Raw genomic sequence first — 144,179 nt, 5'->3', positions numbered from 1 at the left:
TCTATTTCCTCTCCCTCTCCCCATCTTCCTCTCCTATGATCCTTTCTTCTTACCCTTCAAGACTGTTCAAGAATCACTTCACCTCCTCTCCCAGCCACCAGCCAGACCAGGCAGGGCACACCTCCTATGTACTTCCTTAGCGCTTACCAAACTGAGGGTGATCATTGCTCCATATCTCTCTCTCCCCCGGCGGCCCATGAAATCAAGGACTGTGTCTTTCATCTCTCTATCCCCAGCACCTGGCTGGTACATAATCAGGATTCAATAAAACCACTTGCTGAATGAAATGATTTACTGAGCCAAGCACAAAAGGTCATGGTTACACACCACAGCCAAGAGACTCTGCATCTACAAGTCAACATACCTCCCCACAAGGGGTCTATGCTAAATATGCCTCCAAATCAGACATGACCAACAGATTCAGGATCTCATCCACCCCAGCCAGTCTAGTGATGGCAGGAGTTCCAGAAGACCACAGAATAGCATCAGCCCTGTCCACATAGAAGCCACCTTACCTATTGAAGTTCAACCCTTCCCCCATCTTCAAGTCCCAATGCAGCAGCACCTCTTAGACCCAACTCAAGCCACTCACAGAAGTGTGTGGGCATCATTTTTCTGGAGATTTGATGTGATCTAGTCCATTTCAGTATTTCAGTATCTGAAGCAACATGGCCCCAATACAAATAATTGTCAAATCTATCTTTCATTCTAGGCAAACACAGCAAACCATGCAGTTGATGAAAGCATCTAGTTGTTTTCTATGTTAAATGTTGGCTATTAGTCTCTTCTCTTATTGAGACTTTGTCCATTTTGCTAATTTTTCTCCTATCAGTTCTAGGAGAATAGCTGCTGCGGAGTGAAGATTTCCTTCTGATGAATGTCACTAGATCATCGGAGAAAGAACTGGACTGTTGGCAGTAGTGGGTGAGTGGGTGGAAACGGAATCTCAATTTTATTCAGTGACTGACTTTCAGCCATCACTGAACCTCCTTGTGATTCATTCTACTTATCAGCCAAGAGCCCTTAATCACCAACCTCACTGCAGGTCTGAGAATGAACTAATGATGCTGAAATGCAGCAAGAATGCTAAGGGCTGTGTCTGCCATCCTCTCGTGCTGAAGAAATTCAGTGTCACCATTCTGTCTCTGGCATTCCTCCCAAAGCATGGTGGGGCATCTCCCAAACTATATCTACATACAAAACTAGTAAATGTCCCATTCTACAACATTATCTAGATTTTTTTTTCAGGTACCCATATGGACCTCTTAAGTATCTTCATAAATCTTTCAATTCCTTGCTCAACTTTGGGTGACTATTCCTGAGCAGCACAGCCTGAGATGGAGATTCTCCTAAAAATCACTTATTGAAAAAGTTCTCTCAGGAGAAAGGGAGGGAAGCCAGCATGAGAGGGCAGGAGAAAAAAGCTTTCCTGGGAAGGAAGCCATCATAAGTCTTCAGCAGCTCACAGCAGCCAGGAAGGAGTGCAGGGGCTCCACAGGTACTTGTGGGTGGGGCACCAAGAGCATTGACTTTAGCAGCGCTTCCCAAATCAGAATCACCTAGAGGACTTGTTAAGACACAGAGTGCCAGGGGCACCTGGGTGGCTCAGTCGATTAAGCGTCCGACTTCAGCTCAGGTCACGATCTCGAGGTCCGTGAGTTTGAGCCCCACGTCGGGCTCTGGGCTGATGGCTCAGAGCCTGGAGCCTGCTTCCGATTCTGTGTCTCCCTCTCTCTCTGCCCCTCCCCCATTCATGCTCTGTCTCTCTCTGTCTCAAAAATAAATAAAACGTTAAAAAAATTAAAAAAAAAAAGACACAGAGCTTCTGATACAATAGGTTTGGGGTGAGGTCCTATAATGTGCATTTCTAACAGGTTGCCTGGTGATGCTGCTGCTGCTGGTCCAAGGACCACTCTTTGAGAAACACTGCACTATGGAGATTATGCAGTGTCTCCAGAATATTTAACTGTATGCTTGTCACAGACACCAGAACAAACAGAAAACCCCCAAGTAGAGACAAGGTGAAGTGTTAAGTGAAACTTGGAGCTAAAAAGGCAGGATCCTGCCCCATCTACCAAGACATCATCTACACTATGTGCCTTGCCTCTATCCTCTCCTCCCCTCACCTCTCCGCTCCCACAGCACACAGGTGAGAGGTGTTGGGAGAGGTTAAAGGGGGCCTGGAGAAGTCTATTGGTGTCCACTCCATGCTGCTCACAAATGATGAGGTTCCTGCTGGAGTGCTGTGCACAGCTCTGAGTGGTACAACTTGTCAGGGACCTGGGGCATGTCTGAAGGGGAAGGAGTGGGGGTTGAGGGTACTCAGTGCAGTAACGTTTCATGGGGGAGATTTGGTAAACAATCTATAACAATGCATGATACTCAAAACTAGGATGGGTTACCTCAAGAGGTGGTGATTCCCTGTCACTGGAAACTTTCAAGCAAAGGTAAGACAATGAGTTGATCGAATAAGGGGTGAGGAGTTCTGATTTGGGGGTCAAATAAGGTAGCCTTTGCGTTTCCTCCCAAGCTTATTAGTTACTAGTTTATGCAAATTCCTGTTATGGCCTTTCTTCTTCTCTCCAGGTATTCTCAGTGTCCTGTCCTGCTCTACCTGATTCTCAAATGGTAGAAAGCTTAGCACTCTAGCTTTTATTCCATTCATCTTGTAAGAGCCTCTAAATTCCTTCCAGTTTTCTAAGAAAAGCCAGAATAATTCCTGTTTTCCTGGTTGGGTACTTAGCTGATCTGAAAGACCAGGTCTATAATTTTCTCCTTTTATGGCATAAAACCCAACTCTTGTCCCTGCGAAATTGTCTTTGATTTGTTGTAAGGTATTTCTCAAGACACTTTTTAAAATATACTGCTCACAATGACAGCCCTCTGTCACTGATCATGATAAGTGGCCCCATCTTACAGAAAGGGAAACCGAGCAAGATTATCAGAAGCAGGTGTCCTCCCTCTCCCTACCTTCGTCCTGCCACCTCAACCCTCTCTTCGGTGCTTATTAAATGGAGATATTTATTCAACCTAAGTCCCAAGCTTATGTTCATTTTCAATCATTTAAGAATTGAGTCACTGGGGTTGTGTTTTGGCCAGCCTCCTGCATTCACTCATTCCAGACCCATGCGCTAGAATACAAAGGGGCTGTGATTCATTTCTGCTCTTCAGCTTCACTAATCAGAGAAGCCCATGGCTCTTGCCATGCACTGAGTGATATAACGGAAATCTCTAGTCTGAGGGCATGAGATTCAGATGCAGCTTTAAAAAAAAAATGTCAGGCAATCTGATTTACTGTAGCTGTGGAGATGTGGGAAGAAAAAAGAGCAAGAGTGGGTTGTTTGTGTTCTCTCTTACTCCTGACTAGGACACAGACAACTACCAATTTGCTTGACCAAGTCATCCATGTGGGCTCACATAACTCCAGCCAGACAAGGACGAATGGACAGGCCCGAGCAGTGCACAGACAGCCAGTTTATAGGAAACATCATCAAAATCCCCACGAAATGCAACGATCCACAACTAGTTTCCAGAACGCCTCTGAAAAAGAGAACTGCATCTGGTTGGTATATTGAGATGGGGAGGGGGGGAGATCAGCTGCTGACCGGCCTTCCAAGGAAGGTCATTAATTGTCAGTTAATGTTGTTGTTTTTTTCTTTGCTGAATGGGGTGGGCGCGTCTGAAGCAAGTTGAACCACTGGGAGGAAGAGAGGGTGATTATCCTCTGCCTTTTCTCACAGCCGTTTTTCAAAACAAATGTTCAATGAATATTTAAAGGATAGAGGCTTAGGGGACCTAAATCTTGTTTGTGATGTTTTATTTCTTTTATTTAAATAGATCTGCAATGAACATGACAAAACATTAACATTTGTCAATTTCCATTGGTTAGACAGATGAGTCCTTGTTTTGGTTGTTGTTGGGTTTTTTAACCGCAACAAAAGAGTATGGCTTTGAAAGATCACTTCATTTCTTAGCTTGCCCAGGGCTTCCACAGGTCTTTATCCCACAATATTACTACTGTGCCACCATCCCCCCACCCTCATTTCTTATCCCTAACTGAGCACTGCTTTGGGCAGGATAAATATCAACATGTGAGTGGTGAACATAATCACAGCCTAAAGACATGAGCATATAGGTTCCCGGGTCAGAGAGAAGCATATGAGTGTCTGGGATACATGGATAATGTCTCTGGCCAGCCCACCTCTCCTCCAGGGAGTACCTTAGAGTCAGCGACACCGTCCAGCCAGTTACGTAGAGGAGTGAGAACAACAACCCTTACAGAGCAGGGTTTATGCTACGTCAGACTTGGGACTAGGCCAGGATCTGGGGGAGTTCCAAGACACCTCTGACAGCAGAGGATGAGCCATCTCCCCGACTCTATATGCAGGCACCTCTTTATAAATATCAGCTTTATGACATTCACAGCCAGACTAGTGTGGCCAAGCTCCTGGCACTAGACATGGTCTCTGTTTATTTTGAAGGACCTTATCTTTTCAAGCACCAAACATCTAAGGAAGACATAGAAAAGGAGAATTCAGATTGTGGCCTTCTGGTAGACCAGAGTGGGGACTGGCTCTCAATCTACTAGGTCTGGACATAAAGGATTCCGGATGAGCTTGAGGTGACTCTTAAGAGGTAAAGAGTTAAAGTCGTGGTTCTCAAAGTATAGTCATTGAACCTCTAGGGGTCCCCTAGAATCTTCTGGAAAATGCACAAGGGAATATCTATTTTCATAATAACACTAAGATGTTATTTGCCTTTTTCACTGTGTTGACATTTGCTCTGATGATGCAGTGGTGGATGAAAGTACTGGTTGCCTTAGCATGAATCAGACAGGGGCACCAAACTACTAATCATTGTATTCCTTATACTTGCAGGAAAAAAACATCCTCAAGAATGACCTTGATGAAACAGTAATAATTATTACTTATATGAAATCTCAACCATTGAGTGTGTCTTTTTAATACTCTATGTGACAAAATGGGAAGTACACATAGAATACCTTTGCTACAAACAGAAGTACAACAGGTGTCTCAAGGAAAAGCACTAGTATGACTAAGTTGCAAGCTGAAATTGCTGCTTTTTTTGTGGCACCTGAAAAAATGACTGGCAGACAACTATGGTTATTCAGACTTGAGTATTTGGTGGACCTCTTGAAAGTGAATAAAGTGAGTCTGTCACTCTGAGAGAAGCAGTGACAGTGCTCGTTCAATGGTAAAATTTAAATCCTCAAGGTAAAATTAGAATTTTGGAAAACCTGTAAGTTGACAGTTATCCAATGCTCAAAGACTTTTTAAGTGAGATTGGTCGGTACATTAACAAATATGAATGTTACAAAATTTAGATGATCTTCCTAACTCAGTGAATCACTATTTTCCAAATGATCGACGCGTGACGTTAAAAAGTCATGTAAGGGTAAATGATTTACTCAAAGTGCAAGATGAACCAATGGATTTTAATGTAACAAAGGATGAAACATTCACTGATATGGTTTCAGATTCTACATTGCAACTAGGCTTTAAGAAACTACTACCTGTAGAGTTTTTGTACAGTATCAAAGAGGACGATAATTATAAGAAAAGGCTAGGAAAATACCCTTTTCTTCTCCAACTACACATCTGTGTAATGCCAGATTTTCTTCATATACAACGAAAACAACATATTGCAACAGTTTGGATACAATAATGATTTGGAAATTCCAATTCTCTTCTATTAAGCCAGACATTAAAGAAATTTGCAAAAATGTAAAATAATGCCTCTTTCTCAGAAATTGTTTTGCAAATATAGTTATTTTTCATAGTTGTCATTTTGTTAATATGTATTGGGTTTGTTGTTGCTATTTTAAGTTAATATTATCAAATTTTCTGTTTTAATTGTTCATACAGAAAATATAGAGAAATATTATCTACATACACAAAAGTTATCTTGAGTTCTCAATAGTTCTTAAAACAGATACAAAAATTAAGAACCACTAAATTAGAACATTACATGAAATTGAGTTAATATATATATATAATGCCTGGCCTATAAAAAGTGCTCCGTTATATTAATAGCCTCCACATATTTATTATGTTCATGCACTGTTATAAGAATTCATTCAATTCTCACAACACCTCTATAGATAAGTACTATTATTAGCTTTTTTTACAGATGAGGAAAATGAGGCACAGAGAGGTTAAGTAACCTATGCAAGTTGAAACAGTTAATAAATCATAGAGCAGAATCTGGGCTCCTGATCCCTATGTTATACTGTCAGTACGTGTTGGTGTTGATATTGGCAATGGTTATAAATTAGATTCTATAGTTTCAGGTTACTCACTGTAATAATTTTCCTCTTGTTATCCCCAACCCTTTTTTAAGGCCTTATTTAATATTCCAAATTAGTCTCCTATGTGCTATGGGACATTAAGGGACTAGAATAAAGGGATCAGGAGTACAATAGTACCCCCTCCCATTTCTGTGGTAGAAGAAGTATAAATTCACAACAAGCTGAGATTTTCCCCTTTTAAAGTCAATCTTACAGGATTCATCTTGCATTTGTTCAGTAAAATGGCACTTTCCCCGAATGTGGATCCCGGCCCTCAAAGAAGGGACAATCTGATTGAAGGGAATAAAACAAATACATGAAATAACAGCTAGAACAGATGACAGTGTCTAATTAAGTGTTAAATTAATATGAAACCAGATTGAACCTTTTTTAAAACATTTCACTTAGATGATTTAGAAAATACTTTAGGGTCTACCGTGCCTCTGGGTCATAATTAAGAACAGTAATTATTATTGTACTCCTGATGTCCCAAAATTCTGAGTTAAACTCTTTCACATCTCAATTCGGCGAGCTTCTTTCCTCTGCTGATGATCTTCAGTAAGATTCTCAGTTCCCCCTGCACCCACAATTAAGAGCAGGTTTCAGGATGAGTTCCCCTGTATTGCCACCAGCCACCAGCCCCGCACTAAGAGACTCTTTGTGCACCATGAGAATGTTGTTGAGGACTCTCGTTACAACACACAGAGCTCTTTTTCTGGGCAGTGCCTGTCAGGTACTGGCACCAACAGTGCCTGGGCTTCTCTGAGCTACTGAGCTATGTTTCTTTCATGCATATCATGGATTTGCATCTGGCCAGGTTTCCTTTCTCTTTTGATGTATAGATGTGTAGACATTTAGGGCCAAGTGAATGGCTAGCCTGTTGCAGGGCAGCTCTGGGGGATACGTTTCTGTTTGAACTCACTTTTATCTCCTTTTTAAGTTACTTGCTTTCTTCTTTTGCTCCTAATTAATTGTAATTTTGCTATCTTGACTAATTAGTTATCCTGGAAAATGGACCTAAATCCTTGCAGGAATCAGGTGGGTTATAAACAAGTGTTCTATTCTGCCACCAACCACCAGTACAGCCTTGAGCAAGTCTTCCAACCCTCCAGGCTTCTCATCTGGAAAATGCTCACCTCCGGGATGCCTCCCAATCCTAACAGTTTATGATTCTTAGTTGTATATAATGGAGAATTAAGAATACCGAGATGTCTTAAGGCAAGGTTTACAAACTGAAATGCACACTAAGGATGCATTTGCTGGGTCCTTCTTAACATGTCACCAATCAATAGGTATCTGGAAATAGGCACAAAAAATGGAAGGTGGAAACATTACTGTCACAGTGCTTCCCTCTTGTCCTTACCTGTGGCAAGGGCATTTTCACGACTTATTAAGCACCTACTTTGTTCAAGGCAGAATGCTGGGAGCAGGGATAGAGAACAAAAATGATAAGATCTGATCCCCAAATTTCAGAAGCTTAGCAAATAAAGGAGAGAAACTCTTAGGAAAAGAACACAAGGGAGGGAGGGGTGAGAAAGGGGAGAAGCGCTGAGTGTGGAGCTCCTCAGAAACTAAAGAACGCCAGCCCTGACCGGAAGCAAAGGGCCAGGGGCCCAGGAGCTCTGTGGCTGGGGAGCCCCTCTGTGGCCGCCTCATGGCAGCAGTGACAGAGGAGCCCCGAAGGAAGGAGACAGCTCCCCCTGCTACAGGTGCCAGGGCTCTGTTCATGTGCATCCATAATAATAATAACTTCACACGTGAGTTAACTTCTTTTTCCAGGCTCTGCCAAGTTTATGTGCCAGATGGTACTTGCCTCCCACATCTGATTTACTGTAGGGCGGACCAGCTGTGCCTCAGCCCAGGGCAGGCCCGCATCTGGCAGCCAGTTGGTAAAATTCTCTCCATATGACACTCGTGCCCTCATATCATATTCCCCAGAGCAATTATCTTTCTATCTGTCAAGGGTTTTTTTTTTAATATGTTTTTCTGTTCTTGGCTTATTTCTAGGACTATTGTTGAGTATCTGTCAGCAACAGATCTGCTTAAGCACCTTTATGTCAGAGAAAAGGCTCTTACTGTGATATATAAATAATGCTACTACCATATTCTATAGTAAAAATACTCGCAGATAAAGTAAAGAGGCAGACATGGCTGACTGCATACCCAAGAGCCATCCCTCCCTTTTTCCTGTGTTCATATGACTCCAATTTTATTTGGGGAGGCAACAAACTTCAGAAGACCTCAGCCCCCAACCCCAAAGGATGTGAATTGATTGCTCCAAGGTGACCCCAATCTTCTTTCTAATAATTGCATGGGGGGCGCCTAGGTGGCGCAGTCAGTTAAGCGTCCGACTTCAGCCAGGTCACGATCTTGTGGCCCGTGAGTTCGAGCCCCGCGTCAGGCTCTGGGCTGATGGCTCAGAGCCTGGAGCCTGTTTCCGATTCTGTGTCTCCCTCTCTCTCTGACCCTCCCCCGTTCATGCTCTGTCTCTCTCTGTCCCAAAAATAAATAAACGTTGAAAAAAAAAACTAATAATTGCATGGGGCATATGAGGGTGACCCAGGACTAGCCAATGATACATAAGTGAAAGTCTGTTGGGGGTGCTTCTGGAAATAATTTTACCCTCCTTAAACAATGAGAGAGAGAGAGAGAGAGAGAGAAAGAGAGAGAGAGAGAGAGAACCTAAGAGAAATAAAAAGATGTGTACACAAAGACCTGTACCTCAGCGTTCATTGCAGCTTTACTCATAACAGCCAAAGCTTGAAACAACCCAAAAGTTTGCCAACAGGTGAATGGATAAGCAAATCATGCTATATTCAAACAACAGGATATTAATCAGCAATAAAAAGGAACGAACCACGAATACATGCAACAACATGGATGAATTTCAAAATCATTACACAAAGCCAGAGTCCACACAGCGTGTTCCATTTCTATGAAGATCTAGAAAAGACAAATTTAATCTATAATGATAGAAAGCAGATCAGTGGTTGCTGGGAGGTGGTAGGGACAAGGAACTTTCTGGGATGATGAAAATGTTCTGTATCTTGACTGGGTGACAATCGTGTAGATCTACACATTTGTCAAAACTCATTTAGCCATACACTCAAAGTAGGAACATTTCGTAATAAGAACTTATATCTCAATAAACTTGAAAATGTTTAAAAGGAAATAATGGGAAAGACTCTACTTCCTTCCTTCTATGAACATCGTTGTGCAGAGATGTATGCTTGGAGTTTAGGCAACAATTTTGCAATCACAAAATGATAAATCCACAGTTCCCAAACTGTATGCTGAGGCACTCTTGAGTGCCACAGTGAATTCACAAAGGCATCATGGGGTAAATTTTCAACGCAAACTTTTTTTTTAAATTTTTTTAACGTTTATTTATTTTTGAGAGAAAGAGAGACAGACCATGAGCAGGGGAGGGGCAAAGAGAGAGGGAGACACAGAATCGGAAGCAGGCTCCAGGCTCTGAGCTGTCAGCGCAGAGCCTCATGTGGGGCTCAAACTCACAAACCTCAAGATCATGACCTGAGCCAAAGTGGGACGCTTAACCGACTGAGGCACCCAGGTGTCCCTCAAGGTAAACTTTTAACAACAGTGATACCAGGGGTGCCTGAGTGGCTCAGTCGGTTAAGTGGCCAACTATGGCAGGTCATGATCTCATGGTTTGTGGGTTTGAACCCCATGTTGGGTTCTGTGCTATCAGAGCCCACTTTCGATCCTCTGTTTCCTTCTCTCTGCCCCTCTTCCACTCATACTCTCTCTCCCCTCTCAAGAAATAAATATTAAAACAAAATTTAACGATAGTGATACCCAACATCTGTCAAACATGGTATAAACTACCAGATCAAGATAGCCCACAATTTCAATCGAAGATAGCGCTACATTCCTTTTGATGACATATCTTCATGAAGCTAGGTCTGCGGAAGTTGCTGTGATTTCAAAACAAAAACAAAAACCAGTACTATGTGAAAATCAATATGGAATAGGAACTGAGGGTAGTGGCTGGAGAAATTGTGTAGTGCCCAACAGCAGCACATATCTCACTAGTGAGTAATTGTAGTTTTTTACCAATAAAATAAAAATATTTTTTTCTTTCCATGTATGTGTATTATTTTTTTTCAAAAGGTTACTAAGTTGTTAGGACATAAATTCTTACTAAATCTTTTGGACCTAACTACCCAATAAGAGGAAATGTTAGGTAATTCTTTTGGTCTAATGGCTCCTTGAAAAAAAAATTCTGAAGCAGTAAGGGCACTATGAACTGAGAAAGTTCAGGAACTCTGCAATAAACTTAAGAACCAAAAGCCAACATGCTGGGGATTGGCTTATGGCTAAGCAGAGAGAGAAAAAGAACTGGAGCCCTCAGTATCACTGACTCGCTGCCCATACAGACTCTGGAATACCTACATCCAGACTTAATTATGTTGGGGTACTTGAATGCCTTTATTGTCAACAGAATCAGACCTATAAATACAGAGAACAAACATGGTTGCCAGAGCAGGGGAGGGTGGGTGGAATGGGCAAAATGAGCGAAGGGCAGTGGGAGATACAGGCTTCCAGGTATGGCATGAACAAGCCGCGTGAATAAAGGCACGGCATAGGGAATATAGTCAATGGTATTGTAATAGCGTCGTATGGTGACCTGTGGTAGCTGCACTTGTGAGCATCACATAATGTTCAAACTTGTCAAGTCACTATGTTGCACACCTGAAACCAATGTGCAACACTGTGTGTCAACTATACTCAAACAAAAAGAATTTTTTTAAATACACACTACTAATAAACGTGTAATGAAAGTAGAATCCTAAGATATCGCTGATAGCATTGGAAACTGGAAAAATAAGGTCAAGTTCTAAAAATTATGAAAAATTTACATTTTTGGAAAACTAAAAATAAATGTCTTTATAAGAAAAAAAACAAGTCAAACAAAACTTAGAAAGAATAATCTACATATCCCACATGCTGACTCTTAGAAGCGAAGCATACATCTTTTAAGTTCCTTTTATATGCCTTTGTATGCAAATAATTGTAATTTGTATGTGTGTTTGTAACATAAATGTAGTATTTTTATAACTTGATTTTTTTCACTTGTGGCGATTCAAAAGGTATGCAAATTTTATATTTTGAAAGACATCAGTAGGGGCACCACACTGGCTCAATCAGTAGAGCACGCGACTATTGATCTTGGGAGGATGAATTCGAGCCCCCTGGGTATAGAGCTTATATTTGAAAATTAATTAATTAACAATGAATTAAAAAAGAGCTGTTTTATTTTAAGAAAGCTATCAATAGGCTACACTAATTTATTCTTCCATCAACGCTGAGTGTAGCAGTTTCTCCACACCCTCATTAGAGAGGTCATGTGGCTGACTTCCCAGATGATAAGGATAAGACCAAGCCCCTCTCCAGAGATGGGTTCAGGGACTGGCATGAGACCCAGTTCTGGGCTGCTGAAACAGGAAGGGAAAGTTGTCTGAGGAAACTTCTGGAAAAGTTTCCTGTCTCCTAAAAGGGTCATAAGAAAAAGAAGATTCTCTCTTCCTTTGAAACTTTTCAGGACTGGATGTGGTGTCTGCAACCCCTCAATCCTTCTGCCACCGTAAGAGCAACAACCTTAGGGTAAAGTTTGGCAGAGCAAAGAGAGAAGGAACCTGGGTTCCCACTGTCATTACAAGCCACTGAAGCCACCACATGTGGAGCTGGCTGTACCTCTAGACTTTTGGTCAGTTCAGATAACAAATCCACTCACTCCATAAGGCAGTTTAAGCCATGTCTTTCTGTCACGTGCAGCCAAAAGCTTCCATTTGCCATTACTGAGTGGTTTCCATTTGTTTTTTATTATTGTTAATCTTACGGGCAAAGACTGACAGCATGTTCTTATTTTAATTTGCATTTCCCTTTTATTTATAATGTTGAGTATTTTTCACATGCATAGTGACCCTTTGTATTTTCTATTTCTAATTTCTATTGTGAATTGATTATTCATATTCCTTGTCCATTGTTCTATGGAATTGTCTGTTGCCTTATGAGCCCTTCACTTTTTTTTTTAGTGTTTATTTATTTTTGAAAGAGAGAGATGGAGCACAAGCGGGGAAGGGGCAGAGAAAGAGGGAGACACAGAATCCAAAGCAGGTTCCAGGCTCTGAGCTGTCAGCACAGCTGTGAGATCATGACCTGAGCTGAAGTTGGACGCTTAACTGACTGAGCCACCCAGGTGCCCCTTTATGAGTCCTTTAAATATTATGTACATTAATCTTTTTTTTTAATGTTTATTAATTTTTGAGGGCGAGCACAAGAAGGGGAGGGGCAGAGAGAGAGACACACACACACACACAGAGAATCTAAAGGCTCTAGGCTCCAAGCTGTCCGATCAGAGCCCGACTCGGGGCTTGAACCCACGAACCATGAGATCATGACCTGAGCCAAAGTCAGACACTTAACCGACAGAGCCACCCAAGCACCCCTAATCTTTTGTGTTTTTATATCTTGCCAACACTTCTTCCCATAGTGAAGTTTGTTTGGGATGTTGTTGTTGTTGTTGTTTCCAGATAGTCAAATCCATCAGTGTTTTCTTTTCTGACTTTTTCATCTGTGTCTGACATAAGAAGGCCTTCTCCATTTCAACATGATTTTTTTAAATTACATTTTCTTTCAATGTTTTATATTTAGATTTCATGATTCATTTTTTAAAAATTTTTTTAATGTTTTTTTATTTATTTTTGAGACAGAGAGAGACAGAGCATGAACGGGGGAGGGGTAGAGAGAGAGGGAGACACAGAATCAGAAGCAGCCTCCAGGCTCTGAGCCATCAGCCCAGAGCCCGACGCGGGGCTCGAACTCACAGACCGCGAGATCGTGACCTGATCCGAAGTCGGACACTTAACTGACTGAGCCACCCAGGTGCCCCATGATTCGTTTTTTAAATACATCACTGATTTACTTTTGTGATGGTGTAAGACTGAAATCTAACTTTATTTTTCAAAATGAACATGCAATTTTCTCAACACCTTTTAAACATTGTTTCCCCACTAACTGCAATGCCATCTTTATCATAAGCTGAAGTCCTATAAGCAGATTCATCTGCTTCTGGATCCGATATTACTAATCTGTCAGTTTTTACACCAACACTGCACTTGTAATTATTATGCTTTAGGAAGAGATTTTGATATGTGGTAGGGGCAAGCTTTTCCTCTTTTACCCTTTTTTTTCTTTTCTTTCTTTCTTTTTTTTTTGTTTTGGAGAGAGAGAGAGAGAGAGAGAGAGAGAGAGAGAGAGAGAGAGAGGAGGGGACAAGGGCAGAGGAAGACAGAGAGAGGAAGAGAGAGAATCCCAAGCAGACTCCACCCTTAGTGTGGAGCCCAGCTTGGGGCTCAAACCCATGAGCCATGAGATTATGACCTGAGCCCAAATCAAGAGTCGGCTAACCAACTGAGCCACCCAGGTGGCCCTCCTCTTTTACTTCTTTTTTTTTTTTTTTAGTATTTATTTATTTTTGAGAAAGACAGAGTGTGACCCGGAGAGGGGCAGTGAGAGAGAGAGGGAGACACAGAATCCAAAGCAGGCTTCAGGCTCTGAATTTTCATCACAGAGCCTAATGCAGGGCTTGAACCCACGAACCGTGAGATCATAACCAGAGTTGGACGCTTAATGAACTGAGCCACCCAGTGCCCCAACCTCTTTTACTTCTTAAAGGCCTTCTTATCCTCTTGCTTTTCTCCTTCCAAGTTAATAGGATTTTTATTTAGATTGCACTGAATTTGTAGGCTGATTTGGTGAGAATTGTTGTCATCTTTACAATGTTGAGTTATTGCACTTAGGAAGTGTGTCTTTCCTTTTGTTCATGGTCTATTTTGTTTTGTTTTGTTTTGTTTTGTTTTAAAATGTTCTCAGTATCATTTCAGACATTCTTTGTCATTAAGTCTTGCCCATTTCTAGTTCGGTTTATTATATCAGTATTCTTAGGATTTTGTCAAGTTTGTTGCTACTTTGAATGTGATTTGGATTTTTTAGCCTTTTAATTTTCTAATTGGTTAGTACTAGTACTTAGAAAAGCTATTAATTTGTGTAAGTTGATTTTGTATCTGGTCATCTCACTGACCTCTCTTATCAGTTCAGTTAATTTGCCTGCACTTGTGATCCAGAAGGTCATATAAAATATTGCTCTTACTGTTGGTGGGAATGAAAATTGGTGTAGCCGTTCTGGAAAACAGTGTGGAGGTTCCTCAAAAAATTAAAAATAGATCTATTCTATGACCCAGCAATAGCACTGCTAGGAATTTACCCAAGGGATACAGGAGTACTGATGCATAGGGGCGCTTGTACCCCAATGTTTATAGCAGCACTTTCAACAATAGCCAAATTATGAAAAGAGCCTAAATGTCCATCAGCTGATGAATGGATAAAGAAATTGTGGTTTATATACACAATGGAATACTACGTGGCAATGAGAAAGAATGAAATATGGCCTTTTGTAGCAGCGTGGGTGGAACTGGAGAGTGTTATGCTAAGTGAAATAAGCCATACAGAGAAAGACAGATACCATATGTTTTCACTCTTATGTGGATCCTGAGAAACTTAACAGAAGACCATGGGGGAGGGGAAGGAAAAAAAAAAGGTTAGAGAGGGAGGGAGTCAAAACATAAGAAACTCTTAAAAACTGAGAACAAACTGAGGGTTGATGGGGGGTGGGAGGGAGGCAAGGGTGGGTGATGGGCATTGAGGAGGGCACCTTTTGGGATGAGCACTGGGTGTTGTATGGAAACCAATTTGACAATAAATTTCATATTAAAAAATGATTCAGTTTAATGCATTTGTCCTTGAGTTGTTTCTTTTTTTAAATCTAATACTAATATTACTGGACATGTCTGTTTTGTCATCCTCTTCCTGGGAAATAGTTTCTCATCTCTTTATTTTCAAACTTTGTATGTGTACATGTGGTGTGTGTGGATTGTTTGTTTGATTTAGATCTGGCTTTAAAACAGAATTTTTAAAAATCAGATCATAGAATATCTAGCCATTCATTCGATACATATTTACTGAGGGACTCATCAGGGGACAAAACCAACATCCATCTCTGCCTTCATGACCATGACATCTAACCCACCCACACTCACTGTGGCCCCTCTCGTGTTCGGACGTGTTCCCATCAGCTCGTTTTACGCTTTCTATTTTCATGTATCTTTGTTATTTATTTTTCTCCAAATTTGCTTTGTATCAGATTGGGATTTTTTTTCCCCTCTATAATGGTCTGGAAATTACACATCTTATTTCTATTTTTCTAGAGGTTGCCTTAATTTTCAACAACTAAATTTTTCTATCAAGGCCTAGAGTTAGTATCACACTAACTCTAATACGATCAGTATGAGACTCTTAGTACCCTAACAGCATGTCCAGACCGTGACACCGTTATTCAGAATTCTAGCTGCCGCCTACAGTGGATATTTTTATTATGTATCTGTATTTTTTGGATTAATTATAACTATTACTGAAGACTTTGCTCAACATTATTTTCCATATTCAACCTTCCTACTTCTTGCATCTGTTTTTCCTTTTTGCTATAATAAGTTCCTGAGCAATTCTTTCAGAGAAGTTCTGTGAATGGAAAACCTCCGGAGTCATTACATGTCCTCGTACTGGAATGCCAGTTTGAATGAATAGAAAATTCTAGGTTCAAAATTATTTTCCTCCAGAACTTAGAAGATTTTTCTGCCTTAGCTTCTAGCACCTGTGTATCTAGTGAGAAGTCTGATGCCAGTCTGACTCATTCCTTGGCAGGTGCATATTACAGAAACCCAACTCAACCAGCTTCAGCAAAGTAGGGAATTTATCAGCTCATACCTGGAAAGCCCAGGGATGGAGCTGGCCTGAAGCATGGCTGTGTCCAGTGGTCCAAACAGAGTCATCAGGGTTCTTTTCCATGTCTTGTGGCTCTATTTGTCTGTGTTTCTATGTTGGGCTCATTCTTCCTACTGTGACAAGCTTCCTCTATGCAAGAAAATAACTACACACAGCTACAGACAATATCCCTGCTCCCACATAACCCAAAAGAGAGAGACCCACTTCCCCATTAACACAGGAGAAAACCCTGGAGAGGACTCTGAGTGAGCTCTTTTGGGTTTTCTGCCCTTCCTGAGCTAATCACACTCTCCCTATGGCCTGGTTTGGACGGGTGGGGGTGGGGGACGATGCTATAATTCAGTCTCATCTGAATGGCATGGACAGAAGGAAAATCACACAAGAAAGGTAAAACTGTAACTACCATTGTCCACAATAGTAGATAAGATTTCTCTTTTTCTGGAAGCTTTTTCAGATTTTCTTTTTTCCTTGGAATCTGTCCTTTTTGCCAGGATTTTCTGGTATAGATTTTTTACATTAGTTCTACCGGTTTTCGGTGACTACTTTAAAACAGATAATGCTTGGGGCACCTGGGTGTCTCAGTTGATGAAGTGACTTCAGCTCAGGTCATGATCTTGTGGTTTGTGGGTTTGAGCTCCACATCAGGTTCTCTGCTCTGAGCACAGAGCCCGCTTGAGATCCTCTGTCCCCTTCTCTCTCTGCCCCTCCCCCACTAGCACTCACTCTCTCTCTCAAAAATAAAATAAACATTAAAAATAAAAAATGTAATGAAATAGACGATTCTTGTCTCTCTTTAACACAAAGAACTATTTCTCCCATGATTTCCTTCCTTCCTGGATTGATCCTTTTTGTCTTTTTTTAACTGTATTTTCCATCTCCATGTATTTTTGTTCTGAATTTTGATAGATTTCCTGAGACGTATCTTCCCGGTCACAAATTGGGGGTATTCCATTGCTCAGTCCTCTTATTTGAATTTTCCATTTCATATTTTTAACTTTCTAGAACTATTCCTTGCTCTCTGAGTCCTTCTTTTTCAGAACAGTCTATTTTTGTTATTGTTTTAATGAGTGCACTTCCCTCGCAGTTTTTTTTTCTCAAACTTCTGTTTCCTGAATTGTCCCTTTTTATTCCAAGATCAGAAGCTCTTCTTCTTAATCTTGGTACTTCTCTTTCATGCTGTTGGTTCTCCTCAAGTGTCTGATACTCATTGGTTGCCCCTTCATACTGCGAGCAGTGTGAGTAGCTGACAAATGTTTCTTCTGCAATTGCGTTGACTGGTTTCCCTAAAAGACATTTCTCTTGATAGGGTTCTTTGTGAGGGGGCTGTCCCAGAAGGGAAGCTAGAGCATGGGGCTGCAGGCAGCTGGGGAACCCTCGCCAACTGCCAAGGTGAAGGGGACTCTACTGTAGCAATGAAGAACTCAGTGATTTCCCTTCTGGGAAGAAGGTCTTTCCTTCTCTCCCCTTTGTATCTCTTATGAAATCTGGAACTTCCTCAAGGTCATCTTGGTTATTTCACCTCCAGACCCTCCAATGACCCAAGAAATCTTCCCCCACGAGACACCTTCCCCATGTCTGCTTTTTTAGCCACACTTGCTGTTTGGCAAGAGGTTAGTGAGAATTACAACTAGCCCTTCTAGTCTGAAGGCAGTTCTCAATTGAGGTGCTAACAATTGCCCCAGGACCCTCTTCTTGCTCCTTAAATTTTCAGAAGCTAAGCCCATAGTGGCCTTCATTCTTCTCTAACACTACAGTTGTTTTCTTCTGCATAGATTCTGAACTATGGTTTTCTTGGCTCTTTCCAATCCCATCCATTTGAGGAATTCCTCCCAATTTCTAGCATTAATCTCCTTTTACTGTTTTGAGAAAATCAGAGAGAAAAAAAAGTAGCCTCCTATGTTCTGATTGATCCCTACTATATGTGTTCCAAAGTATTTATTATACAATATTTTTATATACTGAACTCCCCAAGGAGTGCTAAAAGGGAACCAGTTTGCTAGAATTCGATTTATATACAAGGGAGATGTGAACAAATTTTTTGTTTATAATATGCAGTGAGTGCCAGACACCATGCTAGTCACTTTATATGCATTCCTTCTTTTATTTTTTTAATATAATTTATTGTCAAGTCAGCTAACATACAGCGTATACAGTGTGCTCTTGGCTTTGGGAGATTCCCATGATTCATTGCTTACATATAACACCCAGTGCTCATCCAAACAAGTTCCCTCCTCAAGGTCCATCACCCATTTTCCCCTCTCCTCCTCCCCCCCATCAACCCTCAGTTGGTTTTCTATATTTAAGAGTCTCTTATAGTTGCCTCTCTCTCTTTTTGATTCATTTTTTTCCCCTTCTCTTCCCCCATGGTCTTCTGTTAGGTTTCTCAAATTCCACATATGAGTGAAAATATATGATACCTGTCTTTCTCTGACTGACTTATTTCACTCAACATAATACATTCCAGTTCCATTCACATTGTTGCAAATGGCAAGATATCATTCTTTCTCATTGCCAAGCAGTATTCCATTGTATATATAAACCACATTTTCTTAACCATTCATCAGTTGATGGACATTTGGGTTGCTCTTTCCATAATTTGGCTATTGTTGATAGCACTGTTATAAACATTGGGGTACATGTGCCTCTATGAATCAGCACTCCTGTATCCTTTGGATAAATTCCTAGTAGTTCTATTGCTGGGTCATAAGGTAGTTCTACTTTTAATTTTTTAAGGAACCTCCATGCTGTTTTCCAGAGTGTCTGTTCCAGTTTGCATCCCCACCAACAGTGCAAGAGAGTTCCCCTCTTCTCCACATCCTCGCCAATATCTGTTGTTTCCTGAGTTGTTAATTTTAGCCACTCTGACTGGGGTGAGGTGGTATCTCACTGTGGTTTTGATTTGTATTTCCTTGATGATGAGCGATGTTGAGCATCTTTTCATGTGTCTGTTGGCCATCTGGATGTCTTCTTTGGAGAAGTGTCTATTTATGTCGTTTGCCCATTCCTTCACTGGATTATTTGTTTTTTGGTGCATTTCCTCATTTAATAAATGCTAATTCTCATAAAAAAAACTTGGTGATCCATAGATGAAGGCTGAGATGGGGGAGATGGGCAATCTCATAACTTACCCAAAGTTATACAGCTAGTAGGTCACAAAGACAAGCTCCAAACCCAGATATCTCCAATCTCAAGACCCAAGAAAACCAAACACTATATATAGTATCTCCAAGCAAGTAAATGGTCAGATTATGTTATGATAAGGTAATTCTGTCACTTCAAGTGTTGATTGAATTAAGTGAGTCTATCTTTAGGCCAATCTAATGGTCAATCAAAGTCACTTATTTGGGGAATTTGGCATTGGGACCCTGCGATTTTTGATAAGTCAGGGAAGAGGCAGATATGCTTGGTGCATATGTGAGTTAAGAAAAACAGTCAGCCAAGGAAAAAAAAAAGTGAATCAAGCTGACAAAGGAAAGCAGAGACCCTGAGGCCCCACAGGGTAGCTGACGCAGCTCCTGGTGGCTTTTCAGTTCCTGGAGTCAGCCTCCTGGGAGCCCTTTTGCCATCTCTCCTCCAGTATTCTATGAGGCAAATTTTCCTTTTTGCCTAAGCCAGCTTGAGCAAACTGTGACCAAATGGTCTCTAAAGAAGACAAGCATAAAGCAATTGTTATCCCTCACCTCCTGTGTGTGTGTGTGTGTGTGTGTGTGTGCGCGCGTGCACGCGCGTGTGTGTGTGTGTGTGTGTGTGTGTTGATGGAGGGGCTATTTAACTTCATTCCAAAGGCCTCTCAGTGGTCATATGGAGATGATAAAACCCTTTCTTACAATAGGGTCCTGTCATGCACAAGCAACACAGGCTCTGCAGTATGATTTCTGAGACACCCCAAAGGCCTTTTGCCCTCCCCACACTCCTCCTGCTCCTAAAACTGCACCATTACAAGTTAGCTCGTGGGTGTAAGCCTTGTTGCCCTGAAAACTGGTAGCATCTCCACAACACAGCAGGTTTCTTGTAAGCAGAGACTGGCCCCATTCATATTGGAGTCTTCCCTGTACGTAGGACCATACTGGAGCGGGACTGGGCACACAGGCCTGTGGAATAAATGAACCGAGTGGAAAAACAAGGGCAGAAGGGGAAGGCAAGGGCACACACACAGAAGCCTTCAACTTCACCATTTTGAGCTAGGTTGGTTCCAATCATAGGTGAGCCGTAAGATGACAGTTAGGAAGAATTGAAAAATCCTGAACTAGATGACAGACTACATCCGTCTTTGCAGTTTCCATTTACCTTTACAAGCATTAATACCACCTGGCCAGACTCATTTCAATGAAGAGGAGTAGAAAGGTTTACATGTTCTCGGGGATTGAAGGGCATAGAAGGGGGCGGGGGGAGAAAAAATTGCCAGGCAGAAAAGCAGAGCTGTCTGAATCTCTCCCTCCTGCTTTCTCTTTTCCCCACCCCTGCTCTATTTCATAAGTTTTATTGCCATCCTGACATTATCTACATTATGATTTGAAATTCATTCAAGCAGACTAACTTGTGGTTGCGTTTGTAAAATTTGAAAAAACAAATTTAATTTCTTTCTTCAGAAAAAAACTGCAGTGTTATAAATACAACTAAGGGACTGTTCATGTGCACTCAGTGACTGGAACAAGCAGATGCATGGTTTTAATATCCATTTTCATAAGCCTGGAGGTTAGCCTCCCGACAGTACCCAACAGGAGTCCATATGATCTTTTCAAAGCGCTCCACTAATGAGCTACCATTGTGTGTGCAAACAGCCCTGTGAGAAGGGGGAGTCATACCAGCCTCATCTACAAGTGAGAAGACTGAGGTCTGAGCAAGGGAGGTGAGTTTTCCCAACTGCACAGCAAACCCATGGCAGTTCCCTGTACTCAATTCCCTGAGCTGGGTTCCCGTTTGACATGAAGCTCCCTCAGGCAGTTAATTCATAGATTCTGACATGACCATGGGGTAGAATGGAGGTAGAAATTCCACAAATGGAGATAGACTTAAAGCATATGTTATATAACATCTGTGAGCATGTCCAAGCTCAAAAGAAAATTTTCACATGGCTCATGGACAAAGGTTTTAAGAAAAATCATGGCAGTCTCAGGAAGAGTATTCTTCCTGATAAACATGAGTGGAACACTATTCCACATGGATGTAGGGCCCAAGGAGTATTTCTGTATACTATTCTTGGTCTCACACAGGATGTGAATCTAATTGGAATTGTTTTGATCCACATCTTGAATTTTCCAATGAACAGCCCATTGCCTAATTGGCCCCTTGAGTTAGCAAATGGTTGCTATTTTGACGACTGAGTTTTCCTATCTATAACAACTTTTTACTTCATTCAGCTCAACATACATTTATTGGGCAAGGAAAAATGCTGGATATTGGGCAAGGCAAGGAAGGAGAGAGGAGATGGGAAAGAAAGATAAATAATACGCAGTCTGGTTGCCTCCAGAAACATAAAGTCCCTTTGAATAAATAGTTAGAGGGCAAATGGCATTTGATACTACAAAAGAGGTAAAGATATCAAAAGGCAGAGGAAGAAACAATGAATGTTGTAACAGGATGGCAAGGGGCAGAGGAGGGAAATTATAGGGTTTCATGAAGGAGGCAGCATATGAGCTGGGCCATGAATGAATAAAATATCAAGAGATGAAGAGCAGGAGGGCATTCTTGACCAAGGGAACAGCATAGCGAAGACACAGGAGGAAGTAGAAAGACAAAGAGTGGGTAAGCGGGAAGTGTGAGTGGAGGTCAGGTTGTAAAGGACCTTGAAGTTGGGTCTGCAAGCAGGGGGTGCTACCAAGCATTTTCAAATAAGGACTCAAGAGCTCCCTGCTCGCCTGAAATAACTCGGTTATGTCTAATGAAGAAATAAACTATGGTTTTTTAAAATACTGTATTTGGTGGGCATCCAGGTGGCTTAGTCACTTACACATCCAACTCTTGATTTCGGCTCAGGTCATGCTCTCGTGGTTTGTGATTTCAAACTCTGCAACCATGCTGTCAGCACAGAGCCTGCTTGGGATTCTCTCTCTCCCTCTCTCTCTCTGCCCTCCCCTCACTCACATGTTCATGCTCTCTCTCTTTCTCTCAAAAATAAATAAACTTAAAATAAATAAATAAATCACTAAGTCACTGTATTTGGAGGCCGCTTTGTTACAACCGCTTAGCCTTAGTCTAATAAAAACACCCTCATTTTTACAAATGAGGTACCTGAAGTTCAGAGAAAACAAGTGCCTTAAACAACATCATGTGACCAATCTGTGGCAGAATGAGGGTCAGACAAGGAACTTTCAGCCGGGATGCTCCGCTGCCTCAAATGATGTGATGAGGATGATGATGATGATGGTGGTGAAGATAATGGTTGTGATGATGTTGGTGATGATGCTAACGAAGATTGTTTGTTTTTGATAAACTGGTCTTTAGAGGTTTTGTTTTGTTTTGTGTGTCTCCTTTTCTTTACACGTTTCTATTTTTTAATCTAAAGTCACCCAACAGATTATCCATGTACCCACTTTAATCAATTACCTAGGGGTGATACATCCCTGAAACTTAATTACAACATTGTTTCCCAGACTAACATTATCTTACAGCGTAATCTAAAAATCACCTCGGAAAGACAGGACAATTCATTAAAAATCACTAATGTCTGAGGGGTTTAAAGATGCAAAGCGTTCATTTGGAGAATGAGAAATCAACGCACATTGGCTCTGGCTGGTCCGGGTCTGTCACGCTCTGTGTACGTGGGATGCTTCAAGTTGCTGAAGCCCAAGTTTAATTAACATGCTTATTCTGTGGTGGTACTTCCAGTCTAACAAATTAAATGTTTAAACAGCCAGTGCAAACATTTAGATCTGAGTCAAAATTGTTTGCACTCTGCCAGTTTAGGCATTTAATTTATTATAATCCTTTCCATAATACATGCCTTGAAAGTCATTTTTTTTGCACTGAAAAATATCTTCAGTTTTTCAACTGACAATATAGAATCTGAGACTATCGGAATGTGATGGGAGAACTAATTTGGACTGCAATCCATAGCACTAAATGACATAATAAATGAATCTTCATCTGTCCTGACTTCCCCCAGTTGACCAGGTGATGACAATGACAGGTGCCAACTCCGGGTCTGACTTTTGCCCCATAAATCTCTGCTTTTGTAGACAGATCCTACAGCAAGATGAAACAAGAATCTTGCAAGACTCTCCAACATTTCATCTTAAAAGCCTTTCCCTAGATCCTGACCTCTTCCCCTCTGCAGCTATTTTTCCAGAATATAGAATTTTGCTGGCTCTCAACAATTACCCCTTTCCTGGGGCTAAAGAAAGTGAAAAATGCACTGGAAAGAAAAATGGTAACAGAAGCTCCATTGAAGCAATGCTGCCCGCACTGATAAAGATCTCAGGCCAGCAGCCAAAGTAAGAGGCTGGACAGACCAGATCTCCAGAGCAATGACCCTCTGTTGTTCCAGGTGACCACAAGGTGGCAGTGAAGGTCTTCTTCGCCCTGCCTATTCGAATCTCCCCCCACAAACCCCCAACCCCAGATACCCTGCCTCCTCCCCACCGTCACCCAGAGAAACAGACCAATGCACACAGATCTGTAAAAGCACCAATGTAAAATTTACATTTTGAATAGATACCTTTGTTTTATTGTGAACAACAAGGAAACTGGAAATTGGTTGGAAGTCCCCTTCAATGGCTCTTGCTTAAAAAAATGGCACATTGTGCTCAGACCAAGTGGAAAACATCAGAGTAATAGACACTTGTCACACAAACTCATTAAATCTTATTTTTCTCATCTACTGAATGAGGGGTGGTCCCCTCTTATCCCTGAGGTTTCTTCCAGTGACCCTTCCAGACAGAGAGTAGAATGGCTCAAACTCATCAAGAAGTTTGGGAGGAGGATGGGTGCTGTGTGCTAAAAGTCACCAGAAACTAAACTCAAAATTATTCACTCTCTGGCTCTTCAAGCTTCCATTTCCTGCTCAGAAATATTTCAGGGTCTTCCACAAAACATCCCAGATTGTTTGGGTTTTTTTTTTCTTAATGTTTATTTATTTATTTTGAGAGAAAGAGAGAGAGAGGGTCAGAGAGAGGGAGAAAGAGAGTCCCAAGCAGGCCCTGCATTGACAGAGCAGACACGGGGCTCAGTGTCACAAACTGTGAGATCATGACCTGAGCCAAGATCAAGAGTCAGACACTTAACTGACTGAGCCACCCTGGCGTCCCCCAGATTGTGTCTACCTGGAGACTGAATTATCCAGAATCAATCTTGGTCAGATTTCATATTGAGGCTATATCTATCCGAAAAATTGGCTGGTGGAAAAAAACAATCAACTCAGATCAATCCAGCTTTCTTTGTTTTCCCAAATAGTTTGTGTTGTTTAGACACACTAGATTTTTTTTTCCCCAGAGCCAGCTCCAGAACTTTCCATTCAGAATACATCTGTGAAATGAGAAAGAATGTCTGGCCCCTCACCACATGTTGTTCACTGGTTAAATGGTGGGCGCATTAATTGAAAATAGAAGACAAAAATCCTTTCTCACTGAACATTTATGCTGAGACACTTTTAAATATTTTTGATGTCTAAGTATTGTAACCAAATGAGGCATTTTCTTTTTAAAACCACTTTAAAAAATTAATCATAATGCGAACTAACGTTACTTACTATGTGCTAGGCAGTGTGTTAAATACATTGTATGTATTGTCTCATCAATACATCGTATGTATTCTCAGTAGACCCCTATAAGGAAGAAACTGACATCTTCCCCGTTCTATAGATGCAAAAGCTGAGGTTTAGGGAGCTGAGGTCACCTGACCGAGGTCATGTAGCTGGAAAGCATATATACATATTTGACTGCAAAGTCCCAGCACTTCAAGGCAGTTTATCTAGCTCAAGTTCTGTTTTTTAGTTTTCTCATAATCCTCAAGGATGAGCCCTCTTTTTTACTAAGACCTGGAGAATTAAATTTATTTAATATTTTTAACATGAGACCAATTCATTAAACTTTCCAGTGGCAGGCGCAGACTTATGGTCGAAAGGATACCAGGGGTCACTTAGGGCAGCTCCTGGCCACTGAAGGAGATTCTGCACTCTTGGAATTAAGGAATCCACCCTGTCTTAGTCCATTTGGGCTACTATAACAAAATACCATAGGCTGGGTGGCTTATAAACAACAAACATTTCTTCCTCACAGTTCCGGAGGCTGGGAAGTTCAAGATCATGACACTGGCAGACTCAGTGTTTGGTGAAGCCTGTCTTCCTTGTTGCAGACAGCCGACTTCTCTCAGTCCTCATATGGTGGAAATTGGGAGAAAGCTCCCTGGGCTCTCTTTTATGTGAGCATGTACCCCATATGTGACTTAATCACCTCCCAGAGGCCCCACCTCCAAATACCAACACACTGGACATTAGGATTTCAATATATGAACGTGGAGGCAGACACAAACATCCAAACCATAGTATACCCCTGTAGCCTCAGCTACCATTTAAGTGCCTTCCCTCTTGTCTTAAAGTTCTAGGGACACAGAGAACAGCCAACTACCACATTCCTTCTGAGAGTGAACTTGAGGACTATCAAGAAAATATACGACTCTTAAGCCAGATATGATGAGAGGTCCTCCAGTCCTGTACTGTGCTTCCAGATAGAGATTATATAGTCAAAAATAATAAAACTTACAAATCACAGAATATTAATGAAAATCACTAACTTTTCTGAATATTCACTAGAGTGCAAAAGGCTTTACTTTTGTTAACTCATTTGACAGGAGGAGAGACTGGGGTATAGGAGAGGTGAAGGAACTTTCCCAAAGCCATACAAACAGAGAGCCAGTGACGCTGGAATTTGAATCCGCTGTGCTCTGATTTTAATTTGATAAATGCTTGCTCTGTGTCCCTGGGTTGGGCTGATGTGGAGAAGACAGGAGAGGCACCTGGATTGGCAGAATCTTGGGCAAAGCATTGAAATGACAGCACAGTTCCCTGAGAAAACTGGTGTTATTTCTTTAGATGAGTCCCCCCACCTGACTGCCCTCAGTTTCCTCATTCTCAAAATTCCCTAAGGACCCTTTTTTTTTAACTCTGAAATTCTAGGATTGGGGTTCAAGGAGGATAGATGGGCTGCAAAAGAAAACAGGAAAGTAGCAAGTTGGGAGACCAATGGACCCACTGGTCACCATAGCTTCCTGGTTCTTTCTGCAGGAATTCTGTACCAGTCAGGAACTTCTTCCATTCTCCACATTATGCATTCAGCATTAGACCTCTGTTTTATCTTCAGCATGTTAGTATTACACATTTATATTTTGCCAGTTATCTCTTCTATTAACCCGGGCACTCTGCAAAATGACTTGTCATTAATAACGTGAACTGGCTTTTTCAGTTTAGACAGAAAGGAAGATATGGAATTGAAGGAACTGTGTTATCTAATGCATTTTCAAAGAGATTTGTTTGGAGAGAGCGCTTGTTAGAAATACCTAAGCAGAGAGCATCAAATCTTCGACAAAATATATATTAGAAATATTGCTTAGAGGACTTTCAGGGATTAAAGTCTACCAGCATGCATTGCTTCAAATTTTATGACAAAATTTTAGCAGCATGCATATTAGAATCTTACAAGCACATTCCTAAATGCCAACACCCCAATCACAAATTCCACCCCTATTGGGACGTGGATTTGAGGGTATGTTTGTTCAGGGAGGCAATTTTGGCTTTATTGTTTGGTTTGCTTGTTTACCTTTATAAATATAAGGACAGATTTTTAGAATGGAGTGGGACCAGACAGATTTTTCCCAACCCCCTTGTTTTATAGATGAGGAAATCAGATCCGCGTGCAGGAGCGCTCCCCAGGTCATATAACACAAAAGTCCTGCAAAGCCAGGCCTCTGAGCAGCTGCTTGACTCCTAGTGCCTCACTTTCTCCATCATGCCAGCCTCATAATCCACAAACAGACAGAACCAGAAACAAAGGAGCATAAGAGGACAATGTCATGAGTCAGCCACCAGTGAAGCCATCTCTGAGCCTAGAGAGAGAGGTTTCATGATGCTTACCAGAGCCCCAGAAAAGGGCAAACAGACCTGGTGTAGGGAATCTTCACAGAACAGGCGGAGCAGCTGTGGAGGGCTGAGCTGGCATCTGACACCCCAGAGGCTCATGCCAAGCGTGGTGATTTACCTGGGAGCAGAGACTTATATGGAACACACATTTGACTGCAAAGCTGACAAGTCTTCCAAAGGCAATTCAGTGAGAAAGGATGAGATGTGGGGTCACGGAAGCCTTGAGTGTGAACCCCAGCTCTGCCTCTCACTGCTGTGACCTTGAGCAACTATCTCACTTCATCCGTCTGGCTCAGCACCCCCATCTACAAATGGAGACATCTTTGTGTGCTGTACAGCACGGTGAATGTGTAAATTTTAATATCGTGGCTTACGTTTGTAAGGTTTTGTACTGCGGTGAGAAACTGGCCAATCAACCATGATTTGCCTCTTCGGCAAGGACACACGCAGTAAACTCCGACTCAAGAGAAACAGGGCTGGGTTTGGATTCCTACAACCAGAGGTGGCCACAAATTATGCAGTGTTGGCCTGGACCTCCAGCCCAACCTTTCTGTTCCACCAATCAGCTGCTCTGCTTATGTTTGATTAAGTTAATTCAAACACCATCCAAGCCAGAGAAACACACTACCGCTATTGTAAGAGAGGCCCAAGACTGGCAGAAAGAATGCACTAAACATCCCTGACGGGCAGCTGCACTATGCGTGAAGGGGAGTCGTGCAGAGCCCTCTGCCCCCTCTCCCTATGTTGGAAGGAGTCTGCCATGCCACTGGGTTTGTGGGCAGGCAAGAGATGACCAGCTACTCTTACCGAAGGCACGCAACCCTCTATGACCCTGACAAAAGGTCAGCTTACCACGGAGGCCCCAAAGGGCGTCCAGAGCCTTTTAGGGACACATACACATGACTATGTAATGCATAGGATCAGCGACCTAAACCAAGAGACTTCCACTGCAGAGCCTATCTGAAGGCAGACCTGAGGAGGAAAAAAACCGAAGGGCACATAAAGTCCAGATGAATGGCTCAGAAATTTTACAGACAAGGTAACCCCAGGATTCTTGTCATAGGAAGGATCATTTCTCCAATGGCAGAGAACCTGCTGTCCAATCACTAAACAAACCAACCTGTACAATGATTTACTTCATTGGCCTCGGTTTATCTTCTGGGTCTGTTTTTCTCATATATAAAAGGCAAGCCCTCAATTATACAGTCTCTTGGTTATCTTTCAGCTGACCTGAAGGAGAGGCAGTTCACAGAGAAAACTGGGCTTTAGAAAAAGAAATGCAGGAGAACAGTCCAGGTGGAGCTTTGGATGCAAAGGCCAGAAACACAATACAAAGCATGACTCATTGGAGGACTGAGTGAAAAGCTAAGGAGCCAGAGTGTGAGAGAGGGTGGTGGGAGAGAAAGGAGTCTACATGGCCTCCTCCCTTTCCTACTTCATCCCTGATACTCAACACCTGCCTGGGCTGGACACCAGCTTTTCTCCGACTTCAACAGAATTACAATACATTCCTGAGTATTGAAGAAAAGTGTCACATGGCCAAAGACATTCAGTCTGCATGCTAAATTTCTCTTGGAGATTTATTATACACTTTTGTATATTAAAGCTGTATACCAGGGCTCCTGGCCGGCTCCATCAGCAGAGCACGCAACTCTTGACCTCAGGGTCGTGAGTTCAAGCCCCACAGTAGGTGTGGAACCTACTTTAAAACAAAACAAAAACAAAACAAAACAAAACCTCTATCCCATCCTGCTGGCATGAAACCTGTTGAATTCAGTGTTTCCTAAATTTATTTGATGAAATAATCTTTGCATTGAACACTTTAAGATGCTTGCATCACACACAGTGTGTTGGTTAGGGTAGTGTCAGCTGCTATAACAAAGAAACCCCAAAATTTCAGTGACTTCTGCAACAAAAGTTTACTCCTTACTCACATGGTACAGTGCTCGTGTTAGTCGTCAGTGGGTGCTCTTCCACATGGTGAGTCAGGGCCCTGATGACTTCCATTTTATGGCTTTTTTCTGGCCTAAGATTCAGAGTCCCCAGAATCCAAGTCAGCAGAGGGGAAGACAAAAGGGAAAAGCAGGCTCACCTTTTGACTGCCTAGTCACATGGTCCCATCTAGATGCAAAGGGGCTTGGGAAATGTAGTCCCTGATTGGGCAACTAGTCTGCGGTATTAAAGGGACAGCACAAATTTTGGTGGGCTATCTCCACCACATCCAATGACTAAATACATTCCCTAATCTATCACTTTTTATCATCATGCCTTTAATCATGACATTCCATTTCCCTTTGCCTTTTGCCCCTTCCCCTTCCACAAATCCTCTTTCTCCAATTGGCAATTTCCTACCCACCTCTGGGGTCCAGCTGAAAGGTTGCTTGCACCATAAGCCCTTCCCTGACCTTGGCCCCATTTCTCTTTTTGTGTGCCTGTAAGACTTTGGACAGTAGTCATCAAAACCTTGTGTTTATTTCCAACCAGAAGAGAAGTCGGATGGACAGGTCTGTGCCTCAGCCACCTTCATACCCCTAGTGTCCAGGGCTGTGTCTGCTAATCAGTAAGGACTCAATAAATAGGAAAAGAGAGAGGGAGGGTGTCAAGAAAGGAGGGAGAGAAAGAGGAGATATGGCCTATGAAGGAACAGAGCAAGAAGAAGCAGCCCCCTCTAATCTGTGACTCTGTAATTAATAAGGACAAAGCACCTTTAAATAAGCGTTTTTGCACCCCTTAGGGGCCAGAGGTAAACATATGCCACTGTAGTCAATGTGCACCTTCATCTTTTTCTCTGACAGTTTGGGGGGTTTTCTTTGTTTGGAATTTTGTTTCCTTTGTTTTTCTTTTTTTCTTAAATTGAAGCATAATCAAATATAACATTACATTAGTTTCAGGTGTTTCACATAATGATTTGACATTTGTGTTAACAGTAAGTCTAGATAACATCCATCACCGTACATAGCCACAAAATTCTTTTTCTTGTGATGAGAACTTACAAGATCTACTCTCTTAGCAACTCTCAAATATGCAATACAGTCTTATTAAGTATAATCTCTGAGTGTTCTTCATAGATGACCTTTAACAGCATGCAAATTAGCACCCCTTCACACTTTCAATCTCAAGACTGATAATTGCTGAAGTTCCGTATCTGGAAGATGGCTGGATTATTGTTTTGGTCTGATTATAGTCAGCCTAAACTTGATAGAATATAATTTAAAAGAATACAACTAAAACAGGTTTAAAGAAATCTGGACAGGGGTGCCTGGGTGGCTCAGTCAGTTAAGCTTCCAACTCTTGATTTTGGCTCAGGTCATGATCTCATGGGTCATAATCTCATGGGTCATAAGATCAAGCCCCACATGGGGTTCTGTGCGGAGTGTAGACCCTGCTTGAGATTCTTTCTCTCTCTCTCTCTCTGTCCCCACCCCCCACCCCTCTCCCCTGCTTACATGCTCTCTCTTTTAAAATAAATAAACATTTTTTAAATGTGGACAAAATTTACAGCTATAAAGAGAAACTTTCAAAATGCAGTCTTACAATCTCTTTATTGGTATTCTCAGGACACAATCGGCTGCCCATAGAGCATGCCAGCCTCACTTCCCTTCATACCAGAGGAGGCACCTGACTCAGGCACAGGCACTGGAGAGGCCTCTCCTGCCTCAGCCCAGGGTGACACAGGGTTAGCTGCCACCTCCCCACGCATCCCCCAGGAGCCTTGTTGCTGATTCAGAGTTTAGTGTGCACCACTCAGGCAAGATTCAAACTTAGAATCACAGAGTGAGCCCTGATCAGGTCATGTGCTGAGTCAGAAATGGAAAAAAAAATGTGCAGGTCCTGAGGTCAGGTAGGTGGGATTCCTGAGAGATTCCATTACAGCTGTTGGGAGGGACAAATCAAGTCCCTATGTTGGTCCTGCCTTGTCTCTAAGACACAACATAAACAAGTTGCTTAACTTTCCTCGGCCTTATTTTCCTTGTCTTTAAAAAGGAGCTAACTGTATCAGTTCTTCTAAATCAGATCACATATTCACATTAGACAGGAGACACCAGGGGAATAGGGAGGCATCCAAATGTTCTTGCCACCTTTCAAGCCCTATATCCTCCAAAGGGGGAGCTCACCCTAGGGTGTTCCCTCTGGCATCCCAGTTACTGTCCAGCCACACAAAAATGACCAATTCAGAAGAGCTGCCATAAGTAAGAGCTGGAGCCTGAGTTGATTAATGTCCCACAACCCCGACAGCAGATATGTGTTTGACCAGGGTGTCATATGAGGTATTGATGATAGTCATGACCTTAATGCCCAATCCCTCATTTCACACCTTGACCCGATTTTGAACAGAGCTATGCCCCCTAAAAGTCAGTTTGGTCTGATGCTTGATGCCTTATTTTCGGCAGCTTTCCTTCCCAAGACACGCTGGCTTCATTGATAAGTGTTGCTAGCTCTTTATCTACATCATTTTAGAATAGGTTGCCAAGGCAACAGGATTCAGAAATGATTCTCATTACTGTACATTCCCTGACAAATGAGTGTCTGCATTTACATGGTCTCAACCAGTATTAGCTCTCCTCTCTCTGAGATAGAATGCCAACACTTAGAGTTTGCAGCACACAATTCAGTGTGTAATTATATATTGTCTCCTAATAATTATACATTGTCTTAGTGAACAATACAACTGTGGGCACCCTTGCCAGCCCACATTAACACTTCCCACATTAACACCCTTCCTCAATAACACACATTTTAGATGCCATAAAGAAAAATGAGATATTCATAAGAGTGTATTTATAAAGCAAACCCACACTCGGATTCCTGAACAATGCCTCAGTTTCCACTATGTGAAATACCATGATTCCTAATCCTAGAGTGAACCAAATAGTTATCATTTGTCTTACCTACTGGTTTCCCTAGAAGGAAATATCATTGCTGTCAGTGTAGCAGGATTTGACAAAGACCTAGGAAGCCAATTCAAACTGGGACAGATCTCTACATATTTTCTAAAAGTGTGGAATGGGAGTGAAACCACAATGTCAAAATGGTTTCCAACCCCAATGTGGATGCTTCATTTGGGTCATGTGCCTGCTCTGGGCCAAGGACTATGAAATCCACGCTAGTCCTGTAGAGATGTCCCACGACTTTTCCTGTTCACTAGGAGATGAAGGAAATCCATGGTGACAGCAGAGTTGAAAAGGGAAAATAAAAAATAATGAAAAAATCTCCATGTGGATTATAACATCAAGCTCTTCCCTACCTCAGCCCGCATCCTTCTAGCTTCCCCACCCACCCCCACCCCCCGCCAAAAACAAGCTGTGGAGGAGATAACTGGACTACAGAAGGTCTGGGGTTGTGAGCACTGAGTTGCATTTTAAAAGAATTGGTGGCTCCAGGTCATTTTAATCAAGTTGCATGTCAGCTTGCAAATTTTCCAAATTAGCTGTAGCTGGAGGAGAGCAAGATGTTGTTCTTCTTTCCTAAAGAATAAAAACAGATTGTTGTGACACGTTCTCAGTCATAATGACAGATTGGAGCCGCTGTTTGTGGTACAAGTCAGAAAACAAAGCAACTTTTTTTCCCTCAAAATTGTAGCACTTGATTGATTTCTGTTGAGATTTGGGCATCTCCCAGTTTGTCAGCGATGTTGATGAAGTTCACAAAAATCTTGAAAGCCAAATGCAGACACAGAAACTGATTTAAAATGAGGTTGATTTTCACTGGGAAAGGAAGCCTTTTGGGCTTGAGGACAAGTCTTAGGAATGCTTAGTTTGGATGCTGTTCATATGTTGCTCTTTTGAAAAGTAAAGGCGGAGGTAAAGAAGGGATAGTTGACACTCTCCTATCCCAGAAGCTTCTCTGTTTCTGTAGCAGGAAGACCTCTGACAAACGGAAGCTATTTTCACCATCCTGAATAAGGCTGGCTCTGCACATCACTGCCTAGACAGGGGTCTGTGTATCCCCCCACCAGTCCCTTCAAAGGTCATCTGGCATCACAGCTCATCAGAATGGCTGTGGCACAGACAACTGTTTTTCACAAACCTGAGAAGAACGATGGTTTTGTGGTTTTTTTTAAGCTTAGGGAAAATCATAATTTGATGTCCACAGATTTATTTTATTTTATATTTTTAGAGTCAAAATACTTGTGTACATATTTTTTCTTTTTTCTTTTTTTTTTTTTTAATTCCAGTTAGTTAACATACAGTGTTTAGTTTCAGGGATGACACATAGCGATTCAACAGTTCCATACGTCACCCAGTCCTCACCCGTACAAGTGCATTCCTTAATTTCCATTACCTATTCAACCCGTCCCCCAATCCCTCCCCTCTGGTAACTATCAGTTCTCTATAGTTAAGAGTCGTGTTTCTTGGTCTGTCTGTCTCTCTCTCTTTCTCTCTTTCCCCTTTGCTCATTTGTTTTGTTTTTTAACTTCCATGTATGAGTGAAATCCTATGGTATTTGTCTTTCTTTGACTGACCTATTTTACTTAGAATGGTATTCCAGCTGCATCCATATCCTTGCAAATGGCAAGATTTCATTCTTTTTTTTTGTGGCTGAATCATATTCCATTTTATATATATATATATATATATATATATATGTATATGTATACACACACACACACACACACACATACCACATCTTCTTTATCCATTCATCAGTCAATGGACATTTGGGATGCTTCCATAATTTGGTGATTGTAAATAATGCTTCTATAAACATAGGGGTACATGTATCCCTTTGAATTAGTTTTCTTGCATTCTTTGGAAGAACAGTTTTAGAACTGTCATTCATCATTAGGTCAATCAGTAAACATCACAGCTTAAGACTATGGTTCCAGAATCCAACCAAATGGAATGTTTAATCAATATTTGCATAATGTAAAGAAACAAACAGGAAGCCAGGGGGAATGAATAATTATGGGTTACACTGGAGTAATTCCTTAAGATGCCCAGAAACCCAAAAATAAATCAGCACTTCTCATATCCTCAATACCTCAGTTTCCCTTACCAACCCATCCATTCTTCTTAAACCCACTCCCTGCCCCAAGCCAGCCCTTTTACACACATGCCTGCCTATACTAGATGTAGAAACCAAAGATCAAGTCTCATGGGAAATTCACAGTTTTCCTTCACCTCTTTGTATGTATTCACAGTGAATCTGATGTTCTGATTATTTGGTCAAATGGCCAACAGATCTTTATTGACATCTTGCTGAGAGCAAGATGTTGTGCTAGGTGCTCTGGGGGGACACAAAGGAATGCATGCACGACACAGGCATTAACCCCAAGGAGCTCCCAGTCCTGTGGGGAGGACCGGCTTCCAATCACCAGACAGTTGTATATGATTAAGTCCATTAACGGAAGACTTGGAGTGTGAATGCTGTAGGCATTTGAGTGGTAGTGGGTTAGTAAGGATTTAAAGGAAGGTCTGAAGGGGGAAGGGGGAAGGGAGAAAAGAGCAAGTTGTCTGTAGAACACTTAGCCCGCCTGGAGCAGAGTGTTTTAGTGAGTGAGGAATGCAAATGAGATGGAGAAAACAGGGTGGATTTAGATGGTGGAAAACTTTCTCCTGTAAGAAATGGTGAGTATATGAAGAGCACATAAAAATGAGCTTGGGTGCACCTGGGTGGCTCAGTCTGTTGAGCGGCCAACTTTGGCTCAGGCCATGATCTCACAGTTCGGTTCTGAGTTCCAGCCCAGCATCGGGCTTGCTGCTGTCAGCATTGAGCCCAGTTTGGATCCTCTGTCCCCCTCTCTCTTTGCCCTTCTTCTGCTCACGCTCTCTCTCTCAAAAATAGTTTGTTTGTTTTTTAAGTGAGGCTAAAGATATGATGTGCTGGCTAGATTGAGGCAGAAGAAACTGGAAATAAGGAGACCATTTCAAAGGCAAATGCACTGTCTTGGCCTGGAGCACCGAGGGCCAAGAGGAAAGTAAAGGACTCAGAAAAAGAAGTGTGGGATCGGGACACAAGGTGGGGTGGAGGAAAAGGCAATATGTCCAAGAGAATTCAGAAGTTTTGAGAATGTATATTTGGTAACATTTGTCAGGCATTGTTCTAAGAACTTATGTGTCTTTTTTCAATTACTCCTCACAACAACCATATGAGGTCAGTTTTATTAGTATCCTCAGTTTACAGATGGGAAAACTGAGAGAAAGTTTCAATCATCTGCCCTCTGTCACACGGTTAGGCTAGCAAGGCTCTGAACAGAGCCTGGCTTCGGCACTTGCACACCCAAAACCCCTCCACTATGCACCTCGACATGGTAACTGTGCTTTGGCCCAAGATGCAGAAGCCAGGTCAGCTTTCCCCACACTTCTTGTGAGGTGTTGGAAGCCTACCCAGAGGAAAAGATTCTTAGGGTGGTTTGAGACAGAAGTAGAGAACTTGGAAATTAGGTAGAAACTAGAAATGCAGCTTTGAGGACCTCCCTCCCATAGAGCTTGGAGACATGCATTTTCAGGAGAGCTAAAAAGTGAGGGAGTTTTCAAAAAAAGAACAGAAAATATGAGAATAATATCTTGAGCCCTGAAGATTGCGTAGCTTTGAGGCGAGAGGTGAAAAAGACATCAGGAGAATGTGAGACACACAGTCCAGAAGTATGAAGAGAGCTCAGTGTGGAGCATCACTGAGACCCACCGAGGAAAGAATTTCAAAGAAGATAGTTGGGGTTTCTTTGTTTTTGTAAATTTTTTAATGTTTATTTATTTTTGAGAGAGAGAGGGAGAGAGAGAGTGAAGGAGGGGCAGAGAGAGGGAGACAAAAGATCCAAAGCTGGCCCTGCATTCTCTGCACTGACAGCACAGAGCTCCACGTGGGGCTCAAACTCACAAAGCCTGAGATCATGCCCTGAGCCAAAGTTGGATGCTTAACCAACTGAGCCACCTAGGTGCTCCTCAAAGAAGATAGTTGCTAAGAGTGTCCACGGTTATAGGGCACAGAGTGATAAGTGCAGCTTGACCACCGGAGGGGCACCTCTGACTTTCAGGGTGCCATTTAAGTAGAAACTAGGGACAATAGTCATCGAGGGCTTGAGGGGCCCCAGAGTGAGAAAGCGGCAGTGGAGGATGTGGATGACTGGGTAAGAAGCTCACCAGTGGAAAGAGGAGAAGTTGGTTCGAGTGCATGTCTGAAGGCCTAGAAGGGACCAGTGCAAAGAGACAGTGACAATTCAGCCTAGAGGAGAAAACTCAGGGGCCAAGCCCAAAGGAGGGCATCAGAGGCCGGCTCTGTGGCAGAAAGTGCCCACCTCATTTTCTGAAACTGGAAAGCGGAGAGGAGATCACTGTAATAAGTCACCCTCTTCTCTGGAAACCAAAGCCCAAAGCTGGCCATCTGCCAAGTTGGGTTGGGATGGGGAGTAGTCGAAGAGGAGAAAGCAGACCTTCACACTTGGATGGAACAGAATGGAAGGTGCTAGAGGAAAGTTTTAGCATGAGGGGCAGATGATGAGAATGGGATAAAAAATCAAAGTGAGTTGGGTAGGAGAATAAATGCATCAAAGAGCCTGAAAAATCAGCATTGGGACATATTCGCAGGCTCCCCCCTCTCCCTTCTCACACTGGCCGAAAATGAGGCCACAGTCCAATCAGGCCTCCTAATGTCCAATAAGATCAGCAATGTGCAGGCTGCTCCTCGGGGCTCGAGTCCTCGACTCAAGCCTTAATGAGTCACCTGCTCGATATTTTCCACTTCAGGCCTCTGGCTTTCTGGGACCTCAGTCCACTCAGCTGCAAAATTGACTTACGGGATCATGTCAATCGCCAGATGCTGCAGAGGAGAGCAGAAGAGTCCAGCTTCTGCAGGTAAACGAACTGCCTGAAAGGAAATGAGCAGTGATTTCCCAGGGAGTCTCTCCTGCAATGTCGTTATAATGTCAGCTTTTGACAGCAAAACGATTTCAGTGGAAGACTCTAGAGTATCTCATGGAAGTGCCTGAGCCTTATTAAAATGATGTCAGTGCATGCTACGTTCACGTCTCACGCACTTGAAAACCCCACAGCGGGAGAACTCAGTCGCTGGAACCAACTATTGTGATGCCTAGACCCTTGTGCGCATTTGACCTGTGATGTCCCCCATGACCCCTGCAGTAATTCCAGATGGAAGACAATCAGTCCTGAACTCGGTGAGTCGGCCAGCCCCCAGGGGAGTGTTCTGAGCTTTAGCTCAAAATGCCAGCATTTGTGTATCTGCAAGGCTCTTCCATTTCCCCCATGTTCTTTCCAGACAATAGACTGTGGAATACGTGCCTCCGGGCCTGATACCTTTTATCGAGGGCCTTCTCTGTGGCCTCTCCTACAAGCTTTGCATCCATTATCTCCCGATATCCTCATGACCCCTCCACCAGGTTGGTGTCATCCTTCCCATTTTTATTGATGGGAAAACTGAAGCTCCAGGAGACAGCCGATCGTGAAGAATTGAACTCATGTCCCTGTGGCTCCGAAGTGCTTGCTCTTAACCACTACGCCCTAAAATCACCCCAGCATGGTGGAGGATGGTCTACCCCAAGCACATACCATCAGGTGTGCACGAGGCCCGCACCACCTGCACTTGAGAAGCTCTACAGCTGCATCCTGGCGACGGATGATGGGCCGTAAAGGAAGGTCCTGTGTATATCTTATATTCTAGCCAGGTGAGGGGAGAGCCGTCTTGTTGGCACGTCCATCGGCCAGTCACCTCTCACGGAGGCACCAGAGCTGTCTGCATGGGCCCGGGGCCCCCGTTGTCATCGGCATCAGCCCTAGGAATCTGATAAGGTGGAGCAGATTTGCTGTGGGAGCAACAGCAGATTGCTCAACAGGCCCTGAGGTGGCAGTAACATTCCCGATGTCCTGGGGCTGCTGTGAGCAGCCCCAGCCAGCAGGACCTAGGTTTGCTGCCCTATATTCCCTGGCCCCTGGGTTCCTTCTCACTTTGTACTTGACAGCGCTCCAGGGATGTGGCCCCAGGGCTTGGCATCTACACCCCGTGTCTTCTGCAAACACGGGCTGGAGGAGAGAGAAGAAAACAGTATGCACTGACCCTTTAAAACAGCATCGCATCTAATCTTCACAGCAATGGGAAGCTATTATCCCCATTTTAATGATGAGGAAAATGAGACTCAGAAGGTAAGATCACGGGACGTCTGGGTGGCTCAGTCGGCTAAGCATCTGACTTCAGCTGAGGTTGTGATCTCGTGGTTCACGAGCTTGAGCCCCACATCAGGCTCTGTGCTGACAGCTCAGAGCCTGGAGCCTGCTTCAGGTTCTGTGTCTCCCTCTCTCTCTGGCCCCTCCCCCACTCACACTCTCTGTCTCTCTCTCTCAAAAATAAATAAACATTAAAAAAATTAAAAAAAAAAAAAAAAGAAGGTAAGATCACTTCTCAAGGTCCCCCAGCTGGTCAATGAGATATCTAGATGTGATCCCTCGGTTCTCTGGCTCCAAAGCCTCGGGTCCCAGGCCCCTGCTCTAATCCTCCCCACGGATCTGTCAGAAAGACAACTCAGCTTAGAGACTCTGTGCTGACCCCAGCCCTGAACTTAGCCCTGCAGGAAGTGGACTGGCCTGGCATTATTTAATTCAGTATCTGCATCAACCAGTCAATAAACAAGTGTTTTTTTCAAAGCACCTTCCAGGCTGTGAGGGAAACCATAAGAAATGAGGGTATACTGCTTGCTTCTGAGGAGCTTGCAACCAGGATGGGGAGAAGAGCTGGAACACAGGAAACAAAAGAAAATCAAACCAGGCTGGAGGAGGGGGCAGGGGCAGGGGGCAGGGGGCAGGGTGAGGGGACAGGGAGCTGGGCCTACAGCTGCATTTGCACCTGTGGAGGAGAGTGAGCAGGTGGTGCCCTTCCTTCTTGGGGACATCATGACCCAGGGACAGAGCTGACTGCACAGGGAAGGAGGAGGGTTCAGGGAGACAAAAGGGGACAAAGGTGAGGAATGTAAAAATAAAAGAGAAAGGTGAAGGTAGGGGCAAAAAATGGCAGGGAAGGAAAGAGGAAAATGGAGGACGGAGAGAGAAAAGGTGGCCTTGGAAGAGGCCCAGGGGTACCTGGGGGATCACCTGTTGCTGAGTTCGTGCACTCGGCACTCTGGAGGGAACAAGTGAGTAGCTATGGGAGCCTTGCCCTCGTCTCTGGAGATGCCATCCTTTCTGACTCTGAGCTTGGGACAAGCAGGTGTCACAGCAGAGAGACATCAGGGACCAGAGGTAGCAAATACCAGCACACCGTTGGATGATGGACTTCTCAGCAGCCAGCTTCTAGGGGGTGCAAGCACCTTTCGGGCTAGGAGTTGGGTGAATGAGGGCTCTGTGGGCCTGGTTCCTGCTGGACACAGGTTGCTTGGGAGAGCTAAGCAGATCCCCAAAAAAGACTGAAGGCACCAATATTATGGAATACTCGTGGGCTGGCCTGGAGAGCAGAGGAGTTTGAGTAAGGACTGAATCCCTCTGTTCCCTTCTTCTCTCCTGGCAGAAAAGCCAAGGGTGGAATCTGGAAATCTTAGACACCACTCTCCAGTCCTCTCTGAGGAGTCACAGAGGCAGAAAGGGGGCTTCAGATGAGGGTGTGGAGGGACAGTGTCCACGGCTGGCTTTCCTACCTTTGGTATCTTCTCAGCATCCCATGTCTTGAGCACTTGAATGAGATCAAGATGCTCAAAGACAAACACACCCCAAAGTGCTCCCAGCTGATGGCCTCCTTCTCTTCTGGAGAAACTACTGACCACAGAAAGAGAGCCCCTCCATCAGGAATTCCCTCTTCCCAGGACTCTGGGGGAAATAATTACCTTGGACATAAATGGAGGGTCAGGGATAAAGGGCTTCACTTATCTGGAATGGAGGGTCAGGGATAGAGGGCTTCACTTATCTAACATGGTGCAAAACTTCATGAGCACTCTTCCTATATTAATTAGGTTTAGGCTAACCCACCAGATTCACCTAAAATGCAAGATATAAAAATGTGATTCTTTTGTTTTAAAGTTGCCTAAACTTTAATATACACTGTGTAGCCAAAATGAGGAAAAGAGAGGAAGGGAGCTTTCTGGCTTCAGGAGCACACTTCTCCCCTTGCCTCCACCAGAAAACGCATATGCTGAAGCCTCACTGGTCTGGAGAAGGTCATTCTGTTTAGTAATGAGTGCAGCCTGGGCACGGACCACTGGGAACAGAAGCTGGACCTAACAACCATGGTCCAGCTGAACATTCACCCTGGCTGAATCTTGTTCACACACACACACACACACACACACACACACACACACACACACACATACACACACGCTCATCACTCAGGCCAGGAAGCTCTGCCCTACCCTGCTCATTGCAGAAAGGCCTGGGACTGAATACCAGATGCATTTCCAGCCTGAGTAGACTTATTGTCTTAAATTAATACTTAATAGGCTGATTGTCTTAAATTAATACTTCCAGTGAAGGTTCTTCAATCCTGTAGCTGCATTTTTTAGACACCACTCCCCTGACCTTTTTAGATTCTTGCTATACCATTTGCCTCTTGTTCAAATAATTTGCAATTACCAGACACTAACTGGTTGCTGATAAGGGCTAAATGTAAAAGACCAACAGTATCCAACTTCAAAAGGGGGCTTAAGATTGAGTAGTAACTAAAAATAAGGGATCAGGGAGATGGAAGAAAAAAACCTTGGGTTTAATGATCTATTAGATGGGGCCATCACAGCAATGAGACAAGCACTCCAATTCTCCTCAAGAGAATCCAGTACCCAACAGTTCTCTGGATGGAAACTCAAATCCATAGGGATGCATACCCCACTAGTGTTCTTTTAGAACTATGTTGACAATTACTTACTAGACTAGTTGGAAATAGTAGAAACTAGGTGACTAACCCATTTCTTACTTCCTCCTCTTCTCCTCCTCCTCTCCTCCTCCTTCTCCTTCTCCATCATCTTCTTCTCCTTCTCTTTCTCCTTCTTCTTCTGTCTCTCTGTGTCTTTCTTTCTGTCAGTACTTTTCACTCATGTTTATAATGAACTGGGGGATGGGGACCACCTGGGTGGCTCAGATGGTTAAGTGCAGACTTCAGCTCAGGTCATGATCTCACAGTTCGTGGGTTCGAGCTCTGCGTCAGGCTCTGTGCTGACAGCTCAGAGCTTGGAGCCTGCTTCAGTTTCTGTGTCTCCCTCTCTCTCTGCCCCTCCCCTGCTCGTGCTCTGTCTCTCTCTCTCTCAAAAGTAAATAAACATTTAAAAATTTTTCATAATGAGCTGGGCACTCTAATAGACACGAGGGCTATAAAATGAGAAAGATGGCTCCTGCCCCGAAGGGACTCACAGCCACTGGGAGAAGAAGACACACAGGACATTCAAGTATAGTGAAGGGAAGTACAGAGCAACCTCTGAGAGTTGCCCTGGTCAGACAAGAGTGAGGTCCAGCTCCAGAACAAGCAAAGGCCCCTGAAGAAGGCTCTAGCCTGAGTGCCCTCTGGAAGGACAAGTTTGTGATGAATGCTCTGACCCTGGGGCTATGGAAGAACTGGGAAGCAGGGGCAGAAAAGGGCAGGTACAGCCAGGAAGGTACTGGGTGCGTGCCCTCGGCCGGGCATCTGGAGTGAGACGGGAGCCAAGCCCAACCTGAAGCAGTAGTACCTGACCCCCTCACCATCTCTGCTGACTAGTTTCCCCAAGAAAGCTCCAGGTGTCTGAGACAGAAGCCTCACCTCCACGGGAAGAGGAGAGAAAGCTCTGAGAGACAACAGAGTGTACCTGCAGATAGTTTCTCGGTGGCCTGAAAGGGTTGTCTACAGTTCCACCATTGGAGTTGGAATTCCATTCTTTGGAAACTTACAAATCTGCATCCTTAGGAAAGTGCCAAGTCTTTGGAAAGCCCTGCCCTCAGGTTCAGAGATGAGGTGAACAGCTGATAGCAGCTTCCTGTGAGACCCCACAGAGGTCAAAGACATCTGGAAGCATCCTCGGAGGAGAGCAAAAAGAGAGGCAGAGTGGACGGGGGACGGAAATATACCCTTGGAAGTCAAACAAAGCAAAATGGAAAAAATAGGCATTTTTTTCTCTTGTAATTTCGAGAGGAGTGGGTGGCACTTACAGTTCTCCCCTTATCTCCACTTGAAGCAAATGCAGACACTTAACGCCTCCCTGCTTTGGAGCATTTCATTCTTTCATCCTGTAGACTCTATGGAGCCCCCACTGTGTGCCAGGCTCTGTGCCAGGGGCTGGAGGCTGGGGGCTGGGGCAGGAGCAGGGGTGTCTGGAGGGTTTATTCCTGTTCTCCCGCCACTTGTTGAGGTTGGAGCCTCACTGGGGCTGAGAATCAAAGGTGCTGGGGCCATGGATGGTGCCATGCAGATGGGCTCCCTCCGCTGACCTCTCCCAAAGACCACGCCATGAGTGCCCAGCAAAGAGAGCTAGACAGCCACAGGATGCATCAGCAAACAGCACCTTGTCAAAAGGCTTACCTAAAGCCCGGTGCCTGCAGGTTAGAAAAATAAACCAACAGATGAAATGAACATTATAGTAGCAACCTGCCGAGCCTCTTAATCTGTCACTTAAATCTAGGGCTTTTAGCTATAATTGAACACCCTACCGTGACTATTATGAAGAGGAGGAGGTGGAGGTGTCGAAGTTGTGGTTTAGGAGGGCGGATGAAAATAAATTTCCCTTCAAAACTAGTCAATAACGATGCCTTTGTATTAAAGGAATAGAGTGCTGGCCTAGTCACTGCAGAGGAAAACAATACATCCAGGGCACTTAGGAGGAGGCGGCTGAGTCACTGCCCATGCTGCCATTATTCTGTACATGTCTAGAGGACCACTGAGAGCCCCTGAGACTGAAAATGTACCACTGAATTTTTAAAAGTTGAAAAGAAGCTGCCTGGTGGATGACTATATTATCCTAACTGCTCAATCTTAGTAAAAAAAAAAAAAAAAGGCGGGGGGGGGGGTGGAGAGTGATAGTGGGAGGGAGGGAGGGAGAAAGGAAAGAAGCAAGGGGTTCTCCACCTCATATGTCATCAGGGAAGTACAAATTGAAATAACGAGATACTGCGAAACACCTATCACAGTAGCCAAATCTGGATCACTGAAAACACCAAACGCTGGCAAAAATGTGGAGTAACAGGATCTCTCATTCGATGCTGGTAGGAATACAGCCTCTTTGGAAGACAGTCTGGCAGTTTCTTACAAAACTGAACATACTCTTACCATATGATCCAACAATCGTGCTCCTTGATATTTACCCAAAGGAGCTAAAAACTTATGGACACACAGAAACCTGCACATAGGTGTTTATGGCAGCTTTATTCGTAACTGCCAAAACTTGGAAGTAACCAAGATGTCCCTCGATAGGTGAACGGATAAACTGTGGTTCATCCAGGCAGTGGAATTTTATTCAGTGCTAAAAAGATATGAGCTACCAGGACACGGAGGAATCTTCAGTGCGTATTACTAAGTGAAAGGAGCCAATCCGAAAAGGTAGTCTGAATATATGGCATTCTGGAAAGGGCAATGCTACGGAGATAGTGAAAAGATCCGAGGCTGATGGGAAGGAGAGGGATGAATAGATGAACACAGATTTTTAGGGCAGTGAAAGGACTGTATGATACTATGATGGTGGATACATGTCATACGTTTTTTCAAACCCATAGACAGCACAACACCAAGAATGAACCGTAATGGAAACTATGGACTTTGGGTGATGATGTTGTGTCTGGGCAGGTTCATCAGTTGTAACCTATGAACCATCTGGTGGTGGATATTGATAATGGGAGAGGCTTTGATGGGGGGGAGGGACAGAGGGTATATGGGAAATCTCTCCACCTTCCTCTCATTTTGCTATGAGCCTAAACCTGCTCCAAAAAAATAAAGCCTTTAAAAAAAGAAGAAGGAAAAAGGAAGGAAGGAGGAAATTAGGAGAAGGGAGAAAGGGAGAGGAGGAGGAAGGAAGGAAAGGAAAACAAAATTCTAAATAGAAGATGGCATCAAAAATCTCCTTTGCAAGATTTTAGAAGATCACGGTGTGTGGGGATGGTTTTGTGAAGATCAAATCCTTTCCGGTTAATCATACTGGGCCTCCTGGGAGTTCAAGAGGGAGTGATAGCGCCTTGCCTTCTGGAATGAGAGAGGATCTTCCAAGCATCATATCCCTGTGGAAAGGCAGTGTGATACAAACACAGGAGGTGGTTATGGCGCCTGTATTACTATTATTATTGAACTGAATTGTCCTTGAGAGATTGTTCTTCTGACTCAGAGGGACATTAGACTGAGGGAGTGAATTGTTTCTTCAAATTTCTTCTTTAGAGAAATTGGGCTCCCGGGGTTTGAAGAGACAGAGTGAGGGGTCTGGCAACCACATCAGCTGGCAGACTCACTGCATCCTAATCTTCACAGAGAACCAACCTGAACGTTGGACGTCTGACCTTGTGAGAACCTGGGTGGAACTAAATTTGCTGGAACTCTCTTCAAAAAGGATCAAAATGAATATTGTACTCTTCACATCAAAGCTAGGGCCACTTTCCTGTCCATCCAGAGTCACTGCTTTCAAGTGTTTAGAGCAGATTCTTAAACTCCCACCTTCAAGAATCATGGTCAGACCCAAGGCAAGAAGAGGTGCCTCCCTCAACCCTCCTTTGAATATGTATTAGTTGCTGAGAACACTCCATTCCTCATCATGTCAGATGTATAAGTGCACAATTCAAATCTCCGTTCTTACCCACTAGAACACCTGGTTGACCCATTCATTGTCAGGTGATGAGGCATTCTAAAGGAGTGAGTGTGCCATGTAATTTAGGTTTACCCCTTCGAGCACTGAATCATAAAAAATAAACAAGGAGACTGGTTGTATTGCATACTTTCCTGCTGAAATAAACAGAACACATTTCATACTTGAAATTTTACGATTCAGGCCATCATCTTGAATGAGAATTACATTGTGTGGTTGTAATTCATATGCGGTAGGTAATAAAAGGTTAAAAGGAGTGGTGATTTCTGCCTGTCTGGCTGATGCCCTTAACATACCTTGATTTCTGGGGCATCACATATTATTAAGTTACTTTCTGTGTGTCTGCCCCCGGTTTATCAGGGTTCATGGAAAAATGTTAAAAAGACATGGCACAGGTAACAAGCTCCATTTTGGAAATTAGAAACTATGTCAGTAATTAACTCCCATCATAATTCTGACTAAGGAGACCTGAATAAATGTTTTTGGTTTTTTTTTTTTTTTATGTAATGATGGTCGTGGCCATGAGATTGACAGATAGTGTTATCAGTTAATATTCTTTGGTGTAGGCAACAGAAACCAACTCTGAATAACTCGAACCAGAGAAGGGATATATTGGAAGGTTTCTAAGTAGGGCCCAGTGGTAAAGTTGTTGCTGAACAACCAGGCCCCAGGAAGGACTGAATGAGGTCTGCTATGATGGGCTCTAGGATATTGGCACTCCATGACCCAACACCAGTCACTCCCGAGGCCTGTGTGTCTCCACCAAAGAGTCAATAGCTGAGAAAGAAATGATCTCTTTGGCCCATTTTGGGGTCATGGGTCTATCCCCATGGCCAAGTGGGTAGAACTTTGTGACTGGCAGCCTCATAAAAACCACAGAGAATGATCTAGGGACATTTCCCCCAAAGAAAGGAATGCTGGGTAGACAAAAACAGATGTCCACTAGAGGCAGCCTCGCTAACCCAATCTCTATTATGGTCACATTCTCTAACAGCTGGTTGTTCCTGGTTTCATATAAATGTGGCTTCCTGGTGCCTGGGTGGCTCAGTTGGTTAAGCATCTGCCTCTTGATTTCAGCTCAGGTCATGATCTCACGGTTTGTGACTTCAAGCCCTGCATTGAGCTCTCCGCTGACAGTATGAAGCCTGCTTGGGATTCTCTATCTCCTTCTCTCTGTCCCTCCCCTGCTCACTCTCTCTCTCTCAAAAATAAATAAATAAACTTTAAAAACATGTGACTTCCTCTCCTGAGAGTTTGCCTGTTCTCCCCTCAGAGGCCATAGTGGGCAGAACGCACCTCCGCCAGTGATGTCTGTGCCCTAATCCCCAGAGTCCATGAATGGGGGACTTTGCAGATGTAATTAAGGTTATGGATTGTAAATACAGAGATTAGCCTGGCTTATCCAAGCAAGCCTAATGTAATCACATGAGTCAGAGGGGTGCAGTAAGAGTTAGAGGCATTCTAAGCATGAGAGGGACTCCGTCCCTGTCACTGGAGGGAGTCACATGGAAAATACCAGGAGGGGTGGGTGGCTCAGTCGGTTAAGCATCCGACTTCAGCTCAGGTCATGATCTCGTGGTTCATGGGTTCACGCCCTGCATTGGGTTCTGGGCTAACAGCTCAGAGCCTGGAGACTGCTTTGGATTCTGTGTCTCCTTCTCTCTCTTCCCCTCTCTGTCTTGCGCTCTCTCTCTCTCAAAAATAAACATTTAAAAAAATGTTAATGTCTTAGTTAAAAAAAAATACGAGGAAAAGTTAGAGCAACCTCTAGCAGGATCTCTAGCACAGATAAGCCTCTGGCTGACAGCCAGCAAGCACACAGGGACCTCAGTCCTGCTATTATAAGGGACTTAATTTAGCCAACAACCTGAACAAGACTAGAAGTGGGTTCATGTCCAGAGCTTCCAGAAAGGAACTCAGACTCACTGACCCCTTGTTCCAGCTTATGAGGCTCTAAACAAAGGGAAGAGCCAGGTGAGCCTCCCTGTACCCAGAATTCTGACACACAGAACTGTGTAATAATACATTTGTGTTGTTTTAAGCCACAAAATGTGTGGCAATAAATTAAAATAAATAAATAAAAACCAATACAGAAGCCATCCAGATGTCTCATCTACCACAACTTAATACCAGCATCTTTTGATTTTCTTGGTGACTGTCTGGATGGATAAGCTCTCTGGGCTTAGTGACCTGGCCATTATTGTTCTTTTCCATTTTCAGCCATAACAATAACAACAAACACAAACAGAAAGTGTTTATTAAACAACTACCATGTGATAGATACATTATAGCCATTATGGTATATAATCCTCACACCTCCCCCCAAAAAACCCAAGAACCCATTTTACAGATTATAAAGCTCTCTATACCATAGCATCCTAGAACATAGGGACAGTAATAATGCCTACTTCCCCAGACTTTTATAAGGATTGAATAAGATCCAATGATGGTATACAACTCACCCAAATTCACACAGGTAGTCAGAGACAGAGCTGGGATTAAAACCCCAGTCTGTCTGACCCAACCCTGAGCTCTCTCTACCACGCCTCAGCAGCACCACTGGGAAGGCACCCAAAGAAACAGGCAGCAAAATGACAGCCAGTATCACTTCATGCACTCGAGACTCTCCAGGGTCTCGGACACATGGGCCAGCGGGACCAACGCTGGGCCAGGAGTTAACTGGCCAGGTCTGCATCTCTCTACAGATAGATCACTATGGGGGTTGAAAAAACACATTGAAAGTTGCAGCCAGATCTCAATTCTCCTTGGTTTTCAGTTTCCATGGGGCTCTCTTGGGTCTGCTCCCTGCATGCACAGTTTCCCCAGATGGCAGGAATATGTGGAGAGCTTCTCCCAGCCTCTCTGTAGTGCTCTTACATTTTCAGGAATTCCCCATTGGATTTAGGGCTCACTCCAACTAAGAACAAAATCTTGGGCTAGCAAAGTCATGGGTTATCCTTGTTTGTTGCCGATTGAGTCCTCCAGGTTCAGCCAGCAAAGCCACAGGTTTACACACACACACACACACACACACACACACACACACACACACACACAGCAAATTGAGTCTGCCTTTTTGGCAGCGAAGTTGCTCATCTCCATGGCCAACCCCACACGTTTAAAGCTACAGTTCTGACCAATTGAGCTGGCGGCAGAGCATGGAAGCAGCTCCAGGCAGCCACAGATGCCTGCCGTTCTCACCTGAAGCTCCAGCAGTCTTTCAAGAATAAAAGCTTCCCAATTTGTTGTCTGCCTTTGGCCAATTTACAGTGCTTTGAAATGTTTGTTCTTGACACCTTTTTCCCCAGTGTTATGCTTGTTTTATGGGGGACTCCTCGGCCTCTCATGCTGCCATGACCAGAAGCCCCTCCCCCTCCCCCTCCCCCAATCCCTCCCAAGAGGCTGGTATGTGGAGGCCCCAGGAGGAACCAGCCGTGGGGAGCTCCCACTCCATTGCTGTCCTTTTCCCTGACCACGCCAGCCCCAAAACTGCTCCAAAGAGGCAGAGGTCTATGCCCTGCAGAGCCACCTCCAAGAATCTCCTCTCCCTTTCCACATTTCCCAGCTGTGCCCTGGGATAGGCAAAATGGAGTCAAGATTCTGCAGCTTGAATCTATTTCTGTCATATGCATATTGTCTAATATCAGAAAACATACAGGTCTGGCTGCCCAAGCTCTAGCTTTGACTGTCACACTGTGTTTTTCACCACAGTTAATGAACTATAACTGCCCTCAAATACTTTGGCTTTCAGACTATTGGGGCCAACATTCTCAGTTGGGTATCAGTTTACCATTGCATTTATGTGGAAGAACAAGAAAGAGCTGTGTGTGTGTGTGTGTGTGTGTGTGTGTGTGTGTGTGTGTGTGTGTTTCTACTCAAGCCTCACTCCTTGTAGCTGAGAGCTTAGTCGGAATGTTTTAGCCTGCTGCTCCTCTTTATTCTTGCTGCATTACTCCTCCATTAGTATCTCCTTTTGGAACTCTCAGAAAATAAAGGAAAACAGCAGTCTTCCGTGGCAATGGATATGAACGTCATCTAGAGAGGTGGTGGAGTTGTTGCAAGGTGACCATGAATCTAAATGCCATCCAATCATGTGGCATCTGAATAAATAATACAAGTCCACCTACTTTTCAAATGTATGCACATCCACATTGTAAAGTGCTGCCATGTTTACAGTAGCCAATATGATGGTACATTTTCTCTAACATTGGATATTGAGGCTACAGCTTCTGTATCACGCTGGAAAGGAGGAACACCTATAAACATTATTGATGTTAGAATGTATTGCTCATTCTCAAAAAGACTGGAATCCCTTCTCTGGGGAAACCGGATCTATAGCAGAACAGCATCTCTTCCCTTTGGCCTAAGGAAGGGGCCATCTCAGAGACAGTGTGTTCCTCCACCACCACTCAGCACATGCTCATCCACTGGCCAGCTGTTGGATGTGGTGCCCTTGTACAACAGACAAGATACGGTCTGGGACTCTGAAGACTCGGTCTCTACTCTGTATGCCATTAGCTTGCTGGAAAATCTTGGAAAAATCTTCATTTTCTTGGGCCTCTGTTTCTTCATCTATAAAACAATATCACTAAATGAGGTCAAAGACCCTGGCCAGCTTAGCCATTCTTCGACTCAACACATTGTAATTATAGGCACCTTGCACACATCTTCCTGTTCATAAACCCCAGAATGGCCACAGGCCTTTTACAGACAATTGGATTTCCTGGCTAAGTGCCAACAGCCTCTTCTCCTGGTTACTGATCATAAAACAAAATGCAGCTCAGGGTACCAGTGGCCAACAGAATCAGGGCTCGAGCTGAGGGACACGCATAGCCTCACCGGTCCTAACAACAGCCACCATTTACCCAGTACTTACTACGTGCCAGGCACACCGAGAAGCAGCTTTTGGCTATTAAATCAGTTGATCCTTACAGCAATCCTATAAGGTATCTGGTTATTCTTCCCCTTTTACAGGTAAGGAAACTCAAAAATTTCTCTGGAATGATTCTGCATTATCTTCACATCATTTAGATCATCTTCCCTTTACAGAGAAATAAGGAATGTATTTGTTAGAATATAATGCATAAACACATAAGCCATCATCGCATGGGTCCCATCATGAAACAGCAAGATTCAGGGAAGGGAAGAAAAGGTTCATTTAGCTATTACCATTTGATATTTCCTTCTCTGAGACAACTGTCAAATACCTATGTAATTATCCTTAACTCTCACTGGGGGCAGAGGAGACTTCCAGAGTGTGCCACTCTTTCTCATTAATCTTAAGGCAGAACACATTCCACAGTGAGGAGGGCTGACTCTGGGCAAAAATGCTTGGCAGCTGGAGGCCTTCAGTCATGAGAGAAACTGTGACCTCTACAGCTGAGTCCATCAGCGCTCTTGCTCCCTGTCTCCCCAGTACCCAACCCAAAGAAAACTGGGCTTACCTTCTGCACACGAAATTAGAACAAATATAAGCAAACAATGATAATGTGCAAGGTTGTGACATTGCCACAAAAGCCATCCTTCATATAGAATTTTTGCATATATATATATATATATATATATATATATGCATATATATATGCATATACATATATATGAATATATATATGACTATAGATTGGTACAAAACTTTTGGAAAGTAACATGACAAAACTAAACAATAATGCTCAGCAATCCCACTCCTGAAGGTCTACTCTAGAAAACATCTCAATAAAAACAAGAAAAATCATACATGAAAATGCCCATGGCAGCATTATCTGCAATAGCAAAATACTGGAACCAGCATAAATACACACACACACACACACACACACACACACACACACACACACCAGTTTTTCAGTATTCGTGAACACTTTTTATGTGCCAGGCACTGAGCTAGACTCCAAGATTAATATGAGTCCTTGAGGAGCATGCTGAATATTGAGGTTATTTTGGTTTGGTTTGGTTTTGTCTGTTTATTTTCAACAATTAGTATACACCCCTTCTTGGCTTTCCTCTATATCATGAGGCTACAAGACTGGGAAATGTGGGACATCCAAGATCCTGACCATGATCTGCATTCTGCCAACAAGATGTGTTTGCATGAAATTTGGAAGGCAGAGAGAGGTAGGGGGACCTATTCTTCTTCTTCCAGCATCATTGGTGAACACATGGGTTTTATTATATGTAGGGTTTTGCAGAACCCAGCAAAACTTTTGCCAACCACCCACTGGGTGTTGTGGGCCAGCTGGGACCATTAGAAGCATTTTACTACTTTTTGACCTCTGCTCTGAACAGTACTTCCTGATACTCTGAAAGTCAGCAGTGAACCTCAAAGTTAAGGAGACCCACCCCTCACACCACTCCTGCTGCTAATTTTCATTCCTCCAGTCTTAGTTTTATAAGCACCTAATTCTCTGTGTTAAATCCCTCTCTGATTAAAATTCCTAGGGTAATATATATTTTCCTTGATCCCTAACTTATTGCAGAAAGATTAAAATCTAGAGCAACACTGTCCAGTAGGAAAATAATGTAAGTCACACATGTGAGCCATGTGTGTAATTTACATTTTTAGTAGCCATATTTTTTAAATGTTTATTTATTTTGAGACAGAGAGAGAGAACACTACTGGGAGAGGCACAGAGGTAGGGAGAGAGAGAGAGAGAGAGAGAATCCCAAGCTGAGAGTGGAGCCCAATACAGAGCTCGATTCCACAACTGCAAGATCACGACCTGAGCCGATATTGAGAGTTGGATGCTTAATTGACTGAGCCACCCAGGCACCCCTTAGTAGCCATGTGTAAAAAAATAAAAATAAACAGGTGAAATTAATAAAGAATACATTTCTTTAACCCAGTATATCCAAAATATTATCATTTTGACATGCAATTAATATAAAAATATTAATTAGAGCTTTACTTTTTGTACTGTCTTCAAGATACAATGTGTGTTTTCTGGCTACAGCACTTCTCAGTTCAGACTAGCCATATCTCAAGCACTTATTACGCCACTATTTAAATGAACTTTGGGGCTCGACAGGGGACTTTGTTTTTGCTATTATGATTGGTTCATCTATCTACCTGCTCTATTAAGTGTCAGTCAGATGAGACCTGGTTCTCAGCCTTGAGATTGTGATCAAAGACGGCCTTTTGGATGGGAAAGAACAGAAGTTCTGTAAGATTTCTGTAAGCACTCCCAAACTCATGGGAAATTCCAACAGGCAAGGAAGGGCCAGGTTCAGTGTGCGGGGAGGGGTTTGCCTTGTGCCACGCTGCACTCAGTTGCAAGGTAGGAAAGGATGGGGGATTCCTGACGCGTGTAGCTCTCTGCTGAGACAGGAGACACACTGGCACAAGCTTCTACATCTTGCCCACTGGTATTGGTAGTGTGACAGAAGAGAGTCAGTCGGCAGGACTTGTCTGGAGAGGTTTTCCAAGCAGGCCACGTAAGCCTAGAACAACAACCTTATTTATAGGCAAGTCCAACAGCATGAGCAATAGAGACTCAGCTCTGGAGACCGGATCCTGCCAACAATGCATCTGAGGCAGAAAAAAACCAGATGTAAGGTCGGTTCTGGAAAGAGCAGCAGTTACCAAGGTCAGAGCAAGCCAGGATGGATGCATGTTGAATGTGGATTCCAAGAGCAGACTGAGAGCAACAGCATACCCTGTAACCAGAAGTAGGTTAGGAACCAGGCTGGGTGTAGAAGGACCTGGGTGTGCCTGCCTGAGGGGAGGGAGCGCTGCAGGCGTCTGTTCCTGCCAGCTGCCTTTGGTACCGTCTCACCCTGCGAGAGCCGGGCCGGCTTCTAACACACCGTCAGAGTAACTCATAGCTTATTTGGGAGTTCTTACCACATGGCAGGCTCTGTGCCGACCACTTTGCACACATAATCCCAACTTAATCCTCCCTGAAACCCCGCCAGGAAAGTGCTATTATTAGCCCCATTTTATAGATGAGAAAACTGAGGGACTCGGAACCTTACCTGAGGACATTTACTTAGGAAATGTTGAAGCTGCCAAACTCAAAAACTTTAATCTGGAGTCTCACACATAATCACTGCTGCTTCAGTAAAAGTTTGCTGACTTTCCTTGAACTGGAGAAGGAGAGATGTATAGGCGGGGAGAAAATGGTCAGAACCCAATTTGACCAAATTCACAAATATCCTGTTGAGATTGGACCTGGGGAGAGGAGGGTGGACAGCGACAGGAACGACACCGTCAACATGGGCAATGGCGCCCTCCCGGAGATGACCGCTTGTGCACACGGACCTCCCCCAGAGACCTGGGCTGGGGGGTGGGGGGGCGAGGCTCGCAGACGCTGCATTACTTCTGAGAGAAAGGAATCGTTCTTAGGTACAGAAGGTGCCGTTACCATGGCGACCACAAATCTTGGCCCAATCCTAGGGCAATAGCTTGACTCCTAATTCCGAGAGGCTTGGTTTCCAGAAAAAAATTAAATTGAATTAGAAAGAATCTGAGCGTCTGTCCTCCACGGCAGCCTTGCACAAAGGGACAGTGTCTCTGCCGGGCTCAAAATCTAAACAGACCGCAAATGCCCAGAGGCCGATGAAAAGCACCGTGCAGAAGGTGAAGCGCCCTTTCATAGCTGCCCGTGTCCCAGCTGGGGCTTAGCACGGATTTACCAACAAGCCTGCCAGAGTAAATACAACACCTCTGGGACAGGATCCACATTCCAGTTGTGGGCTTCCTGCAACAGCCTGCCGTTGGTCTCTCACAATGCTGGCTTTTTCCCTCCCAGTCAACCCTCATTTATGGGACCAAATGAAGCCCTAAGAACAGAGGCTGGGTTGTCATTCCTCTCCAATGATAGCTCATTTAGTCTGGAAGAATTCGGGGTCAGCATAAGGAATCCAGATGCCACCACCCTGTCCCCAGTGGTGCTTGTTCCCGGACCCCACCCCACCGCCAGGCACATGTACATGTACTATATATACCCCCAGGAAGGTACTGCGAAGTCTTAGGACCGGGAAACCAAATGCGGGGGCTTTCCTTTCCCATCAGGATGAAACACCACCACCACCACGCTGTTCTAGGACACAGCACTCCCAGAAACTACACAAACCGGGTCCTGTGTTTCCATCTTTCACCCCAGCACTGAGGTGCCAACAAAAGTACTTAGGGCCTTGAATGGATAAAAAGCAAAAACAAAAGCAAACAAACAAACAAAAAACCTTGCCCAAGTCCTAAAGTTTCCTGCACCTCAGAAGGAGTCAAAAATAGTAGAGCCAGCTAGTTAGAACCCCTTCACAGCAGGCTCCATATGCTTTATTTTATATTTCAGTCATTCAAGAATTATTGAAACATTAAGCAGAATTCTAAATAGGTACAAGAAAATCTTTATCTCATTTTTGGGTCCCAATGCAGTAAACTGCTCTCATTTGTCTGCATTCAGCCGCCATTGCATTTTCGTCTTTCCAGGGAACATCTATTGTTATACCTCATCTGAAGTTTAACTTAGCACATGAGGAGGGGAGAGCAGGCATTATTAGCCACCATTTTATAAAAGAAGCCCGGACATCCTAATCAAGGTGTGGGGCTCAGCTGTTCTCTCAAGGTCAAGATCAGAGCACAGTCTTAGCAAGTCTAGATCTAGGGCTCCGGCCAACTTTCCAGCCAACTTTCTAGAATCTCTTATGTATCAGCAGACTCTTGTCCTAAATTGAACCCAGGCTTGACGGGATTAGGGAGATAAGTTTTCTTTCATAACCAGTAACAGTGATTGCCTGTTAAGAGGGAGAACCACGTGGCTGAAGCCATGGGTAAGGGGAAGACTTTCCTTTCACTGTATACCTTCTGTGCCTCTGTTTTTTTGTTTTGTTTTGGTTTGCTTTTCATTTACATTTATTTATTTTAAAGGAAGAGAGAGAGAGCACACACAAGCAAGGGAGGGGGGCAGAGAGAGAGAAAGAGAAAGAAAGAGAGAATCTCAGTCAGGCTCCACACTCAGCTCAGAGCCCGATGCAAGACTCAATCCCATGACGCGGGGATCATGACCTTAGCCAAAATCAAGAGTTGGACGCTGAACCAGCTGAGCCACCCAGGAGCCCCAACCCTTCTGCGCCTTTGAATGTGTACCATATACATGACCCAGCTATTCAGAAAATAACTGACATTTAATTTTAAATGTAATTAGTTTAAATGTAAGTAGTTAAACTGTTACTTTTAACAGTAGTTAAACTGTTAACTAAAATTAGTTAAACTGTAAGTAGTTTAAATGTAATTTAAAATTTGGATGTAATTTTAAATTTTCTTTTATAGATTAACTTTATCCTTCCCCTAAATTAATGTCGCTGAAACACACACTGTGATTACTGTGATCCTTGTCTTGTTAGAGCCATGCCTGGATAAGCCCACAGCCAAGTTAAAACGGAACAGACTTAGATGAGAGATGCTGGACACAGTCACTCCTCTACACCCAAAGCTGCAGAGTTCAGTGGAAGTGAAATGGCCAGCTTGCAATTATCTGTTAGTGAAGGAAAGTCATGGATGGGGTAGGTACTTTAAAATGTGAGTAAAGATTAAAAGTTACATTTAATTTATAGTTAGCATTGCGATGTGTTTGTACACTTGGGGATATGGATCTGTTTTATTCCATGAACTTACAACACTGCAAACTAAATAAACCCCAAACATTGAAATATTGGGAAACTGTCCATATTGTCTCTCTGTATCTGTTAGAATGCTTTTGGCTGCAGGAAACAAAAATCCTGACTGAAGCTGACTTAGACAGTAAGGAAATTGTCACACAAAACTGACAGGCCAGGGTGTCAGGGTTTGTTGGTCTAGCAGCTCAGCAATGCCATTGAGGTCCCAGGTCCTTCCAAACCTCTATGCTGCTTGTTCTCAGCACTGGCTTCATCCTCAGGATCATGGCAACATGACAGCAGGGCTTCTAGGCACTTTCACCAGCCATGACAAATCCAAGCAGAGAAAGAACTTTTTTTTTTTCCCATAAAACAAGGGAGACTCGCAGAATTCTCTCACTTCTACCCCAACCGCAGACATCACTGCATGCCTTATTTCATCACCTGTCATTCCAGAACCTATCACTAGCCAGAGAGCGGTGTAACTGCAATGGACTGAGACTAATAAAAGGGAGGGGAATGGATATTAGCCAAACATAACATCCACTACATATACCATCATTCTCCCAAGAAGCACCTTCCGGCAGTCACTTGGTAAGAGGCATCACAGGAGAACAGACTGAGTGAGGGTTTTGACTAATCCTGAGCATGTCTTTACAGAGAGGTACCTGACTCCCACCTCCTTCCTTTTGAGTTTACTCCTGCTGAGAAGTGGTGAGAAACTAACTTTGTATTTTAGTTTCAGGTTCCTTCTACTTGTGTACCGTATATAATAGAAATAAGTATAAACAAAGATAATGCTCACGTCACTAAAAGACAGCATAGACTGAGTAGGTGGGAGTTCAGTAAGCCATTCAAAGCAAGATTCACCGTAAGGGAACACCATAATAATAAGCAGCCAGCCCATGTTCAAGGTGAATGTGTCTATTAGCATGGGTATCGTGTTCATTATTGTCCTTTCCAGAAATCTCCATGAGCCAAAGGTATTTTTCAAGGCTAACCATCAAACGAAATGTGTAGGTTACAGGTGTCAGGGAAGAGTCTCATTGACTCACATGTTCCTTGTGCAGAGGTTTCACCCTTGGCTACTGCACCTGCCCCAGCAGCTCAGAAGTGGACACTCAAGGAGTGTTCTCATTAAAGATATACGATCCCACAAGGGAAGGGATGGATTGATGTCACTAACTTGCTGAGATAATAACCACCTCGGCTGCACAAAGCCCCAGTTGGAGGTTAAGAAGAGAATTGCCTACAAGCAATTTACACAGAGCCGCTAAGAAATAAAACAGTGTCAGATGGGCCACTGAAAACCAGCGTGGGAATCTGTTTCTTTCTCTTTTTTTTTCTAGAAAGAAACAGAAGGTACAGCCACTGGCTACATTTATTTTTGGAGCAGAGAAAAAGGAAAAAAAGATAAGTAGATAGAAAAAGATATAGACATATGGACTTATCTGATTCAGCCCTAGAGAAAAACATCCATCTCAGCATGTCAGGGTTAAGAAGGGCCGTACACTTGTGACATTGCCATCAGAAATGCACAGTTTAATAGCAGAAAGGGCAAGAATGCCAGGATGGGATAATTCTAGAATCAAAAATTGAAAAAAGCAAATGCCTGATTCATCTTACATCTTAAACAGCCACACTGTGCTCTAGAGCAGTGTTGCTCAAGCTTCAGTGAATCACCTGGGGACCCTGTTCAAGTGCAGATTCTCACTCAGAAGCTCTGGGGTGAGTTCCAAGATCCTGTATTTCTATCAAGCTCCCAGATGTTGCTGCCAATCTGGGGACCACACTTTGAATAGCCAGATTCTAAGCTATCTATGACAGAGCATAAGGCTTATTGAGTTAATGGTTGGTATGGTTTTAGTGTGGTTTTTTAATGTTTATTTATTTATTTTGAGAGAGGGAGGGAGAGCGAGGGAAGGGCAGAGAGAGAGGGAAAGAGAGAATCCCAAGCAGGCTCCACACTGTCAGCACAGAGTCCAATGCAGGGCTCCATCTCACGAACCGTGAGATCATGACCTGAGCCAAAATCAAGAGTCAGACGCTTAACCGACCGAGCCACCCAGGCACCTCCGTGTGGTTTTAAGACGTACAAATGTTGGGGCACCTAGCTGACCCAGTCAGAGGAGCGTGCAACTCTTGATCTCCGGGTCATGAATTCAAATCCTACATTGGGTGTAGAGATTACTTAAATAAATAAAACTTAAATAAAAATGATGTGTAAGTGTTAAGACAGAAAGGAACCTTAAAAGTCAGATAACAATAATTAATATCCAGAGCATATAAAGAACTACAACTCAACAACAAAAAGGACAATTTTAAAATGGCCAAAACATAAATAAACATTTCTCCAAAGAAGATATACAGATGGTAGATAAGCCTATGGAAAGATGTTGAACATCACTAACGATTAAGGAAACGCAAATCAAAACCACAATGAATACCACTTCACATCTATTAGGATGGATATTATAAAAAATAAGTAAATAACAAAGGTTGACAAGGATGCGGAGAAAGTGGACTTCGTGTGCATTGCTGTTGGGAATTCAAAACAGTACAGCCTCCACAGAAAATAATTGGTAGTTCCTCAAAAATGAAACCTAAAGAGAGGATTCTGGGAAGATGGCAGGGCAGGAAGGACCAGGAATTTGTCTCCTCAGGTAGACAGCAATTTTACTGGCAGAATCTATCTGATACAACTATTTTGGAAACTCTGGAGTCCATTGAAGGTTGGCAACTTTACACGTAGATAATAAATTAATTAATTTCTGGGGCGCCTGGGTGGCGCAGTCGGTTAAGCATCCGACTTCAGCCAGGTCACGATCTCGCGGTCCGTGAGTTCGAGCCCCGCGTCAGGCTCTGGGCTGATGGCTCAGAGCCTGGAGCCTGTTTCCGATTCTGTGTCTCCCTCTCTCTCTGCCCCTCCCCCGTTCATGCTCTGTCTCTCTCTGTCCCAAAAATAAATAAACGTTGAAAAAAAAAATTAAAAAAATAAATTAATTAATTTCAGTCAATTCCAGCTTTTAGAGCAGTAGCGGCTACCCATATCCCTCACCCCCAGGAATATGGCAAGAAGCTTTGTGTGTGTTCCTGGAGCAACTGAACACACAGCTTGCTGGAGCCATTGTAGGCCAAAAGAACCCTGTCCTTCAGATATCAAGGATCTGTGCTCCAATTGCTGGTTGCTGCTTCTGATCAGAGACTCCAACAAAGAGGCAGGCAGCCATTGTTGTTGCACCTGCCACCATTGCTCCAAGCCATTCCCCCTCTAACTAAAGTGACTTCAAGGGATTTAAAGTGTTGACATCCTCCCCCCCTCCTTTATTTTTCTCTTTTTCCCCTTTTAAGAGTCAGACTTCCAAAAGTTTATAGAAAATGTATAGAATTGCCATATCATCCAGCAATTCCGTGTATGGGTATACACCCAAAAGAACTGAAATCAGGGTCTCAAAGAGATATTTATACACCCATGTTTATAGCAACATTATTCACAGTGGGTAAAATGTGGACACAACCCACCTCCCATTGACAAATGAACAGATAAGCAAAATGCGGTATAGACACACAATGAAATATCATTTAGCCTTATAAAGGAAGGCAATTCTGCAACATGTTACAACATGGATGAACATTGAGGACATTATGCTAACTCAAATAAGCCAGTCACAAAAAAAGACAAAAACAGTATAATTCCACTTATATGATGTACCTGGAATAGTCAAATTCATAGAAACAGAAAATAAGATGGAGGTTGTCAGAGGCTAGAGGGCAGGGAGGAATGGGGAGCTAGTGTTTCATGGGTACAGAGTTTCGGTTTGGGAAGATGGGGAAGTTCTGGAGGTGAAGGATGGTGATGGCTGCACAACACTGTGAATGTACTTAGTGCCACTGAACTGTACAACTAAGAGCAGGTTAAATGGTAAATTCTGTCGTATATAATTTACCACAATTTTTTTTCAAGTCAGCTAATTTAACCATCTGGTTTCATAGATGAAGAAAGTAAGACAAAGGATTACTGTGAGTGAATAAGCAGAGGGGCACAGCTGGCTGGTGATGGAGACCGGATAGAACCCCTGAAACTAAACTCCCGACTCCATGTTCTTTGACCTTGGAATTCTGACACGAGGCTGATCCGGAATGAGCTACAGATGCAAAATTGTATGGAGAAGAATGAAGAAAAAAGCTAGATCCTAAGCATAATTCTGTCACCCGTGGCTGTGACACTTTAGATGAATACTTAACTTTCCTAGGATTAGTCCTCTTGTCAGCAAAATGTGGAGATTGATGATACTCTCACTAGTAAAATAAAGAAGTTGACTCTCAAAATATTTTTCTTGGAATACTAGTCTCAAGAGAGATCTGTGGGAGCAGGGATATAGTTTTGTAGGCAATTATTTGGGAAATATTGCAGAGTGAATGTCCCTCTTAAATAGTCGCAAAGCACATTAGCATAGTAAAGCCTCTGGAAAGTTCTACAGTAAAAACATTTGTTCATTTTTTTTCTTTACTCAGTTATCTTACTTTGGGCTCCTGAAGCAGAAGCTGAGACAAGAATTTGAGTGCAAGTAATTGATTTGGGAAATGAAGGGAAACACAGCAAGGAAATTGGGAAGCAAGGTAGAGACGGGAAGGCAGCCTTGAAGAACGCATTATTAAGACAGCTGCCAGTGGGGGCAGCTGGAACCCAGTCCCCCTAGGGAAACTGCAAGATCCAGCAGAGAGCACACGCCACAGTTATCCCACCTGAGGGGCAAGACTGCAGGGATGTTTATATGCCAGCTCTCACTAGGCAGAGTTTAAGGGCTGTTTTGGGTGGACGTCAAGCCTCTGCTGCCACCCATGGCCCATGATGTGAGGACAGATGGGCCTTCCATGGCTTCAGGAAGAGCCTGAGACATACTGACAAGAGTTGCTGGGAGTCAGTCTCTTGTGCTGAAGCAGGACACCGACAGCAGCTGCTACATCCAGCATTTCTCAGTCTTACACAGCCATGGAACGCCTCCCCCCTTATTTCTGAACACCTAAAAATATCCTGCAGAACTTTGGGAAACAAGACAATCTCTGAGATCCCTTCTGGACCTAATGTTCTAATGCGCTCTAATTTGAAATTACTTAAAAATTATTTACGATGCCTATCCAGAGCTGAATTGCCATTGCTATTTCTGAGCCTTGACCTCAACTCTCACACGCTAGGCAAGGCTGGCCTCCTGCCAGGGCCGGTAGAGAGACAGACTCTGTCCAGGCCTGGCAGGTGGAAATCCCAAAGACTGGCTCTGCTCCCTGCCATCCCTCAGATCCATCCATGGATGTCTGTTTCTCAGGCTTTCCTCCCAAAAGTGAATGGAGAGAGCTGGCATTCTTTTTTTTTTTTTAATTTATTTGAGAGAGAGAGAGAGAGAGAGAGAGTAGAAGCGGGGGAGGGCCAGGGAGAGAGGGAGAGAGAATGAATCCCAAGCAGGCTCTGCACCAACAGCACAGAGCCAGATGTGAGGATCGAACTCATGAACTGTGAGATCATGACCTGAGCTGAGATGAAGAGTCAGACCCTTAACTGGCTGAGCCACCCAGGCACTCTACGGCATTCTTATCTTTATTATTTTTTTTAATGTTTATTTATTTTCGAGAGAGAGAGAGAGTATGAGCAGGGGAAGGGCAGAGAGAGGGAGACACAGAATCAGAAGCAGGCTCCAGGCTCTGAGCTGTCAGCACAGAGTCCAACATGGAGCTCAAACTCACGGACGGTGAGATCATGACCTGAGCTGAAGTCGGACGCTTAACCGACCGAGCCACCCAGGCTCCCCAAGCATTCTTATCTTTAAACACACCCATGGCTTTGAAACACAGAGTTCTAGAATAGGCTCCCAGGTTTGCACATTTGATTTTATTTTTTTCCAATAAGAAATAGACCACCTAAAATATTTTCTTGTGTTCAAAAAGAGAACCCTTGTCTGAACCTGCAGAAAATTTGAGGTCAGAGATTAATCACTCAGGTCTAATATCACAACTGTAATGAAGAAAAGAAAGAAGAACAAATCCTTAACCAAGAAGCTCGGCCAAGCCCTCCAGACAAATGGGTTGTCTTTAAAGAAGTATCCTGATGAAAAGTCCCCCAACCGTATGCTGCTGGCAGCGGTCTCTCTCAGAGCCACGCACTTTGAAGGCTTGCCTTGGGTGGAAAAAATTACATTGGCCTTGGTTCAAGTCTCCTCACTCTCTTTAGTTGACACATCTTAAGAAGAAATCAAGAACCAGAAAGAATTAGAGGTTTGCCTATTTTTTTTTCCATGTCACAGGCTTTACTTCTTCTAGGATTCATCTTGAATTTCTACTTCTGATCTTTTCCCTTGTACAGACACATCAGTAGTTGTTCGATTATACACATGCCTGAGCTATCTTTACAAATATGAGTATGAATTATTAGGCGAATGGTATCAAAAGTGTGAATAAATATAAGTTTCTAAATATAAGTGAAAAAATATATAAATACAATGAATATGTGTTCATGTGAAGCAGCAAATCAGCCAGTTTCTAAATACTGAATGCAGGGGCGCCTGGGTGGCTCAGTCAGTTGAGCGTCCGACTTCAGCTCAGGTCATGATCTCAGTTTGTGAGTTCGAGCCCTGCATCCGGCTTGCTGCTGTCAGCACAGAACCTGCTTTGGATCCTCTGTCCCCCTCATTCTCTCTGCCCCTCCCCCTACACATTCTGTGTCACAAAAATAAATAAACCTTTAAGGTAAATTAATAAATACCAAATGCCAGTATGAATTCAAATCAATTCAAGTCGGTCCCGCCGCAAGCCAGGTACCATGCCAAGGACACAGACCAGGCACAGTGGCACTGCCAGTTTTGCAGGCAAAACAGGATCAGATATTGCTATTTGAATATGAGTTAACCTCATACAAAAATGAATGACAAGGGGTTTAGGGCTCAAGAGGAATGATTAATACATTAAACAATCAAGATTGAAACAAGAACTTAAAAAGGTACAAGCAATGTGCTAAGGGGCTGAAGGGGGTAACCAGAGAGATGCCCCTAGGAAGCAGATTTGCAGCCTCCTGTAAAAAAAAAAAAAAAATCAAATATTACACATGTACCAGAAAAAGGAAAATGTCGCTCATAGCCCTACCCTCCAAAGATAATTTATATTATCAATTGTTTAGTGTATTTCTACACTTTCCCTATGCTTATGCTTTTATTTTTTTCTATTTATGTTTTAAGAAAATTTGTTCATATGTTCCATTTGGTTTTTTTCCCCCCCATTTAACCATATATCGTGAATACCTTGCTGGCTAACCAATCAATCTTACTTATTTCAAGCTGCTACATGGTATTCCATTGTCAGGAGCTATAATTTCTTTCCATCTCCCCAGTGAATGGACAATCAAGTTGTTTCCATTTTTTGACATTTCAAAGAAAGTTGCAATGAATGTCCTCGAACTTAAATCTTTGAATCCTTCATATAAGTGTTTTCTAGCTTAAAATCCTACAAGTGGAATTGTTAAATTGAAAAATCCAAACCTTTTACATCTGACGAACATTGTCAGATTAGAGGAAATAAACTTTAAACTGGCCTTGAGGATCAGGAGGAAAAGGGGAATAGGATTTTCAGACTGAAGTCAGTGCATGAGAAAGGACGCAGAGCTGTAAGAGTAAAGCAGCAAGGTGATTCCGGTAACCTACAATTTAGGTCAGTGGCAGATGAGGCCAAAATGTAGTTTGGGTACTGATGGTGTTTAGAAGGACCAGGCAGCCAGAGCGCCTCATCACATCTCAGCTTCCAACCTTGTGATTGTTTTCTCAAACTCACACCGTCATTGTTGTAGGTGACTGAGCTGCGATGGTGCTGAGGACAATGGATGTGGCTATAGCTCTGTGTGAAGTAGTGTCTCTCTACTTAAGGCCAAGTCATGAGGAGGGCACTTCCCCTTCCTGCTACCCAATTCTGAGCCATCTGAAGACTGGTTCCGGGCTGCCCACCTGGAACCAGATGGCCCGGGCTTGAATCCAGCTACAACACTCATTCCCAGTGTGACATTAGGGAAGCCCTCTACCTCTTCTGTGTCTCGACCGATAAGTGGGGACAACAGTAGCCTTACACCCATCGTGTTGCCATGAGGACAAAATGATGTCGTACTACAAAGCCTTCAGAAGAGGGCCCAGCAAGTACAAGAGCTCCAGGACTATCAGTTCATGTGATTATTATTATTCTGTGGTGGGTCATCTTCAGCCGCTCTCCTTTCCAATGACAGTGATCGAACACCTCTCCATGTGTGGGAAAGGGAAGAGCATGGGCTTCAGCATCCAGTGGCTTCAAATGTAAAAGAGAGATAATACTGTCTACCTTCAGAGTTGTTGTGAGATTCAAGATGAGCTATGTGAAGGGCCTCGCGCCCAGCTGGAACTCAATAGCTACCGCTGATGTTATCAGAAATGCCAATACATTGGCATACGTGTGTCTCCTTCGTCTTCAAAGGGCATTATAATTCCTTGAGCCTCTTTAAGGTGGCAGACAGAACCAAAGTCCATATGGGATACCACTGATCAAGTAATAGAGCAGGAAGCGCTTAAGGTGGACAAGAGCAGTTTGGAGATCATGGAGGCCATCATAGGAACAGAAGCAGGTTAATTTTTTGTGTCAGCCTGACTAGGCTAACCAAATAGCTGGTAAAACATTGTTGCTGCGTGTGTTTGTGAGGGTATCTCCAGAAGAGATTAGTATTTGAATTGGTACACTGAGTGGAAAAGAGCACCCCCTCCAGTGAAGGTTGGTACCATCCAATCCCACAGCTTGAATAGAACAAAAAGGTAGAAGAAAGGTGAATTCCATCTCTCTGCTTGAGCTGAGACATCCCTCTTCTCCTGTCTTTGGACACTTCTGGTTCATCAGATCTTTGGTCTCAGACCAGGATTCTTGGACTTGGACTTAACACCATCGGCTTTCCTGGTTCTTCAGCTTGCAGAGAGCAGATCGTGAGACTTCTTAGCCTCCATAATCCCATGAGCCTGTACTTATAATAAATACCTTTTTATAGCTATCTGTCTGTATCTATATCTCTATCATGCCACTGTTGTTTCTTTGGAGAACCCTCACTAATACAAGAGCTGTACACAATAATGATAGAATTAACAGAGACAGATGGAAACTTACTTTAGTTTTTGCCCTGTGTAAAGGGTGGTCCCTTAAATTTGAAGGCAGAAAAGGTGTTGGGAGAGAAGAAATGCCCTCAAAAGCAGAGAATTTGAGAGCCAAAGCATATGTGAAGAGCAGCAATCTTTAAACCTTCAAAGCCTTTAAATAAAGGCTTTCCAAAGGATGTGTGGGCACAGACAGTTCCGAGGGAATTAAGTCACATGACCTCCATGTCCGTGCAAAGTCTCTCCTAGAATTACTATTCCCAAGAACGTGTGGCCAAATGTCCTGGACATTTTCCTTCCCCACCTTACCTTTAACAAACACCCACCCCCTATTTTTAGCTGTTACTTTCTTGTTCTTGTTGACCATTCCCTAAGTGCATAGATTTTCTACAGTGGGGTACAATTTTGCCCAGAGGGGAGTCTCACAAGATTCTCGTGGGGAGAACAAGAAAAGGACACATTTGGTAAAGTCAAGAAACTGGGAGAGGTCTCCTAACCTCCTGCGTGTGGTGAAAGATAATCAGATCAGAGCTCTCTTTACACCCCGTCCAATCCGTGTATCAGAAGGGATCCCAAAACAACGGGCTGTATTCTGTAATCGATGGGAAGTTGTCAAAAATGATTTTTTAAATGAATTGCTTAGACATTGTGCCTTGAGAAAAATGGCCCTGTATTCAGGGGGAAAAAATCTCATTTTTTAGAGAGGCAATTCTAGTAGCTAAATATTTGAATGTAGTTAAATATTTATAGATTCACAACGTTAAATATTCAGGTTACCTCTGGTAGGCAGATGTTTCATATCATCAGTCAGAGCCTCACAAATGCATGTATCTCTCATTACCTGCTTCTTTAGTTATTCTTTTAAGCCCTTTCAAGTCATCTAATTGCTCCAGCAGCCAGGACATTTTTATCAACTCCTGTTAATTAAAAGGCTTAGCTTCCAATGCTCCATGCCTAGAGCCAGAATTAGTCTGGAACGACAATCTTCCCTTTAGCTTGGTCCTTTGCCCACCCCATTCCCTACTCCCACCCATCACCAAAAGCACCACCGGCCCCAGCCCTCACCTGCCTGTGCTTTGCTCCTACCAATGCTCCTGCTCTCCCCACAGCCCACCTGGAAAAGAAAGGGGCAGGCTGTCTCTGTGGGGCTGCTGGCTCTGCAGGAAGCAGAGGACACAATTAGGAAATGTCCTACAAATCTTACAGCTTGGGTCAGAAGTAATAGGACCGAGCTCTGTCGTCCACTTAATCATTTTCTGTGATCATACATGACCCAGATGAGTCCATGCTCCTTCATCTTTTTCACTGTTTATCCTCCCACCTTCCCTCAGAGTTAACTCCCAATAGAAACAGGTTGAGATGGAAACAGTTTCTGCACAACACAAAGAGCTGCTGACCCCTGCCCCTGAGGTCCCTGGAACTGCCCCAGGTATCTCATCTTCCTCTTCGCTTCTGCAAACTTGTGTCCTTCCAATAAACCCCTTTGTTGTCCAAGCTGGATCGAGTTGGATTTCTGTTCACACATGTAATAATCAATGGACATGCATACAATATATAAATTTCTAATCCTTTATAATCACATTGGTAGAACATCTAAGGGCCTGTTTTATTTTTCTACAAAACAATAAGGCTGTTCTGGAGCACCTGGGTGGCTTAGTCAGTTGAGCATCCGACTTCAGCTCAGGTTATGATCTCATGGTTCGTGTGTCCGAATCCTGCATCAGGCTCTGTGCTGACAGCTTGGAGCCTGGAGCCTGCTTCAGAATCTGTGTCTCCCTCTCTCTCACACCTCCCCAGCTCACACTCTGTCTTCTCTCCCTCAAAACTAAATGAAGAAACATTAAAAACAAACAAACAATAAGGCTGTTCTGAGATGCCCTACAGGTCAGGAATGCACAGACAGATATGATGTCCACTCACCAGATTCAATGGACGTTTTGAGTTCCTGAATAAGTCACTGCCCTCACGAGCTTGCTACCCAAAGAAGGCACTCACCACTAATTCTGACAACTGGCGAAAGACAAGGACAAAACTCTCGCCATGATGGTTCAAGATAGGAACAATGAGATCCAATTTGGGGACAGGAAAGGCTTTGTGAAAGAGGACCCATTTTCACAGCATTGTGAAGGACAATGAGAGTTCCAGCAGACTAAGATCCCAAAAAGGAACATTCAAGCTAGAGGACTAGAAGTGAAAGCAGAGAAGCCACAAAATACAGAGCAAGCTTGCAACCCCCAATCTTGGCCGAAAAGCCAAGTGAGTGAGTGTGAGCCACAGAAGAAAACCCAGGACAAGACGTTGTGGCCACTTGGTATAGGTGCCTGCCTTGCCAGAGGCCAAAGCAGTGTTCTCCTAATTTAGTAAACAATAGGAAGAAGTCACAAAATGTTTCTGAGTCAAAGAATGACATGATCTGAGCTACACTTTAAGAAGATTAATCCAGCAGCATTATGTGGGATGATTTCAAAGGCAGAGAGAATGCGGGCAGAGAAACTAGTAATAAAGCTGAGGAAATCATCTTAGGCAGGAGATAATGAGAGATTGAATCAGGACAGTGGGGATGGGAAGGAGGGAATTGATGGATAGAAGACACACGGCAGAGGTGGAAAACTGACAGGATTTGACAACTGCGAGGATGAAATCCTTCACAAAAGTGTGTATCGTTCTTATTTGGTGTTACTTAGGGTAGTCAAGATTGTAGACCATCTGTCATTGATGCTAAGAAGGAAGACAGATTTTATCCCCATTGAAAGCAGTTTGTTGGGCACTCAGAGGCCCCGTGCTTAAAGGGCTGTGTGCAGCAGGGGAACATCACAGAGCCTGGCATTTCCGGGGCCAACCACCTACTAAGTGCAATGCCTGAGACTACATCAGGCCCCGAGACCCCCCACACCTCCCGGAGTGGAGCAGCCCAGTAGGTCCCTGAACTATCGCTGCAATCCTGAGGTGTTCAGGGGTCCAGTCTGGCTGCACCGCACTCAGAGACAAGCCTGCCTCAGAGTTCTGCCTGGGAGCAGGCCCAGGGCTCAGGTCAGGGACCACTGAGGAGATATACACTTTAGAGGACAGTGAGGAGGGCTGCCCGTTTCTCACTGGTATCCCTAGCACCTGGCAATCAGCCAGCTTCCGTATCATATAGATACACGATAACTGAGTGCATGTGGATTTCTAGAATGTTCAACCACTTTGTGGAGGCCCCCACAGCCACCACCCTTCTCCTTCCCCTGGCATCCTGGTGGCCCCTACTCTTCTTCTGAGGCACCCCAGAAAAACCAAGCTCATCGTGGCTTCAGCCACAGGCAGAGAGGTGGCAGAGCATGACCCCAGCCCCACGGGAGAGGAGAAGCAGGGAACAGCTGAGAGGGATGGAGGAGGAGGGGCTGCGGAGCCAGGAATCGAACGCTGCCTCACTCCCACCAGCCTGGAAGGCCATTACAATCACTCTCTCAGGAGCAGACAGAACAACTGAATACATTAAATAATCATTTTTTCATTTGAGTCGGGAAAGCATTTGGGAATATCCACAGTGTGAACAACCCTCACAACCAAACAACATTCCAGGCGGCCACCATGCGACTGCTTATGTCTCAACATTTGTTCCCTCCCTTATCATCTCTCTATTGCTTCAAGCCACGATTTGATGAATCTCTGTGCCAGGAAAAAACAACACTTATTAAAATTATGCTGTCAAACTGTTATAATTTTCCTTTATCTTGTTCTCTGCTATTTAAAAATATATATATTCCTTCCCCAGGCCTAGAGCCCGAAGCTTGGAAGCAATACCTGTCTCAGGCCCTCCTCCTTCTTTCTTGTACAAACAATAGGGTCTCGTGTAATATTGGGGGTCTACAAGGGTCCAGAGAGAGAAATCACTTGCTGTTCCCCCCTCCTCTGTGTGTTGTCATTATATACGCATGAGGCATTTTGAAATTAAGACATTATAACGATCCGAATTCTGCCCTCACCCCCCCCCCCCACACACACACAAACACACACATGTTCAGGCAAAAAGTCTTGACCTCCACTGGGCTGTGGTCATGTCAGTGATCCTGGCCCTGCAGATGAGCTCAGTGGAAGCAACTCAGGAATTCCAAAGTTATCCTACATAATCTTGGACTGCAGAAGGTGTGGGGGCTGCCAATCTTCTTTGGGTGACAGAGGGCCTTCACCAAGGGCACCTTTCCCGGAGATCCTGTGGCCTGGTGAGCCTCAGCCTTTGTGCCTAATTAAATGAAGACTACAGAGGTAGGACCTGCCTCAAGAAGTTGCTGGTGAAAGCATCTCTGGGAAACACTTGCAGCCACAGGCTGGGAAGAAAACCAGAGGCCTGGGGGCCTGGCAAGCAGTAGCAGCCATACTGGTGGGGGCCAGAACTTTACCGAAACTAAGATAAGGACTCAACTCCCTTTGATCCCATTCATATCCTCAGCTCTTGTATTTCTGTGTTGTTTGCTTTCGATTCGTGTTCCGTGCACTTCCTAAAAAGATTCTTTTGGGGACAGTCCAACCTCACTTTAGCTGAACTGAGGGAAGAAAGGACGCAGGCGGCTGGACTAATGTCACCAACAGGGATCAGGCCACTGCTTGTCCCCTTGGAGGACCGGCAGCCTGTGGTGGAGGCAAGGAGGATGGGTAGGAGAGAAAAATGAAATGCGGGAGCTAGAGATCAGAGACCCCTTCCCCCTACATCCCTTCCCAGCTCTAGTCTCTTACCTCCATTGGCTGTACCGGAGAGTGTAGCTGGGGACAGGGGAGAGAGGGGCGTTGAGATCAGGGACTTGCATTTGGACAGAATGGGCTCAGCAACTCACTCTGCTGGGCTTGGCTGAGTGACATTGGACATGATATTGAATATCTCTAAGCCTCAATGTTTTCATTTGCTTAAAGGGAGTAACATTAGGACCTACCTCAGGTCAGGTTGTCGTTGGAATTAATTGAGATACTCTATGTAAAAATTGAGCAGGATTTCACTGCCCACCTTCCCTGAGAAAAGCACCCCTGTTCTTTCAGGAAACTACCTTTCCCCAACACCTTACTCTGGTGGCCACATGGGAGATGCTACCTTCTCCCACGACCTTGACCACAGTAACTGGTGGAGAGGCGATGGCCGTTTTCAGATATGCCATGCATAGCTGAGGTCCTACAACTAGTCTTTGGTCCAGGGAAGTGTCCTGAGCAAGTCACTGGGAGAACAGGGAATACAGATGTTGAAGTCCTTGGCTCTAGTCACCCCACCCTTCTGTGAGTTGGCTATATGTTAATTCAAATCGTATCACATGCAACAAAAAGAATCCTGTAAAAGCCAGAATTGGGACGTCTACAGTGACAGACCCTAAAAAGGGACACTGGCAGAGTGAATATCAGGATAGTGATTATGACATAGGTCTGCAAATTCTTTGACACTCCTTCCATCGAGGGGTGGAATCTGCCCCCTCCCCTTGAAATTGGGCAGGCCTTGGTGACTGCCTAGATGAACAGAGTGGGGCGGAGATGACACTATGATTTCTGAGGTTAGGATAGAAAGAGCCATGGAGCTTCTGCCAGTTTATCTAGGGACACTCATCCCAGGAGCCTTCAGCTGCCATGTAAGGAGTCCAGATCCCTGAAGTGGACATATGGAGAGACCTTGAGGAAAGAGAACTGCCCAAGGAGCCCAGCCATTGGAGTCTTCCCAGCCAGGCGCCTTTTATGGGATGAAAAAGCCTTTGAGAGGACCCGAGCCCCAGCTGCTGTCTAAGACCACAACTGAGAACTACCTGGCTGAGCCCAGTCAGTCTCCAGAACCATGAGCAAAATAAATGATCATTATTGTTTTCACCACTAACAACTGAGGCAGTGTGTTGTGCAGCAACAGATTAAGCAGAACAGTAAACAGAAGGCAGTCGGGATCCCCTCACTCTGATAGAGATCTCTGGTAAGAGTCCCTTAAGCTGTTTGTTACATGATTATCTGCCATGTCTGGGGACTCAGCCCACTGAGACCAGAACTCTAGGGGCTTGGGTAAGTTGAGAAAGATTAACTGCTCGTATTACCTGTAAGTTTCAGAATCGTTAAGAAGCTACATCTAGAACTAATGAACAGGAATGATATATAGGCGTGGACCTGACTTTGGAAGATTTTGGAACACTAAGGAAATAAGCGTATCTGTGGTTTTGCGCACACGGTGCGTGCACACACTCTGGTACTGAATAGCCACCCCAAGGCCTTCCCCAGTTTGTTCATACCTGAGCTGGGATGGGCATAGTGGGGTTGAAGGGAAAGACTCTTCTTCTCTAGAATGGAATCTGTAAAGATGGAAGACTGTGTCTGAGAGTAGTTATGGTTCTAGCCTCATGAAGAACGAAGCCAGCTCACAGAGGAAAGATTTGCTGCAAGATCGGGGAAGCCCATCTGGTGCTTGAGTACCTGCTTTTCCCATCACTATTTATATTGGCCAAAAATTCACTGCCGAAGCTGTTTAACTCAATCATCTGCAACCAAAAGAATCTTTAACACAATTCCAGGGACATAGAAAGCAGCCAATAAACGCTTTTCACACTTAGCCGTTGCCCACTGCTGTGCTTCTAGCAAAGAGAGAAGTCGACTACGCATGAGGAAAGTATTCAAGGCCACACTCCACTGGGACTCAGTGGGCCATGAAGTCGGCTCACCTCATCACCCTAACGGGAGCCCCTAAAATATAGGAATGCCTAGATCCCACCCTAGGCCCCTTAATGAGAATCTTTAGGGATGGGACTTGGGTGTCCGTATGTTGTTAAAATGCCATGATTGGACTCCTGATTAAATAAACACAGGTGTTTATCTCTACTTCGTCCTAAAAGCTGATAAAATGACACCAAAAGAATTAAAGAGCTAAAAATATACAAACAAACAACAAACAGAAGGAGACTCAACAAATGAAAAATGTCAATAACATTTTGAAACATGGAAACTGTATGGGAGAGACAACAAAGAAAGCCAAATTGAAGTGCCTGCAGAGGAAGGCAACCAGAGGGAAATGTATTTGTACCCCAGGACCCCCGAAAGCTCAGGAATTAATAATACTAGGTAGTCCTGAAGGCAGAGGCACAAAGCAGGGCTGAAAAGAGGAGGGCTGATTGAAGGTCCATATGAGGAGGTCTGTGTCCCAGGTGCCTGCTCCATCTACGTAGCCAGACAACAGCCCTTACTCTGCCACGCAGAAGAGGGGGTTCGCTCAGGGAGGATCAACAAGCCAGGTGCTGGAGTATGAGGCTTAGGCACAGGTAAGGGCAAGATGAGCTACATCCAAGAAAAGAAGAATTAAAGAAAATACTGCACAGACTCTTAGATACAGAGAACAAACCAGTAATTGCCAGTGGGGAGGGGGCGGGGGAGTGAGCAAAAAAGGTGAAGGGGATTAGGAGGTACGGTCTTCCAGTTATAAAATAAATAAGGCATGGGGATGTAATGTACAACAAAGGGAATATAGTCAATAATACTGTAAATTGTGTCTGGTGATAGATGGTAACTGGACTTACCATGGTGATTATTTCTATGTTGTACGCTGAAACTAAAATAATACTGTATGTCAATTATGCCCCAAAAAGTTTTAAATAAAAATAAAGAAAATACTACAGGTTGAAAGGAGAGAACCTTCTGCCTCTTTCTCTTCCTGCTCCCCAAATACTGGAATGTAATCGAAACACTCAGGACAAGAGTAGATAGAGGATTCCTCTCTGAGGAAACTACTAGGACCCAGGGAAAGACCCACAGATAAAAATATTTGTATATCCTGGGGCACCTGAGGGACTCAGTTGATTAAGTGCCTAACTCTGGCTCAGGTCATGATCTCATGGTTTGTGAGTTCAAGCCCTGTATCGGGCTCTGTGCTGACAGCTCAGACCTGGAGCCTGCTTCAGATTCTGTGTCTCCTTTTCTCTCTGCCCCTCCCCTGCTCGCTCGCGCTCTCTCTCTCTCTCTCTCTCTCTCTCTCTCTCTAAAAATAGACAAGCATTAAAAAAATGTTTTTAAATATCTGTTTATTTGTGAATAAACACTTCTCCAAAGAAGACATCCAGAGGGCCAACCAACACATGAAAAATGCTCAACATCACTCATCATCAGGGAAATACAAATCAAAACCACAATGAGATACCACCTTACACCTGTCAGAATGGCTAACATTAACAACTCAAGCAACAACAGATGTTGGCGAGGATGCGGAGAAAGAGGATCTCTTTTGCATTGTTGGTGGCAATGCAGGCTGGTGCAGCCACTCTGGAAAACAGTAGGGAGGTTCCTCAAAAAATTAAAAATAGAACTACCCTATGACCCAGCAATTGCACTACTAGACATTTATCCACAAGATACAGGTATGCTGTTTTGAAGGGACACATGCACCCCCATGTTTATAGCAGCACTATCAACAGTAGCCAAAGTATGGAAAGAGCCCAAATGTCCATCGGTGGATGAATGGATAAAGATGTGGTATATATATACAATGGAGAATTACTCTGCAATCAAAAAGATTGAAATCTTGCCATTTGCAACTACGTGGATGGAACTGGAGGGTATTATGCTAAGTGAAATTAGTCAGTCAGAGAAAGACAAAAATCATATGACTTCACTCATACGAGGACTTTAAGAGACAAAACAGATGAACATAAGGGAAGGGAAACAAAAATAATATAAAAACAGGGAGGGGGACAAAACAGAAGAGACTCATAAATACGGAGAACACACTGAGGGTTATTGGAGGGGTCGTGGGAGGCGGGATGGGCTAAATGGGTAAGGGGCACTGAGGAATCTACTCCTGAAATCATTGTTGCACTATATGCTAACTTCTTTGGATGTAAATTTTAAAAAATAAAAAATGAAATAAAAAATTTTAAAAAATAAAAAAATAAAATATTTGTATGTTTGAAACAAAAAGCCAAGTCCGCATCTGTTGACCATACCAGCTCTCAGTCCTGCCATGCACACAGAGCTTCCATTTAGCTTTTCAGGGCCTCGCACTTAAGTAGCAATGACAGCCAAGCATCTCAGACAAATGAGGAAAACCACTACAGGAAAAGAGAGACCAGAAGCAATACACTGGACAAAGAAATCCGGAACAAATAAAGACAGTACAGGGAATAGAAGAAAACCTCTTTAAAAATTGTAATCAATATCCCTAAAGACATAAGAAAAGATATTATATCAGTGAAACTAGGAAAAATGCTATTTTTAATGCTTGTTTGTTTGTTTGTTTGTTGATAGAGATAGAGATGGCACAATCAGAGGAGGAGCAGGGAGACGGAAAGAGAGAATCTCAAGCAGGCTCCACAGTGTCAGTGCAGAGCCCAACACAGGGCTCACACTCACAAACTGTGAAATCATGATCTAAGCTGAAATCAAGAGTCCGACGCTTAACCGATGAGCCACCCAGGTGCCCCCAAAAATGCTATTTTTAAGAGTTGTGAAAATCTCACAACTCTATCACAAAGAAAGTCAAACTGAAGTACCCGCAAGGGAAGGCAACCAGAGGCAAACCAATTATACTCCAGGACCTCGAAAAGCTCAGGAATTAATAATACTAGTCCTGAAGGCAGAGGCACAAAGCAGGGCTGAAAAGAGGAGGGCTTATTAAAGGTCCTAATTAAATCATTAGAATTTATTCATGGAAAATAAAGACCAACTGGCCATTCAAAAGATATTCTAAAAAGTGAACACATAGAGAAAGATATTGACCCCCCCCCCAAAAATAACCATTTTTAGAACTAAAGGACCCACATTTCCCTTTTATAATGGTAGGAAAGGGAAAACCAAATCTCAAAGCCCCCCCACCCAAAACACTGGATGACTAATAATTTTGTAGCCACAATATTTCTATTCACAGGAAATACATGGGAATGATAAAATAGGGAGTACTTATTGAGGGCTTACTCTATACCAGAATTATATTTTCCGTGTTTTAGATACCTTATTTGTCATTTGACCTTCATGGCAACCCTAGGAAGTAGGTACTGTTGTTTTTTCCACTTGCAGATGAGAAAACTAAGACTAACGAAGTAAAGTAATCTGGGGGCTATGATTCAAGCCAAGGCTGGCTGGCCTTCTAGCCATTAGGCCATTCTGCCTCTCGTCTATCCATACCAACTGCACACATATGCACACTTGCACACACACACCACCCAGACCTTTACCTGCACCACCCCTTCCTCTCACTTTTTGGGTGGCTGCTAACAAGTTCTACTATCTGCTCTCCTTGGTTGTTATTTTACTTTTCAGAGAGACTTAGCCCTTTGTGCCACTTCACATTCTCAATTTTCAACTCAATTGGCCATTTTCTGCTTTTCACTTGGGAGCTTTGCACACATAAATGTGGAAAATAGGTCAGTCCTTGAGTCGGCCATACCAGCTCATATGGCCCTTTGACCTTCCCATCATTCTTTGGAAGTCAAAATCCTCTAGAAAAGAAATATCTTCTTTTGTCCCTGTTTAACTAGGTAAGGACCTGCTAAGGAGGACTCTGCAGGGATGTAGACAAGCACAAATGCTGATACCTGACATCCTCTGTGAAATGCAAAGACCAGCTTGGGAGCCAATATTGATAGATCTTGGGATAGGAACAAGACTGCCTTTCACCAAGGAATGTTTTATTTGAAATTGCAAAGATAATGTCAACAGTGCCTGTCCTTGGGCTTTTTCTAAAGAAAGAGTATATATTCAGCCGAGCTGAGCCAACCCTCTCTGAATAAAAGCAATGACAGAAACTTTCAAGACACGTTGGCTCTTATTCGAACAGTGCCTATCACACAGTGGCACTGAAAACCTCAAAAAGCACCCATAAAATGTCTCAAAGGCTACAATGTTGCTGCACGGCAAGAAGAGGATCTTCTTCAAAGAGGCAGATTTATGCTATTTCTTAAATTCTATCTGTCCATCTACGTGTTCTCAACTTGTCAGTTTCCATAGTGTTTCTGAGGCTCCGCTCCTGCTCCACAAAGATTCTGCATAACTAATGCCCAACTTCTAGCAGAGATCACCCTTCCAAAAGAGCAATGAGGAAATTACTGTGGGCTCCAGGCCAACATGTGCCAGTTGTATGTTGCTGAAGCAGACAATAGAGCGATTAGGAAATGGGGACGTAACTACCAAAAGGAGAAAAAGCAGATACAGTGATGGGCCAGCTTTCAAGAGGTGGTTGTCCTGGGAAGTAGTTGAAAACAACTCCGTGGTAACATGAGAACATAGTTTTCTTAAGCCACCAAATTATATTTAGGCCATAAACCACCTAAGAGATTATTAGAATATTAGAAATCACCTATAGATCGAATTAAACAAATGGCAACATTCAACAAGGAATAGAAATCATTAAATCATCCCAAAGTGGATAACACTCAAGCCATTTCACTTGGATATTTTGAAATTAATTTTTCTAAATTGCTAAAATAATAAAGTCTTTTGCCCTATGCCTAGTTTTTTTCACATCATTTCATTTTGAGCTTTGCAATACCTTTAGGGAGTTAATAGGTCTGCCATTACTCTTCCCATATTACAAAGAAGGAAACTGAGGCTCAGGAGAGCTAAGAGATTTGTCCAAGATCTCACAATTAGCAGGAATAGTGGCTAACTCAGTACAGTACTTTATAAGACACAAAGCACTTTCGAAAACATCACACCCCATGGAGACCTCCTAACAATCCTGTGAGAATAATGCTACTAGTAGGCTCATTTCTCAAGTAAACTGAGACTCTGATAGGTGAGAAAGTTTTCACAGGTGTTAACACTGTCCATGTAAGACCCATACCCAGATCCCAATCTCACCCTCTTTCCACTTGATCTCAAACCCAGGTCTATTGACCACAAACCAATTGCACTTTCTGGTAAGTCATCTTCCCTTGAAGAAGATAAAGAAATAAATCTTCCTACTACTTGACTGCCAATTGTTGAGCCAAATATTTTGAAAGCCTTAGCATCCTTCAGCCCTATGTAGATTCTTCCAGCTCAGTGATTATTGGAGCAATGGTCTACCCAGCAGTCATTTTAAACTGATTTACAAATAGAGGATGCCTGAGAACCTGTAGAAGTCTTAACATGTCCATGGATAGCACAATATTTGTCATTTTACATTCAGCCAAGAAAGGCCATGGCTTTAGAAGAGCTAAGTGTGTTATGCATCCCCAAGCCCTAAACCAAGCCAATGTACTTGAAAAAGGGTGTGTGAGGCAACATCAATCAACACAATATCAAGTGGTCACCTACAAAATGTCCACTTGTCTGTGTGCTCTAGACACCATCTCCTTTCACAGTAATCTAAATCAGGGGCCGGCTGGGAGACAAGAGTGTATCTACTAACAAATCCCAAAGGTTATTAGTCTTATCTTGGCATTTGGTCACCTATTTTTCATTCAAAGCTAATTTGGCACTGATTTTCGTGTCCAATGTATTATCTTTTTTTGTTGTTGTTGTTAATGTTTATTTATTTTTGAGACAGAGAGAGACAGAGCGTGAGCAGGGGAGGGGCGGGGGGGGGGCGGGGGAGACGTAGAATCTGAAGCAGGCTCCAGGCTCTGAGCCATCAGCACAGCGCCCGATGCGGGGCTCAAACCCACGGACCGTGAGATCATGACCTGAGCTGAAGTTGGACGCTTAACGGACTGAGCCACCCAGGTGCCCTGTATCTTCATTTTTCAAGCAAAATTTAAAGACTACCATTTCTAGGGCTTCCTGGGTGGCTCAGTAGGTTAAGCACCCAACTCCTGACTTCAGCTCAGGTCATGATCTCACAGTTCATGAGTTCAAGCATTGGGCTGCCAGTGTGGAGCCTGCTTGGGATTCTCTTTCTCCCTCTCTCTCTCTCTCTGCCCCTCCCCACCCTCTCACTCTTTCTCAAAATAAATAAACTTTAATAATAATAATAATAATAATAATTTAAAAAGACTACCATTTCTATATCCCTTGCCCCTAATGAGAAACAGCTTTGGTGACAACTTTTTAATGAAAGTTCCTCATGACCAAACAATAGTACTTCATTCATCTGAGTTGAAAGACAAGGTTGTCAGAAAATCTGTAAGCTGTTTCCACACAAATCCCCAAGTGCTGTGAATAGTATATCTGTCCAGCTCCAGCTTCCGCACAAAACTTGGCTCGGTGGATTCCATAAACCTAGTCTTCAGATGCCATAAATGCCCAGTGGGTTTTGTGTTGACTCTGAAAATACCATACACTGTATTTAATCTTTCCATGCGACATGCTCATTAGTTTAGTTTCCACATGCCTGAAATATCAGAAGTTCCTTGTGTATTCAGGGTACACTTTTGAGAAATCAAAACAGCTTATTGCTTTTTAAGTTTTGTGTAAATAATAAGTATTACTTCTCCTTTCAATATTTTTACTTTCCTACACAAAGTGAAGGCAAAAAAAAAAAAGGAAAGAAAGAAAGAAAAAAAATCTTAATACTGGTTTGCAAAAAGTCCAAAGTTTTTCTGTTTTAGTTTATCGAATTCTGATGTAACTAGGAAAGTAGTCTTTGAATTAATACTGAATCTCAATGTCAGTGGAAATCTTGGTCCCAAGAGAATTGCTGGGGATTTAAAACAGAAAATAGTTCACATGATACATGTAGTGGCATAAATCTGAGAAGCCAGCTTATTAGGGAAGCATCTCTTTGAATTGCAGCATGAAAGGCTGATCTAGTTAACAGAGAGATCTTGACTTAAGAGAGAGAAGGTAGAGCAGGTGCCTATGGTGATTCTCAGATTATGCATTTGATTTTTTTGCAATTAAATCAAAATTTAGGAGCCTCTTGATTGCTCACGTTTGCTTTTGTTACAGCTGCTCCCGGGAGAAACGGTGTTTTCGCCATCTGTAAATTGGCAGTAACTCCCAGCTTTTCTTTACGCTGTGGCATATGGGCATATGTTATCAGCAGTTTTCTGTTTCACGTGCACTGGATATGCTCCTTTAAATCCCTACTTAAAACTCACTTTTCCTGTGCTTCCATGTGTTAAAGCTCACCAGATTGCTTCGGTCTGTCACTAGTGTGTACCTCTATTTCCTTCTCATTTAATTCTGTACCTACTACATGCCCAATCATCTCCGTGCTCTCAACAACCTTCGGGGATAGGTTTTGATGTCTCGATTTTACAGATTTTACAGAACTGAGGTCCAGAGATATAACAAGTAACTCATCTACGGTCACACAGCTTGTCAGTGGGAACAGTGGGATTTGACCCCAGGGCTACTGACTGCAGAGCCTGCCTATCCATTCCAAAGGTCTATATTTTAAAGGATGTGCCACATCATTCCTGGAGCAGGAAAGAGCACGTGCACATCTAAGAGCCTCGACGACGACATGTATATAAAGGTCACGCCGGTCATGGGTGAGACTCATAGATTCAGCACATCTTTAAGACCATCCAGTTAAAACTTCTACCCCAAGTAGCAACTCCCTCTACAACAGTCCAGGTAAACGTTTCCCAGCCTGTGCTTGAGTTGTTTTTAAACGAAAAACAAAGTGGTAAATCGCTGTGGATATAATCAAATGTATATATAAATATTCATCCAGTGGTTGAGTTTCCGCAGCAACGTTCTGCTTGGGAACAATGTGCAAACAGCCGTGCTCAGGTCGGATCCAAGTAATTCCCACCAGCAGAGCCAGGCACCCAGGAGAGACCCGGCAGTGGGGCATGATCGGGAATTGCACTCCTCATTGCTGTTTATGTGCCTTCCTGGGACCAACACTCTCGAAAACGGTCCCAAAAAGGGCTAAACAGCATTCTTTCGAAACCGCACAAACAACGTGAAAAACACCAATTCCAGAAGATGAGGAATCCCCCCACAATCCCACCAGCCGAACTAATCATCTGTTTTCATTCTTCTCGCTTCCTGCTAGTCTTTGCCCACATGTAAACATGATTTTTAGAGCTGTAATCAAGTATATGTGCAATTTGCTCGGCGTGCTTGACATTATATCATAGGCACTTTCTGTTGCTACACAGTCTGCATAATTATAATTTTGAGTGACTGTACGATAGTCCATCAAATTGACACAACGTAATTTACTTAACTACTCACTCTTGTTTCTAGGTTTTCTTTATTACAAACTACTCCACAATGATCATCTTGATTTTTATTGACTTTTCCCCCTTCTTTTGGATTATTTCCTTGGAGTCAAAAATTAGCATACTCTTTAAAAAATAAACTCAATGTGAATGGATTCTGTTTTGAATTTTGTGACAATCAAAAATATGCCCATCCTTAGCTGCATTAACAGCAGGTGTGGCTTTCATGTGTTAGTACTTAGGTGTCTAACAACTTTGTGTCCTCGAAAGATATTCTGCACTCAATGAGCAATACTTTCTAAAAGAAAATAAAAAGAGAACTTTTTAAGAAGAGTAAAATAATTTTCAAGTCCTCCCACTAAAAAAAGTTTTTAAAGATTTTTATCTTTCCCTTTTTAAATCTGCCACATTCACCTCGTGTACTCCACGGATATGGGTTCTTAAGTAGGAGGTTGGGATCATTGGATTTGTTACTCAAGCAGATCTCTTTGTCCCCAACATGGGGGACCTAGACAGAGTGGAGGCATAGCAGGGGTCTGGTTGGGAGACCCCAGCAATAGTCCAGGCAGAATGGCATGAGGAGATGAGGTATCCATGGCAGGTGGAGCAGGGATAGCCAGAAAGGAGTGAATGCAGGTGACACTTCTTAGAAGATCAAGTAGGAGGGTGGATTAGACAGGTGCACCTGTTTGCCAACTCTTTGGAGATTTTCAGAAGAATGATCCTGGCCCAGGCTCAGGTGTAGGAAAGATAGACACTTGTCAGCTCAGAGTCATTTGAGGCACTCCCAAATCTCTGAGCTCACCTGCCCAAAATACCTCCAGAGAGAATTGTTCGTGGAAGCTGACATCTACCTCTCCATCAGCGTCCAGTTTCAAGGCAACCTGCTCCTGAATGAATGAAACACCATGACATTTTCCACAGTGTGGTACTGAGGACGCTGAGTGGTCATGGTAAGTCAGTTGACCTTGCCAAGCCTCAGTTTACTTAGCTGTCAAATAGGATAATAAAGAACATCCTACCTGTTTCACAAGTTGTTTCTGAGTATCACGTGAAATCATGTACATGAGTCTCTTTGTAAACTCTGATGCACTACAGAGATGTTGGATGGAGGGGTAAGTAGAAAGGGGAGGCAGGAAGGGATCAAATCACCAGCTGTTGCTGACTGGTAGAAAGCAAAGCCTTAAATGAATGGGACATGGGACGGTACATTTTGATGAGTGTGCCTGAAGGGTTGTCTTAATCTGCTTGAGCTGCCATAACAAAACATCACAGACTAGGTGTTTAAATGAAACATTTATTTCTGAAATTTCTAGAGGCTGGGAAATCCAAGGTCAAGCTACCAGCAGATTCAGTTCCTGGTGAACTTTCTTCCTTGCAGACAGCTACCTCTTGCTCTGTCCTCATGAGGTGGACAGAGTGGGCTTTGATGTCTCTTTCTCTTCTTCTAAGGACACTAATCCCATCATGAGAGCTCCACCCTCATGACTTCTTCCAAACCTAATTAATTACCTCCCAGAGCCTCTACTTCCAAATGCCATCACAATGGGGGGGTCAGGGATTCAACATATGAATGTGAGGGGGACACAACATTCAGTGGAGGATAGAGCACTGACAGGAACACACCTAAACAGGGGGCTGACAGGGGGCTGAGAACAAGAGGATGCCAGAGGATGGTGAATGAGTATGAGTCCTGCCTCTGTCACTTTCTAGAACTGTACAACACGGACAGGTTACTAACTTTGTCACACCTCAACTGCTTCATCTACAATGAAGACTCATTCATTCACCAAATATTTTATTGAGTAGCTACTATGTGTCAGGAACTGTTCTAGGTGCTAAGGATTGAAAGATGAACAAGACACGCCAAGTCTTGTGAAGCATCCATCACTGTGGGATGTGCCCTGAGGAGTAAAATGGTCCTGTAGGGGTGCCCTGAGGAGTGCATGGTGTAACCTACATGGCATGGCAGGGTTTTTTATTTTTTTAACGTTTATTCATTTTTGAGAGACAGAGAGAGAGCATGAGTGGGAGAGGGGCCGAGAGAGGGAGACACAGAATCCAAAGCAGGCTCCAGGCTCTGAGCTGTCAGCAGAGCCCGACGCGGGGCTCGAACTCACAGACCGTGAGATCAAGACCTGAGCTGAAGCTGGAAGCTTAACTGACCGAGCCACCAAGGCACCCCTAGCATCATTAGCTTCTATTGTCATGTTTCATCATTTTTCCTGGGGTTGGTCCTCTTAAGACGTTATATGAATTGAACAAATGAGTAGAAATCAGGGGCATTAACCCAGAGGTCCATTCATACATTCCTCTGTTTGTATTTGCTGTTGTGGACAGAACTTGTAGGGTCACCCCCATACCGCTCACTTCACTGGGTAGCCAATATCTGTGCTGTTTAACCATCCATTCTCCGGACTCCCTTCAATGAGTCCAGAAGGGCATTGCTTATTTAGGAAATGACATGTTCCGAGTTATTAATACACTCCAAATATTAAAATTTCAGTCGAAGCCCTGGGAAAATCATGGCAGGATCATAATTTAGGAAGGCCAGGTGGCTAATGAATGCTTGGTGCCCAGGAATATCTTGATTCCTCTGCCCCTCTCTCCCAATTAACAAAGGCGCTGATGATCTCAGGGCTGCTTCTGGCCAGCTGGGATAAATCAGCCCGCTGGCAGCTGCCCAAATGATGTATTTTAAGGGCACGGGCCATGTGGCTCTCTATTGCAAAGCAATTGGGGTCACTGTGTTTGCATATGGATTAACTTGCTGTGCAGGGATCCTACCCACTTACTGTGCCCGCTGTGAGTTGACACGCAATAGCTATTCAGCAATGATAAAGAGGAGGCAGACCTAATGACCCTTCAGAATGCCCCCATCTTCATTTCTCTCCATTCCTATTTTTATGACTTTCAGCAAAGAGAATGCAATTGGCTTTCCCTATCTATTTTCTCAGTCCCTATTCTTAGAAAGACTTTCCCACAATTGACAGAAAAAGGTGTCTGGATGGGTATGGATGAAAAAAACCATAAAGATCCATACAGATAGGACTTGAAAATTACCAGCCTGGCCCATTTTCCTTAGTGACTCCATGGCAAGATATGTTGAAGTTATAGTCATTTTGAATAAACTGTTAATTGGATGAGCCATTCTCCGGGGGGACCCCAGGGCAAATCCCAGTGGGCTCAAGTGGTAATTGCTCTGTTGTGAACAGTCTAGAAGTTCCTGAATATTTTGTCTCCATTCCCCTGAGCAATCAAGTGTGACACAGAGGAGATGACTAACTTAGACCTTATTTAGCCATTCAATAAACTTTTATCAAGTACTACTGTGTTCAACACACCATACTGAACATTGGAAAGGGCCCAAGTCTGTATAAGACAGTCCCTAGTAAGCCAGAAACTTGTTGTCTTATGAGAGGGATTAGGAATTCTTCACAAAATAACCAGAACACAAGGTCATACAGTTCATGTGCCAATCTTTCTGTGATTCTTGGGATCTGTGATCACAGGTCCCAGATTTTCTGGGCTGGTTCTGATACTTCATGTTCTATGTCACTATCCCCCTAAATCTCCAATAGTCAGAACCCAAGCTACATATCTCCGACTACCTCTTCTATCTGGAAGTAAGGCAGAAATCCTCTGTTGAACCATGAGTTCGGATTTTTAGCTGAAAATGGCGGTCACTGAACACAGGAGTAGCTTATACCATAAGGTGACTGACCATTTATAATTCTGCAACAAGCAATTAATGAGGAGCGTGAGCCTTTTCAGCAAGGTTTTCTGAACCATGACTTAGCAAATGTTCTTGATATGGCCCTTGCACTGTTTTTCTTTTCATTTATTAATTAACTATGCATCTGTCGAATGAACAACAGTGAATAAGACACAGTCCTGACCTCTCAGAGGCTTACGTGACAGTCTAGCAGAGAAAACAGACCAAAAAAATAGGCAACGATACAACTGGGGAAATGGCCAGAGCCTCATGTATGCTTTAAAGGAGTTTAGACCTTGCTCTGATGGCATTGACAGCCGCTGCGAAGGCCCTATGCAGAGGTGTGAAGGGTTAGGAGTTGCCCTTTGCAAAAGCTGATCTCCAGATGGTACAGAGGTACAGAGAGATGGATGAAGGCAGGGTTGGAGGGAGGCAGGCCGACAAGGAGAACCGTCTCATGTTCTCCCAGGGATTACTGCCACATAAAGCTCCATTGGGAGGGGCCTCAGTTCATGACATTGGGAGGCTGAGATGGAGCCAACAAGCCAAGAAATAGCCACCTGGAGGGATGCAGGAGGCTGTAGCTCCAATGATGTATACACAGTTCTGTACCACTACCCTCTGCGCACTTTCTGTACACTTTGACATTTGGCTGAGGAGAAGGAGGCAGCATAGGGATGAGCAGTTAAAGATAACTTGGATGCTCAGTCGGTTAAGCGTCCGACTTCAGCTCAGGTCATGATCTCACGGTCCGTGAGTTCGAGCCCCGTGTGGGGCTCTGTGCTGACAGCTCAGAGCCTGGAGCCTGCTTCGGATTCTGTGTCTCCCTCTCTCTCTGCCCCTCCCCTGCTCATGCTCTGTCTCTCTCTGTCTCAAAAATAAATAAAAACATTTAAAAAAATGTAAAGATAACTTGGATGGCGGGGAGCTGGGTGGCTCAGTTGGTTAAGCATCCAATTTCAGTTCAGGTCATGATCTCACAGTTCGTGGGCTCGAGCCCCGTGTCGGGGTCTGTGCTGACAGCTCAAAGCCTGGAGCCTGCTTCAGATTCTGTGTGTGTGCATCTTTCTCTCATAACTAAATAAACATTAAAAAAATTTTTAATAAAGACAACTTGAAAATTAACCTATCTGTGTGGACTGACACAAATTTGTAAGGCTCAAAATTGGCTAAGCTAAAGGGAAAAAAGCCTGCTTTGATAATCTGAAAAGGCAGATAATAACTTAATCCCTGGTATTTAGCATTGGAAGAGGACATTTTTTTTTCTGCAGTGCATCTACCATCAATGCGATGTTTTTATTATGCCAACAAGAAGACATTTGCTATGTTAACTCCAAACTGGCTGGATAGCAGAAAGTGAGAAAGGAGAAGTAAACAGGACCCATGGGCCAATCAGTTCATGAGCACAGGGATGTAGGGACTCTGGAATAATGCACAAAAAATTAATTGCTTATGATAGCTTTACATCAATGTCCTCTTAGTCTCCCTAAGTTGTGGACGTCAGTGTCACCATCAGAAAATTCTACAGAGACTCCCCACTGCCTGTGTGAAGTAATTCTGTGTTAGTGGTTCTGTGGGACCCCCTCTTTTATCTTTAACTAGTTGTCCCTAAGCCTCCCACCTTCTCCTCCTAAATGCCAGTGTAAAGAAAGAAGTAGTGGGAGAAAGCTGTGTGTCAAAGCAGCTGGGGTGGGGGGGTGCCTGGGTGGCTCAGTCGACTGAGCATCTGACTCTTGGTTTCAGTTCAGGTCGTGATACTGTGGTTTGTGAGATCAGGCCCCACATCAGGCTCTGCAGTGACAGCTTGGAGCCTGCTTGGGATTCTCTCTCCCTCTCTCTGCTACTCCCCAACTCGTGCAGCACATGCACACTCTCCCTCTCTCTCTAAATAAATAAACATTAAAAAAAAATAAAAGCAGCTGTGGTAACAGTGCTAATATTAGAGCTCTCTGCTGCTCTACATCCCTCTCCTGGAACAGGGAGTCTCTGTACATCTCCATTCCCTGCAGACAAGAGCTCTTTCTAGATCTCCATTGTCCATTCCAGGAATTTGTCTCACCACGCTCTTGGAACACAGCCTTTTTTTCTGAAGTTCACACATCCATCCATACCCCCTTTTTCACTCCCTCACCTCTGGCTAGGGAGCTGCATGCAGAACATTCTCCCACTTGCCCTAACTACCTCTGCAACTCCCTCTCCATTTTTCCTTGTCACATCCCTACTGGGCGTACTTACAAATTCAAAACCAACACTGATTCTGATGCCCTGACCTCAATATCTTCAAATCCTGGAAGTCATCACCCCCAACCCCACTTTGTCATTAGGCCCACACTTTAGACCATGTTCCCACTGGTCCACCTCTAGGATCTCCGGTCCTGAGAACCGGTCCACCTCTAGGATCTCAAAGTCTCAGTTCTCCCTCTCTGATTTTCTCCAGAGTTCCTCCTTCTCCTGCCCCTCAAGCCTCTGCCATCACATCAGGTCTCCCCTTTTCTCCCAGTTCATCAGCCCCTCCCTACTTCCCAGACCTCCCTTCCCAGCCCCTGACCTTTGGCCCTTCCGAAGGCCATCTTCCACACCCAGTGTGATTTTTTTTTTCAGCTCTACTGAGGTATAGTTGACACATAAAACTGTAGGCTATTTAAAGTGTACCTTGTGGTGATTTGATATGTGTATACATTGTGAAAGGATCCCCCTACCCCATCGGTTAATTAACACGCTGTGATGGATAATTTTGGGTATCAGCTTGACTGAGCTTAGGGATGCTGAAGTGGCTAGTAAACATTTCTGCGTGTGTCTATCAGGGTATTTATGTAAGAGATTAGTATTTGAATGGGTAGACTGAGTAAAGATCAACCCTCTCCAATATGGGTGGGTGTCATCCAATCTGTGGAGGCCCAAATAGAACACGTGGATGGAAACTGAGCCAAGACACCCATCTTCTCCTGCCCTTGGACATCTGCACTCAGGGTTCTCCAGCCTTCAGGACTCCAAACAGGACTTAGACCTGCTTCTCTGGGACTCCAGGTTGTAGATAGAGAAGATGGCACCCCTTCTCGGGCTCCATAATTATGGGAACCAATACCTCATGATGATCTCTTTCTATATACCTATACGTATCTTATTGACTCTGTTTCTCTGGAGAACACTGGCTAATACACCCAATTACCCCAGCACCATCCAGCGCCCTCAGTTCCGCTCTGCGTTTGTTCGGTGCTGATGGAGAGTCTTGGCACCTTCATGTTCCCCCGCCCCAAATGATCATTGCTTTTGTACTCCGTATTGTATTTCTCATACAAATGCTATCAATGTCTCCCATACTTCACAAGCCCTGCTCAGTCCCCCGCCTTTCCATCTCAGCAGATGGCTCTCTCAGCCTCTTTACTGACACTAAGTGCATCTCTCCTTGAATTTTCAAAGCTCTTAAGCTTACTGGGCCCCAGACTCAGCCAGTGCTCCCTACATCTAACCAGTTGTTTGTGCTCAAAATATGGGGGTCATCCTGACATCTCCTTCTCCCACGCACCTCACACTCATCAATCTCCAGAGCTTGTCCATTCTAGTATGAAACAAATCTCAAGTCCCTTCCTTCCTTCCTTCTCAGCTCCATCATATATGACTTTTTTAGTCCTGACCACCATCATCTCAGTTGGATGTCCAAATGATGTTTTTTAAAATGCAAACCCGATCATGCCCATTCCACTGTTTCAACCCCCTAATGACCTCCCTGTACTAAGAGGAAAATGCCCTTAGAAGACCTCATTTGCTCCTGGATCCTCATCTTCTGCCATTCTTTCCTTCACTCTCTACAATCCACGCTTTTCTTCTTTCAAATGGCAAACTCTTCACCACCTCATGGTAACATGCTGTCTTTCCCACACTCCTACACCCATCTCCACCTAGAACATTCCTGTTTGTCTTTCAGTTCTCAGCTTAAATGTCACCTCCTCAGGTGCTGCCCCCCTTCTTCATTCAATGTAAAATAGATGTTTTAGTATCTTAGGAGACCCTGTACTTTTCTCTCATATTGTTTATCACAAATGCAGTGACACCATTATTTTGTAATTACCTGCTTAATGACTATCTTTTCCACTCCACTATAAGCAACTCAAGAGCAGGGACCCTAGCTCATTTGCCCATTGCTGTGTCCCCAAAGCTGGTACAGGGCAAAGTTGGGTCCTAATCTCCAAGGAATGAGCCTCTGAATCTGGTGAAGCAGGAGCGGGGGAGAGGGGAACAAGTCTGTGAAGTGAGGACCCCTTTGATCCCCTTCTCCACAAGCCTCCCACCCAGCTACTCCTCCTACTGTTGTCTCATCACTGCCCACCATCCTCACGGAAATATATTACTTTAAAATTGTTGAAAATATGCCACTTTAAGAGAATGTGCTCAGAGGATGCCATGGTCTCCCCATGCACCCCTCACCCCCAACCCTCAAGCCTCAATCAGCCACTTCCTGTGTTCTGCCTGGCACATGGTGCGTCATTTGTTGTATGAATGAGATAGAAAGCTGCATTTCTCCCTCTCCTCACCCTTCCCTCTGGGTGCCTCTCCTCAGAGTCCACATGTCCCCAAACCATCCAGATTAGTCCCATTAGTCTCTCTCTCCTTCTCAAGGTTTATCTTGTTGCTTGACCCATCTTTCTGTCCTCTCTGCCCCGTCCCTGTGGCCTTCAAAGGTCTTCCCAGCTGGGGAGCAGGGGGAGCAGGGAGAACTTCCTTGATCCTCCAACTCCCTTGATCCAGCCTCCTTATTTCATTTTCCCCTTAATGCCAAAGTTCTTGAAAGAACAGTCTCCAGGCGTTGCATGTCCTTCCTCCCCACCCCACTCCCGACTCACTTATTTATTATTTTATTCACTCACGTTTTGGAGAGTTAATACGTGTTCACAATACAGAATTCAAAACATTCCAGAAGGCACACAACCAACTATCTTCCTTCCATGGTGTCCCCAAGCCACATGGCTCTCATCAGAGGCAACCCCCACTGTCAGTACCTTGTCTATCTTTCTGGAGAGCATATGCATACATATATTCTTGTTTGCATTTTTTATACAAATGGAGGCATTTATGCATATTTTCCATCCTTTGCTTTTTTTTCACGTAAAATATGTTAGGGGGTGTTCTACATCAGGAAATCCAAAGCTGCTCCCTTCTTTTAAATAGCTGCCAAGAGCCCTCTGTGAGGATGTACCACAAATTCTCTGCTGTGGACACCCAAGATGTTTCTAGTCCTTTGTTCTAATGAGCATGCTGCAATGAGTATCCTTGCATATCTAGGATTTTTCCACCCTTGCAAGTGCATGTGTGGGATAGATCCACAGAAATGAAATTGGATTTTGCATTTGGGAGTTAAATTGCTTTCCATAAGGGCTGTACCAGTTCACCCACCCACAGCACTGTATGGGAGGCTCTCTCTCTCCCCAGCCCAGCAGCTGCCAAATCCTACAGATTCTTCGTGGGCGTCTCTTCCATTCTTGCCACCTTCCCAGCCCTGCTGAGCCATGCTGACAAGCACTTCCTCCTGCTGCAGCTGGGCCCATCCAGTCTCCCTTGGCTCGGGAAACCTCAGTTCCTCCCTTGCACCCTCGCATGCGTTGCTCCCAGCAGAGGACTATGCACAAAGCTAGAACTCCATATGAATTAACGAAGCCTGGCTCCAAATGAGGCACTGTCATCCTAGTACTGGCAGATGGCATTTCCAAAGTGAAAAAATACTCTCCCCGTTCTGCTTCTTTAAAAAATACATGTTTTAGTTATTCCTTTGGACATAATGTTTGGGGGGGGGGTGCCCGCGTTGCCATTGTTGATTTGTTTGTTCTTTAACTTAGTCAACCAAATAGAAGGCACTCTTACTCTGATCTCCTCAGCTCCTTCCCCCCAGTCCCCTCTGCTTGGCTTTCACCTTTGCTACCGCTGTACCCCCCTGCTAGACCTTCTCCTAGACCTCCTAGAGACAGGGGTGGCAAGGGCCATCTCCAAGGCCCTGCTCCATGCTCTAGTCCCAGGGGCCCTCCAGCGATGCCAAACTCTGCTCTCCATTCTGTCCTGTTCCACCAGCTCCCCGGGCACACACAAAGGCAGTAAATGGGCCTCCAGCTGGGTATCACAGTAGAGTCCTCTGACATTCTAGGAGATGCTTGGATGGTAAAAAGAGTCCTCGCATTTTCCCATTTCTTGAGATCGCAGGACTCAGCATTCCCGGTCTACCCATCCCTCCCCATCTCCACCCCACCGTGCCACACTCAGGGTGTTTGGGGCGGGGGCGCAGTAGACCGGAGAGAGCGGGAAGGGGGGCCGTCCGGAATGCAGGACTAGTTCACACTGCTGCTGGGGCGGGAGAGGGAAGGGAGGAGAGGGCGAGGCGCTGGAAGGGGTGGGAACCGCGGGGCTGGCCCGGGCGGGACGGGGCACGCTGTGTGCACGCGCGTGTGCGCGGCGTTGAAATGCCCGGCGCTTTGGGGCAGCGGGACAGAGCCCAGGGCGCGCGCGGAGCCTCCCAGCGTCTCGCAGCTCCGGCCACAGCCATGACAGAAAACTCCGACAAAGTTCCCATCGCCCTAGTGGGGCCTGACGACGTCGAGTTTTGCAGTCCCCCGGTGAGTACAGCTCCGAATCCCCGGTCCCGCTGCCGGGTCAGTGGACACGCAGGGCCGGGCCTTTGCGCGGGTGCCTGGATCGACTGCCCGGAGTCAGGGATTTGTGCCACCGAATGTGGGAGGTGGGTCCCCAAATATGCGCGTGTGCAGGGGGCCCGGGATCCGCAGACCAGTGGGAAGGGGAGCGGGGGCCGGGACCCAGGAGCAGGCGTACTGTGGCCGGCGGAGGGTGCAGAGCCGCGGGGCGATGGCCCTGCTCCGCCAAAAGTTTGCTTATCGTACATCCACGCTGAGTTCAAGGGACCTTCGGGAGGGAGCGCCGCGAAAAGGGGCGCGCCGTCCCCCACCCCAGTCCCGAGTCCCAGGCGGCGCGGCGCAGACGTGACCCGTGCTCCCCCAACCCCCGGCCCCGGTCCTCAGGCGTACGCCACGGTGACCGTGAAGCCCGCCAGCCCCGCGCGGCTGCTCAAGCTCGGAGCTGTGGTTCTCATTTCGGGGGCGGTGCTGCTGCTCTTCGGGACCATCGGGGCCTTCTACTTCTGGAAGGGGAGCGACAATCACGTAAGTCCAGAGGGCGTCGCTCAGGAGTGCGGACCCCAGGGCCCTCGAGTGCGCGGGGCGGGGAGGCGCGCGGGGCGGCGGGGTCCTCGCTGTCACCCGCACGTTCACCTCTAGGTGGAGCCAGAGCGCAGGGCCGGAGCAGGCGGCTAGCCCCAGCTCGAGCTTTCCTCTGGGTCCCCTCGGGGCACCTTCTCCCTTCTTCCCTCCCACACGGCCGCGCTGCTCTCTGCTCTTGGCTACTTTGTAGAAAAGCAAGTCAGGGTTTTAACAGAGAATATTAAAAGGTAGAGTAGCGGGAAAATCCATGGACAGGTCGGGGAAAGCCATTTTCTGCCGGTCTCAGCGGATCGCTTGCAGTCGTGTGACTGTGTGACTGTGGGTGAGGCACCGTACCCCTCTGGCCTCATCCCTTGGGTTAGAAATGGAATTCAATGATCTGTAGGACCTCTCCCAGCTGAGAAGGGCTGTGACTTTAAGAACCTAGGACAAAGATAGTGGAGTAACATTCAGACCCAGTATTGGGGATGAATCTGAATTTTCAGGAGTTTTTGTCTGTTTATTGCATAAGACCTATCCATGAATGCTCCCTTCTCTCTTGCCCTAAGGAAAAGAAATTCCTTAAAGGTGGCAAATCTCTTTAAAAATCAATTCTGGCCTAGTCACGTGTGATTTAACGGCAAATGTTTCACTAACTGCTGTCCCACTTTCTTTGTATGTAACTATTTTATAGCTCCACCATCTCTCAAGGAGTATAAAAACTGCTTCTAGCTTGACCGGGCAGAGTTCCAGGGTGTTCTCTAAATACTCTGAATTTTGTTCACCTATGTAAAGGGCGACATTTTATCTTGATGACCATTGCCAGGCCTGGTATAAGCTTATTTCGACTAATGGAAAAGAATTCCATCTCCAGGGTGCACACAAAGGGCTGTTTCTTAATCACTTCCCTCAGAGGAGCTGTGGCTGCTGTTTGCAGGGGGAACCCCCCCCCCAACCATGAAACTCAAAGCATGAACGAATTCCAGTACTTAGAGAAAATGGTGCTGAAAGCAATTCAACCATTTTACACATCACATCTTCCGCAGTCACTGCATAATTTGTATTTTTAACTCAAATGTCTACTGTAGATAATCATGCCATTTAGCGCTGAGTCTGTTTTAGAGACTATATCAAATTTACAAGCATCGATTTGTAAGATCAGAATTGCACAGTATTTTTGTGTGTATTTGAAAAGTGCTGTAATGTATTTGTATTTTAAATAGAAAAGTTAGGCCAAATGCTCATGTTTGAAAGCAGCAAATCTGAACAGGAGAACAATTTCAAGATCTACATCTCCATTAATAGCAGGGTTTCTGATTGTCACCCTTTGGGAAATTGTATGGTATTCGAATGTAAAAGCTGTCTTTTCGATGACAGAACCTCAGTGGTACAGGTCATTTGGAGATAAAAATAGCTTTGCTTTTTGGAGGGTAAAGATTTTAGGCATGATGTATATTAAAATGAATACTATTTGGCATTTAATTATTCAAGGCAAACACAACTAACTGACAAGCTTCTAAAAAGAGAGATGGAATGATCATACTGACTAAGTAGGGCTCTCTCTTTTCATCTTCTACTTTACCCCGAGTCTGGTCCAAGAGAGCAAGCAGTATTAAATTCTAAGAATACAGAGGAATAGTGAATCACATTTTCTGGCCAAAATGAAGTTATTGCTATTTCCTCTACAGGCAGAAGAATGAAGAAAATCATGGTAGACATTTTTTACTCCCAAAATTTTTGGCGCTGATCTATCTCACCCAAGTCTGAAAAACAAATCACAAAACACAAAATAGAGTATGTTTGGCACCATCTATGCATAGTACATGCACAGGGCCACTTTCCCTGGAAGTGTAAATAGCCCAGACATAATGTAATCCAGAAAGGTAAGTCTCTGTCAAACAAAAAGATATCCCCCACCAAATGGACTGCCCACTCTTTGGGGATTATCCATGCCTCTGTTCTTCTATATTAGTTTATAGAGGAGAACCAGCTGTAATTCACCTCCTATCCCTTTCATATGGGTAAATCCCCTAAGGACAGGTTTACTGGAAGTCAGCTGCAGGACTGTGGAAACATCAGAGTGCTAATAACTGGGAACAAGGGACGGAGCTCAAATTTCGAAGCCAGGTCTCACCCACGTTATCGTAAACGGAACAGGCATTGAAATCTGGGATAGCCTCGCCAATATGAGATAGCTGATCATCCTACCTTGTGGGATGAGGGGATGAGATCATTGCTTGGGGCTTTTGTTCTCAGACTGATTTTTCTAGATATTGTCCCAAATGTTATGTAATTCATCTTATAGAACCCAGACGTCATTAGAAACTCATTAGCAAATATTCTTGGCTGTAAAAAGCACCATATTGAGCAGAATTTTGGCAAACAATAAACTTCATTGTACTTAGAAAATAGCCTTAGGTGCCCCACAGCTCCACCGGCTCAGAGCAGACAAGGTGATTCCTGCTCCACCAGCCCAGTCTCCTTCGGAGCGTAGGGCCCAGTACTTTGGAAATAACTGTGGACTGTTTACCCTCCCGCCATTCCCTTCAGGAGGGCACAGACCTCTCACTGCTGCCCCATGGAGACAATGTGCTCCTCATAAAGAACGGGCTAAAGCTACATTACAAATGATGCAATACCCGGGACACCTGGGTGGCTCAGTTGGTTAAGCGTCCCAACTCTTGATTTCGGCTCAGGTCATGATCTCACCGTTGTGAGATTGAGCCCTGCATGGGGCTCAGTGTGGCGTGCAGAGCCTGCTTGGGATTCTCTCTCTCTCTCTCTCTCTCTCTCTCTCTCTCTCTCTCTCTCCCTCCCTCTGCCCCTCCCCCTCATTCTCTCTCTCTGTCAATTAATTAATTAACCTAAATAAATAATAAGAAAAAACAAATGATGCAATACCTGTGTCTAGTTAGGGAGCTTCTGCTGGCACAAAGGTAGTGGGGTGGTGGTGGAGGGAAGTAAAATTAGGACCACAAACCACTCTCCTAGTGTTAGAATTTTGTCTCCTTAAGATCTGCTAAGAACTTACAAACTGTTCATTTCTGAGATCTTGCATTGCCTTAATAGTAAAAGCTTATGCGCAATGCTTTCTCTCTCTCCCTCTCCCTCTCTCTCTCTCACACACACACGCAAACACACACACACACACACACACACAGCCTCTTACTGCATGAGTGAAGGATGCTTGTGGCTGGAAGTCCCACAAATGTTGTCTGCTATACTCCTTTTGACAGTCATCCTTAGCCCATGTGAACAGTGGCTGCTCAGAGAGCACAGGGACAGAACAGAGCCTGCTTTCTAAACCTTACCTGCAAAAAGCACGGACCCAGCCAAAGAAAACAGGTTTCCCAAACTGGGCTGATCAGAAGGACCACCTGAGATGCAGAGTGAACACAGACTGGTGGGTGCTGCTCCAGCCCCCCTAAATCAGAAACTCCAGAAGTGGTTCTCAGGATCAGGCAAGCCCGGAGGACAGTGTGCTGCAGGGATCGAAGTTCACCAGGATGGAAGGAAGGGCACTGACCCACGGTTAGCTGAAACAGTGGGCTGGTATCTTCTGTTCCACTGAATGAAGGCCGGTGCCTGAAAGGGTACTGGCTAGCCAAGCCATTTCTACTTCTCTGCTGGTAAAATAAAACTGTGCTCCATGGGTCTTGTGATAATGAGTTTTCTACAAGTAATGATCCAGTAATATCAAATACTTCTTCCAGTGTTTGTCCATGTACCCATCTTTCTTCATAATGATGGAGAAAATTGGACTTGAATTGAATCTGAGCTATTTGTAGTTCTGACCTACTGGCCTGACACTAAATAGCAAGTGGCTCTCATCAGTTCTTAGTCCTTCCTCTTTAAAGATTTTATATCTTGTATGTTATATATAAGATATATATGTATGTATACACACACACACACACACACATGCTTCTAAGTCAGAAAAATAAAGAGGAAAGATAGGGGAAGGAGAGGAGAGGGGAGGGGGAGGAAGGGAAGACAAGACCCACCCACTACTCCACAACACAGAGAAAGTTCTAGCATGGCAGCAGCATACTGAGCAGGAGCAGTGTGTAAATTATTTTTTAAGTTAGTATACTAACAAGTTGTCTAAACTAAGAGAGCCCTTTGGACCATGTAATTTAGTCATAAACTAAAAATATATATATTTCATGGAGTTATTTTTCTTAAGATCTTACTTAAAAATCCAAAACATAAAAGAGACAACAAGCAGAGCCACCTAGTTAAATTGCAGATGAACAGGAGAGAAAGGACCACATCACAGCCCCACCTGCTCTGCCACCCTCACCTGTGGGCCACCGCCATGAAACCTCAGAGCTCCAAGGACACAAACGAGAACCGTCTATGAGGGCCAACTTCTTTATTTTATGCCCAAAGCAACTCTCAAGACCCAGGGATAAGTGGGGTGGCCACTTGTTTTTCTGATTCCTGGGCCAGTGCTCTTTGCTGAGGCCAAGTCTCCGTCCCTTCTTCCCCGACACGTCTCATAACATAATGCCCTACAATACCATATGCCTGTCCCATAGTCATTAAAATGACTAACTCCCACTTTGAGCTGAAACAGATGTGCACACTGACCTTGCACTCCACAAATGCTGTTCTGCCTGTATCAGGCATATCCCAGTCCTGCCTGCAGTCCTGACTATATACCATACTCTGTGCCCAATCTTAACCAATGGATTTTTAAAAACCTTTCAAATTGGGGCACGTGGGTGACTCAGTCGGTTAAGCAACTCAGGTCATGATCTCACTGTGGTTCGTGAGTTGGAGCCCCGCGTCAGGCTCTGTGCTGACAGCTTGGAGCCTGGACCCTGCTTTGGATTCTGTGTCTCCTTCTCTCTCTGCCCCTCCCTCACTCACACTCTGTCTCTCTGTCTCTCTCTCTCAAAAATAAATAAACATTAAAAAAATTTTTTTTAAACTTTCAAATTGAGGTGCCAGCTACAGACTTGTTAAGAATCCAGTTAACCATTTATCCATCGATGGGTCTTAACTCTGGCTGCAAAGTAGAGTTGACTCAGAAAAAGAAAGATCTGTGTCCAAGCCCCATCCCCGCAGGTTTTGATTTGATTCTTTCAGGGGAAACACGTGCATGGTAGGTGGAGACTCTCCTCAGATACTTTTATATGCAGCCAGGACTGCAAATCACTGAGCTATTTGAATTAGTATTGGAGACTACCAAAGATTTTACTTTGAAGGTATTTTTAAAGAAATCATTGTATTAAGTGATGGGTGTATGGATGAAGTCCTCATATCTAAATCTGTTACTACTAGCGATGATTCAGTGTATCTCTAACAAATATGATAGCTACTTCATATACTGCAGGTCTAAAGATAAGCCCTGAATTGCCCTAAAAGGAAAGCATCACTGACTCCTATGTTCACTTCCAGATTTACAATGTCCATTATACCATGAGTATCAATGGGAAATTACAAGATGGGTCAATGGAAATAGATGCTGGGAACAACCTGGAGACCTTTAAAATGGGAAGTGGAGCTGAAGAAGCAATTGAAGTTAATGATTTCCAGAATGTAAGTATATTTCACACATTTAGAGAGTTAAGCCAGGCAAGTCCAGAAGACTTTCCTAATCGCCAGAGAAGCAGCATCTCACACACATCCCAATGTAACCGTTCTTTATGGCAGTCATGGTGCCACTGACCCCCATGCATATTCCCTCTGAGAAAGGCCCACTCTTTGTCCTTTATATTTTCAGAATGAAAAACACAACACCTTGGCACTGAAAAGAACAAGTTCTTGGAACTATATAAAGTCTTGGCAGAAGGACTTGAAAGAGCTATTTCTTTCCAAGCAGCTTTCTATAACATGATGAATAAAAGACTCAGTATCCTAGAATGTTGCAAAGTCTGAAATGTGAACTTAGAGACAAGAGGCAAACTGTAATGACTTAACAATCTAATCAACAACAGGTGGGATCTATTTACATACTTTGCTCAATTCTTCAGATTTCCCATTTCACCCAGAAAATTAGCGTGGAGTAATTCCCCTATTATAATCCTATGTTTTCTGACCGTGGCCAATTACTGATAAAACATTCGCGTCTGCTTTGAAAGGGGAGAACACATTTGTTTTCAAAAGTTCAATTTGCAGGCAATTTAGCCCTCATGCTTTGTGCTTCAGTGGACATCTGCATCACAGTATCGTTCCTGGCCCTCTTTCCTGTTGGCCATAAATATCGTCTTCTCTTCCGGTTCTAAGACGGGGAAGAGGCATCACTGTTTGTGTTCTCCCGTTAAATCTGTAGATGGAGTAGGTGAGACTCCATAATGAAAAAAGGCACTTGAAAATAATGTCTCTTCTGATAGTTTATTGGCCTGCACACATCTCATCGACCCACCTTGTGCCGATTGATGAGAAAAACCAGAGATGCTTTTCATTTGAATGAAAGAACTCCCTTTCCTGATGCCAAAAGGCATTTCACAAGTCCTACTGAATACCAAACAGATGCTAACCTTTGGACTCCCGTGCTGTTAGGTATTGCTCATGACAGAGACTGGCTCTGCTCTGCCTGGGGAAGGGGGAGGGGCGGGCTCTGCAGCCCTGTATGTGACCGGTGTACTTCGTTTAATCAGAGCTTTGCAAATGGTTCTGGTCAGTGCAGAAAGATAATTTCTCTGGGCCTATTAAAGGCTTTTACTGCCAGACCCAGGACAAGGCAAAGCATTTTTTCTTTGTACTACTCAATGTAAAATGATAAAATGTGACTCCCACACACACATCATTCAATCCAGAACAAAATTGAATACCTATGATGTGCCACAGTATCAAGATATGCAAAGGTAGCTTCACAGATGAATGAGAAAAGATCTATCTCTCTCAAAGGGGCATGAATCAGGAGTATACTTTTAAAATATTTTAATCCCAGGCCTATATTTCTGTTTTATAATCCTCTGGTTCTAATAATGGTATTGATTGTGTTTTGTTCTCATAAGCCAAAAGGGCCACAAATATTTCATAAGCTGATCAATTCTCTTTGATAGCTTCCACATTTCTCTAAGTCAGAACTGGTGAGTAGGACATTTTTTTGATGGATAGAACCTGTTATGGGTTTAAACAAGCCTGGACTTTTGAAAACACATGAATCAGCCACTATGGTACTGGCACTATTACTTTCTCCTATACATTAAACCAACAGTCAGATCCAAGAGGTGTTTATTTTTCAGGGCCTACTGTGTGCATGGGACAGTATGAAGCATGAGGGATGCAAAGATGACTGATACTTGCTCCCTCCCTCCTGGACCTTACAGTCCAGGCCAGGGGGTGGGGGGTGGGGGAGGGGTGGGTTGGGGGGTGCAGACATTCTTCACAAAAGTGACTTCGGGTCAGCCTGGGAGATGTGCTGCCACAGAGCTATAAACGCAGTGCTGTGGGTCACAGAAGGGGGCAGTTGCATGCACTGAGGGCATTGAAGCAGGTTTTACAGAGGTTGTGACAGTTGAATCAGGTCTCGAAGAATGATTAGGATTTCAACCAGCAGAGAAGTAGAGACTCAGAGGAATACTGAATACAAATGCACAGGCCTGCTCTTGAGTTCTAAGTAGCCCAACATGGCAGAATGGTGGGGAAGGGGAGCAGAGGCAGGGGCCAGATGAGGAAAGGCTCTGAACTGTAAGGGAACAGTCTCCCCTGGTAACCTAGGACCACACCAAGGTTTTAGTGGAGCCAATAGGAAGAAAACCCTCCTGAGAGGGAATAGCACTGAACAGAGGACTCCAGTCTCCATAGTGTGAAAGAAAAATCATTCAGGGCACTTGTTAAAGAAGGGAAGAGGACCATGTTCAAGGGAAGCTACTACAGTGGGGTTTTATAGTAGGGGAGAGAGATTGCATTCAACTCCGAATACAGTAAGGAAAAGGGGCAATTTATAGCCAAGGAGCAGAGTGGGGATATCAGTGGATAGAAAGTTACTAAGAGGTACAGTAGTTCTTTACTAAACCGAACCAACAGGATTTTTCTGAAGCCAAGCCAAGGTGATCAGATATCAAGGCAGACTCAGCAGGATACTTGCTAAAACTGGAATAAACTGGCCAAGACAGAGGCCACAGTCAGGGCCTAGGCAAAAAGAGGACTCAGAGGAACCTGACTAGAGTTGGGTCAAGGAAGGTCTTCGTCAGTACCCCAAGGAATACAAAAAGGGGTTTGTTCAGAGTGCGTGAGTTACGTTCTAAAAAGTTTTGCCCTCAAAAGTATCAATGCTATTGGTTTAAGCCAACCCTTTCAGACTTAATGACTCATTTATATAATAATAACCCTGGTTAGAAATTAAGATAGAATAAACTGATATGTATATACAAGTGTTCACTACACAATTTCTTTTAACGTTTTGTATATTTGAAAGTTTTATTTTACAAAGCTAGAGAAAAATAACATAGCATATCCTACCTCACAGATAGGTTAGTGATTTCAAAAATCAACATAACCCTTCCTCAAAAAATTAAAAATAGAAATACCATATGATGCAATAATTCTCATGCTGAGTATTTACCCAAAGAATATGAAAACACTAATTCGAGAAGATACATGCACCTCTGTGTTCATTGCAGCAGTATTTACAATAGCCAAGATATGGAAGGAACCCAAATGTCCATCATTAGATGAATAAAGAAGATGTGGTACAGATCAATAGGCAGATTAGATAGATAGATAGATAGATAGATAGATAGATATAAAGTGGAATATTACTCAGCCATAAAAAGGATAACATCTTGCTATTTTCTACAACATAGATAGATACCTAAAGGGTATTATGCTAAGTGAAATAAGTCAGACAGAGAAAGACAAACACCATATGATTTCACTTACATATAGAATCCAAAAAACAAATGAATAAACAAAAAGTAAAAAACAAACAAAAAGCAGAATCAGACCTATAACTACAAAGAACAAACTGCTGGTTTCCAAAGGGAAGAGGGATGAGGGGTTGGGCAAAATGGGTGAAGGGGAGTGGGAGATTCAGGCTTCCAGTTATGGCATGAATAAGTCATGGGGATGAAAGGCACAGCATAGGGAGTAGAGTCAATGGTATCGTAATAGGTTGTATGGTGACAGATGGTAGCTATGCCTGTGGTGAGCACTGTATAACGTATGGACTTGTTGAATCGCTATGTTGTACACCTGAAACTAATGTCACATTGCGTGTCAACCATACTCAAAAAAAGTTTAAAAAGTCAACATGGCTCCCAACTAAAACAGAAAAGAAAAGTAAAACCAGAGTAACTTATAATCTAACTTGGACTTCAATATGTTAATGCTCAGCCTGACGAACTCAAAAACATCCTGAACTCAGATGCTTGCTCCCATAGGTGAATTGCTGTCAGTGCCGCAGCCTAAAATGCAGACTGACTTAGGGGTGTGTTGGCAGATTAAATACCAGTCTATTTTCTCAAACAGTGAGCAAAACTACCATCTTCTCTCTATTTTCATAGTAATTGCATTCCTAAGAATGTCATCATCATACATGGAAACTTTGCCAAAAGTCGCTTTGTCTTTATACATAAAAGGGTGTTCGAGTGTAGGCACAGATACTTACCAGGTTTTTCCACCAGGCCCCAGGGCAGTCAGGTCTTCAGGGCTTCCCTGGGCTCTCTGGGGCCCAGCATCCCTGGGCTCTGCCTGAGGAAGCCCAGGAGAGGCCCAGTCTTTGTGACAACTCAGAACTCCCTGAACAATTTCTAAAGTGCCCTCTTGGGAACTTGTTGGGAACTTCTGGTTGAAGCCACAGAAATCCTATGAGATCCTCTGGAAAGAAAAACTGTGTGGCTACAATGAGATTGCCTGACTCTAATTATTAAAAGAATGTGAGAGCATTGGACTCTTCCCTCATTATCTTTGTTAGCAAATTTCTTCATTATCACCAGCTTCTGAGGCCTTGTTTGTTTGCAGAAGCAGGAGGTTTGCTTGGCTTTCTTGTGCTTTTCCATTCCTGCTGTTTAATCTTTTCAAAGATCTGGCTGCGTGATACGGATTTGTAGCCAGACAAGGTGTTTCAAACGTGTGAATTCCTTCCCACAGGACCCATCCCTATGGGGCTTCAGCTCTCTTTGCAGTGTGTAGACTGTCAGAACTAACTCAACACATCGGGGCTGTGAATCCTTTGACAGAATCAGCTCTCTCCTTGGGGGATATGGCGACGGTTATATGGTGTTTCCCCCTCGCACCTCACATTCAGAGGATATAAGGGTGTGAAGTGAAAAGGACATATGGCACGGGGGCAGCATCACTCTCCCCCCACTGCCTTCTGTTTTTCAAACCATGAGCCCTAGATGTGCATGCAGAATACGAGCAGCAGGTCTGCAGGAGAGAGCAGAGAGCAGTGGTTCTCAAAACGTGTTCCCTAGGCCACCACCAGCAGCAGCACCTAAGAGCTTATTGGAAATGCGCAGTTCAGTCCCCACTCCAGACCTGGATCAGAATCTCCGGGGGCGGGGCCCAACACTATTTTATTTATCAAGTCCTCCAGGTGATTTTGATGCAAGGGAAAATTGGTGAGCTGGTGGTATAGAAGAATCTTGGATTCAAAGGCTGTGTCTTAGCTCACACACGCTGCCGTAACAAAGTATCATAGACGGAGTGACTTCTAAACCGCAGGAAACTCTCACAGTTCTGGAGGCTGGTTGGTCCAAAATTAAGGCACTAGCTGATGAGGGTCTATGGTGGCCCTAGTTTCTGGTTCATAGTTGGCCTGTCTTCTCACTGTGTCCTCACGTGGCAGAAGGGGTGTGAGGGAGCTCTCTGGGGTCCCTTTTATGAGGCACTAATCCCACTCACGAGGGCTCTGCCTTTAACTTCCCAAAGGCCTTACCTCCAAATACCACCGCATTGGGCGTTAGGTTTCAACATAGGTACTCAGGTGAGGGGACAAAAACAGTCAGTCTACAGCAGGTGGTTTCAGTCATTTAAGAACGTTGTCACCTTGAACAAGTTGTTTTCGCCCTAACCCGATGATCCTCGACCCCAGGTTTACATTGTAACGACACAGGGAGCTTTGAAGCATCCCACTGTCTGGGCACTGCCCCAGGCCAGTGAAACGGGAATCTCTGGGGAGAGCCCCAGGCATCCGTGGTTTTAAAATCTGTCCAGGTGGCTTCGGTGCAGTGAGTTGAGAAGTCGCACGGTAAACCTGGAGTCCCTCCTCCTGGAGAGTGAGGGGATGTTGCTACCACCGCTCTCTGGGTGAGAGGTGATGCTAAGACGAACATGTCACATGTGTGATCATGGCCAATTAGGCCACAGGGGAGAGCACAAGAAGCTTCGGGAAGAACGAGCCTTTCCTTCTCTGCTCTCTGCTCTGTCATCAGTGTTTGCAGGGCTGCTGGCTCTCAGATTACAAATGGTGCGACTTACCACGAGTGTCTTCTAGCATGACTTACATTTGACTCTGTTCTTCACCGAGGAGGGCAGTGTCCTGAGCCAAGCCCCGGAGGTTTCTAAATGCTCTTCCTCCCCCACTGTGCGGCACTGATGCTGGAACAAGGTCCTTATCTTCCTGACATTTGTCCCAACTGAACAGATTGACAAGTTGAGGGGTTTGGGTTTCTGTTGGTGTCTATGTTGTTCGGGCATAAAATCTGTAGGCCTTTCATACTGCTTTTGGCCACTCACTCATCATGAAATTCACCAGCAGGGTAAAAGGAAACACTCTTGGGACAGAACGTACTGTTGTGCCTGATGCACCCGAGGTAGCATCGGCACCGAGCTGTCAGCCAACACCGGAGCCCCATGGACGAGGTTTCCCTTAAGGCCAGTCCCTAGGCTGACAAGGAGACACTGTTTGTGTCTCACAGGGGACAAGAACAAAACATCTGAGTCCTCAGGTAAGGTCTAGGAACAAAGGTCAGTTCCTGGTGTTGTCGAAGTGTTGCTATTTCCCTGGCTGGGTGACCTGGGAAAAATCAGAATCCATGGAATTAATCAATTGGGCCCCCATCTTTTGAGAACCTTCGTGGGATCACCAGAAAGATAAAAGATTCCGATACCAATGTCAAAGAGGCTTATCATCGAATGGGGCCAGGACCTTGACCAGGAGTGACCGCACAGGCACTGAGAACTAAGTGCCACAGGAGGGAATGAAGACTGGAGAGCTTACGGGAAATCAGGGTCAGAGAAAGCCGCCTGGATGAGGCAGCATTTCATCTGAGCCTGCTTGGGTTAATGGAGCAATGACCATACTCCGTGTCAGTTCACATGCCCCTGACTGGGGCCTCCCCGACCACACTGTCAAAAGTACCACCTCTGTCATTCCTGTCTCACACTCTGCTGTATTTTTCTCCATAGCACTTACCACCACCTGACTTCCCCTCTGCCTTTTATTTTTGGTAAATAACACAACGAGGTAAGCTCCGTGAGTGCAGACATGCCATCTGTTCTGTTCATGCCCATACCCAGCGCCTGGAACAGTGCCCGGTTCGCAGTAGACACTCAACACATTGAGTAAATGAACCAATGGATAGATGGATGGATAAACTTTTATTTCCTAGGGCATCACCGGAATCCGTTTTGCTGGAGGAGAAAAGTGCTACATCAAAGCACAGGTGAAGGCTCGTGTTCCTGAAGTGGGCACCGTGACCAAACAGAGCATCTCCTCCGAATTGGTGGGTACCACCCGCATGCTTCAGACAGCAAGGGGGGTCTGGTAGGCATCATTTGAATCCACAACCCTTTCCGTCTCTCATTCCTGTATAGCTTTGTGACCAGAATATAGATTCTATTCCTTCTTTGCCAAAGGAGTTGGAACTATTTTGGTCCTCCTTGGCGATTCCAAGTGATCATTCTTATATGACATGGTATACCATATATTTTTTAATGTTTATTTATTTTTGAGAGAAAGAGAGAGCATGTGTAGGGGATTTGCAGAGAAAGAGAGAGAGGGAGAATCCCAAGCAGGCTCCACACTGTCTCTGTGCAGAGCCCAATGCAGGGCTCAATCCCATGAACTGTGAGATCATGACCTGGGGCGAGATGAGAGTCAGACGCTTAACCAACTGAGCCACCCAGGTGCCCCAGTAAACCATATTTTAAAGTGCATAAAAGGGCTCAGTCTTCACATGGCTCTCATTTGCCTAATGTTGGGGAACTATCCGATTAGTAATGAAACAATACAAAGGACGTCTCATAACAGAATCTTCATTAGGGGCCTCAGGAGCCTTCTAGCCTCACTTCCAATCAGTGTGGGGTTCCTCCTGAAAATCTCCGATGGCTGTGCTGGAAAGCAGTGACAGGGTGCTCCCTTCCCTGGGTGCCAGGCAACTTCCTGGGGAGGGGGACAGTTCAAACCGTTGTGCTCTACACTGAGTTGAGCTGGCTCCCCCTGGTTTCTTTCCCTTGGCTTGAGTTCAGCCCGGTGAAGCTCCTTAACATGTATTGAATTCCTTTCCTACATGTCAGACTTAGGAGGATTTTAAGTATAATTTTCCCATTTATTATTAACAACTTGCCTCTGAGCCTGATTTTATAAAAATTTACTTTAAGAATTGCACAGAGTTCTAAAGACACATCTGATGTGTTACATTTATTTGATACTTTAGGGCTTATGAAGTGGTTCCATGTGTTATTGCCTTCCATCTGAGTTGTGGCAGGATATAGTGGGAAGAAAATAGACTTTAGAGTTAGAAAAATGTAGGTTCGAATCCCAGCTCTGACACTTGCTGTGGCTGTGGCTTCAATTCCTTGGACCTTGGTTTTGCCATCTACAAACTAAGGGTCTGCATCCTGTCCTCGTGGCCCTAGAACCTACCGGATAATGACTACACGGCTGCTGCTCTAAATCACTAATTCCATTATGATCAGCTTTGGTCATTCCTGTGTCCCGAGAGGGAGGGAAAGCAAGCATCAGCTCCCTTAACGCAAAAGAGGAAAACTAAGGGTAAGCAAAGGTGCCTGGAAACTGCCTGGTTGCCGTCATAGGAGCAGCAGGCGTCTCACAACAAAACAAAACAAAGGCTAAAACAAACCGGTGAGCTTCTAAAGCTGGCTATCATGTCCCCAGTTTTCTACTCTGCTCCCAGTTTCCCCATTTATCCTGTGAGACAGTTTCCAGACTTTCATTGCTCTAGTCGTTTGGCTGTGACCATATTCCAGTTTGTTCCTCAGGAGCTGTGCCATTCAGAACAGAATGCCATGCTCAATGTGAACCCACTAGTACAGAGTATTAAAATGAGACCAAGACCTCCTTTGTTCTGACCCTTGAAATTTTTAAAAATTTTTTAAAATGTTTATTTATATTTGAGAGAGACAGAGCACGGTTGGGGGAGGAGCAGAGAGCAAGGGAGACACAGAATCTGAAGCAGGCTCCAGGCTCTTGAGCTGTCAGCACAGAGCCCGACGCCAGGCTCGAAACCCATGAACCGCCAGATCATGACCTGAGCTGAAGTCCAATGCTTAATTGACTGAGCCACCCAGGCACCCTGACCCTTGAACTTCTTATTGCATTACCATTTTTTACAGTCCTGTGACTCAGTTTCTGTAATGGATAAGCCTTTACATTTCCTCCTTAAGTGGACATAGAACTGGTTCTTTTCTCCTGCCTTCCAGAAGAGCCAGCTCTCCTAACATAGCTGATGGAGATCTAATCATAAGTTTGCAGTACATTTCTGGGGTTCTTTAAAAACAAGGTTATTTTTTCTCCTGATATTTAGAAACAATACGTAGCCATGGTAGAAAATTGGGGAATTACATAGAGTGGAGAAGAAAATCATCCACAATTGCATAATCCACAGATAGGTAATGTTAATGTTTTGGTGAATTTTTTTAATGCACGGGGATGTGTGGTTTCCTTTTCATAACTGAAGTTATATTGCTCTACATTCTTATTAATTTCACCTAACTTTAGTTATTCTAAAATGTAGATGATAATGGAGGTATTATGCGTCATCAGATGATTATAATTTAAGTCTTTTGCTCTTGAATACTTCAGCCATCTTTAATTTTTCACTATTTCAAATAATAATTCAAAGTAATTATTTGAATATAGAAATAATTCAGTGATGAGCAGTTTAGCCTTTTACAGCTTTGCCTGCATCTGATTCTTTTCTTAGACCGTAAAGCTGAATTATTTTTTCTGTGTTTTAGTTGCTTATATTGTGCTTGGTGGACCCTCTGGTGGACAAGTCAAATGCAGGCAACGTGTTTGTGTGGATTAGGAATGTCAGTGGCAGAAAACTACACCCAGAGTGACTGAAACAAAAAGGATTTGTTTTTCTGCACAGTAGCCGATATGGAAGGAGGTGGCTGCAGGCACTGGCTCAGTGGCCAGCATCGCTGATTTTTTTTGGCCTTTCCTTCCAGCTCCAAAACATCAACCGTGCATTCGAGTACAGAAGTCAGAAGGGGTTGAGCAGTGCCAAGCACGACTTCCCTTTAATTAGGAAAAGCAGGAGGTTTCTCAGCCCCCCAGTAGACTTCAGTGTGAATCGCATAGTCTAGGGCACCCCAAGCCACTGGAGGGTCTGAGAAAGCAAGCAGCCAGCCTCTCTCCTGGGGCGGGGACACTGCTGCCTCACACAGAAGCGGGACTGTGTTGCAAGGGCAGGGAGAGACGAGGTTGGATGGGCAGCTGAGACCATGTGCCATAAGTTGATTTAACATTCCTAGCTTGTAAGATGCATATGTATGCGTTATCCCCATCGCCCCACTCTTTCCCCACGCGCTTTAGATTATGATGGAGTAGGTTTATGTACCACTTGCTCTTACAAAATTTTCATCAGTTTTGTAGAACTTTAAAAAGCTGCTATACCCAAAGAGTATTCCTTTCCTGGACGGAGCCATTTAATTTAAGGTAAATAACTGGATTACCTGAGTGTTAACTTCCTCCAATGACTTTAAGCTGTTTTCATGCAACCATAAGCCTCGGGGAGAAAGCATAAATGAAGTGCTGCTTTTAGCTGAAAATATGGAGAAAACATTTTAATTTCTCCAACCTATTGCAAACTAATAAATATATGAAAGGAACAACCTGGCAAAATAAATTTGTCTCCTGGGTTATCAGACCATTCTCAGTATCTCGCTGTAGAAGAAAATTCAGGGTTTAACTTTGAAATCTCAGTGGTGTGCTTGATGTGAGGAACATCTGAAATGTGTTTTGTTATAGCTGGGAAATGTAGAAATGGTTTATGTTAAATAATACTTTGAACTGAAGACATTAAAGAACCAATCGCTTGCTTTTTCCATTGTTGTTCGGAGGCTGCAGAACAAAACCCCAAAGGATTTTCACTTCAAATGAAGGGCTCCTCTATCCCTTTACAGGATTTCAGAGTCCGTTCAATTGCTTTTCCTCAAAAAAATCTTTGATCAGCAACATCAGATTAACCTAAATCTCAAAGTTGGTAGCAAGTAATTTTCACTTCCACTCAGGACACTCAATATTCACACATTTCAGTTATGCAAGGCAGGGCGACAAGCAAGGCGAAGACAATGTTGTGAAGAGAGCTACAGAGATAAGACACACACAGCACACCCCACACATGCCCCCTTACACACACCACACACCCCCAACCCATACTCCCCTACACGCATCACAAACACACACACACACACACACACACACGCACACACGCACCCACACACTCACACCCCACAATGCTATACAAACCCCCCCACATACACGCCCCACTCACCCCACACACACTGTATACCTCCCACTGACACCCCCCAACCCCACACATACCCCCTACCCCACTCATCCCACACACACTACCTGCCCTCCACCGACATCCGACACACACACACACCACAAAACCCCACAATACCCTCTACACTCACATCTCCACACTCACCCCACACACACGACATACCCCCGCCTACACCCCACCACACGCACACCACACACAGCTCACAGCCCCTCACACACACTCACAATTCTCATTAAGTTTTTAGTAGGCGAAATGTTTTACCAGCACGTGACTCTTAATACGCATGTTTCACCGTCCACTCTGCTCAATGCATTTCGTTTTTACTGAACTTACAGGAAGGCAAGATCATGCCAGTCAAGTATGAAGAAAATTCTCTTATCTGGGTGGCTGTCGACCAGCCCGTGAAGGACAACAGCTTCTTGAGTTCTAAGGTCTTAGAACTCTGTGGTGACCTTCCTATCTTCTGGCTTAAGCCAACATACCCAAAAGGTAACATTTTAAATTCTTTTAGTGCTGCTGATATGTTTCCTGAGCCCCTCCACAGGCCTGAGCATATAACAAGGAAGACATCAGGACGCAAGTCACAGTGTCTCAGTAATTGGCAAGAGAGATCAAAGAGAAGGAAGGTGACAACCATGAATGTTTTAGGGAAGGGACTGAGTGGCAGGGTTAACAGGAAGCAGATCAGGGAGACTCACCATCACTGCATCATCTGCCATTTTTATTTATGAGACTCCCCCTTCTTTCTGCTCTGCTCCTTAATCTAAGTTGTTTGCACTTTCCAATTTTACATGTTTTTTATTCCGAGGGCAGAGAATCAAGGGCCTAAGAAGCTGTCAGACTGCTGAATCTTTATTATACTCATACCTAGAATTATGAGGCAGCCAAAAGCTGCTGTGGCCATAGGCTGAGATTCTTCAAGTTCAGGGCTTGAGCGTCAGCTCCTAAGTCCGCTGAAAAGAAATGAAGAAGGGCCCCTGGTTGGAGCATGCCTTTGAGCCATCCGTGGGTGAAGGGCAGGTGAGCCCCGAGGGCTAAGTTTCTCCGTCCCCAGGGCACCTTCACTCTTCACTGCCACCAGTCACCCCACTGGCCCCCCAAAGGCCTACTCAGTAGTTCTGGCTCAAGTGTGGGAAAAGGGCCTCTCTCTCAACACAGCTGAGGTATACTGTTTTCTGAAAGATTTTATTGGACACAGAGAGAGCAGCATGGAAATAAAATACAGGCATTAAGACCACCAGGCTTAGGAGGGGGAGATGGGCAGTTATTTTTGAAAGGGTGTGGTTACAATTCCGCAAAACTGAAGAAGTTATGGAAACAGACGTTTGCACAGCAGTGTGAATGCACTCAACTGTACAATCATAAAAATGGCTAAAATGGTAAATTTTGATGTATATGTTACCATAATTAAAAAAAAAAAAAAAAAAAAAAAAACAACACAAAACCTGACCAGGTTTAGAAAGTTCAGGCTTCCGGTTCTGCCAGGGCTAATTTATTCCTCTGGATCACAAATATTATGTCCCAAAGCTCGGATAAGATGGTTCCTTTCTGGCCCAGGCAAAGCAAATAGGATTCAATTGTTAAGCCACTGGAAGGAGAGTTGAGAAGGATCCTGAGGCCACAGGCATGAGCAGTGTCTGTCACCCCCTAGGGGCCAGAGAGGGGGCGGCCAAATGGACGGTCACTTTTGCCCTCCCTGTTCTTGCTCCAGGGCGTGCTGGCAACTCACAATTCTGTGGCCGTTTGCCAAGGTCTAGCTTTCGATTGCTCACCTCCATCCACACGGAATGGGCTTCTTGCTTCCCACCCCCAGGAACTACTCCTCCAATACCTGTCACTTCGCCGCGTCGGAGCCTCAGGCGATGCTCCCAAGTAGAGCTCTCTCTAATCCCTTCCCGTTCGTGAGGACAAGCCTCTTACCCAGTGAGTTCGTTCATTTGTTGGAAAAACATTTTTTGAAGGCTTATTGCGTGCCATTTACTTGTGCCAGGTCATTGGGATGCACTGAACAGAAGTTTACATTGTAGCAAGCGAACACGCCCTGTTACGAAAACCTAACAGAGCAGGGCAAAGAGGGCGGGGGTGGCCGTGCGAAGGCGGTGCTGGTCTGGCTGACTGAGCGCTTTCACCCTTTGGGAAAGAGCGCGTTCCCTACCTCTGAGATGGAGTTTGGCCCCTCACAGCCCACAGGCAGGACCACCTCTTAAGTAGTCAATCATCACCAGACCCATCCCAGAATTACATGTTATGCACAACACCAGAAAAACACCAGAAAAATGCCCCCAGCGATGAAAAGGTTTAAGTAACTGTTGGTACAGCCACGGGGCGGATTATACACATTAAAGATGAAGGATTTTTTTTTTCAGTCTTTCATAAATGTCACATTTAACAATAAAATCAAGAAAGTAAACCCCCTCTGAGGATGTCGGTCCCAACCACCTAATTCTAAAAAAAGCTCCCCAGGGGCACCTGGGTGGCTCAGCCGGTTAAGCGTCTGACTTGGGCTCAGGTCATGATCTCACAGTCTGTGAGTTCGAGCCCCGCATCAGGCTCTGTGCTGACAGCTCAGGGCCCGGAGCCTGCTTTGGATTCTGTGTCTCCCTCTCTCTCTGCCCCTCCCCTGCTCATGCTCTCTGTCTCAAAAATAAACAAAAACACGAAAAAAACAAAAACAAACTCCCCAACTCCAGCAACCTCTGTCTTGGATCTTTAAGCTGGCAGGTCACAGAGCTGTATTATCAAGAGACAATGGTGGCTGGGCAAGGTCACAGGGAAGGGTGAGGGTCGCTGAGCGCTGGCTTTGTGCCAGCCATTGTGCTACAGCTTTCTATTTTGTCCTCAGTTACTTTTTGCCAACAACTGTCCTAGTAACTACAAATAGTCCCATTTTATAGATGAAGAAACCAAGGTTCACAGAAATTAAACAGCTTGCCTGAGGTCATTCAGTTAGTTAAAAGAAGTGGTATTGAGATTTGAATCCAGGTCTCCCTGATGCCTCTCCAACCATGTACTCAGAAACCCAGAAGCTGTCTATGGAAGTTCTCCATGGCTCTAAAGCACATCTAAGTTCTCAGAAATAATACAGCATGCTATAATCATCATTACCTAACATTTGAGTGCTTATTATATGCCAAATGCTATAGTAAAACCCTTAGGCACAACTCTATCTTCTGTCACCATTCGGTGAATTAGATACATGATCTCCGTTTTACAGACGAAGAAAGTCAGACTCCGAGAGACACCAAAGCCCACATTGGGTGGTTACTTTCCATGTCTGTTATTCAGCAACCATGGGACCCATGTGGCTGTGTGATCAACTAGAGCACTGGGCTGGGAGCCAGAGAAGGTCACGTTTGGCTCCTGTCTCTGCCACCCATTCTGTGATCTTGGCCAAGTTACTTGGTCTTTCTGAGCCTCGATGCCCTCACATATAAAAGTTACTGCCTTTTCTATCCCACCCATAGGATTTTTAAAAGAATCAACTAAGACAACAAATCTCCTAAAAATTGTAAAGCTTTATACATATATAGTCAACCTGCTAAGAACACAGAGGGCTGGAGTGCCTGGCTGGCTCAGCTGGTAAAGCATGTGAATCTAGATATCTGCTTGGGGAGTTCCAGCCCCATGCCAGGCGTGGAGCTTACTTAAAAACAAACAAACAGCAAGGAGTCACGATGGTGGAACAGCATGGAAGTTTTTTTTTTGCGTCTCACGTCCATGAAATACAGCCAAATCAACACAAATCAACCAAATCCTGATTTGAGGATCACACAACAATCTGCACAACCTGAACCACAGAATTCAGCAGGTACGCGGCGCGGAAAGGTAAAGTGAGGGAGAGAGAAGCTGAGGAGGGCAGGGAGCTGTTTTTTCTTGTGGAGAGAGGATGGAGATGGGGGGGAGGGGGGGACGTATGGGAAAAGTACATCCCCCGCCCCCCCCCCCCAAAGCAGCTGTAGAGAAAGCGGAAAAGTGGAAACAGCTGCAGGGACCGAACAAAACAGGCAGAAAGGAGAAAGGCGAGGGTTTAAATTCCATTAAGACTCTATAAAGAGGGGGAGCACAGTCTGAAACTCCACAGCTCGTTACCTGGAGAAGCTCTGGTGGGAAGGGCGAATCCCCAGGAGCAGAGTGAAGTCCAGGGGTTCTCAGGCCACGGGCAGAGGCAGTTTCCCTGCTGGGAGGACATTTGGTAGAATCTGTAGCCACCCCAGCAGACCCCGGAGAACAACCACATTTGCTGCTTCTGGAACAGGACGTTAAGGGTGAAGCCTGGTGCCAGATGCATGTTGGGATTTTCCATATCGCTAAAACGCTGCTACACGATGGCGTGAACCTTTTCTGGGGTGGGCTGGCACCCAGCCAGTCTCTGGGCATCAGCAGCAGCAGGGTCCCACAAACGTTCCTGGGTGCGGGCAGCACCTGGCCATTGTTCAGTGAGACCCTCCCCCAGAGGATCTGAGCGGGTCAAAGTCGTAGTCCCTCAGAAGTGAGGGGTTGGGAAACACAGCTGCATCTGAGAGGGAGCCACACCGTAGGAGGGACGTGCCGCCTTTAACCTGATGGCTTGGTCACGAACAATGTAAAAGCGGGGAGTGGACAGAAGCTGGAGACAAAGGACGGGTGTGAAACAGCTGATCGGAGAGAATGGAGTTTGGATAGTAGAGACTGGGCAACTGGGTGACGCCATTTTCACCCTTCCCGCGCATGCGCATACGGACCAACGAGCGCGGCAACAATCCACCCCAGTAAACTAAACAGCGCCATCTAGTGGAGAATAGAGCCATTACACTAAGCCCCGCCCAACTGAGCCAACCTCGCTCTTCAGGAACACCTCAAGTTTCTCAGCCTGCTTAGTTTGCAGACTATAAAGCGCTTCAGAGTTTGACTTCTAGGGGAGAACGATGTAATTTCAATTCTATTTCAGTCTGTTTGCTGGTCCATCTATCACTTTTTTTTCTTTTTCTTGAATACAGAAAGAGAAAAAATTTATTTTCATTTTCAATTTTTATTAAAATTATTTTTCTACTATATTTTTTACTTTTTTGTAAATTTTTCAAATTCTATTTTACTTCCATCATTTCATTTTATTCTACTTCATTGTATTTTTTCAAATTTTCAAATATTTTCCTCCCCCTAATCTATCAAGCTCCTTTCAAAACTCAGACTAAAACACATCTAGGATCTAGCATGATTTATTTGACTTTTGTGTGTATGTGTGTTGTTTTTAATTTTTTAATTTTAATTTTTTTACTTTAATTCCTTTTCTTCCTTCAAAATGATGAAACAAAGGAATTCACCCCAAAAGAAAGAGCAGGAAGAAACAACAGGCAGGAACTTAATCAACACAGATACAAGCAAGATATCTGAACCAGAATTTAGAATCACAATAAGAGTACTTCTGGGGTCGAAAATAGATTAGAATCCCTTTCTGCAGAGATAAAAGAAGTAAAAGCTAGTCAGGATGAAATAAAAAATGCTATAACTGAGCTGCAATCTCGAATGGATGCCACGGTGGCCATGGTGGCAAAGATGGATGAGGCAGAGCAGCCAATCAGCGATATAGAGGACAAACTACTGGAGAATAATGAAGCAGAAAAAAAGAGCAGACAAAGCAAAAGAGCACGGTTTAAGAATTAGGTAAATCAGTGACTGATTAAAAAGGAACAGCATCAGAATCATAAGGGTCCCAGAGATGAAGACAGAGAAAAAGGGGTGGAAGGTTTATGTGAACAAATCATAGCAGAAAACTTTCCTAACCTGGGGAAAGACACAGACATCAAAATACAGGAAGCACAGAGGTCTCCCATTAGATTCAACAAAAACCGACCATCAACAAGGCATATCATAGTCAAATTCACAAAATACTCAGGCAAGGAAAGACTCATGAAAGCAGAAAGAGAAAAAAAAAGTATGTAACCTACAAGGGAAGACAGATCAGGTTCAGAGCAGACCTATCCACAGAAACTTGGCAGGCCAGAAAGGGGTGGCAGGATATATTCAATGTGCTGAATCAGAAAAATATTCAGCCAAGAATTCTTTATCCAGCAAGGCTGTCATTCTAAATAGAAGGTGACATAAAAGTTTCCCAAACAACAATTAAAGGAGTTCATGACCACTAAACAAGCCCTCCAATAAATTTTAAGGAGGACTCTCTGAAGGGAGAAAAGACAAGAAAAAAAAAGACCAAAAGCAACAAGACTAGAAAGGACCAGAGAACACCACCAGAACCTCCAACTTACAAGCAACATAATTGCAATAAATTCATATCTCTCAGTACTCACTCTAAATGGCAATGGACTAAATGCTCCAATCAAAAGACATGGGGTAACTGAATGGATAAGAAAACATGATCCATAAATATGCTGTTTACAAGAGACCCACTTCAGACCTAAAGACACCTTCAGATTGAAAGTAAGGGGATGGAGAACCATCTATAGTGCTAATGGTAGACAAAAGAAAGCCAGAGTAGCCATACTTATATCAGACAATCTAGACTTTAAAATAAAGACTGTAACAAGAGATGAAGAAGGGCTTTATATCATAACTAAGGTGTCTATCCACCAAGAAGGCCTAACAATTGCAAACATTTACGTTCCAAATGTGGCAGCACCCAAATACATATAAATCAGTTAATCACAAACATAAAGAAACTCATTGATAATAATACCATAATAGTAGGGGACTTCAACACCCCACTTACAGCAATGGACAGATCATCTAAAGAGAAAATCAACCAGGAAACAATGGCTTTGAATGACACACTGGACCAGACGGACTTAACAGATATATTCAGAACATTTCATCCTAAAGCAGCAGAATACACATTCTTCTCCAGTGCACATGGAAAGTTCTCCAGAATAGATCACATACTGGGACACACATCAGCCCTCAACAAGTACAAAAAGAACGAGTTCATACCGTGCATATTTTCAGACCACAATGCTATGAAACTCGAAATCAACCACAAGAAAAAATTTGGAAAGGTAATAAATACTTGGAGACTAAAGACCATCCTACTAAATAATGAATGGGCCAACCAAGAAGTTAAAAGGAAACTAAAAAGTACATGGAAGCCAATGAAAATGATAACACCACAGCCCAAAACCTCTGGGTTGCAGCAAAGGCAGTCATAAGAAGGAAGTATATAGCAATCCAGGCCTTCCAAAAGAAGGAAGAAAGGTCTCAGATACACGACCTAACCTTACACTTTAAAGAGCTGGAAAAAGAACAGCAAATAAAACCCCAAACGAGCAGAAGACAGGAAATAATAAAGATCAGAGCAGAAATCAATGCTATTGAAACCAAAAAACCCCCAGCAGAACAGATCAATGAAACCAGAAGCTGGTTCTTTGAAATAATTAACCAAACTGATAAACCCCTAGCCAGTTTTATCAAAAAGTAAAGGACCCAAATAAATAAAATTAAGAATGAAAGAGGAGATCACAACCAACACAGCAAAAATACAAACAATAATAAGAGAATATTAAAATCAATTATACGCCAATAAGGTGGGCAATCTGAAAGAAATGGACAAATTCCTAGAAACATATACACTACCAAGGCTGAAACAGGAAGAAATAGAAAATTTGAACAGACCCATAACCAGTAAAGAAATTGAATTAGTAATCAAAAATCTCCCAAAAAACAAGAGTCCAGGGCCAGGTGGCTTTCCAGGGGTATTCTACCAAACATTTAAAGAAGAGTTAACACCTATTCTCTTGAAGCTGTTTCAAAAAATAGAAATGGATAGAAAACTTCCCAACTCTTTCTATGAAGTCAGCATTACCTTGATTCCAAAACCAGACAAAGACCCCACTAAAAAGGAGAACTATAAACCAATTTTCCTGATGAACATGGATGCAAAAATCCTCAACAAGATATTATTAGCCAACTAGATCTAACAATACATTAAAAAAAATATTCACCACGACCAAGCGGGATTTATACCTGGGATGCAGGGCTGATTCAATATCCACGAAACAATCAATGTGATTCATCACATCAGTAAAAGATAGGACAAGAAGCACACGATCTTCTCAACAGATGCAGAGAAAGCATTTGACAAAATACAGCATCCTTTCTTGATAAAATCCTCAAGAAAGGGATAGAAGGATCATATCTCAAGATCATAAAAGCCATATATGAAAGACCCAATGCTTATATCATCCTCAATGGGAAAAACTGAGAACTTTCCCCTTAAGGTCAGAAACAAGACAGGGATGTCCACTCTCGCCACTATTATTCAACATAGTTTGGAAGTCTTAGCCTCAGGAATCAGACAACACAAAGAAATAAAAGGCATCCAAATCGGCCAGGAGTTCAAATTTTCACTCTTCGCAGATGACATGATACTCTATATGGAAAACCCAAAAGACTCCACCAAAAACTGCTAGAACTGATCCATGTCAGCAAAGTCGCAGGATATAAAATCAATGCACAGAAATCAGTTGCATTCCCATATGCCAATAATGAAGCAACAGAAAGGGAAATCAAGGAATCGATCCCATTTACAATTGTACCAAAAACCATAAAACAGCTAGGAATAAATCTAACCAAAGAGGTGAAAAATCTATACACAGAGAACTATAGAAAGCTTATGAAAGAAAACTGAAGAAAACACACACACACACACACACACACACACACACACACACACACACACACAAATGGAAAAATATTCCATGCTCCTGGATAGGAAGAATATCGTTTAGATGCCAATACTAACCAAGCAGTCTACATATTCAATGCAATCCCTATTAAAATAACACCAGCATTCTTCACAGAGCTAGAACAAACAATCCTAAAATGTGTATGGAACCAGAAAAGACCCCGAATAGCCAAAGCAATCTTGAAAAAGAAAACCAAAGCTGGAGGCATCACAATCCCGGACTTTAAGGTGTATTACAAAGTTGTAATCATCAAGACAGTATGGTACTGGTGTAAAAACAGACACTCAGATCAATGGAACAGAATAGAGAACCCAGAAATAGACCCACAAACGTATGGCCAACTCATCTTTGACAAGGCAGGAAAGAATATCCAATGGAATAAAGACAATCTCTTCAGCAAGTGGTGTGGGAAAACTGGACAGCGACATGCAGAAAAATGAACCTGGACCACTTTCTTACACCATACACAAAAATAAACTCAAAATGGATGAAAGACCTCAACGTAAGACAGGAAGCCATCAAAATCCCTGAGGAGAAAGCAGGCAAAAACCTCTTTGACCTTGGCCGCAGCAACTTCTTACTCAACACGTCTCCCGGAGGCAAGGGCAAAAATGAACTATGGGACCTCATCAAAATAAAAGCTTCTGCACAGCAAAGGAAACAATCAGCAAAACTAAAAGGCAACTGATGGAATGGGAGAAGATATTTGCAAATGACGTATCAGACAAAGGGTTAGTATCCAAAATCTATAAAGAACTTATCAAACTCAACACTCAGAAAACAAATAATCCAGCGAAGAAATGGGCAAAAACATGAATAGACACTTCTCCAAGGAAAACATCCAGATGGCCGACACATTAAAAAATGCTCACCATCACTCATCACCAGGGAAATACAAATCAAAACCACAATGAGATGCCACCTCATACCTGTCAGAATGTCTAACATTAACAACTCAGACAACAACAGATGTTGGCGGGGATGCAGAGAAAGTGGATCTCTTTTGCACTGCTGGTGGGAATGCAAACTTGTGCAGCTACTCTGGAAAATAGAATGCAGGTTCCTCAAAAAATTAAAAATAGAACTACCCTGTGACCCAGCAATTGCACTACTAGGTATTTATCCAAGGGATACAGGTATATTGTTTCAAAGGGGCATATGCACCCCAATGTTTATAGCAGCACTATCAACAATAGCCAAAGTATGGAAAGAGCCCAAATGTCCATTGATGGATGAATGGATAAAGATGTGGGGTGTGTGTGTATGTGTGTGTTTATATACATACACACAATGGAGTATTACTCGGCAATCAAAAAGAATGAAATCTTGCCATTTGCAGCTATGTGGATGGAACTAGAGGGTATTATGCTAAGCAAAATTAGAGAAAGACAAATACCATATGACTTCACTCATATGAGGACTTTAAGATACAAAAGATGAACATAAAGGAAGAAAAAATAATATAAAAACAGGGAGGGGGACAAAACATGAGACTCTTAAATATGGAGAACAAACAGGGTTACTGGAGTGGTTGCGGGGGGGGCGGGGTTAATGGGTAAGGGGCATTAAGGAATCTACTCCTGAAATCACTGTTGCACTATATGCTAACTTGGATGCAAGTTTAAAAAACAAATAAAAATAAATAAAGACAAAAAATGCACAGGGATGAAAGTTAACAGAATACCTGTTCACCAGTGGTTTCAATGGATACAGGTTGACTTTTTTCATACAATCACAAGTGTGGAGGGAGGTTTCTGGCATTATCAGCTACTCAGCTATATCACAAGGCTCTTTATATCTTACCATTTTGCTACCCATCGCGTACTGGTTTATCATCCTTGTGCCTATCCCTTCTGGTCACAAATTGGCCCTCATAACCCACATATATGTATGCTCAAGAAAAGAAGACAAGACAGAGAAAGCTGTACCAGTCCTCTTTTACCAAGAAAGCAAAAGCTTTCCCAGAAACTGTGCCAATATATTCTGCTTACGTCTCACTGGCCCAAAATGTTTCATCTGGTCTTACTTTCTCAGTGCCTATAGTAGAGGTAAGTGAAGAAGGATTGAGAATGGATTTTCGTCAGCTACCTTAGAATACCTGTCTCAGGACTGTAAAACCAAATTCTGGTTATCTGTTTGTTTACTAACCCAAGACTCTGATATATGCTTTATTATTTAAAAAATCATCAATACAAATTTCCATATTTAGTCCAATGTTTTTGATGTCCATTTATGCTTCTACCCTGATACAGTACTTCCTTAATTATCCAAATAAATGGATTAACTTAGTTTTGTTTTTTGCAGAAATCCAGAGAGAAAGAAGAGAGTTGGTAAGAAAAATTGTTACAACTACCACAAGGAGACCACCTAGTGCACCACGGGGCAACCCAGGCCCTAGAGAACCAAATAATGAAACCAGACCCAGTGTTCAAGAGGATTCAGAACCCTTCAATCCAGACAACCCTTACCATGTACGTACTGATGTTTTCGTGACATGCTCAGACAAATCCGTTGAACATAACATTGAAGTGGCAGTATGTCTACTTGAACTTTCAAATAAATGAGGGTAAGATTACACTGAAGCATGGTCTCTGTAGTGTGAGATCCAGATTGTTTGTAACCCTTACTCAAAGTTGTTTTCTGTGCTCTCCTTTTTTTGAGTCACAGGCAAATCCATAAATACAAATTCATATCAGGAATTTGATTATTCAAAAAATGTTTCTAAGAATGTGCCCTAGAGACAACATCCAGAAAGAAAGTATTCTCTTTCCCCCTTCTTATCCACTTTATTCATCCATTCAACATTTTTGAGAACTTGCTCTTTTCCAGGCCTTGTGCACACAGCCAGGAGATAACTTCTGCCCTCGGGAGCCCTCGGGAGCTCCAGGAGGGAGACAGACTCATACACAGATAAAACACCTTAGTCTGAAACACTGGGAACCGGTGTTTATAAGGATGAAACTAATGTCCTAAAAATTTCCAATCTTCAATAAAATATTATTTACCATTACTATACTCTGAAGGGAGTAAAAGTAGAGTAGTAAATTTTTGTAACTAATTTTTTAATTGAAAAAATACATGCATATATATATATTTTTTAAGTATAAAGGATATACAATGAAATGTGTTTCTCTTCCACCTCAGACACCTTCCCCAGAGCAATGTATTAACAATAGCTATTTGCCCAATTTCTTTGTATAAGAAAGTGTACCACACATTTTTAACACAAAAGAGCATACAATACTTCTGTACCTTGCTTTCTTTCCAGTTACAATACAGTATTTTGGAGACTGGTCTGTATCTTCTACATACATCTACATCATTCATTTTATTACTTTTTATTATTTTTTAAAAGTTTTTATTATTTTGAGAGAGAGAGAATGAGCAGGAGAGGAGCTGAGAGATAGGGAGACAGAGGATCCCAAGTGGGGCCCAACATGGGACTTGATCTTACCAATCATGAGATCATGACCTGAGCCAAAATCAAGAGTCAGACACTTAGCCAACTGAGCCACCCATGTGCCCCAAATTCTTTTAATTTGGAAAAAAAAAATTTAGAGCAAGCAGGGAAAGGGGAAGAGGGAGGGAGACAGAGAGAGAGAGAGAGAGAGAGAGAGAGAGAGAGGGAGAGGGAGAGGGAGAGAGAGAGAGAGAGAGAGAGAGAGAGAGAGACTCTTAAGCAAGCTCCACACTCAATGCAGAGCCTGGTGAGAGGCTTGATCCCATGACCCTAGGATCATGACCTGAGCTGGAATCAAGAGTTGGGTTATTCAGCCGAGCCAACCAGGCACCCCTTGCCTCATTCATTTAAATGGCTGCATCATAGTCCATTGTGTGGATGGATAGATGCACAGAAATTTAACTAGTTCTACTTTGATGGACATGTAAATTATTTCCCTATCTTTTGTTCTTATACTCTTAATAGTATACAACCTTGTACATGTCCTATAGGCTTATGGGAAGGAGTAAATGAGGTAATGCAGGTGAAGTTCTTAGCACAGTGCTTGGCACAGTAGGCATGAACTTGCTCAACGTTAATTACTAGTCTTATTATGCCTCTTGTACACATGTGGGAATGTATTTTTAGTATAAATACTGATGTATGGGTTGATTGGGTCAAAGGAGATGAGAATTTTACTTTAATGGGAGGATGCCAAATTGTTTCCCAAGGAATTATGCCAGCTACATATCTTCACGTGGTAAAGAGAGGGACTAATTTATTTTCAAACTTTAAAAAAATCTTCACCAGTCTCTTGGCTGTAAAAATGTATCTTCTCATTGTTTTAGCTCGCCTGTCTTTAATTATGTGTAAGGTTGAGCATCTTTTCATAGACAGGCAATTAATTTGCATATTTTTCCTATCTAGCCTATTCAGTCCTTATTTTCTAGTCTATTATTTTAGATTAATAAATTTTAGAATGATTTAGAGCAAAATGTATTTTTTAAATAACCCACGGCCTATTGGAAAATTCAGGACACCATAGTACTTCATTCCCTGAAGTTCAAATAATAAAAAAGAAATAAAATCTGAATAGGCCAACAGAAAATTTAATATAGTTTATTCCCCAGGTAGCTGGGCTAGCTAAATCTGGTTCAGGCGACGAGTGCATCAGCCCCGTCACAGAAGGGCAGGATGTGACTCTGTCTGCCTTGCCTCCAGACTTGAGTGATCCAAATTCCTTGAAAACTCCAATTGTATCAGTTTTTTCCTTTTATCTCATGCTCAGGTTTAAGCAGAAACATCTCCCCATGACCTCAATCCTTCACAAGTTTCTTTAAGGAAATATCCTTGGAGAGGAAGTATCTTTGAGAGATCCTCCCAGCTTTTAAATCCTAACACACCTTTGTTCAACTATTAGATGAGGAAATGCCACAACCAACAGGCTTTTGACTCCCCCTGCCCTGGAAGAGTCAGCTACAATCAATTAATTAGGTGGTTTTCTTTTTGCAGTCCCTGATGAACCCAGTTCAAGAAATAAGAGAAACAAATGAGAAGAGCCTGAAGAATTAAAAAAAAAAAAAAAAAAAAAAAAAAAAAAAAAAAAAAAAGGTTTAAGAGAGTAAGACAAATATTTTCATGACAAAATTTGAACATAGGGTATATCAAATGGTGTTAAGGAATTGTTAATTTTGTTAGGTACGGTAATGGCAGTGTAGCTGTGTAGGGAAAATATTGCATTCTAATGTATTTGTGGGTGAAATGTCATAATACCTTCAATTCTAAGGTCACTTCCAAATTTAAAATACTTCGGAAAAGAAAAAGCCAAGCAAATCTGACAAAAGGTTAACAGCTATGAAAACTAGATGATGTTTGGTACACAGTTTTCTCCACTTTCCAGTGTTTGATATACTGTAAAATAGTAAAAAGTACCCTCCCTTCCCCCCAAAAAAATTCAAGACTTTTTTGTATACCAGAAGAGGTGATAGTCTTGCTAGGTTCACTCAGCTCAAGCCTAACCTATGTTTGGTGCTGCATCTGCCCAAATTCAGTGGAGACTTCAACTGAATCAAGAACATACATTAAGGGCTTTTTGGCAATGTAATTCAATACTATATTACACAATCTGTATCCCTAGAAATCCATGAACAGGAAAACCAGATACATAAATTTGGCAGAGGGCAAGTTGCTTCTAGTTCTGTGAGCTCTTCAGCAGTGAAAATGGGAACTCTGCAGGTGATTTTTACTCCATCCATGATTTTATGTAATTATAATAATGGCACATAGAAATTAGAAAGTCAAGTTTAAGGTCTTGAATTTTTCCATATTTTATGGTGCCTTTTCCTGAGTGTTACAGACCCCTTATGTGGAAATGAAGGCAGAATCTAAAGACGTCAGCGTTTTCAGCTAGTGCAGTTAGAATAGCAATCTGTTGGCTTAGCAATGAGTTTCAAAAGATGCTCCAAGAGTGTGGAGGCCATCAGTACAAAATGGCACTAGTGTTCCACTAAAATTAGCAGTGGCAGAAATGCCACTCTTGAATCATGCTTTCCTTTTTGTTAGTCTATTTAAAATGAGGCACTACTGAGTTACGGTTCATTAAAGGTATGGAGAAACTTCATGACATTAAAAAAAAAAAAAAATCAAAACCAACTTCCTGCCAGTGACAGATGGAGGTTGAGTTTTTAGAAGGAATTCTGAATTATCAGGTTAGAAGACTGAAAAACTTCTTACGGAAAGTGATACTTATTTCTTGTACCAGTGAAATATTCAGGATCTTATTTTAAAATAATGTGCATGCTATCGAATTCTCGTTATGAAGAAAAGACAATTACCTTTTATTTCACAGCAGCAGGAAGGGGAAGGCATGACATTCGACCCTAGACTGGATCACGAAGGAATCTGCTGCATAGAATGTAGGCGGAGCTACACTCATTGCCAGAAGATCTGTGAGCCCCTGGGGGGCTACTATCCGTGGCCCTACAACTATCAAGGTTGCCGCTCCGCCTGCCGAGTTGTCATGCCATGCAGCTGGTGGGTGGCCCGCATCCTGGGCATGGTGTGAAATCACTCCATACAGCAGGTGCTGAAACATGAGAACTAACTCAAGAGACCACCAGAGTGTGAGGCATCTTCATGCTGAAGGGACCACAAAGTATTTTATATTCAATTTGAATGATGTTATTCAAGACACTTTTAACAGAATCTCTCAATTGCTTCATAGAAAAACTTTATCCAGAATGTGCAAATGTACTGAAAAGGGTAAAGTAAAAAATGCCGTAACAATTCTTTTATTACTTGTTTTTTATTTGCTTTGCATTCCCTATAAAGTCTGCTTGTAAGACTAACTTCCCAAGCTACTTTGAAATAAACATGAAAAATCATTTACAATGTCAAAGATCTCAATTGTACACTTGTTCCTTTTAATCAAGTTGCTAAAATAATTAAGTTTTGGTTGTTATTTATGCAGAATTCCTCCCTTGTTTTTTTAAATTTATTATTTAGATAGAGAGCGAGCAAGTGTGAGCAGGCAGTGGGGAGAGAGCAAGAGTGAGAATGAATCTCAAGGAGGCTCCACACTCAGCATGGAGCCCCACACAGGCCTTGACCCCATGACCCTGATCCTGGGATCATCACCTGAGCCAAAATCAGGAGTCAGACACTCATCCGATCGAGCCACCCAGGTGCCCTTCCTCCACTGTTCTTAACGTTTACTGTTCTTCCCAGTCTTGCAACTGTGCCCCAAAGTTCCCACATAAAAACACAAACAAAAAAGTAAGACAGGACTTATAATGTAATTTACCTGAGAGCAAACATTATAAAGTTCAAAGTGGCAGCTCACAGAAAATGTGTTATTTATAGTTTGTGCTGCTATGTGATTAATAGGTGGGTGCCCTATGTTAGGAGTCACCTCATACGAAAGAGCATTAGGATAAAGAAGGAAAATGAAGTCAAAGATAAATCAGACTTGTGGGGAAGGACTTTCACTGACATTCTGAAAAGCAGGTCTTCATACCCTTTCCAATCTGTTTTCAGTAAGTGGTCACTGCGCATGAAGCAGCAGAGTGATTTCTATCTTTGTAGTACAAATCAGGCTGTTGATGTAGTCCAATTACCAATAAGCTACTCTCATAGTAATAGGACTCACAGTACTGCTTGGCAGATCTGGCTGAGAGGAATGGCTTATTTATTTAAAATGACATAAAGTCTCTCAGGATCAAGGACTGTCTTTACAAACTGAAATACTAGCTCAGAAAAATGAACAGGTATCTCATATTTTTGACATTTGAGTTCTGAATCCCAGTTTGAAAAATAGAGAGCTTTCTTAAGGAAAATAAAAGTTTTCCAAAACAATACAAGGATAGAGAGATGACAAAAACGTCCTCATACCATGATCTCACCACAGTCCCATATTCTAAATAAACCTTATTACTGTACATCTGATGTTTGCCAGTTTAAGTTGGTAAAGGTTTACAGTCTCTTAAACCTAGTTATCAGATGAATGCTCATATACCTGCATCTAATGGAATATACAGCAAGTTAGGTCTCTGCAGGAGAAAGATATGAAGTAAAGACACACGCTCAACTGTAGGTAATGGTCAAACAGTTCTCAGGCAGCAGCTACTTCTGGCACAGATAGGAATTTTACATGTTTAGTCTTTCAAGTGGTTGTTACCCTATTAACTAAGTAAATATGTGTCAATGGTTCTGCCTACCATCTCCAACCTCACTGTCCAGCAACCTGTACTTGGTTCTACAACTAAATTAAAAAAGGAAAACAAAAACAAAAAAACAAAAAGACTCTGTGATCCCAGCCCGGAAGAGCTTGTGGTCTTATGAGAGACAGATAATCAGGACTCCATACGCGAAAGGCCTTGACAAAGATTGGGAGAACTGGGCTTCTCGGAGGAAGAAAATACCTTTGTGAGGTCTTCAAGGATGAGCAGGAATTAGCAAGGTAAAGAAGACAGAGGAAGGGCATTCTTCTGGGCAGAGGGAGGAGTTCAGTAAAGTCAGAGGTGTGAAGATGCATGAGTCAATCAGAAGAACTGAGCATTCGGGTTGATGCAGAACATATTAAGATGGATGTGTAGACAGAAGACTGCTTATATTACATGTTACCTTGGAATTTATTGGGTGGATAAGGAATAGGAAACCAATGAAAGGCTGCGGGCAAGAAGGGAGCTAGTTAAGTTTCCATTTTTTTTTTTTTTCGACGTTTATTTATTTTTGGGACAGAGAGAGACAGAGCATGAACGGGGGAAGGGCAGAGAGAGAGGGAGACACAGAATCAGAAACAGTCTCCAGGCTCTGAGCCATCAGCCCAGAGCCCGACGCGGGGCTCGAACTCACAGACCGCAAGATCGTGACCTGGCTGAAGTCGGACGCTTAACCGACTGCGCCACCCAGGCGCCCCTAAGTTTCCATTTTTAGATAGATCAACCTTGGTACCTTTCCTTGAGAGAACTGAGCAAGTGACAAACTCTGTGAGGAGAAAGGCATGTCACAGGGAAGGCAGGCTGTCTCTTGAAAAGGTGCTCCCTTTCCAAAGTACCATAATTAAATGAAAATATAAGAAGTAAATAAACTACTTCATAATTGATAATGGAGTTATATTATGTTATGAAAAGTCACTAAATACCCACGGAAGTTAACTTAATAGGGGGGAAAATAGTGATGTTTTAAGGGCAGGGCAGAGATTCAAGGTTGGATTAAGAGTAGACATGACAGGGGCGCCTGGGTGGCGCAGTCGGTTAAGCGTCCGACTTCAGCCAGGTCACGATCTCGCGGTCGATCTCGCGGTCCGGGAGTTCGAGCCCCGCGTCGGGCTCTAGGCTGATGGCTCAGAGCCTGGAGCCTGTTTCCGATTCTGTGTCTCCCTCTCTCTCTGCCCCTCCCCCATTCATGCTCTGTCTCTCTCTGTCCCAAAAATAAATAAACGTTGAAAAAAAAATTTAAAAAAAAAAAAAAGAGTAGACATGACAGACTCAAATTATGTTCAAGGAAGAAAACTAAAGGTCTACTCTACTCTGAAAGAGAAGAATCAAGTGTACAAAGGAAGAACATTTAGTCAAAGAAGACCCTGCAGAATATAAACTTCTCACACATTGGTACTAATTCCCAGATTACCTTTAACCAGGCCAGTCTAAAAGGTGGAAATGTAGTCCAGTTTGCTATGATGCATCTTGACTCCCTGTGTACACTGTGTGTGTGTATATACATTTTACTATTTTATAGGTACTTATCTAATTCTCAGCCATGCTGTAAACCAATCCTATGGGCATCACAGGTTAATTTTCAAGGTCCTCATCTGACTGAGACTGGAAGGGCTATTATAGCCTTAGATGTGATAGTTGCTGCTGCATAAGCACAAAGAAAATGAAGACATGGCCATGCTGGATTCCAGTAGGTTCTTTTTATGTTACATTAACATATCAAACTAAAATATGCCAACATACGGCTACTGCCATTTTAAAAACTTGTTAACCTCATCTTTATACCTCCCCCTTCCACCCCCACCCCCTCAAATAATTGACACTAGAAAAGTAAATACATTCAGAATAATCACTTAACCCACTCAAAACAGTTTATTTCTTACACCAGATTTTATTGCACTCTGAAATACAAGCTACATTCTTACAAAATAGAAATTCCTCGTGTGTGGGGGACAAATTTTTCTGCATAAGCTAAATAATGCTGATTTGTTTGATGAACATTTATTTTATAGAAAGGGTCACAATCTTTTTTAGAGTTAACGGACTTATTGAGGGGTAAGAGGGAGTTGACAAAAATCTACATGCACCGATCGTCCTAGCAGCATATCTGGAACATGAAGGTGTAAACTTGAGTCAATGATGCAAACGTCAGCAAAAACATGTTACAGGCACAGTGAGTTCTGGTGTTTATAAAAGGAAGGTGAACTCCTTTTAAAGGGCTTTTGTACATATATGCATGCTTATCTACCATATGCATATACAGGTTTCACTTTGAAAAAGCCCATGAGAGTATGTAGAATCAAATTTACAAACAGGTTAAGTTAGTGTTGCCTGACTTTCAACAATAAAAGGACTTACTACAGATTTTATTAAAACTGTTTACATTCAAAATAATCAATTCACATATAGTTTTTAGGTATTTACCCTGTAAAGGTAAGTACATCTATATATACATTTATTGCATGTATAACCTACACCTAGCTAATAGTTGATATTAGGCTCACTGAACCTTTTCCATGTCTTAATAGTTTTAAAATAAAAAATATATAGGAGTCAGTCGTCATTAGGGTATATGTTATCATCAGATAGATAATGGGACCGGAAATAGTATAAATTATAACTAAGTCCTTACATTAAAATACCAAGTTATTAAAAAAACATTGAAGTTCCTTGTATAGGCTTAGTAATAACGCCACAGTTGTTCTATGTCATAGTCCTGTTGTCTCTGTGCCTACTCCTTTACAAAAATTCTCTTCCCATCAAATTCCTGCAATTAGAATGCTAGAAAGTTCAACCTCTTTTTTTCTCGTCTATAGACAGGCTACAAAAATTTTAGTATTAATGCTTGAAAGAAATAACCCCTAAATACTTTTTTAAAGCTAGTATTGGATTTGCAAATTTACTTGCAATTACTTAAAAAAACAAACAAACATGATATTGGTGGCTTCCTGTCCTTCAGACTTCCAAGGTGTGGATTATTTCCTTGCAAAAAATTCTCTTCCCAACTGTTATATTCCATTAACCGAGACTATTATACACTTTATGTAATGAATTAGCTTTCTACTGACATAGCCAAAGACTTGGAATAAACTAGTCAAGCATGAACTTTTAGCAGAACATAATGCTTTTAAAAGCAAGTGGTTTCTTTTCAATTAAAACCATATTCCTGCCTGTTAGTTACGGGGTTAACTATACAACTACACAGTAAAAAAGATCTCCACAGGCTATACCCTAACACACATTCTACTCAACCTACTCAGCCAGCCCAGTAATTTTTAATATTCACTTAGCACCGATGCATAATCAGACAGGCAGCATCTGAGAACATTCCAGTTGCTAAAGAAATAGTGCTTCATTATACACTAGTACTATGCCAGGGCTCTCCATGAATACTGAGCATTCTAATATTCCCTGTTTCAGTTTTAGTAGTATCTCAGCAGTGATAAGCTAGCATCTTGTCCAAATAGTCTAAATTTGTTTCAGTTTGAAACACATTTTCTTTCATCATGTGCAATAACACAGTTACATAGATTCCATTAGTTTACCATAATGACCCTAAGGTTCTAATGACAGAGGAACAAAAATAATCACTGAGCTTCTCTCCTGTGCCTTTACATCCATGTGAGAGGGAAAAAATTCTTCAAAGGAACAACCCAAGTAGCTTTTTATTCTTTTCTGAAACTTATAGGAAATAAGGCATTAGAGATTAGTGTTAACATCACTTCTTTAGTTTCTCCTTTACCCCTTGAAATCGGTGTTTTTTTAAAGGCAGTGCCCCAGGTCACACACTTCAGAATCACCAGGTCATTAAAAACACAGATTTTCCCAGCCCTATTCCAAACCTACTGATCCAAAATCTCAGGAGGGTAGCCGAGAAAGCCTACATATGAAAAAACAAGCCTCCCAGGTGAGGCTTATTCAACATTAAATTTGAGAACCACTACCCAATATATTATACAGAATATCTGACTAATGCTCTAATTTTTAGTTGCCTGATATTTGGGGTCAGTACATGTTAGGGGAAATAAAGTTTTAGGTGAGTTGGAATCTGATTCTTTCACCAACTATGTATGGGAGTTTATGTTCAAGCAAGGTTATGAAGAAAACAGTATTATGAGTGTACTCTAGAAAAAATGCATCTGTAAAACCAAAAATTTGGACTAGATAGCATTTAAGATTCATTCTAGCTCTAAAATTGTGATTTTATTTTTGTTTTGTCTCCTCATATTGACAGGGGAGTAAAATGCAAATACATGTTTAAGGGAGTAATAGGTACCAAAGCTATTTCTAGTCTTGGCAGATGGGCCATAAAAACATGCCCTGCTGATATGATTTTTACAATTCTATTAAACATAAAACCCCATATCACACTTATTCTTAAGTCCCTGTTCACAACCAGTCATTCTATTTAATTCAATTTTGACTCCGTATCTCTTCTGCTATAAACTGTACTTATATTCCAGACAAGAAATAGCTTTGCTAAACAAAGACTACACTAAAATGTGATACTGCTGTAATTTAATGTGTGAGGAGGAAAGGGCAGACGTAAGGCAAGAACTGAGACTGAGGGCTTCCCATTTACCCATGAAGTCCTGTACCAGAAATGAAATTCATTCACCTCAATACTTTCAGGTATTCAGAGTAAAACTCCACAACAATCCGTATTAGATTTATAAAGTAAATTTGACTTGACTGTATATATATTTGATAAAAATTAGAAAATTTTCAAAAAGACTGACAACTGATAGAATTTTGAGTGAGGACAACAGGGTTTTATATTCAGCTACAACAAGCTCTAGCCTGGCAACCATGATCTCATCTGTATTCCCTGAAGGCCCTACATGATCCAGACTCCTCCACTCTATCTCAAATCTGTCCTCTTCAAACATTTAGTTTTCTTCCTTAGCACTAACATCATTTAACATACACTTTATTTCTCTCATGAGCTAATATCTATAAAGGCAGGCAGTTTTGGGTTGCTCACCAGTGTATTCCTAGTGTTTAAAACAGTGTCTGGCACATACTTAGCACTCAATAAATGAATGAATGGGTGTATCATGAATTACGTATTTTTCACTCACCTATATTTTTCTAATATCTATATTAAAGTGAAAACTAAAAAAAAAAAAAGTACACAGCTTTTGGCAGAAAGACCTCAAGGATGTTCACACTGTTAAAAAAATAAAGTATGCAACCCTCACCAAAGAGGATCATGGGGTATTCAAAATCTCAAAACTTCTTGGAGGTTTTTAAAAAAAGGTACTAGTAAGTAGTTCAAATTTTTGCATCCAAAGATTGGTATGATTATTATTTTTAGAAATTGGTATGCTTATACACGAAAATGCTGGACTCACCCACTCTTGGTTTCCAAACCTTTCCTATGTCCAAACCAATTCCATTCCTGGCTTTTTAAATCTCTGGCCTCTTTCACTCTCCCCAAGTTCCCTGGGCTCAAGAATTCTTCTGGAAGAATCACTATGCTAGTTAGAAAGTAAACTTCAGTCCCTTCTTTATGAAAACACACACATTTTGGTTTTAAAACAATTAGGACAAAAGAAAGAAATCTGAAAATTAAATAATAGAACAAAAAAACACTTGGATATCACAATGGTTTTGATTACTTATATAACTGCTATTCCCTCTAGTAATGTAGATAAATTAAGAACAAATCAGATTTAGCTCTCAAGGCCATGGGTTAGAAACCTGCTTAAAAATTACTATTCTATCTCTACTGATGAATAAATGAACAATTTCAGGGGCACGATAGAAAAAACAAAGTAAACTTTAAAAAAACTAGTTTGGGAAAAGTAACCCAACTCTTCCAATACTTGAATATCTATGTGAAAGGCACAGAGCTCTGCATAAAAAATCCAAAGCTAAGTAATCAACACTGTAACTGAGAAGAACCCACAAGGTAAAAAAGAGAACTGCAGCTAAGCCTACACCCAGTGAAACTGTAAGAGGAGTCATAAGAGGCCTGAACAAGGCACTTCCACATCACAGCTGGAGTGGCAAGGAATTCCTGTAGAGGACATGGAATGGAGAGGTTCATTAAGAGTCCCAATATTCTCAATGGGCTCACTTAAAAAATACACGGAAGCAAATAAGGACATTCTATGCAGCAGTAAGCCCACAAGCAAATGCAACCATCATCAAACAAATTCTGTGGGCCTATTCCCTACGTACCAGGTACTGCAGATACAAAGTTGGAAGCTACCACCCACATCCCCTAACCCAAGCAACTGTCACATGGGGGATGAAATGGGTCATTTGTAGCCACTTGATAAAGAAAGAACAGAGCTGATTCAAACATATTTGTGAGACAGTCAAATGGAGTAAGACTGAGGCCTATATAAAGAAGCCAAATAAACCCATGCATGATTACTGCAGCCAATTCCAAACTGTTTTTAGAGAAAATTCTAGTCTTCCTTTAAGTGCTGAATTCATCTGGGTAGCCTTTAATTCTGTTCATTAATGGACTGAACCAGGATCTTCCTCTTCTAGTTAAAAGGACCAGGATGGAATGGGAAACTATGTCCACTCCAGATTTAGTTAATTTAGTAAGCCAGCTCCCTTGCACCCTGGATCATTCAACTAAAAGCAACACCACTAAAATCCCTGACTTTCAGCTCCAACAAATGGAGGCCCCTAAACAAACAAACAAACCCACAACTCCTGGTCTCTGCCATTATTGTAAAAAGCCAGGACACTGGAAGAAAGACTGTTGCAGATTTAAGGGCTCCAGGCACCTTCAACTCTCTAACCATCCTTTCCAGTGCCCTGCCAATCCCTAATGTCAGAACTGCAAGGAATGACAGACGTTTTTCCCAATCCTTCCCTTTAATCGGCTCAGAGAAACCACTCTCCAGATTGGGAACGAATGCCTCTCTATCCTAATGGACACTGAAGTTATACTCAGTGCTCAACCCCACCGTTATTAAACAGCTCCTGCTGTAGAGTATTAAAACAATTAAAATAGTATGGGTCTCCAATAAAACTCAACAGGTTCCTAGCTCTAAACCTGTTCTCTTTTGGTTAGGCCAAGAGATATCCACCCTTTTCCCTGTAGCTCTTTCATCCCTGTTGACTGGACTAATATTTCTTGGAAAAATATGTTGGAATTTCTTTCTCCTGAAAGGGGAAAATAATTCTAGAATTTGAAAACAGCAACCAAAATAGCCAAATAAGTGAATTGAATGATCTTCAATATGTTTTATTTGTTCTGTCTCTGATGGCACTAGAGCTAATTACAAGGACATTGATCATTTATCTCTATTGAACCAGCTACCACTCTTCTTATGGGCAGAACCTTGAACTGTTATTGGCAGAATCCACAGTGTACCTCCTATTAAGATACAACAAGATCTCTCAAAGCCTCTCCCTAGAATTAATCAATACCCTACAAATGAGGAGGCCCTTCTGGGCATTAAGCCCACAACGGAAGACTATAAGGCCTAAGACCTCCTTATCCCCTGTACCAGTCCCTGCAACAGCCCTAACTTTACCAGATAAAAAGAAACAAACAAACAAAATGAAAAACAAAACAGCTACAGACCTCCCAAGTCATAAACAGCATTGTCATCTTTCACGGCTCCATTGTTCCCAATCTCCATACTTTGTTGGCCTCTATCCCTACTGAAAGCAAATTTTTCACCATGGTTGCTCTATATATATAGAGTGTCTTCCTTAGTATTCCAGTGGATAAGGCAAGACACTATCTCTTTGCCTTCACTTGGGAAGGACAATACACCTGGACTGGACTGCCCCGAAGTGCTACTATAAATCCTTCATACTTTCCACAAATCTTAAAAGCGGATCTAGATCATATAAAATTTCCTAGAAGTTCTATTCTATTACAATATGGAGATGACTTGCTTCCCTGCTCCTTTTTCAAGCCTCTTCACAAGAAGACAGTATCCACCTATTAAAACTTTTAGCCTTACAGGGACATAAAGCCTCCAAGGAAAAATTGCAGTTCGTTCAAACTCAGTTTGCTATTTAGAGCACCTAATTTTGGAACAAGGTTTATGTTTCAATCTAAACAGGCATCACGGCATCCTGAACTTTTCAAAAAGCACATCTAAGCATCAATTAACAAGGTTCTCTTCAGCTGCCTCATTATTAAAATTCTATTCCAAGCTTCTCATTTTTTGAGAGAAAGCACACACATGTGAGCAGGGAAAGAGTAGACAAGAAGGGAAAGAGAAACCTTATGTTGGTTCCACACCCAGCCTAGAGCCCAACGCAAGGCACGATCTCATGACTGGGAGATCATGACCTGAGCTGAAATCAAGAGTTGGACGCGCAACCAATGGAGCCACCCACGTGCCCCCTCAAACTCTTCTCCTATGGCCCAATCTCTGTATGCTTACTAAAAATCAACAAACCTGAAACCCTGTTATTTACTAAGATCAAGACAACTTAGTCTTTAAAGTCTTAAATGAAAATCGAATAAATCCCCCTGGTCTTGAACATCTCAATTATCGACTTCCCATTTTCCTTTGTGTGTAATGAAAAAGAGAAGAATGCCCTTGGGGTACTCACTCCCAAACCTGGGAATCATCATTGGCCCATAGGGTATTATAGCCAATATCTAGACCCTGTGGCACTAGAGCACTCCCCACCCTCTGCCTCAGAGCCATTCCTGCCACTGTTCTTTGAGACAAAGTGCCTGAAGAAATAACCATGGGAATCCCTTCTAACTCATACCTTATTCAGTAGAAACCTTTCTAAACTCTCATCATATTCAACTCCTGTCAGTTATTTGCCTCACCTCCTATGAAATCCTCTTGCTAACCAATCCTCATACAGTACTGCCACTTACCCATGGTTTCACTTCCAGTAGAACTGAAGTTGATTTAAAGAGACAAGATACTATCCAAAGCCAAGTCTTCTACTGCAATGAAACTGGGCTCTTCTGAAAGAAGATATCCAATAGAACCTACATGAATAAAAGTGCAAAGGAAGCACCACAGCATAACACATTACAATAATGCAGGGCATATGATAAATAAAGCCTGGTATAGTGTACAGAGCAAAGAATCCAAGTGCTTGCAAAAACAAAAAGAAATGATCTGCCTGCATTCTGGTAACAATCAGAAAGCATGGGTGATACTCATCTTGTTTATGGGAAAGTTCCACCAAAGCTTCATCTCCAAAGTGAAAAAATATTCAAGAGTAAGGGTTGAAATTTAAAGTCCTATTAGTAACAGACAATGCACTTAACCATCCTGAGTCTGTTTGTTATGTGCAAGAAAATGTTGGGGTTGTAGTCTTATAACCTCACTGCTTCAGCCTCTTGACCAGGGCATATTAGGTTTGTCAAGATGACATACATGTGCCTTGTATTTGATCACATTCAATCGGCAATTGATACAGACACTAATCTGAACAAAATGCAGTGCTGGAAGTCATTCGCTACTACTGATGTAATAACATTCATCAAAGCTGCAATGAATGAATTAAAATGAGAATCTGTACATGACTGCTGGAAGAACTTAGAGACTGAAGACATAAATGATTTTAAAGGCTTCCCAGGGACTGATGGAGAAGAAATTCTTCACACAGCAAGTTAGTGGATATGGACTGGCCAAGCTTTTTGATGAGTAAATTGAAGAATATACTGAAGAACACCTAAAGTGTTAACAAGTGAGGAACTGAAAGAACTTGAGTCATTTACAAAGGAAGAAGATGAAAAAGAAACAAACAGAAAATAAAGCAGAACCAGCAAAGTGGACATTAGCAAAATTTGCGAAAGTGTTTTGAACCGCACAGACATTAAGGGGCAAAATTGTGGAATATGATCCTCAAATGGAACACAGGATTAAAGTCACCTATATAATCCCTGAAGGATTACAACCTCTGCAGCAACACTCTGTTAAAAACAAAGAGACCACAAATTCCAATTACCATGTTTTTCCCAAGTTTTAGGGAAAAAAACCTTCAACATTCAAGGATCCCCAATTATTGACACTGTCATGGGCTTAATGATCCAGGATCACCTGAAGCAGAAGATTATCCTTCTGGATTTGTCAGAAAGTCTGCCACAAGGTCAAAAGTGCCTAACACTGTCACAATACCTACATCACTCACTTCATCTCATCACATAGGCATCATATCGTCTCGTCTCACATTATCACAAGAAGTAGTACAGAATACAGTACAGATATCGTGAAAGAGAAAAAACAATCACGTAACATTTATTACAGTATAGCATTGTAAGTATTATTATTGCCATTAGCATTATATATTTTCAACTTTATCACAGGTATGTATACATAGAGAAAACATAGTATAGATAGGCTTCAGTACTATCTGCTGTTTCAGGCAACCACTGGTGGTCCTGGAAAGTATCCCATGTAGATAAGGGATGGGGGGGGAGGGCAGGAAGCAACTACTATATAAATCTTTCTCATTGTAACAACCTTAATACTGCTAACTCTTCTCCCCTCTACTGATAAGCTTCTCATGACTGCTTACTATGAATGGACTCCCTCCATGATGACTTATAGCAAAATCCTTTAGATAACGCTGACTTCCAGGGTTTACTGATGGTTCTAATTTAAAAGTGAAAATGGTAAATACTGTGCCGGCTATGTATTTCCAACTTCCTTGAAGTTATTGAGGGGGCACTTTTACCTTTGGCTACCTGAGCCCAATAGGCGTATGGTCTTACTCAGGCCTGCTTTTTAGCCGTGGAAAAACTGCAAATATAAGTAGACCTCGTTTTACTGCACTTCACAGATACTAGAGGGTTTGTGGCAAGCCGGCATCCAGTAGTAAGTCTACAGGTTCCAGTATTTTTCCAACAGCATTTGTTCATTTTGTGTCTCTGTGTCACATTTTGGAAATTCCCACAATATTTCAAACTTTTACATTACTACTGTACTTGTTACGATGATCTGTGACCAGTTACCTTTAATATTACTAGTATAGTATTGGGGTGCCACAGACCACACCCAAGTAAGACAGCAAACTTAACTGCTAACTGCATATTCTGACTGTTCCACTGGCCACTCCCCCAAACTCTTTTCCTTCAGGCCTCCCTATTCCCTGAGATACAACAACACTGAAATTAGACCAATGGTCTCTAAATGTTCAGGTGAAAGAAAGAGTCACATATCTTACTTTAAATAAAAAGCTAGAAATTATTAAGCCTAGTAAGAAAGGCATGTTAAAAGCCAAGACAGGCTGAAAGTTAGACTTGTGCTAGTCAACCAAGTTGTGAATACAAATGAAAAGTTCTTGAAGGAAATTAAAAGTGCTATTCCAGTGAACACATGAATGATGAGAAAGTAAAACAGCCTTACTAATGATGTAAAAAGAATTTAAGTGATCTGGATAGATGATCAAACCTGCCACAACATTCCCTTAAGCTAAAGCCTAATCCAGAGCAAGACCCTAACTCTCTTGAATTCTATGAATGCTGAGGGTTAGGAAACTGAAGAAAAGTTCAGAGGCCGGTTCAGGAGATTTAAGGAAACAAGCTATCCTCACAACTTAAAAGTGCAAGGTGAAGCAGCAAGTACTGATGTAAAAGTTGGATCAAGTTATCCAGAAGATCCAGCTAAGATTATTAATGAAGGTGGCTTCACCAAGCGAAGCACTTTTTTTTCCCTTAATTTTAAGTAGTCTGCTCAATGTGGGGTCTGAACTCATGACCCTCAGACCAGGAGTCATATGCTCTATTGACTGAGCCAGCCAGGTGCCCAACAAAGCATTTTCAATGTACATTTCATCCTTGAACAACACAGATTTGAACTGTGTGGGTCCACTTATACTCACATTTTTTTTCAAGAAACACAGTGGAAAATTTAGGGGGGGGGGAGGGGATTTGCAACAATTTGAAAAAAAATGTCCAAACTGCACAACCTGGAGATACTGAAAAGATTAAGAAAAAGGTCTATCATGAATGCATAAACTATACATAGTTACTAATCCATCATTTACTATCATAAAATATACACAAATTATAAAAAGTTAAGATTTATTGAAATGTACATAGCATATGCTAAACAGCAAGCTACTAAGCAATGAATGGTCAACCAAGAAAGCAAAGATGAAATAAAACACATGAAGACAGGGGTGTCTGGGTGACTCAATCGGCTGGGTGCCCAGCTCTTGATTTCAGCTCAGGTCGTCATCTCATGGTTTATAAGTTCAAGCCCCGCAACGGGCTCTGTGTTGACAAGCATGCAGCCTGCTTGGGATATCCATCCATCCATTCTCTCTCTCTCTCTCTCTCCCCCTCTCCCTCCCACCCTCCGTCTATCTCACCCTCCCTCACTCCCCCTGCTCATACTCTATCTCAAAAATAAACAAATATTTTAAAAAATACATGAAGACAAATGAAAATAAAAACACAAATCCAAAATATCTAGGACACAAGGAAAGCAGTTCTAAAGGAAAAGTTTTAACAATACAGGTCTCCCTCAAGAAAAAAAAAAAAACTCAAACAATCTAACCTCACACCTAAAGGAACTAGAAAAAGAATACGCAAAGCCCAAAGTTAATAGAAGGAAATAAATAATAAAGATCAAAGCAGATACAAATGAAATAGAGATAGAAAAAAAGAACCGAAAAGATCAATAAAACCAAGAGCTGGTTCTTTGAGAAGATAAACAAAATTAATAACCCTTTAGCCTGACTCCTCAAGAAAAAGAGAGAGGATCCAAATAATAAAAAATGAAACAGGAAAAGTAACATTCGACACCACAGGAACACAAAAGATTTTAAAATATTATTAAAAGTTATATGCCAACAAACTGGACAACCTAGAAGAAATGGGATAAATTCTTAAAAACATTAAATCTTCCAACACTTAAGAAGAAACAAAAACTGAACAGACCAATTACTAGTAACAAAACTGAACTGGTAATCAAAAACTCCCAACAAATAAAAGTTCAGGACCAAAAGGATTCACAGATGAATTCTAACAAATATTTAAAGAGTTAATACCTACTCTCTTCAAGCTATTCCAAAAAATGGAAAAGAAAACTTCCAAATTCATTCTATGAGGCTAACATTACCCAGCACCACAACCAAACACATCACAAAAAAACTAACTACAATCCAATAACCCTGATGAATATGTAAAAATTCTCAACCATTATTAGCAAAATGATTCAACAATACACTAAAAGGATCATGTACACCATTCAAGGAGGACTTATTTTAGAGATGGTTCAATGCTGCAAGGATGGTTCAATATTCACAATGTGATACACCACATTAACAAAATGAAAAATTAAAATCACATGGTCATTTCAACAAACACAGAAAAAACATCTGAAAGAATTCAACTTCAGTTCATGATCAAAATTCTCAACAAAATGGATTTAAAGGGAACATACGTCAACATAATAAAGGCCATATATGAAAAACCAGGAGCTAACATTATATTCAATGGTGAAAAACTGAAAGTTTTCCCTCCAAGATCAGGAACAAGATGACTGCCCACTCTCAACGCTTTTTAAGAAGTTTTTTTTTTAATGTTTATTTATTTTTGAGAGAGAAAGAGACAGAGTGTGAGCAGGGGAGGGGCAGAGAGGGAGGGAAACACGGAATCCAAAGCAGTTACTGCCAAGTGTGGAAATCCCTGCGATTCTGTACTTGTGCTATACTGATATGATAAAGTTAGACCTCATTATAGTTGGAGCTTTTAAGCTGGTCCTTCCTTCCAGAAGCTTTAAAGGTTTGGTTAAGAATATTGCCCAGGGCACAGAGATACTGAAGAAATTGATGACAACATATAAGATTCAGAGTAGCATTTACATGTGATTCCAGAGGTTGTTTTGTATGGTGTATTATTACCCACCCATTCCTTTAAGGGGAACAGAGTGTCCCATCCCACCTGCTCCTTTAAGGGGAGCAGTGTGTCCCATTTTGTTGGTTCCTTTTTTTCCAAGGGGGTCATTTGAGTGTTCAAACAGAATAAACTTATTTTAAATTCATTGTAGAAAACAACAACAACAACAAAAAACAACCTGTCAACACAGAACCTGACACAGGGCTCAAACTCATGGACTGCAAGATCATGACCCAAGCCAAAGTCGGATGCTTAACCAACTGAGCCACCCAGGCACCCCCACTCTCAACACTTTTATTCAACATGCTACTGGAAGTTCCAGCCACAGTAATAAGACAAGAAAATGAAATAAAACTCTAAAGACTCTACCAAAAAACTACAAGAATAATAAATTCAGTTAAGTTACAGAATATAAAATCAATATCCAGAAACTGGTTACATTTCCATAAACAAATAATGAAGTAGCAGAAAGAGAAATTAAGAAAGCAAGTCCATTTACAACTGCACCATAAAGAATGCAATACCTAGGAATAAACTTAACCAAGCAGGTGAAAAGCCTCATACTCTGAAAACTATAAAACACTGGTGAAAGAAACTAAAGATGACACAAAGAAAAAGACATCACATTCATGGATTGGAAAAATATTGCTAAAATGTCTATACTACCCACAGCAATCCACAGATTTAATGCTATCCCTATCAAAATACCAACCACATTTTCCACAGAACTAAAACAAACAAGACTACAAGTTATATGAAACCACAAAACACCCCAGGCAGCCAAAGAAATACTGAAAAAGAACAGGGGCACCTTGGTGGCTCAGTCCTCAGACTTCGGCTCAGGTCATGATCTCACAGTTTATGAGTTCAAGCCCCGTGTCGGGGTCTGTGCTAACCCCTTGGAGCCTGAAGCCTGCTTCAGATTCTGGGTCTCCCTCTCTCTGTCCCTTCCCTGCTCACAACTCTGTCTCTCTAAAATAAACATTAAAAAAAAAAAAAAAAAAAGAACAAAGCTGGAGACACCACAATCCCAGATTTCAATACATACTACAAAACTGCAGTAATAAAAACAGTATGGCATCAGCACCAAAACAGACACATAGATCAATGAGAACACAATAGAGAGCTCAGAAATTAACTAATGCTTCTATGGTCAATTAATCTATGATAAAGGAGGCAAGAATACACAACAGGGAAAAGACGATCTCTTCAATAAATGGTGCTAGGTAACACTGAACAGCTATAGGCAAAAGAATGAAACTGAACCACTACTTTTTTGTACTATACACAAAAATAAACTCAAGATGGATTAAAGACCTAAATGTGAGACCTGAAACCATAAAGCTCCTACAAGAAACATAGGTAGTGATTTCTTTGACATCAGCCTTAGCAGCATTTTTCTAGAGGTCTCCTCAGGCAAGGGAAACAAAAGCAATATTAAACTAGGGATTATATCAAAATAAAAAGCTTTTGCACAGCAAAGGAAACCATCAAGAAAAGGAAAAGGCAACCTCCTAAATAGGAGAAAGTATCTGGAAACAATATATTCAATAAAGGGTTAATATCCAAATATATAATGAACTTACACAACACAATATCCATTCTACACTTCATACATCAAGGCATAATTTTGACTTTCAAGTCTTATCTTTAAGAAATATATTTCATAAGGCTATAGATGCCATCTATAGATAGTAATTCCTTTGATGGATCTGGGAAAAGTAAGTTGAAAACCTTCTGGAAAGGATTCACCATTTTAGATGCCAGTAAGAACATCTGTGATTCATGGGAAGAGGTCAAAATATCACCATTAACAGGAGTTTGGGAAAAGTCAATTCCAACCCTCATGGAAGACTCTGAGTGGTTCAAAATTTCAATGCAGAAAGTAACTGCAGATTTGATGGAAATAACAAGAGAACTAGAATTAGAAGTGGAGCCAGATGTGACTGAACTGTTGCAATCTCATGATGAAACTTTAATGAATAAAGACGTGCTCCTTACAGTTGAGCAAAGAAAGTGGCTTCCTGAGATGAAATCTACTTCTGGTGAAGATGCTGTTAAGAATGTTGAAATGACAACAAAGGACTTACAATATTATATAAACGTAGCTGACAAAGCAGCACCAGGGTTCGAGAGGACTGAATCCAATTCTGAAAGAAGTTCTGGGTGTAACAAAACAGCATCATGATACAAAGAAATCGTTTACGAGTCAATTCACATGGCAAACTTCACTGCTGTCTTAAGAAATTGCCACAACCACCTGACCTCCAGCAACCACCACCCTGATGGGTCAGCAGCCATCAACATCGAGGCAAAACCCTTCACCAGCAAAAAGATGGACTTGCTGAAAGCTCAGAAAATGGTTATTAGTATTTTCAGCGATAAAGTACTTTTTAATTAAGATATATGTATATAGTTGCAGACATAATGCTATTACACACTTAACTGCCTACAGTATAGTGTAAACAAATTTTATATGCACTGGGAAACCTCTATAATGTTTCTCCCAAATGATAATATAGAAAAATTAACTAGCAATGCTCAACAATTGACCCCAGAAAAGGAAAACTAAAATCAGATATCTAATAACTGTCAGTTCAATAAAAGAACTGTGGTTTGGCCAAACAGTACAAACCCAGTCATACCAGAGGCCTTAAAATTTGCATACTATATATGCTTTCAAATATAGCTCTTCTGATGAAATAACTTTTATGAACCAGTACTGGTAGGGAACTATCAATACAGATGCAAAAAGTACCTACTTTGCCTGCTCCACTTGCTCCAAATACAACCCAAGGAAAGTGACCTGTACTGTTCCTAGATACTTTAAATTGCCCAATGGACAATTCAAAGTCTGGCAAATGGATTTCAATCAACCTCTCCCCTATCCCCAGTTTCATAGATAGAAATATGTTTTAGTCATGGTTTGTATGTTTTCTCACTGGACTGAAGCTTTCCCTTATTAGGCAGGCTACTGCCTTTTCTGTGGCTAAAATACCATTAGAAAAGACTGTCTCTACCTGGGGAATCCCCTTGAACTTCATAATGACCAGGAAACTTAGTTCCCTGGTCAAGGGTTTTAAAGACCTGTGCTTATTAGCCATTCTACAACACTTGCATTGTGCTTACCATCCTCAATCCTCAGCTAGTCAAATACACACTAATGGCATCATTAAGGCTCAAGTGGCAAAATTTGTAGAGACCCTTTTAAATACTCAGGCCAAGGGGCACCTGGGTGGCTCAGTCAGTTAAGCATCTGACTTCAGCTCAGGTCATGATCTCATGATTCATGAGCACAAGTCCTGCATGGGGTGAGCTCAAGCCCCGTGCTGACAGGACGAAGCCTATGTGGGATTCTCTCTCCCTCTCTCTCTGCCCCTCATGGGATTCACTTTCCCTGTCTGCCCCTCACTCACTTGTGCCCACTCTCTAAAAAATAAAGTCGTAAGATGTCATTAACACTGCATTTTTAGAATACATACATACATACATACATACATACCCAGGCCAAAAGCACTGCCATTAGTCTTTCAGAATCCAGAAACTCTCCCTCAAGGCATCCAATCCATATGGCTCCTGCTCCTTTGATTCATAGTCAAGAAAAGGAAATATACTCTAATACTGTAAAGGTCTAATTACTTCTGTTGAAAATAACCATGTTCTGGTAGAACAGTCTTTCAACAGTGCACTCCTGGGAGACAAAGACCTCAAGTATCACTTCTTGTAACTCAGAGATTTAATCTATTGGAAATGACATCTCTAGAAAGACTCTTCAACTCTGTTAGAAAGGCTCAATTTTTCTACCACCAAAGAGATTTTTGGATCCATGTATCACTTCCAAACAAAGCACCAAACCCGAACTGGACTTGTGCACCAACAGGTGACCTGAAAGAAAGTATTTCCCAAGCAGGTGGCTTTCTGGGATGACTGCACCTATATACCTTCTTTCCCTTGCTTGTTCTCCCGTTTTCTTCTCCCTTTTTCATGGAAGGGTAATACTTCTGTCATCATTTCCCAATATCTTGCAAAAAGGGTAAGCTGCTCCAATTACTGGATTTGTTATCAGAAACCACTATCTGTCCATGACCCCTTAGTTTACCATGTAAGTAATTCTGTTGGAATCCCAGATGCAACTGTATGCCTGAATTGTTCCACAGGTCCTTTTTACAAAATTGAAATACTAAATCCACATATCACCAATCCCTGCCTCAATTTAATCCAACCCTAGGATGAGAGAATGTGATCCATCAAATACAGATTTGAAAGATACTGCACAGCAGTCACCATAAATCAGACCATTGCAGATTTGCTGTCAAACCCATGTATCTGGGTGGTCTTTCAATATAGAATACAGCATTTGAGTCTTGGCTGAATGATGCAAACACCTCTATATGGACCAATGGGCCCATAACTACTACTACTTATGAGGAAATCATATATATACACTTTCCAGCTACTCCTTCACATGTGGTGGTTTTGGCAAATTGCCCCTATGCTTAGGTAACTTATCATCTTAACAGCTGGACAATGAAAGGGCAGTGTGCTCTTACTGTAATTCCTGTTCTGTCATCATAACAATGAGAATCCTCCTACGAAGTCCAGCCCATTAAGCCTCCACAGTCACCTTGAACAGGAACTTCCTTGAGGCAAATAGGACTCCCGGTTTGCTTCCATAGAGACAGCCTTTCTCTCTTAGGCCAGAATAAGTGCTAATGACTGCATGATCAGAAATCTCTCTCTTAGGCCAGAATAAGTGCTAATGACTGCATGATCAGAAAGCTAGCCAACTTTGTAGCCAAGGCAACAAGCAGCGTACCAACAATGACTTGACTCACTGGCTAGAGCAGTTCTAGCTAATTGTATAGCCCTTGATTGTATACTTAATGAACAAGGAGGTATCTGTGTGACTGCCAATACTTCCTGTTGCACATGGATAAATTCCTCTGGGAAAGCAGAAATTCAACTGCACAAAATTAGGAAATTAGCACATTTCACCTAACAATCCATGGTCCTTTGATCACTTCAGCTGGTTACCTTCAGGTCTGGCCTCCTGGTTTAGAATCATTGAACTGGACTTGTCATTATTACTTTTAATTTTGCTTTGTAGAACTGTTATTAAGCTTTGTACCCATGGACACGAACCCTTTGTAAAAAACAATATACCCAACAGGGTAATGTTAGCTCAAAATTTTGAGCTGATCTACCCACCCTTACAACACTTACAAGATACAGACTTTAAGTGGGAAATGCCCGAATTCCCCCTCCTACCCTTCCTTCTTACTCAAATGTGGCCTAAATGGTTTCCAACCTGGGTACTTTCTCTCCACTGTGAGACATGACAACCAAAAAAGCTCCTTCCTGGTACTGAGGAACAAAATCACTAAATGCAGAAAACCTGAGTCCTGGTCATCCAATGAGAAACTGCCACATCTCAGCCAATGAGAAGTAACCACAAGCCTGAATTCTCCTCCTCCAAACTTCCCTTCAAACTCTCCCTCCCAACCTCTTCCTTTCCTCTATAAAAGCAAGCCCCTCTCCTTCATTCCTAGAGTTGCCTATGGTTTGCCATAGTTTTCATGTTTCAAATTGCATTTCTTCTGCTATTCCCAAATTAACTCATTTTGGTGGTAAAATAACTCTTTTATTTTTAAGGCTGACATTCCCCATTCTTTGGTGAGAAAATAGGATTGATGAACTCTTGTAAAAACGTCAGCTTCTCTACACTCATGGAAATAATGGGACAGAATTCATAGTTTATAAGTGGCGTGATTTTGCAACTTGTTTTTATAAATCCTAACAGTTTTACTCCGTTTTGACATTTAAATTAAAATGGAATTAAAACTACAAAACTTCTGGGGCGCCTGGGTGGCGCAGTCGGTTAAGCGTCCGACTTCAGCCAGGTCACGATCTCGCAGTCCGGGAGTTCGAGCCCCGCGTCAGGCTCTGGGCTGATGGCTCAGAGCCTGGAGCCTGTTTCCAATTCTGTGTCTCCCTCTCTCTCTGCCCCTCCCCCGTTCATGCTCTGTCTCTCTCTGTCCCCAAAAATAAATAAACGTTGGAAAAAAAAAAAAAACTACAAAACTTCTGAAAAGAAGTCCCTTAACATTCTACAAGTCTTTTAAAAATACTGCTGACAATATGTCTACATATTTAAGCTCTGCTTACTTAAAATAACTACCCATTCAAATTAAAGACTCTTTCTATGAACTCTTATGCTTCGAAAGTATCAAGTTTAAAAATTATACTAACAATTTTCAATTAACTGATACTTTCCTCAGACAGAATCTTGAATTTTACAGGACTGAACTTGTAACAAA

General features: G+C 42.9%; 2 protein-coding genes across 3 annotated transcripts in view; both read left to right on the top strand.

Annotated features, from left to right (window-relative positions):
- PCDH8 (protocadherin 8) overlaps positions 1–4,350 on the top strand; it is a 14,410-nt gene extending 10,060 nt beyond the window's left edge. Inside the window, exons 5-6 of the transcript XR_007155201.1 lie at positions 3,043–3,047; positions 4,340–4,350. The gene's annotated coding sequence lies outside the window, so the exon portion shown is untranslated. The remainder of the gene's footprint in view (positions 1–3,042; positions 3,048–4,339) is intronic.
- Positions 4,351–89,787: 85,437 nt separating this feature from the next.
- On the top strand, positions 89,788–122,737 carry CNMD (chondromodulin). 2 transcript variants are annotated; one of them, XM_047873647.1, is made up of 7 exons: positions 89,788–89,971; positions 90,392–90,532; positions 95,975–96,115; positions 103,081–103,194; positions 107,565–107,718; positions 118,206–118,372; positions 122,192–122,737. In XM_047873647.1, exons 1-7 carry the CDS (start codon positions 89,819–89,821, stop codon positions 122,402–122,404), a joined length of 1,083 nt encoding a protein of 360 aa, XP_047729603.1. In that variant the 5' UTR covers positions 89,788–89,818; the 3' UTR covers positions 122,405–122,737. The 2 variants fall into 2 exon arrangements, with proteins under 2 accessions (XP_047729603.1, XP_047729597.1); XM_047873641.1 differs by having other exon boundaries at positions 122,189–122,737.
- The last annotated feature ends 21,442 nt before the right edge of the window (positions 122,738–144,179 follow it).

Source organism: Prionailurus viverrinus, chromosome A1 (genome assembly GCF_022837055.1).
Source record: "Prionailurus viverrinus isolate Anna chromosome A1, UM_Priviv_1.0, whole genome shotgun sequence".
Lineage (NCBI taxonomy): Eukaryota > Metazoa > Chordata > Mammalia > Carnivora > Felidae > Prionailurus > Prionailurus viverrinus.
The sequence above is the reverse complement of the archived record's forward strand: the minus strand, read 5'-3'. Positions and strand labels throughout refer to the sequence as shown.

Bases quoted from the DNA above. Each gene is read 5' to 3' on its own strand.
- CNMD (XM_047873641.1), top strand. From the start codon at position 89,819: ATGCCCGGCGCTTTGGGGCAGCGGGACAGAGCCCAGGGCGCGCGCGGA. The intron at 90,533-95,974 runs GTAAGTCCAGAG...GTTCACTTCCAG, and splicing joins GGAAGGGGAGCGACAATCAC to ATTTACAATGTCCATTATAC. The intron at 96,116-103,080 runs GTAAGTATATTT...TTTATTTCCTAG, and splicing joins AAGTTAATGATTTCCAGAAT to GGCATCACCGGAATCCGTTT.